The 142,870-nt window shown below is 47.5% G+C and overlaps 1 protein-coding gene across 1 annotated transcript; it reads left to right on the top strand.

Moving 5' to 3' along the window:
• Window positions 1-32,282: 32,282 nt before the first annotated feature.
• Window positions 32,283-90,757, top strand: WNT9A (Wnt family member 9A). The gene is made up of 4 exons (XM_038128753.1): window positions 32,283-32,444; window positions 71,788-72,047; window positions 77,170-77,432; window positions 87,398-90,757. The coding sequence occupies exons 1-4, from the start codon at window positions 32,350-32,352 to the stop codon at window positions 87,869-87,871; spliced, it is 1,092 nt and encodes a 363-aa protein (XP_037984681.1). The 5' UTR covers window positions 32,283-32,349; the 3' UTR covers window positions 87,872-90,757.
• Window positions 90,758-142,870: the final 52,113 nt, after the last annotated feature.

The raw sequence follows: 142,870 nt of genomic DNA, 5'->3' as shown, positions 1-142,870 counted from the left end.
CTCCTCTCCGTCCCTCAGGATGCTTCAGCCACCCCAGTGGACAACATCCTCTCTGCTCCCCTGGGATTTCCACTGGAGATCCCAGAGAAATTCCACTTGTAGAGGTGGTGTTGGAGCTCAGGACATCTCTCTAACCTTCTAGAATGATCCAAGTCTCAGCCAGGAGGTTTTAAAGCCCTGGCAGGGCGGGTGGATGACCCTAGCATACTTCGTATAAAAAATTAAAAGTCACAAAAATTTAGATAACATAATAGTAATAATTACAGAGTAAAAAGAGAAACTTTAAAATTTTAACATAAGAATTTAAAATTCCAAAATAGAAAAATTAAAGCGTGCCCTATCCTTCTTTCTTCTTCCTACCGTCCATTTTCTAAACAATATTAACATTCTTAAATTAAAGTAAAAAATCGCTTTCTAAGATAAATAACAAATATTAAAACATAACTATAAATATCTAATACTTAATTTACAATATAAAAAACAACACCAACCCCATAAAAAACAATGTGCCTTTAGCTAACCTGCCAAACAAATCACAACAAACCAAAAAACAAATACAAAAAATAAAAACTAATAAACAACCTTAAAAACTACAACAACAACAACAAAAAAACCTTCTAACTCCTTCAAAAACTAAGTTAAAAAACCAAAAAAAAACCCAACTTTTAACACATCTCGAAATCATCCTGACCAATAAAAACCTCAGCAAGGTGGGAGAATCAGTGCCAGGCGCTGAGGACTAATCCAGGAGAGGACCTGCCTGGGCTCCATCCATGCTGGGTGTCAATGTGCCTTCAGCACCTCAGAGCAGCTCTCCAAAGGTGTCCAGGTGTGGACATCTGGGAGTGACAGGTTCCTGCATGTCCTGAGGCCCAGATACCCACAGGTGCCTCTAGAAGTGTTCCACATTCTCACAGCTGTCCCTACAGGTGTCCCAGATTCTCACAGGTGTCTCTAGAGGTGTCCCAGATCCCCACAGGTGTCTCTACAGGTGTTCCAGATCCCCACAGGTGTCCCAGATTCTCACAGGTGTCCCTACAGGTGTTCCAGATCCCCCCAGGTGTCTCTACAGGTGTTCCAGATTCTCACAAGTGTCTTTAGAAGTGTCCCAGATTGCCACAGGTGTCCCAGAATCCCCACAGGTGTCCCTACAGGCATCCTAGATTCTCACAGGCGTCCCTACAGGTGTTCCAGATCCCCACAGGTGTCCCCACAGGTGTCCCAGATCCCGACAGGTGTCCCTACAGGCATCCCAGATCCTGACAGGTGTCCCCACAGGTGTCCCAGATCCCCACAGGTGTCTCTACACATGTTCCAGATTCTCACAAGTGTCTTTAGAGGTGTCCCAGATTACCACAGGTGTCCCAGCTCCCCACAGGTGTTCCAGATCCCCACAGGCATCCCAGATCCCCACAGGTGTCCCTACAGGCATCCCAGATTCTCACAAGTGTCTTTAGAGGTGTCCCAGATCCCCACAGGTGTCCCCACAGGTGTTCCAGATTCTCACAAGTGTCTTTAGAGGTGTTCCAGATCCCCACAGGTGTCCCAGATCCCCACAGGTGTCCCCACAGGTGTCCCCGATCCCCACAGGTGTCCCCACAGCACCTGAGGCTTTTCTCCCTCAGGAGATCAATACACCTGGTGAGAGTGCAAACATTGGGTCAACCATAATTGGCTGGAGTAGCTGATGGCTTCCCTTAATTGCTGTCACAAATTAAGCCCAATTAAGGCTTCTCCTTGGGAATGAGCTCATGGGGAGCCACTCACACTCAGCAGCAGTGGGTGCCTTTCTGTCCTGGAATGAGAATTTTTCTCACCTTGTCACAATGTTAATTTTTTATCTTGCTGGTTGTCGTCATCACAGAATCCCAGAGTGGCTCGGGTTGGAATGGGTTGGGTTGGAATGGGTTGGGTTGGAATGGGTTGGGTTGGAATGGGTTGACCCTAAAAGATCATCCTGCTCCACCCCTGCCATGGCAGGGACACCTTCCCCTGTCCCAGGCTGCTCCAGCCCCAGTGTCCAGCCTAGCCTTGGGCACTGCCAGGCATCCAGGGGCAGCCACGGCTCCTCTGGGAATTCCAGCCCCTCACCACCCTCAGAGGGAAGAATTCCTTCCCAATATCCCACCCAAACCTCCACTCCTTCAGCTCAAAGCCATTCCCCTTGTCCCACCGCTGCATTATCTCTCCTCTGCTTTCGCCAGGAGGATAAATGCGTAAATCGGTTTATTTATTGAAATAAATTACTGGCTGGGGTTTTTTCCCCTCTTGCAGCAGTGAGTTCCCCCGATGAACAATGTGTGGAGCACTGAAGTGTGGGAACATCTCGCGTGTAGGGTCGGGGACAGCACTGGAACCTTTTGGTGGTTCCCAAATTGCCAGCCACAAACCCGTCCTGCTCACCTGGGCTGCTCCTCACCTGCCAAGGGCCGCCAAATGTGAACAGCCGCTGCCATCTAGTGACCATGGAACAGCTCCCGGATCCCGAAAATTCCTTCTCTGCCTTCCTCAGGGGAATCCTGAGGGACGGGAGAAAGGAGATTGCTGGAATCCGAAACGCTGGGAGCTCTCAGAACTTTGGGCCTGGAAGCCAAAGCTTAGAATTAAACCCAGGATTTGATCTGAGACCTTGGAGAAAAACTTCCAAACCTAGAAGTGAAAACGTGGATAAATAGTTTAAAGCAGAGACATGTTAAGTAGAAGAAAGTTTAGAGTTTAAAATATAGAAAAAATTAAAGTGGTTACAGAGGTAAACAAGGAGTTTAGAATGCAGCACTGTGGGTTTGTGTGTTATAACATGAGGGGCTAAGAAAGCTCACAATGTAGCATGGGTCCATAAGACAAAATATTTAAGGATTGAGTCAAAAATATAAATATAAATACAAATACAAATATAAATATAAATATCCTTGTCAGCAGTGTTTTCTTGGTCAATAAATCCTTTAAAGGTCTCTAACTGAGGGTCTTGCAACCTTCTGAGCCACGCAGTGAAGATGCAAGCCAAGCTCACCCTTCCTGCCTATGTAGAAAACAGGAAAATAAACCCCATCATCTAAAAACTCAGAGGTCCCGTCTCTAACTCCTTCCTTCAAAATTCCTTCCAAAATCCCCGTAAGAGATGAGCACCTGGCCCCAGGTGAAGAACTTCAGATTATATGGAGTCATTTCATTGTCCTTTGGCTTGACATTTCTTGAGCAGGTAGGAAGGGAACATGAACTTCACCGAAGAGTTCCATGAATTTTTAGGGTTGGAGAAGCTTTCTAAGATCATTGTCTTAGTTTTGTGTGGGAGGTATTTACAGAAGTAACGTAAAGCTTCTGACTATTAGAAAGTTGCATATACTTTTGTGAAAAACACATGTTAAAGATGAAAGAAACTTGGAAATTTCGTATTTTTTTCTGGTCTGCAAGTAGGTCACAAGGCTGGCCCAGCCTCTGTTTTGGCCAGGCCCCGTCCACGAGCCCATTCGAGTAAATACACTAGCAACTGACCAACACGAAACCCACCACACTCGTTAACACATTAACCTAAAAATCCCAAACGAACAAACCGACACCGCGACAATCATGGAATCCAGGCAGTGACCCAGCACCACTGTGCTCACCACCAACCCATATCCCCACGTGGCTTTTAACAATTCCAGGGATGGTGGCTCCACCACTGCCCTGGGCAGCCCCTTCCAATGCCTGACCACTCTTTCCGGGAAAAATTTCCCTTGATATCAAATCTAAACACCCTCAGGCACAACTTGAGGCCGTTCCTCTCCTCCTGTCCCTGTTCCCTGGGAGCAGAGCCCGACCCCCCTGGCTGTCCCCTCCTGTCAGGAGCTGTGCAGAGCCACAAGGTCCCCCTGAGCCTCCTTTTCTCCAGGCTGAGCCCCTTCCCAGCTCCCTCAGGAGTTCTCCAGCCCCTTCCCAGCTCTGTTCCCTTCCCTGGACATGCTCCAGACTCTCAATGTCCTTCTGATCATGACGGGCCCAAACTGACTCTGGGATTTGAGGTGGGGCCACACCAGGGCTGAGAACAGGGGGAAAATAAGAGCTGAATAGCTCCTGACTCTGGTTCTCCAACAACCTGCCCATATTCCCAGGAAAAGCTGTCCTGTCCATGGAAAAGGTGATCTGGGGGATGGGATTTATCCATCTCTATCTGTTTCAGCTGCTCTGGTCCTTCCTGTGGCTCCAGCGAGCGCTGAACCACCCAGCTGCAACAGTTTCAATTATCAGAGCATTAATTAATTGATTAAATTGATTAAATTAAGTGGTTAGAGTGATTAAATTAAAGATTGCCATCTGGGAGGATCCCACAGCTCAAAGGAGGGTAATTCAGGGCTCTGCTTGCCAGTTATTCCTCCTCATCTTCCCATGAGCTGAGTTACTTCAGGATGGCCCCAAGCCAGGTCTCAGATCCCAGATTTTAGCCTCGGTCTCAGTGGATTAGGAAAATGGGACTGGAATTAGAATTGGGATTGAAATTAGAATTAATGTTGGAGCTCTGTCTGCTGGGAATTTCAGACTGTCTGTGCTGCCAGGCACTGACCCCCAGGAGAACACTGCATTGACCTGAGGCCGTGGAGAAGCTTCCAAAATGGAATGACAGAACTGGGATTGTGGGGGTGGAGTTTGGATAGAAGTGTGTGACATCACAGGGTGGGAAATTCAGAGTTTAAGGGTTTAGAATACAGTAATAGAGATAAAGTAAGATGGAGGTTTTGGGGTGGAGGCTGCTCCTTCTCCTTCTTCTTCTCCATGGGTTTGGGTGGTGCCATTCATGGTGGGGGTTGAAATGAGAAAATGTCTCTGAGCTCCAGCTCCCTCTGAGAAGCCCAAACTGAGCTGCCAGAACGTTTTACAATCACCCCAATCCTGCATGAACATGGGGAAGAGGTGGATTTCCAGCTCTCCCAGGGACAATATTTTATCCTCCACCTGCACGCAGCTTAGACAAACACATCGCAGGGCTGAGTGTGAGGCAGCACAATTTCAGGGCGTCATCTGGAGATCTCCCTGCCCAAAAAGACCCTAAAACCTGCAGCTGTGCCGGGACAGGTCTCGTTTGCCAGAAGATGGCACTGGTTCTCCATGGAACCGTCTGTGGAGCAGGTGCATCCCAACCCACCGCAGCTGCTTCTGCTCCTCTGCTCGCCTTAAAGCCCTCCCCAGCGATCCCGCAGATTTGGGGTTTCTCAGGAGCACCTGGGCAGCTTTGTCTGCACCCGGAATATCCTGGAATTCACAGCTCTTCCTGCACAACGAGTGCAGACCAGGCAGAGTGGATTCCTCACTTGTAAATGTACAGAAAATCCATTTTTTTTGTTTGTTTGGTTGGGTTTTTTGTTGTTGTTGTTGTTGTTTCCTGCAGCATTTCACTCACTCGACTCAAAGCCTTATTTGCCAAGGAGAAAAAGCACCTGAAATTAATGTCTTCTGCTTGGCAAGGATTATTTAATTAAATTGCAGTTTATCTCTACACTGGAGATGCTCGTCTGCCCATTCCAGCTCTCGGAAGCCCAGGGAAATCAGGGGACAAGTGGGGAACGGAGGGTTTTCATTCTGACAGGGAGGAATAATTGTGATTTTAAGGGTGATTTGGAGCTCCCAGTGCTCCTGGCCAACAGATGGGGCCATTTCCAAACCCTCCACCTGCAGATCCCTCAGAGCAGCTTCTCTCAGTGCCCACAGCAAGGTGGCTCCGGAGTCCCCGGGATGAAGCTTCCATGGGGTGTGCTGAGGAAAAGCTTTCAGGTCAGTGGAAAAGGTCTTGGAAAAGCCCAGCAGGCAGGCAGGAGCAAGTCTCCAACAAATCCCGTTCCTCTACTTTTTTCCCGTGATAAAACCTGCCAGTTCTGCCAATAAAACCTGGAAAAACTCCCTGAGGGCAGCGGTGGTTCCTCAGAGGAGCAGCAGGGTTTTGCCAGCACAGATTTTCCCAACCTTTTCCACAGCCACCAGGAGCATCATCTCTGTTCCTGAGCTTTCCGCTTGTAGGGATGCAGGATTTCCCTCCGCCTTGGGAAAATGCAGTTATTCATCATTTAGTGAGCCATGGCACTTTGAGGGGGTCAGATACACACCAGGGAATCACAGGATTCCCAGGCTGGGGATCAGGGACCAGCAAAGAATCCAGCAAAAAGGCAGGAAAAAACCTTTTTTTTCCCACCCCAGATCTGGAAAAGCAGAGAAACACTTGCTGCAGAAGCAAATAAGAGCCCTTTTATTCCATTTTCAACACTTTTAATCCCTTGTGTGTTAAGACCTCAATCTGTAAAAAGCAAAATAAAGGCATTCAACCTTTTATAGCAGGAGGAATCTTCCTGCTGATTAATAATATAAATAATATTAAATATAAATAAATAGTAAAATGCAAATAATAAATAATAAAAATGATGATAAACTTATAATAAAATATAATTAATAATAAATATTATTCGGTTGCCAAATGGAAGAGAGCAGTGCTGGGACTTGCTTTGGCCTTCCAGGTTCCATCCTGTGTGTGGGTTTAACTGCCTGAACCACTGGGTTCTTACTCAGGACCTGTGGGAAGGAAAGAAAGCCCCCCAAACCAAAGAGAAAAACCCCAAACATCAAAGGACAGCCCAGCAAGGTGCAGCTTTAGCCCAGGACAAGGCTGAGTCACCCAGGCATTATCCAGCAGCACAGGTAAGTGCTAGCCCTGGGGTTTTACAAGGCTCGTGCCAATCACACTTGGATTCATGGAATATCCTGAGCCAGGAGGGATCCACGAGGATCAACGGGTCCAAATCCTGGCCCTGCCCAGGACAACCCCAAAAATCACACTGTGTATTTTTAATAAGGGACCACAAGGGAGAAAATGCAAACCCCAACTCTGCACCTGAGGGAAGGCTGTGTTAGCCCAGTCCCCATGTCCTCCACCTCCTCCCAAGGCCAACTGGTTCACCCAAAACCCTCTTCCCAAATTTTAGGCTCCTCCTATTGCTTCAGGCCAAGACTAGAAGCACTGACTTCCAGTAGCAAGGCCACCTTCAGCTCCTAAACCTTCCCTCACCATAAAAGCTGCTGCTGGAGATTTATCCCAGGCTTTTCCAGCTTGGCCTGCCAGTCCCAGGCTTTGCTGCAACTTGCAGGAGCCCTTAAACCTTCAGTGTGGCTTTGCTTCAAGACAGGACCTGAAGGAAGGATGGACGAGGTCCAGCCTGTGCCGAAAGTGCCAACAAGCCTTGGCTGCCTCACGCATGCTTTGGAGGATTTAAAGTCAGTGGTTAAATGGGATGGGAATTGCTTTTATCTGCCCAGCAGCCCAGGCCAGCAGGAACACGCTCTTGGAAGCTGCACACCTTTCTTTTTGTGTTCAAAAGCCTTTTTGGCTTTTGAAGGTGCCCCAGTGGAGGAGCCCAGGGCACAGGGGATCCTCCCTGCAGCAAACACAGAGTGCTGCAGCCTCTCCTCCACGTGGGGACACCCGGGCAGCCCCTCCTGCCACCCCCGTGGTGCTTGGAGCCCCTGCCTAGCCCTGGGCTAACTAGGACGGGCCGGGGCTGAAATCAGTGTTAATTAATTCCATAATCATGGAATATCCTGAGTGGGAAGGGACACGCAGGGATCACTGATTCAGCTCCTGCACAACAATCCTACCCTGGGCATCCCTGGGAGCGTTGTACAAACTCTCCTGCAGCTCTGGCAGCCCCAAGGCTGTGCCCATTCCCTGGGGAGCTTGGGTGTGGCATTCACATTCTCTGAAAAATCCCTTCGCCCAGGATTGTTCTCCTGGGAGGTTGAGAAGCCTCAGAGAAAAGGAAAACAATTCTCATCTCATTTGCTTCTCCTGTGTTGTGCTCACATGTGGAATGTGTTTGGAGATTGTTTATCCACAAGTGATTGTTTCATTGGATTCTGCTGTGAGTTGTATGGCCAATCAGTGCCAAGCTGTGTTGGGACTCTGGAAAGAGTCAGGAGTTTTCATTTTTATCTTTTTAGCATTCTGTAAGTATCCTCTCTGTGTTCTTTAGTATAGTTTAGTATTCTTTAATATAATATAGTATCATAAAATAAATTAGCCTTCTGAGAATGTGGAGTCAGATGCATCATTCCTGCCTTCATCAAATACAATACCTGGGCAGTGCCCAGCAGCCTCTGGGGAAGAACCTCTTCCCCGATTTCCACCCTAAAGCTCCCCTGGCACAGCTCCAGCCCTTCCCTGGGTCCTGCCACAGTCACAGGGAGAAGAGATCCACACCTGCTCTCCCCTTCCCCTCAGGGGGAAGCTGAAGCTGAACGGTTCAGGTCCATGGGGATCTCAGGAGGGGTCTGGTTTTGGGAGGGGGAGGTGAGACACTCGTTTGGCCTGGAGGGGGGATGCAGAAAGGGAATGGGGGAATGGGGGGAAAAAAAAGACCTGGGCTGATAAGAAGGTTAAGAAGGGGATTAAGAGCTGCAAGGTGATTGTGGTGATTTCTGTGTTTTCCACCCTCACTGCTTTTGCCTGGCTCAGGCTCACACCAACAAGCGACACTGTGCTGAAGAAGCACAAAATCTCTCAGCAGATCACCCAAAGAAGACCTCAGCACATGCTCTGGCTATCCTGTGCCTTGGCCGTGCTTCACCCACACCAATCACGGGATTGAGAGGTGGTCCTGCAGCAGCTGAGTGGTCCAGGGGCCTCTCTGCAGGAGATTTGTGTCCTTTCCATCATTCCTTTCCTGCTGAACGCAGCACTTCCCATGTGTGAGGCAGCTCAGTGCAGCAAAGCTGCACCTCCTGCACCCACAGAACCCCCTAAAGACGTCCTGAGCTCCCCAGAGCCTGGGACCCCACTGCACTTGGGTGAGGAACCATCTCAGGAGGGCTGGGAGTGCTCGTAAATCAGGCCGTGGTGGCAGGGGATGCTTCAGTGCTCAGCCCCTGACCTGTGGCCTGCTGTGTGTGAGTGCTGACAATGATTTACAGGCCAGGAGAGCTCTGCGTGCCCACACACACTCCCAGGGGCCAGAATGCCCTTGCAAATTGCAGCTACAGCCTGCACTCCATCCCCTGGGAATAGGGCAGGGGATGGATTCTGCTTCTCAACCCGGTGCCAGCAGGTGAGAGGAGAGCAGATTGCTTCTCTTGTGCTCCTCAATGAAGTTTAGAAATGACAAAAACAAGAGAGAGGAGGGAAGGGTGATGCCTCAGGTTTCAGCTCTTATATTTTCAGGTTCTGTGCTGCTTTAGTGGGTGGGGCTGGGTTCACATCAGGGGATGCTGAGCTCTCTGCACAGAGCAGGGAGACAAAACAATTCCTGCTCCAGCTGGGCACCAAGGACAAATGATCCAAAGCTCAGCCCAGGAGCACAAACAGCGTGGGCTGCAGAGAGAAAAACAAGCAGGGTGGGAGTGCCTGGGCTAAAGCTGGAACGGGACAATGAACTGCAAGGTGCAAATGGAGCAGAGCTGAGCCAAGGGAGAGACCCCGGGAGCGCTCGTGCATTTTGGGACCATTTGGGTTCCTCTTGGGTGCAGCCCTGGCTGGGCTCTTGTGCTGCCCAAGGTGCAGCCATGGAGGCCTTTGAATAAATCCCTGCTTTATTCTTTAGCTCTGTCCAGCCTCTGTTCCAGGCCAGCCTCACAAGGCACCAAGGGCAGGTGGGTGATGGGGACTTGGCTGCAGGAGGAACCTGGAGTGAACCCTGTCCATCAAACCTGCATCAATTTGAGATTATCTCACTGCATTCGGAGCTCAGGTGTGCCAGGCTGGTCACAACACTGCCTGTGCTTGCCCAAAAACCCAAGGCGTGACCCAGGATCCTGTGGCACTAAATAAACCAAGCTGGAGCATGGGCAAAGCCCATCCAGGCCCCTCTGTGGTGTCCCCACTCCAAACAGAGTGGCTGCCCCAAACTGGCTCCCGGGAAATTGCATTTTACCTAAAAATACTCTGGAAAATAAGAGATCCCATCCAAAAAAAAGAGATGTGTTGATACACATCTACATACAAACATACTCTATCCCTTGCTCTGGGTGTCCACAAGGCTCAGGCAACCATAAAAAGCTTGGAAAAATATTCCCAAGCTAACCACCTGACCTGGGACTCCTGCCCATGGCCCAGTGATGTGATGTGACTGTTTTGGAGGGACATAAAGAAACCTGAGTGCCCAGCAGCTCCAATGCACACAGCAGAACCTTTTCCTGCTCTCGGCCTCAGAAAATGACTCAAAAAAGCCAGAAGATGAAGGACAGTAAAAGTAACATGGAGATAAAGTGGAAATTAGTGATCAGGTGTCTCCTAAACCTCCCTAGCCGCTGGGGAAGGGAAGATACAAACACAGAACCACACTTGGTCTGGTTCGTGGCTCCTTCCAAGGTCAAATTCTCATTCCATGTCCAAGCTGAGGGCATCAGGCAAAGATGTGCAAGTTATCCAGCCACTTGTGGGCCTCTGGGAGCCAGAAACCTCCCAGAACAAGGCTTTGCTGAATCCAGCAAATCCAGGGGAGTTTTCCTTACATTTGAGTCATTCCATGTGGCTCGAGAAGGCCCAGAGAGGAGTAGGAGAAAATCAGTCAGGGATCATTGCAGGGATTGCCATCATTTGGTGATGGGATCAGATCCCCACATGTCATAAAGAAACCTCAGATTCCCTCTCACATGGAGCCCCCAAATCTCAAATCAGACACCTCAATATCATTGTATTTGCAGAGTGCCCCATGGAGGAATGATGAATCTGACTCCGTGTTCTCAGAAGGCTAATTTATTATTTTATGATACTATATTATATTAAAGAATATTAAACCATACTATACTAAAGAATACAGAAAGGATACTCACAGAATGCTGAAAAGATAATAATGAAAACTCGTGACTCTCTCCAGAGTCCCAGAGCTTGGCCCTGATTGGCCAAAGAGTGAAAACAACTCACCCCAGAATCCAATGGAACAATCACCTGTGGGTAAACAATCTCCAAACACATTCCATAGCAGCAAAACACAGGAGAAGCAAATGAGATAAGAATTGTTTTCCTTTTCTCTGAGGCTTCTCAGCTTCCCAGGAGAGAAATCCTGGGCAAAGGGATTTTTCAGAGAATGCGACTGTGACGCAATGTAGGTATTTAATGTTGTCTGAGACACTGTGGGGCATCTAGGACACCCACCTGCAGGGCATCAAACTTTTTGGATGTCTGCAGGTGGGGCAGCCCACAGGTGATTTTAGATGGCGGCAAGTCCCTGTGGTCAGACCCCATCGAGGTGCAGACACGAGATTTAGCTGTTTCAATGTGCATCCAAATCCCACTTCTTCAAGGTCTGGAGGTTAATCCAAAGGCTTGCTGTGGCCAGCAGAGCTTTAAGGGCAGTGGGGAAGGAGAAAAAAGCAGCCAAACTGGTGAATTTCTGGTCACTGGGACCTGGGGGTGCTTTTCCACCCTCTGCATCCTTTCCTTGGGCATGAACTCTGGCACCAAGAGTCTCTTAAATAGTCACGAGTTGCCCTGGGCTGCTGCCAGATTTTCCTTTGGCCATGGACCTGAGAGCCCCAGAGCTCAGGTTTTATTGGGAAGTGATAAAATAAAACCATTTGCTGCAGGAACATTCAGGAGGGGAATCCCCAAGGATCAATGTCAAGAGTTTTACCCAAGCTGTTTTTGCAGGGATCACGTGGCCAAGAGCAATGGCTGCATAAAGGACTGGAAATTTAAATCCTGGAGTTTTTATTTAGCTGAAAATTAGCGTGGCAAACAATTTAGACATGCTGGAGAGAGAAACCTGGCTGGGGACAGAGCTTCTGGTTGTTTTTATTGGTTTGCAATGATCTGTGTTGGGCATTTTTTGGGGGATCATCAGCCTCTCTCTTCCCTGGCACAGCCAGAAATTTCAGTTTACTTTTTAGGACAGTGCAAAAGGAGGAAAAAAAAAAAAAAAAGCTTTAAAAGAGTGAGTGGGGAAACTGGAGACTGGCTACAGGAAGCAGCAGAGTGATCTGCAGGGAGGAATGATATAGAAATGACTGATGGATGGCTGAAACACTGATTTTCTGTAGCTCGTAGCTGCCATCTGCAGAAAATGAGTTGAGATCTGAATTGAAACTGAATTTCATGGGCCCTTAGGAAAGGGAAGTGGCCTCCAAAAGATGTAGCTGGTCAGCCTGGAGAAAGTTCCTGTGATTTTCATCTGCTGCCCCATCCCTGGAAGTGTCCAAGGCCAGGCTGGAGGAACCTGGGATAGTGGAAGGTGTCCCTGCCCATGGCAGGGAGTTGGGACTGGATGATCTACAAGACTTCTTCCAACCCAGACCATCCTGGGATTCTGTACCAGGCATGAAAGTCCATTTAAGCTCCTCCTCAGACAAGTTTTTCCTTGATTCCCAGTAAAAAAACCATCAGCCTGGTAGCAAGGGCTTGAAATCAAAGCCGTCACAGCACAGCTGTCTTCCAGAGGGATGAGATCCCAGAGGCTGGAGGGTTTGTTGGAATTGGCTGGAGAGGAGCTGGGCTAAAACAGAGGGGACAAACAGGCAGGGGTGAACTGTGTTTGTTTTAAATAGGTTCATTTTTTGTAGGGGAGGTTTTTCTGTGTGATACTTTGCATTTCTGCCTTGAGGAAGAGGAGATATTTTCTCTTTGCTCCTTTGAGTAAAATACTCTTTGTTATTCTACCATTTGCCTTGGTGAATTTCAGCTGAGTGAATTTTCTGGGTGTCCTGAGGTTCCTGGATTTGGAAGCCAAGCTGGTGATTTTTGAGTGACCCCTCCACCCCCAAGCCCTGTCCCTGCTGCTGCCAGCCAGGCCTGCAGACAGGTCACACTAATGTTTAACTGCAGCCTGTGTCACTGCATTCAGAGCCTGTTTTCCCTCCCCTCTGGACAAGTTTATTCCCAGTGGATGCAGTGACCCCCTCACTTCTCAGTGTCCCCTACACCAAACAAGGCTGGCTGTCCCTGCGCTGCCCTTCACAGGGCATCTTCTGAGAGCTCTTTTCATCTCAGCTCTTCTCTTCAGCTCTGACCCTCTCCAGGGGGCCACATCCTTCCCTGGAGCAGCAGAAAGGATTTTTGTCTGGAAGAACAGGTGGATTCCTGTGCTGGGAGGAGGATGGGGTCCTGAGACAGGTCAGATTCAGGGTAGGAGGGCTCTGACTTTTTGTCCCTGAGCAGAAGAAAAGCCATCTCTGGTATCCTTTGATGTTGGATTTGCTTCCTTATCTTTCACTTCAAGGCTGGATATACCGTCAGGGCAGTGAGGTTATGATATGATGACTATGATGATGATTTTATGTTTTATTATTATCTATAGCTGTAGTTATTAGGATGACTATTATGGTTATGGTTTTATTATATATTTATTGTATTGGCCAGGTCCCCTGACGAAGGGAGGAATGATGAATCTGACTCCATGTTCTCAGAAGGTAATTTATTATTTTATGATACTATATTATATTAAAGAATACTGAACTAAATTATACTAAAGAATACAGAAAGGATACTTACAGAATGCTAAAAAGATAATAATGAAAACTCGTGACTCTCTCCAGAGTCCTGACACAGCTTGGCCCTGACTGGACAAAGAGTGAAAACAACTCCCAGCAGAATCCAATGAAACAATCACCTGTGGGTAAACAATCTCCAAACACATTCCACATGAGCACAACACAGGAGAAGCAAATGAGATAAGAATTGTTTTCATTTTTCTGTGAGGCTTCTCAGCTTCCCAGGAGAAAAATCCTTGGCAAAGGGATTTCTCAGAGAATGTGAATGCCACATCTATTGTTCTCATTATTGGTGTGATTATGATTGATGATTACAAATGATGATGATGATTATTGATGATGATGATACCAGATTGTCATCACCATCTGCAGTACCTGTGCTGTGGGCATAAGCTCCTCCAGGAATGCAGATACCTCTGGCACAAGGGCACATGGACGAGTTCCTGTCTGGACCCAGCCAAAAAGATCCCTGCCAGCTCAGCCTGGCTGTGTTTACCTCCCTCTGAATTTCCTCGAGGAGCAGCCTGTCCCATTCCCCCTGATTTTAGAACCCTCAGCACATTTTCCCCCTGGAGACAGGGACTAATTCCTACTGCTGATCCTCTTCTCCAGCCTGGAGGCCACGACCTCTCCCCCATCATCCTGGGTGACATCACTGCTTAACAACAACACAATCAGCCTCATGACAGAAGAATCCAGCCAGGCCCTGGGGCTGCTGGAGCCTCTCCAGGTGGGAAGGGAACCTGCACTTCAAAGTTACTCATCCCTGCCCTTGAAGGCTGCAAGTACTTCCCAAGTCTCAAGTGTCCTCCGGGGAGGAACAAACACTCCAAGTGTTTGCAGACCATTCTCCTCTTGCTTCTTTCCTCCTGGGATGATGACAAAAAGTCAACGCTGCTGTTCCTGGAGTGGACTTGAAGTGTGTTGACCTTGCCGAGTCACACGGGTCCCAAGGCTGCTGAGGGTAGTCCTGTGTCTGGTCTGTCAGCCCTGAGTGCCTCTGATGTCTCTCTTTTCCCCTCCTGGGTGTTGTTTCCTGGGGTTGGGGGGGCCAGGCTGTGTGTTTTAGGAGATAGGGAAATGGTTATATCCTGCTCAGGGTGATGGGAATGGGTCAAGGGAGTTATTAAGTGTTGGAACGCTGGCTGCTGAGAATTTCAGACTGTCTGTGCTGCCAGGCACTGACCCCCAGGAGAACACTGCATTGACCTGAGGCCCTGGAGAAGCTTCCAAAATGGAATGACAGAACTGGGATTGTGGGGGTGGAGTTTGGATAGAAGTGTGTGACATCACAGGGTGGGAAACTCAGAGTTTAAGGTTTTAGAATACAGTAAGAGATATAAAGCAAGATAAAGGTTTTAGAGTGGTAAATAGTCCTTCTTCTTCACCTTCGTCTTCAAGGGTTTCAGTAGAATTATGTAATTAGACAAAAAAATCCACATTACGAGACATGAGTGATTAGTTATTAAGTTAAAAATTAAAAGGACATAAATAATAAATAAATAAATAAATAAAGGACATGTTCCCAGGGTATTGGGGGTGGTGTTTCCTCCTATCAATTCCCCGTGGGAAGGGACAGATGCTCTGGAAGTGACCAGCTCAAGGCAGTGGAGTTAGATGCTTGATTTTGATTATGTGTGGAATCAAACTCCAGTCAAATCAAGGTGAATCACAGATAATGTGAATATCCTGAGCAGGAAGAGATCCACAAGGATCATCCAGTCCCACTCCTGACCCTGCACAGACACCCCAACAATCCCTCCCTGGGCACCCCTGGGAGCAGTGTCCAAACCCTCCTGGAGCTCTGGCAGCCTCGGGGCTGTGCCCATTCCCTGGGGAGCCTGGGCAGTGCCCAGCACCCTCTGGAGGAAGCACCTTTCCCTGCTCTCCAGCCTGGCACCACTTCATGCCATTCCCTGGCTCCTGTCACTGTCACAGAGAGAAAAACCCAGCGTCTTCCCCTCCACTTGGGGTGAAAATGGACATTTGGCACTGTCACACAGAGATGTTTAGGTCAGGATGCAAGAATGAAGTTTGATATTTGCTGAACACACTAAGGGAGAAAATTTGACCCAGAGGCTCCTTCCTTGACACTGAAAAACTCTGATTTCTCACATGGATGAGTACAGATGATCAGGTAGATATCCCTAGGTTCACAGCAGATGTGGTGCTTGGGGACATGGTTCAGGGGGATTTGGCAGTGCTGGATGAATGGATGGACTTGATTCCCAGAATTCCCAGAATGACCAGGCTGGAATAGACCTTCAAGGTCATCAACCCAGGCCCAACAGCTCAACTCAACCCTGGCACCCAGTGCCACATCCAGGCTGTGTTAAACACACCCAGGGATGGGGACTCCACCACCTCCCCAGGCAGCCATTCCAGAACTTTATCACTCTTCCTGGGAAAAGCTTTTCCCTGCTCTCCAGCCTGTATTTGCCTTGGTGCAGCTCGAGGCTGTGTGCTCTGGTTGTGTCAGCGCTGCCTGGAGAAAGAGCCCAGCCCCAGCTGAGCACAGGCCCCTTTCAGGAGCTGCAGAGAGTGATGAGGGCAGCCCTGAGTCTCCTTTTCTCCAGGCTGATGATGATGATGATCTTGTCTTTCCAGCCTCAATGATTCCAAGGTCCCCCAGGAACTGAAATATTGGTGTGAGACATGTCCAAACAAGAGACACCCCCAAAATGATAGCAGAGAGTAGAACTGAGCCCCCTGACTCCTCCACAACATCTCTGATGGATCTGTTCAGACAGCAAAGGGTGCAGGGTGGGATGTGCGAGCTCAGGGCTTGCAATCAGAGTAAGAGGAGATACTCCTGAGACCATGAAACCCTGAATGGGGATGGCTTTCAGTCTGACTTGCTGCCAAAAGAATGTGGAGTGAGTTTTGCCTGTGAGCTCACAACCATTTGTGTGAAATTCCACCTGCTCTCGGGGAAGGTGCCCTGCCCATGGACAGATGATTTGTAGGGTCCCAAACCATTCTCTGATTCTGTGATATCTGATCATCAGCTCATTTACCGGTTGGGAAATCATCTGGGGTGGAAATAATGATTTAATGACCAGACAGGAACTCCTCCATGTGCCCTTGTGCCAGAGGTATCTGCATTTCTGGAGGAGCTTATGGGACAGTGCCCACAGCACAGGTACTGCAGATGGTGATGGTAATCTGGTATCATAATGATAATCATCATCAATAATAATAATAATAATAATAATAATAACAATCATCATCATCATCATCATCATCATCACCTGTAATCATCAATCATAATCACACCAATAATGAGAATAATATGTAATGAAATACCTAACCATAATAGTCATACTAATAACTACAACCACAGATAATAATAAAACATAAAATCGTCATCATCATAGTCATAATAGTCGTAACCATCAATCATCAAGGCAATCTCACTGCCCTGACCAAATATCCAACCTTGCAAGTGAAAGGCAGAAATAATAATTTCATCATTTCACAATAAAAAGTTAATAATTTCATAATAATGATTTCATCATTTCATTTCGTTGATCTGTGTGTGTTTCTGCTCTGCACACATTTTCGCTTGTGCACACCATGTGTGTATCCACAGCCACATATGGATTTACGTGTGTTTTTGCTCATTTTGTAACCACCAGATCCCCCCCAGCCTGGCATTTCCCCTCTCCCTCCTTGTCCCAGTGTGAAATCCTTTCCCTGCTGCCTGGGCAGTCAGCCTGTCACATGAACAGCAGGCCAGGGGCATTATCTGCCTGCCTTTCCTCGCTCAACAATGTAAGTAGATGATTAACCATTAAAGCAACACACTTTGCTGAGCCATTAACCAGAGAGGAAGGCCTGTGCCGGGCTGAACAATGGGTTCCATACAGAAACCAGCCCAGCCTGTCCATCCTGGAAGTGCCTTTCCGACAGAGCCGGGTGGATTTTGCCTTGGAATGGTTCAGTTTGGGCTCTCACACAGCCAGCCCCGTGCTCCCCACCTTTGCATCTGCTCTGTGCTGACCTTGGAAGCTGATCTTGCCCAAATCCAGGCTTTGGATCAAACTATGGGAGGTTTAGGAGCTGCCACTCATTTTCCAGGCTCCCTTTTGCACTCTGCAGGAATGCTGCGTGGGAATTGAGGAGCTCCTACTGATGCCTTGGGAGGCTGAGCTGGAACAGAGGCTGGACAGAGCCAAAGAATAAAGCAGGGATTTATTCAAATCCTCCATGGATGCACCTTGGGCAGCACAAGAGCCCAGCCAGGGCTGCACCCAAGATGAACCCAAATGGTCCCAAAATGCACGAGCGCTCCCGGGGTCTCTCCCTTGGCTCAGTTCTGCTCCATTTGCACCTTGCAGTTCATTGTCCCGTTCCAGCTTTAGCCCAGGCACTCCCACCCTGCTTGTTTTCCTCTCTGCAGCCCACGCTGTTTGTGCTCCTGGGCTGAGCTTTGGATCATGTGTCCTTGGTGCCCAGCTGGAGCAGGAATTGTTTTGTCTCCCTGCTCTGTGCAGAGAGCTCAGCATCCCCTGATGTGAACCCAGCCCCACACACTAAAGCAGCACAGAACCTGAAAATATAAAAGCTAAAACCTGAGGCATCACTAAGTCAGCCAGATTTACTCATCTGGAGGCATTGGCCGAACACATGAGACAAAATTAATAATTTCTCTCTAGCTAATAATGACTAAATAAATCTTTTTTGGAAATTATGGTGCTCCATCCTATTCTGGCTGTGTCTGCCAGATTCATCCTCAATCAAACCATCCCAGAATCACTGAAGGGCTTGGGTTGGAAGGGACCTTAAACACCACCCGGTTCCATCACTCCTGTGTTTTAAAATCCACCCTGTTCCATCTGGATGTGTGTTTCAGAGTCCCTCTTTTTGTCTTTTAAAGACGTCTAATGTGTTTTAAAGACCATCTAATTCCATCATTCCTGTGTTTTAAAGACCATCCAGTTATTTTGGTCTGTTCCTGCTCAGCTATCCCATATTTACCCCCTGACATTCTCCTTGGTGGGTGCCACTGGAAAACCGGGGAAAAGAATTTCCCAACCCTCTGATTTCAAAAGAGAAGGAAAACTGGTGACGTGATACAACAAAGGAGGGAACTCTTCTATCTGGATGTCATCAAAATCAGGATTTGACACAGAAACTGGATACTGTGATGGGAAGATTCCCACTTTTTTTGCCCTTCCTGAGGTTAGTACACGGATACAGACTGGGGGGATGTTCTGCAATGTGTACTTTTGGTACATGGAATATTCCTAGTGCACCTCAGGCTTCCCAGGAATACTGAAACAGGCAATCCCCCAAAGGCAGAGATCCTTAGAGTTGCATTTGACTCGGATTTCCAGGGTTCTTTGGTATGAATATGAATATGAAAATGAAAATGAAAACAGAACACAAAAGGTTTATTTTGGGGCTGGGAAGAAGAATGAATAACAGGTGAAAATCCTGCTTTTGTGGCACTTGGAGATCCAGTTTTGGGGTGATTATCTTGGTGTTAGGTTCATGGTTAGAGTGGATGATCCTGAAGGTCTCTTCCAGCCTTGACGACTCTGTGCTTTCCCAAATTGAAACTTTGAAAAAAACCCCATTTATTTGAAACAAATAAGGATGAACTTTCCTACGTATTGAGCTTCATCTCTGCTTCCCCCTACAAATTCCTTGAAAAGTTCCTTGTCAGATGTACCAAATATATGATAGAAATCAGATTTTGGGCCAGATCTGGAGTGAGCCAGTACCTTTAGGATGAGTGTCCTGCCCTGGAGTCTGCACATCCATCCCAGTGGAATTTCCACCGGGAATGGCCCTGCTCCCCATTGCTCTGCTTTCCAAGTATCCACACCCCTCACATGGTGATGTCACACCCCAAATGCCCACCAGACAGCACAGCCTTGGACTCTGAGCTCACCCAGCCCCGTGGGCACAGAAATTGGGATGCTCCAAGATTCCAGGGCTTCTGGTTGTCTCCCAAACTGGGTTCGGCCAAAGATTTGGACAGAAGAAAACGGATGACAGCAAAAGCAGAAGGCCCCAGTGATATTCGGATTTTCCCCAGCTGGGAGTTACCTGTTGGGAGCTGGAATTTTTGCTTTGCTGCTTAGCTGGAAACAATCCTGGGAAAGGATTTCAGGGATACAGCAGGCTGGGATGAGGCTTTCAAGAACTTCAGCAGCAACTGGAGCTTGTAAAATGATGATTTCTGTATTTTGGCTGTGCAGGGAGGCAAAAACAGTGGCAGCAGACAGGTAGAGCAGGAAGAAAAATACTCTGTGCTCAGCAACTCCAGGATTACAGAACAGTTTGGGTTGGATGGGATCTCAAAGATCATCCAGTTCTACACCTTCCACTATCCCAGGGTGCTCCAAGCCCATCCAGCCTGGCCTTGGACACTTCCAGGGATCCAGGGGCAGCCACAGCTGCTCTGGGAACCTGAGCCAGGGAGGAATTCCTTCCCAGTATCCCATCTAAACCTTCTCTCTGTCAGTTTGGACCCGTTCCCCCTTGTCTTGTCGCTCCAGGCCCTTGTTAAAAGGACTTTTGGACTGGAGTTTTTCTTTCAAAAGGCTCATTTTGCTCACAGGAGCAGGGATCACTCACAGGAACCTTCTTCCGACTTGGCCAAAACCTGGCAGTGCTCACAAACCAAGCCAGGTGACAACACCCAGCTCCCAGCCACGCTGGCTGGGGACCAGACCGGTGACAACCTTCGAGACAATGACATTTCAGTTCCAGCAGGAAATCATAAACCCAGTTTCAAAGAAAGCAAAACACTGTGAAATAAAACACTTTTATTAGCACAAAATGTCCAAAAAAAAGGTGAAACAACACCACTGGAATCACCCGTCCTCCAGAAATAAAAGCAAAGAGAGGGAATTTTCAGCAGGGCTGGAAAATCCCTGACACACTTTCAATGGGTGGGCTTGATGCTTTGGCTACAAAAATATTTCTGCTCAGTTTGTTTCTGGCTGTTCTGCAGCTGAAGGGCTGCCAGGTCTCTTGGCTGGATGTCGCCACATTTCTCTTCAGAGAGACAAGCAAAGGCACAATCCTTCCCAAAAGTATTTCTGGGTTTCACGTTCTCTGAAGCTCGGAGAAAGGAAAAACAATTCCTACCTCATCTGCTGCATCCGTGTTTGTTCACAAGTGAAATGTTCACAAGTAGAATATTGTTTACCTTCAAAAAAAAATAGGAATTAAATTCTAGTGTGTTTTAATTCACTAACCAATTAAATCCAAGTGTGTGTGTATCAAGACTGTCAGCTGACAGCCACAAGATGCTGTACAGCAAAGTACAATTAAGTGCTTAGCAAATCCAATTTAAATGTAATAAATGTTAATATAATATAGTAGAAATAATATAATATAATATAATATAACATAATACAATACAATATAATATAACAAAATATAATATAATATAGTATAAATAATACAATACAATATAACAAAATATAATATAATATAATATAATATAATATAATATAATATAATATAACATATTATAATATAATATAATATAATATAATATAATATAATATAATATAATATAACATAATATAACGTAATATAATATATCATAATATAATATAATATAATATAATATAATATAACATAATAAAACATATTATAATATAATATAACATAATATAACATACCATAACATAATATAACAGAATATAATATAGTATAAATAATATAATATAATATGATATAGCATAATATTATATAATATAGCATAATATAACATAACATAATATAATAAAATATATTATAATATAATACAATATATTACAATATAATACAATATAATACAATATAATACAACACAATATAATATAATAATTAATTAACCTTCTAATAAAATGAAGTCCTCCTCATCATCCCTCTCCTTCGTCAAAAGCAAAAAATACCCACTATAGCTGCATCCCTTTTCCTCCAGCATTCCATAAGATGGGATGGCTCATCCCAAAAAGGCTTGGAGGGACAGTGGACTCGGGGAATAACTCCCCTGGTAAATGCCCTAGAAATATCCCAGCGTTCCGAGCCACAGCAACTGTGAGCAAATTCAGATAAATTCCTCAAAAAAAAAAACAACCCAGAAATGTAATTTTTCTCCAGAATTTCAGGCTGGGAATAGCAGGACTGAGGAGCAGCAGTTTTCCCATTTTTGTTGAATAAGTGTGGCTGCTCACAGGAGGACACGTCCCTGGGGACACTGCTGCCACCCGAGAGCTGCTGGGGAGTGGCTTTGGACAAGGTGGGTCTCCCAGAACCCAAAACCAGCCTGGGCTCAGGAGGAAGTTCAGGCAGTTTGGAAACACCAAAGGAGTTTGGTCTTTTTCTTTTATTTTCCCAAGTCTTTCCAGCAAAAAATGAAAGCAGAGAACAGCAAATGTCCTTTAGCTCAGCCCAGGACATCCCTGGAGATCAGTTCCGTTCCCTTCTGAGGGCATTTCACTCCTCCTTTTCCAGCCTTTCCTTTGCACATTGGCAGTTTTTTAAAGCCACTGTATAATTTGCAGGCCAAAAGGTCATATTTTGAAATATCCAAGGAAATCTGCTGATGTTTTGGACCTGCCTTGGGAATGCTTTCATTTTTTCCCCATAGAAATTTTCTCCCACCTTTTGTGCCGCCCACATAGTTTCAACGTGGATTTTTTGGATATCTTCTCTTCCCTGCCAATCTCCATTCCCAGAAAATTCACTATTAAAACACAAAACAAAAACAAAAATCCAACAAGCAAACCAACCAAACCAAACCTAACCAACCAAAAAAATAAAAAAGAAAAAAAAAGAGAAAGCACTGCCCAGACCTACTCCTCATCCTCTATTTTTATGATTTTTTTCTTCTTTGCTGTGCTAAAAACTGATCAAACATCCCATGTCCCTTCCCAGTGAATCCAATGGAGAGAGGATTTTTAAACAGGAATTATTTTATCAGAGCAGTAATCAATTAGAGGAATTAAAAAAAAAAACAAAAACAAAAACAAAACCCCACGGTAGAATGCATCACCCACAGACACTGGAGATGGTTGGAAACTGTTACAAAATTTCAAGCAGAAATGAATTTGTAGAGATTTAAAGAGGTTTCTGTTGCCTCTCTCCAAGGTGACAGCAGTGACCACAGCCAGGGACAGCTGAACTCCAGAAAAACAATGTCTACTCCCCACTTTCTACTCTTTTTTCCATTTTTTCTTTTTATTCCTTTATTTCTCCTTTTTTCCCCTTTTTTCCATTTTTTTCCTTTTTTTATCCTCTTTCCCTCCTCTTTTTTCACTTTTTTCTCCCTTTTTTCTCCTCTTTTTTTTCCAGTTTTTTCTCCCTTTTTTCCTCTTTTCCCCCTTTTTTCCCCTTTTCCCTTTTTTCTCCTTTTTTCTCTTTTCCCTTTCCCCCCTTTTTTCTCCCTTTTTTACCTCTTTTATCCCTTTTTTCTCTTTTTTCCCCCTTTTTCCCATTTTTCTCTTTTTTCCCTTTTTTCTCCCCTTTCCCCTTTTTTCCATTTTTCCCTTTTTCCCCCCTTTTTCCCCTCCCCTTTTTCCTCTTTTCCCCCTTTTTTCCTCTTTTTTGCCTTTTTCCCCTTTTTTCTCCCTTTTTCCTCCCCCTTTCCCCCTTTTTCCCTTTTTCCCCTTTTTTTGCCCTTTTTCCCCTTTTTCCCTTTTTCCCCTTTTTTGCCCTTTCCCCCCTCTTTTATCCCTTTTTTCTCCCTTTTTTCCTTTTCCTTTTTTTCTCTTTTTTCCCTTTTTTTCCCTTTTTCTCCCTTTTTTCCTCCCTTTTCCACCCTTTTTCCCCTTTTTCCCCCTTCCCCCCCTTTTCTCCCTTTTTTCTCCTCTTTTTTCCCTTTTTCCCCCTTTTTTCTCCCCTTTCCCCCCTTTTTTTCCTTTTTCTCCTCTTTTTTCCCTTTTTTCCCCTTTCCGCCCTCTTTTTTTCCCTTTTTTCCTCCTTTCCCCCCTCTTTTTTCCCCTTTTTTCCCTTTTCCCCCTTATTTTTCCCCCTTTTCCCCTCTTTTTCCCCTTTTTCTCCTGTCCCTTCTCCCCGCGCTATCTCATCCCTCCTCTCCCCTCCCGGGCACCGCGCATCCAGCGGTTTAAAGTACGAAGAGCCTCGCCTGGGGCATCCCGCTGGCCGCTGCCATCCGCCCCTGAGGGACAGAGGTGGGTGACCTCACGGACAGGGGCACAGCTCGCCAGGGCGCCTGTCACCCTCAGCGTGAGGTAAACAAGAGGTCCGGGAGGAGCAGAGCTGACCAGGTGTCCTAGTTTAGGGCAAATTTGGGAGAAAATCTGCAAAAGGAGGCCCCTCCAGAAAGCAAACCCACACAGCCCCTCCCTCCAACCGGTTCGGGAAGGATTCCTCGGAGAGAAGTGGAAAGAACCTGTTTATTTAACAGGCACAGCACCCCCCAGCACACAGAATGAACAATACCAGATGATAACACTCCTTCACCACTCTGAAAAGGATGACAAATTCAGAAAGTCTCTCTTGGGGGGTGGTTGCTCTGTTGTCAGTCCCTCGGGCGCTGGGGATGGCTGCTACAAGCCACGAGGTGCAAGCTCTCGGTGTTTCCAGGTCCCAGTCCAGAGCAGGTTCGAGTAGTTCCAAAAAAGGGAGGAAAAAAAAAAGGGAAAAAGGAAAAAAAAAAGGAAAAAGGAAAAAAACAGTCCAGGGGAAAAAAAAATTGGACCGCTTAGCTAAACTAGCTAATGAGCAGAAGCAAAAGCAAAAGCAAGAGCGAAGCAGGAGCAAGCAGAGGCCAGAGCAAGAGCAAAGCAAAAAGCCCAGCAAAAAGCAAAAGCCGCACTATGTACTCCCTGTCTCTGTGTCCCGCCAGCTGTGGGGGAGCGGGCTGATAACAAAACCCAAAACAAAACATTCGCTCTTCAGAGCCAGTCTTGAAGGCACAGAACATAATATCCAGCATAAACAGAACACACAGATGGGGATACAAGCATCATAGCGTCACCCTAGGACACCAGGTCCCCTGCAGATCTGCGCTGGGATATCTACCCTCCCTGTCACCCTTGATTCTCCCTCTTCTCCCCCAGTTCCTGCCCCCACAACCTCAATTTCTTCATTTCCCCCTTCCAGTCGCTCTCCCAATTAATGATCAACATTAATTCTGGTCCGGAATTGAATTAACCAGCTCAGAGGAGGTGCTGAGCTCACACAGGGGTTTCTCCCCCGCTGTGCACAAATCCAGGTCTGTTTTTTACACCTGATTTTCATGAGGAAATGTCAATTATTCCAACTGTTCTCGCAGTCCCTCAGATAAAGGCTGATAACGCGGGTGCTTCACAGCACAGGCTGACGGTGGGAAGAGTCCCTGTGCCCTCGGCACTGCTCCTTCAGAGCCCAGCAATCCCTCCTGCAGCTCTGCCTCACTAAATTCCTTCATTCCTGACGTGTCCATGAAGACAAAACGGACCTGGATTTGCACTGGGATTAATTGTACTAATTAGAGTACATAATATAATATATAGATAAAATATATATATAATATTTTATATATATATAATATTATGTATTATATAATATTATATATAAAACATTGTATATAAACATATGTATAATATATATATAATATAATATATAATATATAATATATAATATATAATATATAATATATAATATATAATATATAATATATTATATATTATATATTATATATTATATATTATATAATATGTATATAATATATATAACATACATAATATACATAATACATATTATATACATAATATATAATATGTATATAATATATATAACATATATAATATACATAATATATAAAATATAAAATATATAATATATAATATATAATTTGTATATTTTATATATATAAAATATATTATATATAGACTCTATATTATATATAATTTTATTTTTATATATATATATTTATATTTATATATTTATATATAAAATAAAAAGCATTCTGGTCCAGACTATGAAGTCCATCATTCTCCATGAAATGACCAGCAAAAAGGTGATTTCCATGTGAGGAATTCCTGCCTGGGTTTGCTCAGAGTTTTGATGGTGTGGATGTAATGAGAAAAAAGCTTTGCAGGAGCAGAGCACAGCCCAGGAAGGATGTGCATGGAAGCAGGAGGCAAAAAAAATAAAAATAAATCCCTTTTTAGGTACTTTAAAAAATAATTTGCCAGCTTTTGGAAACATCGGCGAGAAGGAAATGTGTTTTGTTGCCAGAACAAAAGGATTGGATCTTAACAGAAGCAAGGAGAGAGAAAAAGAGGGATATGAGAGGCTGGAGCCCCCCGGCTCTGGAACTGGGAGAGCTGGGAATGTTCACCTGGAGAGGAGAAGCTCCAGGGAGAGCTCAGAGCCCCTGCCAGGGCCTGAAGGGGCTCCAGGAGAGCTGGAGAGGGACTGGGGACAAGGCCTGCAGGGACAGGACACAGGGAATGGCTTTAAAGTGAAAGAGAAATGGGATATTGGGAAGGAGATCCTGGCTGGGAGGGTGGGGAGGGGCTGGGATGGAATTCCCAGAGCAGCTGTGGCTGCCCCTGGATCCCTGGCAGTGCCCAAGGCCAGGCTGGACACTTGGAGCAGCCTGGGACAGTGGGGGGTGTCCCTGCCCATCCAGGGGTGGGGCTGGATGAGCTTTAAGGTCTCTTCCAAACTTTTTACACTTCCACGATTCTCTGAAGGTCGGTGCAGGCACCTCAAGGTCACTTCATGCAAAAAGGTGAAGAATTGGTGCTTCCTTCCATTTAACTAGGAAGCAACAGCTTCCTAAATTAGAGGATAACAAGAGGGAATATTGCCGTGGGTCTTCAGGGCAGTTAGGACTTGGTGAAAGGAAGGAGAAATCTTGACTCCATTTTAGAAGGCTGGTTTATTATATTATGATATATATTACATTAAAAAAAACCTACACTATAACTATACTACAAAGAACAGAGAGAAAGATTCATCAGAAGGCAAGACAAAAATAGAAAGAAATGAATAATAAAATTCTGTGACTCCCAGAGAGTCTGAGAGCTTCTGCCTCCTTGATTGGCCACCAAGCAGAAACATCCCACACTGACCAATGGAGGAAGCACCTGCTGCATCCCACAGCAGCAGAGAACAAATTGTTCACACTTGAAGATGAGGCCCTTCAGCTTCTCAAGAGAAGAAAATCCTAGCAAAGGGATTTTCATAAAATATCTTACTTACAATGGAAAATTAGAGGGAAAGGGGGGAAAAAATCCTAAAAATCACCCCTTCCTCTTCTTGCATCGGATACTTTCAAGGTGTTTTATTGTGTGTCCTGTAATCAGTTGAGGGAGGGGATCTCTGAGGGGAGGGAGGTTTGGGGAAAGCTCCACTTTGTTGAGATTTGAGGGGCTCTGCTCCACTTTCAACACCTGGGTGCCCTGGCTGAATCTTTTCCCAGGTGATTGCCCTGTTTGGGGTGGATTTACAGAGGGAGAATTGAACATTTGCAGCCCAATAAGCACAGCTTTGAGTCCATGGATCCCAAATGGATCTCAGAGGGCAAAGCTGGTGGCTCCACACCTTCTGCAGCAGGGACACACTCAGCCTTACAATACCCCCATGTCCCTCCATCCAGCTCTGCTCTGCGTGGAAAGAGTGGGAAAACCGCTGTAATTTGCTTTTTGTTTTCCATAACACTGCAACTGCCCATGGCCTTTTCTTCACTCACAAAAGTGGGAAGGGGCTGGAGTGGGGACCAGGGCCCTGCTACTCCTTATTCCAGTGATTTACATGATCCAAAGCCCTGGGGGAGCAGCGATGGTCTCAGCATTCCAGCTGAAAGGATCAGCCGTGTTTTGATCACATTTTTACCCCTCAGAGTTATTGACACTGATGCTTTGAGAAGGCTGCCCTAGAGCAGAGGCTGGACAGAGCTAAAGAATAAAGCAGGGATTTATTCCAAGGCCTCCATGGATGCACCTTGGGCAGCACAAGAGCCCAGCCAGGGCTGCACCCAAGATGAACCCAAATGGTCCCAAAATGCACGAGCGCTCCCGGGGTCTCTGCCTTGGCTCAGCTCTGCTCCATTTGCACCTTGCAGTTCATTGTCCCGTTCCAGCTTTAGCCCAGGCACTCCCACCCTGCTTGTTTTCCTCTCTGCAGCCCACGCTGTTTGTGCTCCTGGGCTGAGCTTTGGATCATTTGTCCTTGGTGCCCAGCTGGAGCAGGAATTGTTTTGTCTCCCTGCTCTGTGCAGAGAGCTCAGCATCCCCTGATGTGAACCCAGCCCCACACACTAAAGCAGCACAGAACCTGAAAATATAAAAGCTAAACCTGAGGCATCACTCCAAAGAAGGGATGGACATAACAGCACCAGTGGCTGGAGCTCGGAGCTGTCCCCAGGGTGACTCCTGATGGAAAAGAAGCAGGAATGTGGCCTCCAGTGTGGGCACTTGCAGGGAGGAAACACCCTGGAAGTCCACATGATGGTGAAAAAAGAGTGACTGGAAACACAGGAGTGTTGGATTGAGCCCTTTTCTGACCCAGAGATGGGCAACTGAGAGGTGTTTTAAAAACTTTTATTCCATTTTCAGTCTCATGAGAAGGGTGAAATAATACAGATGTTGTAATTCACACCATCACAATCAGAAGCCAATTATTTCCTATTTCCAATACACTATAAAGTGTTTCTTGGCCTCTCAGCTTTAGCCACACCATGCTGAAAACGCCTCAAAGCCAATCATCTAAAATTACCCCTCGTGGGTCTCACTACAATGCCCCTTTCCCAGTTCTGTTTCTCCAAAGTATCCAGTCCTATTTGCAAGGCCACCCTTTGGAACTTGTTCCTGGTTCCATTTCTCTCTCAGCAATGTCTGTCCTATTCCAGGGCATTTCTAAGTCAGCATTTCTCATCTCCAGGTTTGCACAGATGCACACGCTGTGGGACCCTTCTGCCAGGCTTGGAGAGTTCCCTACAAATCCATTTCCCCCTCTCTCTTGAGTGGGGAAAAACTTCTTTGATGGCTTTGTTCATTGCTTGTTGTGTACGGTGGGGTACACAAGGTGCTGTCACTGACCTTGTCACTACAATAATTAATGTATATCAATTAAAGGAGGTGGTGCACGGCATGATCCCAGTGGAACAAACACCTGACCTGTGGGCAGGCAGCATTCCTGGTTGTATTTGTGGGGTGGCCCGAAGAAGGAAGGAATGATGAATCTGACTCCATGTTCTCAGAAGGCTAATTTATTATTTTATGATATTATATTATATTATATTAAAGAAGCTATACTATACTAAAGAACACAGAAAGGATACAGACAGAATGCTAAAAAGATAAAAATGAAAACTCCTGACTCTTTCCAGAGCCTGACACAGCTTGGCCCCAATTGGCCATTGAGTGAAAACAACTCACACCAGAATCCAATGGAACAATCACCTGTGGGTGAACAATCTCCAAACACATTCCAAAGCAGCACAACACAGGAGAAGCAAATGAGATGAGAATTGTTTTCCTTTTCTCTGAGGCTTCTCAGCTTCCCAGGAGAGAATTCCTGGGCGAAGGGATTCTCCAGAGCATGTGAATGCCACATTCCTGGCTCTTGTCTGTTATTTCAGCCTCCCTCCAGAGGGCACAGAAATGCCAGGCCCGCTTCTAATTCAGGGAACTGAGGAAGGGAAATGTGAGTGGCTCCTCTGGGAGGTGATCTGCCGGGAGGAAACGCCACCAGAGGCTTCTCAGCTATCCCAGGAATGGCCTCGGCCACCCTGCCCTGCCCCAGCCCGGTGAGGTCCCCGCCTCTCCTGCCGTGCTTGGGTTACCCCAACCTGGGAGTGGCTGCCAAATATCTGGTGGGGAATCCATGCAGGACTGGCAGTGAGGGATGAGAGAGATGAGCTCGCGGGTATTTTCTTTGCCTCTCACCCTCCTGTGAGTCAGTCGCCCCGCTGAGCTGGAGCGGCTGCCCTGGAGAGGTTGGGTTCCTGCAGAGAGAGCTCCAAGGGCAAAATCCCCAGCTCTCCAAAGGAAGAGAGCTTTGCATGGTGTTGTGGAGCCTGCTGTTGCGCTGCAGAGAAAAACACCTGGAGCAAAGCTTTAGGCCGGGAAGGGAAGCCCTGGAGAAATGATGAGCTGGGATTCCTGCAAAAAACACATGGATGGGAGCGAGGGCTCCTCTGGGATGGGGAAGCCTCAGGCAGGCTCTGCTCCAGGGCTGAGTCATGGAGCAGGAAAACTTGAAGTCACCCTTCAGATCCCTCTGGGAAGAGCCTGGGGTGGACACAGCAGTGCTGGCTGAGATCCTGGCATCTGAGCTGCCATGGGACGGTGTCACCCACGGGACAGGGACACAGGGAATGGGATATTGGAACCTTTTGCAGGATGCCACACTTGGATCCTTGCAGGTCACTCCCACAACTGCTTTGCCTGCAGGAGCACATTCCAGAAGCACAACGAAGGGGTCGTGGTAGTTTTAAAAATTCTCACAAATCCATTTCCCACAGGGTCGGGGTCAGGGTGAGGACACAGGGTTTGTGCTGCAGCCACACCTGAGGTGACAACAACTCTGGGGCTCTTTGTCCAGCATTATCCTTGCACCTGGCATCTTTTGTTCCCAAAAAAACCCCCAATTTTGACCCTTTGGAACTGCCACTTACACCACCAAACTCCTTGGGTGCTTGGCTGCTTCCCCCTGGCTCTGCTGCGTCCCTTCCATCCCGGAGAGAAACATTCCCACTTGCAGAGCCGTGGCACTGCGCCTGTGTGGCACTGCCCTCTGCTGTCGGTGGCTGCGGGGACAGCGCCCGAGGCCACTGCTCTGAGCAGAAACACCGAGATTTGCGTCACCTGAAGGAGCTGGAAGCCACGAAGCTGTCCCAGGAAGATGCTGCATGCATGGTCGCCAGGCATGACAAGCAGCAAAGCCCTGGAGGAGCCACTGCCTGCTTGGGCTTCCCTTTTTCCCTGGCTGGAAGCAGAAGTGGGGGCTATTTTTGGTGCTGCCTGGCTTTGGAAAGAGTCACACACTCCCAGGGCACCACCCTGGCTCTGGCACCTTGCTGTGGGCAGAGAAAATGAGTAACAGCAAGGGTCTCACCGCCTTTCCATGACCCACAGCTCAGCCAGGGGCTGCCTGGAGGAACTGGAGTTTCCTTCCACGTGCTGGGATCACCAGCTTCTTGGGGATGTGCGTGGAAAATGACTCTTAAACTGCTTTTTCCACCAGAGAAACGCTCAGGAAAAGCCTCCCAGTGATAACATTGCTTGTCCTGGCCTCCACCTACAACCCTGCATTGCCTTTTCCCAAGCTGGAAGAGCTCGGGTGGCAGGATAAGGACACTCAGCATGACCCTGGCACTGGTCCTATCTCCCAAATTCTCCTCCAGGAAAGGCCTCTAGATGGGGCTTTAATGAAATATTGCTCTGGCCTCTGCCAGGCTGCGGTGGCCCATGGGGCTTCTGACCCCCAGCACCCACAGGGGGTTGACTCGGTGCCACTCCACTGCGAGAAGGAAGCTGAGATATTTCCAGGTAACGGGGAATCACATGGATTTGAGGAAGCTGGAGTGGATATGACACCCACCCAAGCGAGTTTCAGCCCCCAGCCCAAGGGGTGCTGGTACAGAGCCGCAGTGGGAGCCCCACATCCCATGCAGGGGTGGATGTGGGAAGCTGTGAATGATGCTTTTCCACAGGGCTGCCTTTGTTTTGGCAAAGATGTGGTCAGGAACTGGGCTGAGATGTTTTAAACATTAAAAAATAAAATGTTATTTGTAGATATCTCCTTCTCACCCCAAAAATGAGCAGAATCCACACAGTTTGCACAACGCTGGGAAGACTGGAAATGCTCAAGGGTACAGTCAGAGGTGAGAATAAATTCACTGAGCTCCCAGTGTCACTGCAGGAGCTATTCCAGGACAAAAGGTTCATCCTCACGAGCTGTCCCCCTGTGTGGCTCCTGAACAGGTCTGTCCACAGATTCTGGGGGTCAGAAACACACCGATGACCCCATTCTGAGCACCCGAGGCTCTTGCTGCTCATCGTGCACCAAAAGTCACCTGCTGGGCACAGCTCTGCGGGGCTGAGCTTAAACCCGCAGGGACAGTGGCTTTTGAGACGAGAGCCCAGTGCCGAGCGTCCTCCTGCCTCTGTCCCCACGGGGACACGGGCCGGCTCAGCAGTGTGACACACACATGCTCAGGAGGGGAACCTTCCTGTTCTCGGGTGTTGGAATTACCTCCGGGATGACGATGACAGTGACATCGACAGACCTGGAAAAACGCTGCCGGCCAAAAGGGTGACATTTAGGGCATTAACTGCTTCCCCCCCGGGCTGCTCGGTGTCCCTGCATTGCTCACGGCGCTCTGGGCGTGCACACGAGCGTGCAGCGCCTGTGCCTTGCCACATCCAACCTCTGCACGGCTGCCCGGGTGTGCCAAACCTCCCCCTAGCCCAGCTGCCCAGCCCTGGCACATCCAGCCCTTTCAGGACTGCTCGGTTCTTGCACAGCTGCCCAGATGTGCCACACCTCCCCCTTGCCCAGCTGCCCTGATCCTTGCACGACCACCCAGCCCTGGCACCTGCAACACCCACACCTTGCGCACCTGGCAGTGCTGCCCACGCCTTGCCCAGACGCCAATCCCTTGCACACCCACCCCTGGCACGCTCATCCCTCTCCCGCCTGCCCATCTCACTCACCCCCTGCCCTCTCACCCCTTCCCCACCGCGTCCCGGCACCCCGCGATCCCCTCTCCCCGCTCCGCTCCCGCTCTCCCCGCCCCGCCGCTCCGTCCCTCCTCCCGGGGCGTGTCCCCATGTCCCCCCCCGCCTCTCCTCCGTGTCCCTCCCCCCCGGCGGCCCCTCCCCGGCCCGCCCCGCCGCCGCTCGGGCTCTCTCCGCCGGCCGCGCTATAAGAAGCGGGGCGGGCGGCGGGGCCGCAGCGGGCGCGGCGGGGGAACGAGATGAGCAGCGCCGGCGCCGCTGCAAGATGCTGGATGGACACGTCCTGCTGGGATGGCTCTCCTCCTGCGCGCTCCTAGGGCTGCTCGCCTGCGCCCCGCGGCCCTCCGCCGCCTACTTCGGGTAGGTGCCCCCCGCTCCTGCGCTTTAACTTTTTTTTTGCCCGAGTTTGTTTTTTGACGCTGGAGGGGTTTTGCGCGTCCCGCCCGAGGTGGGGATGCTGCCGTGCGCCTGCGGGCGCTCTCCGTGCCTCGGGGGGTGCGGGCATCCCCTCCCGCGGGCGCTGACAGCCGGCCCGGGACAGGGACTGGGACAGCGACAGCGCCGTGCCCGCGGCTGTCCCGCGTCCCAGCGCTCGGAGCCGGGCACGGAATCCCCTTGGATTTGCCACTCGGGAGCCGTGGGTCGGACCTCCCGGGCGCTGCCGGGCTGTGTGCCCCCAGGAGCTGCGGAGGGCGAGCGAGCGCTCCGTTTCCCCCGTTCCCCGCGGGGGCTCCCCGCACGGAGCGGACCTGCAGCGCTCCCGCCGCGGGCCGTAACCCCCCCCCCCCAGCGCGGAGAAAACTCCTTTCCCCCCGCAATTCAAGCGCGGGTTTCCACCCCAGGTGCCGGCAGGGGGGTGCTGCCGGTTGTTTTTTGGGGGGGATCCGCGGCTGCGGGCGCCGCATCCCCGGCGCTCACCTGTGCGCGGGGCGGGGCGCGGCCGGCAGGGGGCGCTCCCGGCCCGGCGCGCGCCGCGCAGGTGGATCCCGCTCCCTTCCCGACCCCCTTATCCCGGGGATTTGTCCCCCCTTATGCCGGGGTTTTATCCCGCTTATCCCGAGGATTTATCCCCCTATTGTTATCCCCCCCTTATCCCGCTGTCCCGGCTCTGTGCGTTGAGCTGGACCAGCCACTTCAAGCCGCTCCCCCGATCCTGTCCAACGCCCCCCGCAGCCGCGTTGCGGAGCCTCAGCTCCGTGCGGGGTTTTCCCTCTGTGCTTTTTGGGGTGTTGCTGCCTCCTGTCCTTAATTTTAAACCCTTCGTCCCAAAATGTTGTCGGTTTGAGAGAGGAGTCTGACGCGAGCACCTGTGTAAGAGGTTTTTGTGTAAGTTTGCACAACAGTGGGGATTCTTGCTTCTTTTTATTTTCCCCCTTTTTTTTGGGATGTTGTGTTGTGACCACTGGTAGGAGCCACTGGACCAGCCCTGGAGAATGTTTTAGCAGACTTGAGGTTTTCCCCCCTTCTTTCCAGTAAAACAAATCCTGGTGTTGAGGCTTGTCCATTGCTTGTGGTCTGGCAAAGTTTTCCAAACAGTGCTACTTACATCTTCTGTTTCCAACTCCAGAACCGTTTCACTTCCTGCTGCTGGGGCTGGTTTTCTAAGGAAACAGCCCGTCCTGTGTGTGCAGGTTTTTAGGAAAAGCCCTTTTCTCCCTCGGCAGTGTGCAGAGGGCTGTTCCCAGCCCGTTGGCTCGTGTGTCTGCCGAGGACCACCGGCACTGTGCTGCTGAATTGTGCCTTGGGGACTGACAGGCTTTGGAAGGAGCTTGGCTGTAGCTCTCCTATTAATCCCTGCTGTGCTGGTATCTGCTCTAGAGCAGCAGGTAACTCATTCTGGGATTTCTCTCTTGGCTTGGAGAGGTTTTAACTTTGGAAGGGCCATTCTGAGCCAAGGGCAGTGTCTGCTGTCTGTTCCGACCGCTTTGGGTTTTTCTGTGTCTTGGTACAGCTGCTGTTTCTGGTTTGAGACTCCTTCCCTGGCAGTGAGGAGGGGAGAGGAGATGCTGCCAGATGTGCACCCAGCCAGATGTGCGCTCCAGGCTGCTGTGGTGTGCAGCGGAGTTTGCTTATGCAAAGCCTCCTTGTCTCTGGTTAAAGCCCCAGCGAAGGAGCAGCTGATCCCCTCTTTGCTCTTCCAAGAGCAGAGGCTGCACTTGCAGAGCTGCTGGGGACACTGGGAATAGTGAGTGCTGAGATCCCAGCTCCTGATAATCCACAGTGAGATCTGACAAGTGTGTGTGCAAGAGCTGAGCCCTCCTCACTGTGGGCTTCTGTCTGTTGGTAAGGAAAGAAATCCCACCTGGCAAATGCTGGGTGTTCCTGCAGAACCTCCCAGTTCTCTCTGCAAGTGCCCTGGGAAGGCTGGCAATGATCTTTTTTTCTTCTGCCACGTGTATGAAGGAGCTGCTCCAGGTGAGGCAGCACATCTGTTCATTCTGATAGATCTTTGCTAAAAACTTGGCTGAATGACCTGAGCTAAAACACCCCCTCCAGGCAGGGAAAGGGATGCTTCTTTTGAGTCCCAAAGCCACCTTTTGGTGGCCTGCTGGCTGCTCTGGGTGCTGGCATCCCTGTGGAGGAGGCGGTGGGGCGCAGAGTGAGGCAGCATTAAGCAGATGTCACACTGTGGCTGCAGCTTGGCTGCTCCCTTCCTCAGTCTGGAGGGGGATAGAGACAGCTGTGGATGATCCCTCCCCCCCCCTAGCCCCAATGTCTTATTTCAGGGAAAGAATTCCATGTCTCCAAATGTGTGGCCTGGTGGGGAATTAGTGCCCAGGGACAGAAATGGGGCATGGTTACAGGATAACGAGATTGTGTCAGCATGGAGTTATGTCCGTGCCTGCCCTGGGGGGCAGCAGGAAGGGAAGGGATGCTGGGCTGGGGACACCACGGCTGGAGGCTGCTGCTGCTTCCCTGGCAGGCTGGCTCTGGTGTTCTTGGAGGGATGCACAAGTGGCTGAGTAGGATGAACACCCTCTGGAAGCAGAGTTTGGAGTGTGTGTGGGAGTTCAAGCTGCGGCGCAGGTGGGGCTCTTGCTGCTGTTTTGCTCCATCCCCAGGCTGCCTGGCTGGGAGATGTGCTGAAGGTGATGCTCTGTGGAGGGAGGGACAGCTTTTCCCTTTTACTGAAGGGAATTCTGGCAGCCTGGGTGTTGCTGCCCTGCTCCCTGGAGCAGGTGCCAGTAAGGCCCAGGGGTACTGCCCAGGAGCAGCGCCTGTGGTGATGCTGAGCAGAGCTGAGAGCCTGCAGCACCTGCTCAGGAGGGGTTTTGAGGGGTTTGGCTCAGCCCTAACTCCTGGGAAGCAGCCGGAGTAGCCTGGCTGCAGGGATCAGGGACGTGGTGATGCTACAGCTCCTAAACTTTGGCTGATAAGAAACTTCTTGACTGAGAGAGAAAAAAGCACGCCTGCAAAACTGACCACAGCCCTGCTGGCTTTTTATGCATTTAGAGCTGCCCTTCAGGATGATGATGATGGTGATGGTGGTGGCTGAATTCTGTGGGAGAGGCTGAGCCTGCCCAGAGGGGGAGGCATTGCCTGGGGCTGGGTGTCAGCCTGCTGGGATGCACTGGCTGCCCCAGCAGTGAGGCTGCTTTTATGTCCAGCCACGGCCTCTGCAGCTGGGCTGTCTGAGCGCTAATTTGCACCATATTCCAGCAGGCTGCTGGGGGGAGTTTGGAGCAGCCCCAGGCTGCTGGGATCCCTGAGAAAGCATTGCATTTCAGTTTTCCTCCCTGCTCTGCTTTCCCGGTGCCTGACACGCTCTGGGCGTGGGTACCTCCCCTCCCTCCGTCCCTTTCCTCTCTCCAATGTGGCTGGGGGTGGTGGAAATGCCAGAGCAGCATCTGGGAATTGTGTTGGGACTTGCACTTCTGGGCTTTGGAAGTGGCAGGTGACAAGTTTAGCCATGCTGGGGTGACAGGGTGGCTGAGGAACTTCAATCCTGCTGTGCCCTGTGCTGGTGGGAAGGGAAACCAGCTTGTAGGAGCTTCTGCTTTCCTGAGCTGCCTGATCTGTGGGTCTGAAGTGAAATAATCAACCCTCCTCTATTTCTGCAGGTTCTGATTTAGTCTGATTCAGTTTTGATGTACGTATTTTTTTTTTTAATATTTATTTTTAAATTCTTGCTGGAAAGGAGTATTTTTCCTGCCAGTTGGGATTTGCTCTGCTTTCCCTCTGGGAGCAGAAGGATCCCAGCAGCTCTGCCCCCTCTGCAAACACTTGTCAAGACAGTAGTAATGTTACAAGTGGCTCATGCTTACATAGTGTTTATATTGACAGATTGCAATGTTCTGCATAAATGTAACTGATCTGTCCCCTGCACGCAGGCAACAGGAACCCTCAAATGCTCACGGGGGGAGAGGGAGGGAGGGAGGGGAAGCATAGCTTGCCCTAATTTACCAACACACCACCGCGGGCTTTGCCGTGTGGGAAGCGCCGTGTATTTTTATTCCCTTTGGCAGGTGCAGGATAGGTGCCCTGCTCTGCCGCGGGATAGAAACCTCGTCCTTCAGGGTGCGTTTTTGTTAGGAGAGACTCAGAAAGCAGCGGGATGTTGCACTTGGAAGGGGCTGTTCAGGCGCTCTGGGGTGGGTTCCTGAGCGGGGTGCGAAGTCACCGCGAGTTCCAGCGTCAGCTGGAATGCCACCTCCAGGAGAGGCAATCCCACAGGGGCTCTGCTCATGTTTTTCCAGCCCGTGGGCCACGCTGGGCGACGGCAGAGCCCGTGTGTGTGTGGCTGTCACTGGAGGGTGGTGTGGGGCCATGTGCAGGCCGCGCCGTGGCCAGGCCGCGGTGGCTTCGCGGGCGCGCCCGCCGGGCTCTGGCTGTGTGTGAGATGGAGCAGCTGCTTCCCAGCACGACCCAAAAAAACAAAACCTGGCCTCGGCTGGCGAGGCAGGAATGCAGCACGCAGGCAAACACAGCTGGAGTGCCCGGAAAGGACGGCTTGGCCATCCCGCCCTGAGCCGCGCGCTCTGCCGCTCCCACACGGCTCTGCGGGGTTTCAGCTGCTGGATTTGGGGTTTTCCTTGGAAAAATGGAAGGGTTTGCCTGGTTTGGGTGGGTGGGTTTTTTTGTTTTCCCCTCTCCCTTGCTTTTTTGGAGCTGGGTGAGCTGTCACTGCTGTGAGTCCTGCCTGGCTTGGCTCCCAAAGTTGGCCTCTCTGGGTCAACTCAAAGCAGTGTTTAACCTCCATTCCTCTGGAAAGGGAACCCCGTGCCCAGGAGCAGCATTTGCTTTGGAGGTGCCAGGAAGTGGCACTGGATTTGATGAGGTGCCACGAGCATGGTGACGAAGCCAGGAATATTTGGAAAAATAACCGTGCCAGACCTGCATCTTCATCCCTAGGGGAGCAGGATTTGCCCCAGATCAGGCTGGGAAGTGCCTGGAAGCTGCTCCTGCCTGCAGAGGATGGAGCAGGATTAACTTGGACAAGAATTAGTACTTTTTTGGCTTAAGTAGGGGATTGATCCCATTGCTTGACATTTTGGAACCACTGCCTTGTGCCTCAGTTTCCCTCACCTGGGGCTGTTCCTCTCTGAACTCAGGTTAATGATGAGCACTGCTGCAGCCTCCAAGTCCAAAATTATTGCATTTTTCTTTCTCCCAGTGCTGTAAATGGCACCTTGGAGGGGGGAGATGGGTTGTTAGGAGAATATTGAGTGGGTACCTGGCAAAGCAGGAGGCTGGTGACTTCCTTTAGCCTGACTGGTGATGCAGAACCAGAGACCAGGAATCCACAGGACTCTGGTCTCCTGCTGAAAGGCCTGGTCAATGATTAACTTGATTTCTGGAAGCTGCTGACAACAATAAAAGGGAGTCCAGCCCCACAACCCCAACACAAAGAGCCCCAGAGTGTTTAATAATTAAAGGCCTTGTGCTTTATCGGGGTAATGAGAATGGCCTTAAGGCTTATTTGGTGGCAGGTAATTGAATTAGGCTGTGGGATTGGGAAGGGGGAGCAGGTTAAGTAGAAAGTCTGGAAGACTGCATGGAGAAGCCTCTGTGATGCAGCTTAGTCTGAACCTTTCTGACCAGAGCAAGTTTTGTCAGTTTTTGCAGCTATCTTCATTTTTCTGTTGGGTTAATTCACTGTGCTGGCAGACTTGGTGTAGTTGCCTCTTGGAGAATCATGGAATGATTTGGGTTAGAAAAGATTTTCTAGCTCTACTTCCTGCCATGGGCAGGGACACCTTCCACTATCCCAGGGTGCTCCAAGCCCTGTCCAGCCTGGCCTTGGACACTTCCAGGGATGCAGGGGTAGCCACAGCTTCTCTGGGCACCCTGTGGCAGGGCCTGCCCACCCTTGCAAGGAAGGATTTCCTCCTAATCCCTCACCTAAGCCTGGTTTCTTTCACTTTAAAACATTCCCACTCCTCCTGTCACTATCTACTTGTGTAAAAGCTCTCCCCAGCTCTCTTGTGGGTATTCCTGGCCCAGGGATGCTCCATTCCATTATCTTAATTTGAGGACATGCTGACAGTGTTATTATTTCTAACAAATGTTGATATTTAAACAGTTTAAGTTTTTTTTAGTGGAAAATCTGAGTCAGAAGAAACTGTGGAGGTTAAGCTTTTGTGGGGGTGCCTGGGCAGCCAGAGGAGGTGCTGGACCAGTGAGCATCACTGGTGTTCCCACAGTAAGAGGCATTCGTGGTCCAGAGCTGCCCAGGGGTGGTGGGACATGGAAATCTTGGCTCAGGAGAGCTCAAGACTGGATTTGCCTTCCCTGTCTCCTGTTTCATCCCTGTGCCTTGATGCCTTCTAAGGAGGAGTTAGGTTGGAAGGGGATTTTGAAGAGGTTAAATCAGAATATTCTCCCCGGGGGACCACCAGAGGTGGGAGGATTTCTGATTCCAGAAGCTCCGTGTAGATCCTCTATGCTCCAGTTCCATGGAATAATAGAATAATGTGGCCCCTTCAGTGCTTGCATTCTGTGGCCACCTGAGTTCTGTAGAAGAGAAAGGGGTAAAGTCTTAGCCTGATGATTGAAGAGAAGACTTTATGCATTCAAAGTGTCTTTATCTGCTGCCCCTCAATTTCTGACCCTGCGGTTCCAGCTGAGTTCACGCTGAAACCTTCTGTTAGACACAAACTTCCCGAGTTCCCAACTCCCAGGGCTGTGTTGGAGCAATCCAAGAACTCTCCTGGACCTGCTTTTCCAGCCTGAAACCTTCTGAGCCTCTGGCTTCCCTCCACACTGGAGCAGCCCCTTCCCTCTGCAGCCAGAGCAGCTCTCTGGTGGCTTGTGGTGTGTTCATACAATTGGTTCCTTGACCTGAGGAGCCCTCGAGCACAGGACTTGGTGTTTGCACTCTTAAATGGTCTTGGGGGGCCGCTGCTCCTCCTGCAGAACGTGGCTGCAGGTTCTGGACCAGCATGAGCCAGGTAGGATTTGCTTTCCTGACTTTTGCCAGAGCTCAGGTCAAGCTGAGAGGGCCCAGAAATTGTTAGGATTTTTATTATGGAAAGGGTTAACCCTTTAGAAGCTTTTTTTTTTTTTTTTTTTTTTTTTGCGTCAAGATGCAAATTTTTTTCTTCTTCTCCTGTTTGTAACTGTGCTTTTTAAGATTCCTTCAGATGGTGGCTGTAAGTGCTAATGAGCCTTATCTCTCCAGATACTGTCATAAAACAAACTTATGAAGTTTATCAGCTCAGCAAGCTTTACATTTTATTGTAATGTGTGTTTGCACTTCCCCAAGTGGAACAGGGAGTATTTTGATTCTGTGGATAAACACAGCAGTTACAGGATTTGCTGGAGCTGATAGAAAAATCTATCCTGATTTTTTTTTTTTTCTTTTTTAATTCCCTCAGCTCTTACCAGGAACTCTTGTTCCAAATGAATCAAGCAGTTCCTGATTGTGCTCTGTAGCATTCCGGTCTGTTATTATAAACCATTCTCTAAGGTGTGGGGAGCATTTTGTTAATTCAGTTGCAGAAGGATTTTGGGGGAAGGGAAAATGACAGGTTAAAAAAACTACACTCTTTTTTTGGGGGAAGAACACAGAGGAAAACCTCTTTTCTCTCCATCCACCGCAGAAAATGAAAACTCAACAGTGTCTGACAGGAATGCTGAGTCTGGGATACAGCATGGAATACCCAATTCCTCTTGATTCCCAACAGGCTGGATGGCAGTTGGCAGGAACCTCATGAGCAGATCCATTTGGCCTAGCTGATTAAAACAGCATTAATTGGCCATGGAGTTTGGGGCAAACTTGCTCAGATTTCTGCATTTCCCAATTGGAGCAAAACTTCTTGGGGTCTTCCAGAGAGTGGAGCAGCAAAATTGGCCATGGAGCAGAGCAGGGATGGCTTTTGTGGTGTGAAACAACAGATGATCTCCCCTAGACGTGAGTGAAGCACTGAAAGAGGCCACAGGGACATCTGAGCCCAGCTGAAAACCCTCCCTGCTTATTGTATTTGCTGGGACCCCTGTGGCAGGGAGGAATGATGAATCTGACTCCATGTTCTCAGAAGGCTAATTTATTATTTTATGATACTATATTATATTCTATTTAAGAATATTAAACTAAACTATACTAAAGAATACATAAATGATGCAGACAGAATGCTAAAAGATAATAATGAAAACTCGTGATTCTTTCCAGAGCCTGACACAGCTTGGCCCTGATTGGCCAAAGAGTGAAAACAACTCACAGCAGAATCCAATGAAACAATCACCTGTGGGTGAACAATCTCCAAACATATTCCACGTGTGAGCACAACACAGGAGAAGCAAATGAGATAAGACATGTTTTCCTTTTCTCTGAGGCTTCTCAGCTTCCCAGGAGAGAAATCCTGGGTGAAAGGGATTTTTCCAGAAAATGTGAATGCCACACCTGCTGGCTGGCTGAGGCAGTCTTGGAAGGCATGGCAGAAGTTTCACCAGAACCTCGGTGTGCTGTTGAAAGGGAGGAATGGGCAGAAGTTTCACCAGAAGCTCGGTGTGCTGTTGAAATCTCTGAATTTCTCTGGAGCAGCCTCCCAGCACAAAGAGGGTGAAGCCGCTGCTCTTTTCAAGGCCAATTCCTTTTGAGAGAGGTCAGTTGGTGAGCAAAAGAAAGAATATCAAAAATTAACAGCTTATTTTGAAGTAGCCAGGGAGGTGTGTTGAGTGTGACCCCTGGGAGGGGATGCACATGGCAAAGATGAATTGTTCTGACTCAGAGCCCACAGCTCAGCACTGGGATTTCGCTTCTGGGTCTTCAGCACCTCATAACTCTGGCCTTGGAGAGACCTCAGAGCCCCTTCCGGGGCCTAAAGGGGCTCCAGGAGAGCTGGAGAGGGACTTTGACAAGGCGTGGAGGGACAGGACAAGGGGAAATGGCTTCCCACTGCCAGAGAACAGGAAAAAATGGGATTTTTGGGAAGGAATTCCTCCCTGGGAGGGTGGGGAGGCCCTGGCAAAGGTGCCCAGAGAAGCTGTGGCTGCCCCTGCATCCCTTGTGTCCAAGGCCAGGCTGGATAGGGTTAGAGCAACCTGGGACTGTGGAAGGTGTCCCATGGCAGGTTCTTCTCATGACTTGCTGGGATTTTTGTAGCTTTCCCTCACTTGATCCTAAAAGGAACAGCACAGAGGGATTGCTGTGCCCTGCTCCTTATGGCTTTCCTACAGCTAATTCCCAGTGTGGACCTCAGTTGGAGCCCCTGATGTCTACCCGTGCTGAGCTGGAGGCATTGTTTCTTCACTATTTTGCTAAAAATATTAATATAATAGAATTATAATTCATAATTATTATAAATATTAATATAACTAAATAATTAAATATAATCAATATAACTAGAATAATATAAATATAATACATATGAAAAATATATTATATAATAATAATAATAAATATAATTACTATAATTGAATTATTTTAATTTCTCATGATCATCTCTTCAGATTAATGATTTTCTTTTTTTAATGACTTGTGACCTGATGTTTGGTATTGCAACAAAACAAAGCCAGGCAGCCCTGGTGGCGTAACTGTACTTTTTTTTAGAGATGGCAGCTGAAGATTTTAGGTGAAGATGGTTCTCACCTAAAAACCCCTGTGGGGTTTTCCAGCTCTGTTTTAGGATCACTGTCAGCAAACACCTCTCTCTCCAAGGTGTGAAGTTGAATTTTCTGGATGTTGGCTGATTCTCCTTGCCTGTGGCTGGAGCACTGGGGTGGCTTCAATTTGCCCTGGTGACCTTGTGGCACCACTCTTGGGACCCGTGGGAGATCCCTGGCGGCTGGCTGCTCTTGGGGTGAGGTTTTTTGGCTGGGTTTACCCTGCTGAGCCCCTCACTGCCTGCAGGAAGGGTCTGTCTTGTTTGCAGGAGCTCTGCCAGATTCCTGCACGGGGAAACAATTTTGCTTCCCCCCAAATTTTGCTTTGGGCTCAGAGTCTGCTGATTTCTCTGCAAAAGCAGTCTGTTGTTCCTCCTGTGGTGCAGAGGAGCACCCGAAAGGATTTGGCCTTCAAAACAGCAGTGGCTTCACCCTCTTTGTGCTGGGAGGCTGCTCCAGAGAAATTCAGAGATTTCAACAGCACACCGAGGTTCTGGTGAAACTTCTGCCCGTTCCTCCCTTTCAACAGCACACCGAGGTTCTGGTTGATCTTCTGCCCGTTGCTGCCAGGACTGCCTCAGCCAGCAGCAGGGAGGGTTTTCAGCTGGGCTCAGATGTCCCTGTGGCCTCTTTCAGTGCTTCACTCACGTCTGGGGAGATCATCTGTTGCTCCACACCACAAAAGCCATCCCTGCTCTGCTCCATGGCCAATTTTGCTGCTCCACTCTCTGGAAGACCCCAAGAAGTTTGTCCAAGAAAGGAAAGTTTTGCTCCAATTGGGAAATGCAGAAATCTGAGCAAGTTTGCCCCAAACTCCATGGCCAATTAATGCTGTTTTAATCAGGTAGGCCAAATGGATCTGCTCATACAGTTCCTGCCAACTTCTATCCAGCCTGTTGGGAATCAAGAGGAATTGGGTATTCCATGCTGTATCCCAGACCCAGCATTCCTGTCAGCCTCTCCTGAGGCACTGGGGAATGGTGGGTGAGGGCTCATCAGACAAGGCTTTGCAAATTACCAAGATAATCAAAGAAAATGTGTTTTCACTTGAGTTGATCATGGAAAGGCTGCTGGATTTTGGTGTTTCTCAGCTTTTTTACATCCTGGAGTGGGAAGCTGGGAGCCAGCTCAGTGGTTGTGCTTGGGATGAGTGTCCACCTTGGACTGGATCCAATGGTGTTGGCTGCAGAGCCTCTCCCAGGGCAATCCCTGACTTCAGGGGACCTTTCCCAGCTCAGGAACATGGAGTTCAGCTGCTCTCCAGTGCTGCCCATCTCCTCTGACAAGAAACCCAATCCTGCAGCCCAAACCCCTCCGGGTACAGCTCACCAGAACTGATACTTGATTTAAAAGAACTGACTTGTTTGGCTTAATCTTGACAAAATTCTTTTCTAGCCCTAATCCTCTACCAGTGTAAGGTGAGATCTTGAAATACCTGGCAAACCTCGAGCTCAGCTCTCTCCCTGCATCTCTGGGCCTCTCTGCAATCAAAGGTGAGGGGGGTAGGGGTGTTTCCAGCCCCTGCCAAAGATCAGTCTCCTGCTGGGAGCAAGCAGGGAGCTCTTTCCCAGTCTGTGGTTAACAAGTTGATCTGACAGGCCAGAGGTGAAGCAGCCACTTGAGCTGAATTACAGGGTCTGACCAAAGATCCAGCACTTCCTCTGGCTCGTTAGCACAGCTGTGTTGCATCCCTGGGGACTGTTTCTATCTTCTGGCTTGTCCCATGTTGACTCTGGAAATCCAGAGGCTTAGCGTGAGTTTGGAGAGAGGACTGGAGCTGAAGAGCTGCCCTTGGGAGGGTGTGAGCTGGGCTGAGGAAGGCTTTGAGCAGTCCCTGTGGTCAGTGTTACGAGCTGTAATGTCCAGACTGGTTTGTGGAGCTGAGGAAAATGTGTTTTCAGGCAGATTTGCCTCCCTGCAAAGTGCAGGACGAGCACTGGGCTAAAGGGATGGTGCTTGCAGGGCAGTGGGACCAGGCATAATCCTGCACTTGCTGGATCAGCTGAGCTTGCAGAGGGATCCCCAACCAGGAAGAAACAAATCTGATGTTGTGGAGATGCCTTAGGGGTAGAAAATCCCCAGTGCCTGTGGGATTTTGTGTTCCCAGAGCCCAGACTGGGTTCGGCAGGGCTGTCCCAGTCACAGCAGGGTGGGAGGCACCAGGGGAGGAGAAGGGCATCCTCCCTCAGCCCTGCATCCCTGGGGCTGCTCCAGGCTCATGGAAAATCTGAGAGCTGCTGCTGGGAGGGGGCAGCTGAGCTGACAGCCTGGCCTGGGCTGACTCACAGCCACAAAAACACCTCAGTTTGGGGCTGACCCCGTTACACCATGGCTCTGGGGGTGTTTCTGCCAGCGGCTGGATGTGCCCCCTCACAGGCTCGTGGTGAGGAGTGGGGGGTGACTCCTCTGCTCCCGGAGCCTGCAGAGAGCCAGGACTGAGCTGAGCTGCTGCCAGGGATGCTCTGCTGCTGCTGCCACATCAGGGACAGGTCAGTGGCCTTGTCCAAACAGCTGCTCCTCCCTGCCTGTGTGGGGCTGTTTACTCTGCTCCCAGGGCTCTCTGGAGGCTTCTTTCAAGTGCTTGGGATTGTAAGTGGCTCTGGAGCTCGTGTCTGACCCGTCTGGATGTTCAGTTTTACCCTGTTGTGGGTGAAGGGAGCAGAGATGGCTCAGGGTCTGCATGGCTTTGGGTGCTTCAGTGTCACATTCACATTCTCTGGAAAATCCTTTCACCCAGGATTGTTCTCCTGGGAAGCTGAGGAGCCTCAGAGAAAAGGAAAGCAATTCTTATCTCATTTGCTTCTCCTGTGTTGTGCTCATGTGGAATGTGTTTGGGGATTGTTTATCCACAGGTGATTGTTCCATTGGATTCTGCTGTGAGTTGTTTTCACTCTTTGGCCAGTCAGGGCCAAGCTGTGTCAGGTTCTGGAAAGAGTCACGAGTTTTCATTATTATCTTTTTACCATTCTGTCTGTATCCTCTCTGTGTTCTTTAGTATAGTTTAGTGTAGTATTATTTAATATAATATAGTATCATAAAATAATAAATTAGCCTTCAGAGGACATGGAGCCAGATTCATCATCCCTCCCTGCCACGGGGGTCCAGCAAATCCAATAGCTTCAGCTGTGGCACAGGACTGTTCTCACAGGGAGCAGCTCTGAGCTCAGTCAGGGATTTGGTGCACATCCTTCAAAGCCCCAAAAGGCTGTTGGGCTATGGATTGTAGTTGAAAATGCCCTCAGTATGTCTGACAAAGCAGAACCTGCTGGGTTGGAGTTTCTCCTCCTGTTGCAGCAATAGAGGGGATCCAAAGACAGATTTTTAGGGGATCAAAAGACAAATTTATAGGAATCTTCCTGCTGAATTGGTGAGGTCTGAAGTGTTTAAAGGCAGGAAATGCCAAGCTTCAGCCCACGAGGTCTGCCTGCAAAACAAGATGAGTGGTGCAGGCTTCATTTTGGGGGTGCAGTGTTGCACCTGCTCTCCCTTCCAAGAGCCTGGCTGCGAGATGCGTGGCTGGATTTCCAGGGCAGCTGCTGCCCTTGCTTCAAGCAGCAGCCACACGTTGCTCTTGCTCCTGTCAGCTGCCCGAGCTCCTCTGTTTGTGTGTCTAAAACTTGAAGGCTGGGAGAAGGAGGAAACCTGACCAGTGCAATGGAAACCTTCAATTCCCCGCGGTCCCAGGAGGAGCAGAGCAGCTCCAGGCTGGAGCTAGCAATGAACTCCGTTTGTACACTGCCTCGCCTCTCCAGGAGGAGCAGCAGCCAGGAAAAATATCAACAGTTCCATTAAAAAGTCTGCTGGTTTGCTCAAGTAGTGGAATAAACATACCTGTAGGTAAAGCAGCCCGAACCGCACAGGAAACATTAACGGGAGCGAACACACGCAGCCTCGCTGCCTCTCCCTGAGGATGTCCCCGGGAAAAAACACTGCATCCATGGCGATGGGGACATCAAACAGCAGCTGGGGGGATTATTCTTAGCTGGGGAAGAAGTGGCTTGCGTGAAACAGGGGCTCTGTGGTTTCCTAGAAAGGCAAAACCTGGGCTGAGCCTGCCCTGTGCTGCTGGCGGGTCTGGGGAGGGGGGACCTGGAGTAAAAATCGAGGCAGGATGTGGTTTGGGGTGGCTGGTAGCCCTTTGTTTGGTTTTATTGCCCTTCTTAGCTTTCTGATCGGTGTTTCTGTGGGAATTGTGTGGGGCTGACCTGCAGTGGAAAAGCTGGGATGAAAAGCAGTGGGAGGTGGCAAACCCCTGGGAGCTTGCAGGAGAGCAGGGTGGGTGTGCTGGCACTAAATGGGGGGATCCAATCACCCCCAGCCATCAATGCAGGCTGGAGTTGGCTCCTTCCCACCTTTCACAGACCCCAAACCCATCCTCTGACCCCTTTGGGACAGGGGCAATGAAGGGAGAGCTGTATTTGATATTTCAGCGAGGGGACGTGAGGCTCGAGCATGGCTCGAGTGGGAGATGCTGCCAGCACTTCTTGGACCAGGGAGCTGCCCATAAAACCCAACTTCCCCTTGGCCATGCCCAGCAAATATGGTCTGCCCAGAAAATCCACGTGGAAAATGCCTTTGGTTGCAACCAGGTGGCACCTGTCAGGCACAAGGAGACATTTCTATTAGTGCTCTTATTGGAGTGGTTTGGATCCCTCCCAGGCCTGAGCTGTCCTCCCTGGGGCAGATTGATGGGATTATTGCATGCTAGAGACAGTCCCTGTGCTCCCAGGCCTCATCTGCACAGCCACTTAGCACAACTAATCTGAAGTGACTTTTAAAGTGGATTAGTTCAATTACTCTTAACTAGCCCTGGTGGAAACACTCTCCTTGGGGATTAAAGGTCCTTAATTCACTTTAACAGACTTGATTTCAATGCAAAGCAGGCTAAACTGAATTAAGGGCGCTTTAGAGCCTTGTTTGGAGGAGGCACTCCAAAAGTGATGTGGTTTAACCACCCCACTTTGCATTCCTGGGCTCCATTTGTTCCAGTTGAGCACTGCTGGAGTGTCCCCTTACGGGTGACTAATGCAGGCAGCCTCTCACACAGAGAGCTGCAAACTTCACCTCAGCTCACGTGTGAACCTGCTTCTCTGAGCACCTCCTGCATCTGCTGAGCCACTGCTTAAAATTGGTGTTTTAGAGGTGTTTACTCTCCTTATTTTTTTTAGCTTTTGTTTTCTTTTCCAAATCTTGCTTTTTAATTTTTTTTTCCCCTTTAACTCTTCAACCCAAGCTCTTTGCTTTTTCACTTAAAAATGCAGGGCAGTGAGTCACACATCAGCTTTTCCCTGCTGTCCTGAAGCCTCTGGGTGACCTGGGAATACTTGACCAGCAGCATACTCCTTTAGCTGGGGAGTTTCTCTCCAGTTGAGGGTGAGCTGTGGTTGTGAAAGACTTTTTGGCCTAATTTTTCCTGAAGTTGTTGTGAAAAACAGTCATTCCATGTGGTGCCCTGGATAATTCTTGCTTTGGAGGGAGCTGGGTGGGACAGGGCTTTTCCTCTGCATTTGAAGTGTTGGCTGATGTGGGTGTGGAGGAGAAGAGGGGAATCCTGCCAGTGCCAGGGAAAGATCCCTGAGGGGAAAAATATCATGACTTTTTATTTCCTTCATGCTGATCCTGATTTTGACTCTGAAGGGAAGAAGATGTAGCACTGACCCTTGTGCAGGTGGGGCTCTCCCCTCCTTGTCCTCATCCCTACACCCCATTCTCTGACCTAAAACCATCCTGACCCCTTTGCCCTTCCTGTGAGATCCAAATTTAATCCCTGAGGAGCAACTTCCAGCAGATTGTGGAGGGAATGGCTGCCTGGCACAGCTTGGCCACCTTTTCTTTCCAAGGAAAGGAAGGGTTAAACCCGGTGACTGAAATGAGTGCCAGCATTGCTCTGGGTAAGGCTTCTCCAGCGTGCCAGAGCAAGGTTTATTTTACTAATAGCCCTGTGTAACTTCACCCTCCCCTCCTGCTCAGGATATTTCAGCTCCTCTCCTCAGTTCAGCATCACTTCAGAACTGGGGGAGCAGTTTGGGTGGCCGCAGCAGCAGCTGGCAGCTGTGTAAGGATTTTTTTTTGGGGGGGGGGCAGGGGAGGTAGTGAACAAACCCTGAGTTTCTTTAGGTTGGGTTTTTCATGGCTCTCCTGAAGGGTCCCCGCAGGCTGTGGAGAAGGGAACAGACACTGCACACAGGCAGGACATGGATGCTGCTGCTGCCCTGATGTGCTGGGGCTGTGAGACCTCTCTGTGCTGCAGCTCAGAAATCCCTCAAAGGCCCCTCTGTGCTGCCCTGCAGAGGCTGTGTCTCGCTTACAGCTCTGCCTGAACCCTAAGCTGATTTAATCTCATTTTCTTGCCACCGAGGAGCTCCTCCTTCCCTCTCCACAGCAGCTGAAGCACCATCTCCAAGCTGCTCCTCAGGCCCTGGTGGCCTTCAGGCTTGGCTGGAGCTTGGCACAAGCAGTGACAATGTGGCTGCTGTGGTTCTGCCCCAAGTCTGGTGTCTCTGGTGAAGTTTTCTGGAGGGTGATGGAAATCAATGGCCAGAGTTGGGGAGGTTTTTCTTATTCTTGTCATGGAATGAGCTGGGTTGGCAGGAACCTTAATGATCATCTTGTTCCCCCCTCTGCTGTGGGCAGGGACTCTTTCCACTGTCCCAGGGTGCTCCAAGCCCTGTCCAAACTGGCCTTGGGCACTGCCAGGGATCCAGGTACAGCCACAGCTTTTCACAGGTTCACCCTCACAGGGAACAATTTCTTTCTAATATCTAATCTAAGTCTCTATTCTTGCTCAACGAGTACCCTCAAAAAGAAGTATATTTTTTAAAATACAAATTTTTAGTTATATGACATTGTTTTTAATTGCCTGGGCCAAGAGCTCTTTCTCCCTAGCTTTTGGTGGCAGTGCCTGGTGAGTTTAGCACCATGAGGTGCTGGTGTTTTCTTCTTTTAGACACAAAACCATTAACTTCATCTTTAGCATCTCTGAAGACTTTTGGAGACAGTTGCTCTGGGAAATACTGAAAGACTACTGAGAACACATCAATTTTGTGTAAGTGTCCAACTGAGAAACTCCTCAGAAGACACCAAGGTGTTGCTGAGAGCTCTTTCACCTCAGGACACATTTTTATTTGGGAATGATGCTGGTTTAAAACTTCAGGACCTAGAAAGAGGTGCATTAATACATCCTTCAAAACCTTTCTCCTCCCTTAGGGATACCTGGGGGTACCCCCATCCCTGGAAGTGTCCAAGGTTAGGCTGGACAGAGTCTGGAGCAACCTGGGATAGAGGGAGGTGTCCCTGCCCACAGGGGTGGAACTGGATGATCTTTAAGGTCTTTTCCAACCCAGTCCATTCCATGGTTCTCTCTCTGTTCTAGGGTAGCTTTTCGAAGGCCTCTTTGAGGTCAGGCTCATGAAGTTTGAGTTTGTGACCATCATCTAAAGAGGGAGTCCAACAAGCTGCCTTTGAGGTGGGAATTGCTCACATCCCCATCTCACATCAAGAGTAGCCCAGTGTAGTTTTCCATCCCTTGTGGGGGGATTGTAGAGCTCCAGAGCTGCTCTTGTAAGTAGTCAGGAGTGCTGGAAACCTAAATGCAAGACGTGGTTGGTGCTGGGAGCTGCATTTTAGACCCAAATTAAATTATTTCACTTGCGGCGCCATTTCTTCCATCGTGTGTTGCTGTGACCATTGGGTGGCAGGGGGTAAAGGATCTGCTGGAGTGGCCCTAAAAATGGGCTTTCAGAAGGTAGAAGATACCTGGCAACATCTAAACTGAATTTTTCCTCCTGTAAACTTTCAATCTGAGGGGTTTGACCTGTGGCATTCATGGGCTTGCTGAGGTTTTCTCTATTTTCTCTGTAAGTTGCCCCCTTCTTTCTACTCCTGCAGCTTTTCCAGAGGGATGGAAACTCTGTTTGAGGAGATCCTCAACTTCCATCTACAAAAATGAACTAATCAGCATCAGCATTGGGAGTAATGGATTGAGGGAGGTGTTGGTGTATGGATTTTATGGCTTTTTGTGGTTTCATGTTGGGAAGAGAAAACCTAGGAAGGTTTGAAGAGCCTAAGAACTTCATGAGTTCTTGCTGTGGTCAGGTGGTGGTTGGGTGGAGGAGCTGAGCAGATTTAAATCTGGAGTAGAATTACAGCCAAGTCCTGTCCCTTTGAGGATCCAAAGGGGAGATTTCTTTGCTGACCAAGCTCTTGTCCAGTTAGATGAGGCCAGCATCTTCCCCGGTAGTTCCAAAGAGAAAGGTGATGTTCTCAAAATCACTGAAAACTCTTAAAATCACTCAAAATCTCTGCTGTGGGATTTATATACATCCTGCTTAATGGGTTCACACTGGAACACTTCTTGATCTCTTGCTGCCCTGTTTTCAGCAGCCTCTGGACAACCTGAGGGCTGTTGCATTTAGGTGCCAGGATAATTTGGTAAGGATTTGTCCTTTTTAATGGTTTCTTTCCCACCTCACTCTTTAAAGCTGCTCTAATTCCATGTTGCCCTAATTGTGATATGCAAACTTTAAAAGGAAAATCGCAGCCAATGTATTTTAAGATCCTTTTGGGCAAGCAGCCCCCTACTTAACGTGATAAATTTGGACAGCTTTTCTCACTAAGGAAAATAAAAAGCTTTCCAAATCAAGAAAATTATGTAAGCAAATCCGATGAGTGTGCTCTAAAATTAAACCTGCCTCGCAAGCTTTGGGACCTTTAGTGTGGAACTAATGTTGAGGTTTTTTGGGGATTTTTTGGTTGGGTTTTTTTTTTTTTTTTTTTGGAAGCTCTAAAACCTTGCTGGGGAATGTCCAGTGGTTTCTCTCTGATCCACCCATCCACTTATTATGACCAAATGTGGAAGAACATAGAATTCTCAGGGACCATCCTTGCCCAGGGCCCACTTCCCATCATCCTAAATAAGCCACAGTAGTATTGGGCCAGAAATATTCTGGAAGCAGTGGTTGCCTTGTCCTGTTCCTTCATGGATCTCCTGCCATGCAGCATCCAAAGGCATGACTCTGTAGAATTCCAGAATGGTTTGGTTTGGAAGGGACCTCAAAGCCCTTCTCATTCCAGCTCCCTGCCATGGACAGGGAACCTTCCACTATCCCAGGTTGCTCCAAGCCCCATCCAACCTGGCCTTGGACACTTCCAGGAATGGGGAATACACAACCTCTCTTGGAACTGCAGTGCCGTTGTAGTTCAGTGTGGATTTTCTGTGCTGGAACCAAGTTGTGCTGTCTCCTCACCTGTGACCCAGATTGTCTTGTGTGAGGTTCTTCAATCTGTTGTTTGCAAACTGCTACGGACACTCTACAAATGATAATTATTCCAGGATGAAGGTGGGACAGAAAGGTTTTTACTGGTCACTTTTCCATAAATCCCTGTCTTCTCATTCCATGTGCAGTGGGAAAGTCTCTTTTCTTGCTGCTGTCTTCATTCTCTCTCGCACTGTATCACCTAAACTCTCCTCCACTTTGTCCAAGGTGTGTTTTTCTGTGGCACGTGGCACAAAGTGCCACAGAAAAACACTCCAGATGCTTTGGAGACCTTCATTCTCTTGTTGCAAACTCTGAAGAGCTCAGCATTATCCTCCAGGGATAGCAGTCAACAGCTTCCTCCTGAGGGAATTGGAGGTGCAGACACTGATCTCCTCTCTGTAGTTCATGCCTTGTGCAGGCTGACCTAGAGCAGAGACTGGGCAGAGCTAAAGAATAAAGCAGGGATTTATTCAAAGGCCTCCATGGCTGCACCTTGGGCAGCACAAGAGCCCAGCCAGGGCTGCAGCCAAGATGAACCCAAATGGTCCCAAAATGCACGAGCGCTCCCGGGGTCTCTGCCTTGACTCAGCTCTGCTCCATTTGCACCTTGCAGTTCATTGTCCCGTTCCAGCTTTAGCCCAGGCACTCCCACCCTGCTTGTTTTTCTCTCTCCAGCCCACGCTGTTTGTGCTCCTGGACTGAGCTTTGGATCATTTGTCCTTGGTGCCCAGCTGGAGCAGGAATTGTTTTGTCTCCCTGCTCTGTGCAGAGAGCTCAGCATCCCCTGATGTGAACCCAGCCCCACACACTAAAGCAGTACAGAACCTGAAAACAGAAAAGCTGAAACCTGAGGCATCATAGAGGATCCAGAAGAGCAGCAGGAAGCTGTTGAGGGTTCAGGTTGGATATCTTCTTCCCCCAGAGGGTGGTGGGGTATGGCCCTGAGCTGCAGAGCTCCAGGAGCATTTGGACAATGGTCTCAGAGACAGGCTGGGGTTGTTGGGGTATCTTTGCAGGGGTGGAGTTGGACTTGATGATCCCTGTGGGTGCCTTCCCTCTCAGGATATTCTGTGATTTGAGTGTCCATGAGGTTTCCCTGTTGAGACGCTGGTGCCAAATGCCCTTCCAGTTTGGAATGGGAGGGAGACCCTCAGCTCTGCATACAGGTGGTTTCTCCACCTAGAGCACGAGTTAATTGACCTTAACATTTGTTCTGAGTCCTCTTTGGGCTGTTGATAGCCTGGGGTGACCTTTATGGGTTCATGGCACCTTTCCTGGCCGAAGCCAGATATAAACATCTGTAAAACTGAAGCACCTCACCCTGCCGAGTCTCTCACTGTGCTCTTGACTTGTTGCCCCCAACAGCTGTGTCAGCTCAGCCTCCCAAGGTGTTTCCATGTGGGGAAAATCTCCCCTGATCCTGTTTTACTCCTTCATCTGCAGCCTGGGGACAGGTTTCCAGCAAACACTCGGAGCAGTTGTTAGCGTTGCTATCCTTCCCCTCTCTCATTCTTGGCCCTTGGTCCTCCCGAGCTCGTGCAGCCAGGAGACTCTGAAATCCCAACTGTGCAGGACACAGGATGGATAAACATCTTAATCTCACGGATCCTTCAATCTAAATGTTTTCTGGGGCCCTCCTTCAGGCAGGATTAGCCGGGAACGGCGTCCCAAAGGTCGTAGCCTTGCTCTGACTCACGCCGCTGCTCAGGATGCTGAACGTGTGTGAAAGCCTCAGCAAAAAGCCTGAGATGCCATCACTGTTCTCCGAGGCTCCGGGGAGCATCTGTGTGTCCTCTTGGGCTTTGGACTTAGGTCTTGGAGCTCTGCCTGCCCCTGTTAGCCATTGTGATAGCGTTGCCTGGAGCGCCCAAATGTGACATGTAGCAACTGGCATTTTGGCTACACTTAAGTGCAAGATTTTTCCAGTGTAGGTTTATATCTGGTTTGTTTTTTTTTCTTCCCCTCTTCTCTCAAGTGTGTGCATATTACTGTTATGATTTATTTTCAGGCTCTAACTTGGGTTTTATCACTTGAAATGCTTTGGAAACTTGGAGGGCTTTTTGTTAATTAGTGGCATGGCCCTCCTTGCCTTGGAGGAAAGTTCCAGGGGGAAGAATGCTTTTGATTCACAAAGAAATTATGTTAGAAAGGTTTTCCTCTTACCTTTGTGTTCCTTGGGCATTACTTTCCTCCTTGAAGCTGCCATTTACTTTGCTAAACTTCACTTTGCTTCTTGACAGCTCTAGAATGGATTGGGGTTTATTACTGGGATTTCAAAGCCCCTCAACGTGGATATTCTTCAGCAGAAAATTGGGTGAGAAGTCATGGTCCTGGGGAAATAGTCTTGAGTTCTTGCTTGGAGTGACACAGGGTGGAAGAAATGAATACAGAGAGTGTTTTGATGATTAATTGCAATATTTTTGTGCTAGGGTGGGTTATTCTTGCTCCCTTCATCCCGAGACCTGTACCAACGACGTGAACATCTCCCAGTCATTCCCTCTTTATATCTCCATGATTTTGATTTCATTTTTGGTTGCTCCAGCTGCTTGTGAGGAATACATTTTTGGGGCACTTTAACCACTGCTATTTTGGGGCTGGGCAGGGGTAAACTGGAGGGATTCCTTTCTCCAGCACCAGGAAAACAAATGGCACCCTGTGGAGCGCAAGGCTCCCGGTGCTGTCGTTCCCGCGGTTCAGGCCGCAGCATCGCTCGCGGGGTTTCACAGCCTCCAGCTGTGGGATACGCAGGTTGGTGTCCCTGGGGATGTGAGGGTCAGGGGATGGATGCTGAATACCTCCAGCCTCGGGGGAGGTTTGGCAGGAGGCTCTGGCAGCGGGGAGCCACCGGGGCTGGGAGTGGGACAGGGCTCTTGACACGGGGCCAGCGGGAAAGTCTCGGGCGCAGACGGAGAGAGGGGCTGGGGAATGTGATCCTGGCTCCCAGGGAAGGACGTGGCCAAGTTTTGTCACAGAGCTCTTGGGTTTCAGCTGCTGCTCCAGCAAACGTGGTTGTGTAGGATTTGCTGAAAGAGCGGGGAATTCTGGTTCGGTTTGTCCAAGAAACCAAAGGCAGATCTTACCCTGGAGTCTGTGTCTGCTTAAACTCCAAATTTCCTTGAATCTCCTGAATTTCCCTTCCATTTACATCCATACCCTTCCTTTTAAATATGTTTTGCCACAGGGTTCAGGGAAAAAATAATGACTCAGGCTAAATTGGAGTGCAAGCAGGGCTCAGACGGATTTTATCTTCTTTTGCCCTGAATTGTCTTCATGTATTGAGTGGGCAGCTCTGGTTCTGCTTATCCTCCCTGCTGAGGAGATTTATTCATAAGCAAGTTTTTATTTTAATTTTTAATAGGGAATATAAGTCTACTCTTTCTCCAGTATCATTATTAATATATTTTTTGAGATTTTACTCTATAGCTGATCACCTTTGTGACGCTTGGAAATTAATTGAGATCCTCCTGATTTTATTTTTTTAACATTTTTAGCTTGTTAACTCTAATTCTGATAGGCTCCATGTAGCTGTGCCCTGTGTCCTCCTGGGAATAATGACTCAGTCTCCAGATCTACAGAAGTAGGTGGGATGTGGGATTTGTACAGCTAAGCCCACGTGCATTTTGGAGACAGATGGAAACTCCATTTCAGGCTGGGGCTGCTCTGGTTGTGATTAGCTCTAATGAGCATCTGTTGATGGAGTAGTTCAAGAGGGGTTCTCAGTGTTCTTTATCCCTGCTCGTGTTGGAATATCAAGAGCTGAACTGAAAAAGAAGGTCCACGTTGTTTGTGAAGACTTCCAGCAAAGCTGTCTTGCTTATGGAATATACCAAATTTTAATATTTAATTTTTAATTTTTATTTCCCTTGTTGTTGTGCTTCCAGATTGGACAAATTCCACCTGTGTTGTCAAAAAATTCACTTTTTATTTACTCACACCCCACGATTTCCCCTGGTGTGTCTGTACCCTCAGGTACAGCCTGGTCTCCCTGGAATTTGCTTGTCCCTTGTAGTGCTGGACACAATTCCTGGCAAATCCATGAAAAACTGAGCATAACCACCAAGGTGCATCTGCAAGTGAATCCAGCTGTAATCTGTGATTCAATGCCAGCACCTCAGGTACCTGGAGACACCTTTAACTGCACAATTACTGCTAATTAAGAGCTCAGAGTTTAATTTGGGAAGCTCCAGAGGAGTTGTCTCGGTCATCCCCTCTGTGCCTGCACCCTGCCATGGAATTTTGTCCCGTGGTTCCATGCGAGGTTTGTTCTGCAATTCCTCCCCTCTTGCAGTGAATGGGCAATTACTGAATATTTCTTTTCTGTTCTCATTAACTGCCTGGCCCCAGGGCTGATTTAGAACACATTATCCATGTTCTCTATTCCATGGAAAACACATTTGGGTCCTCGTGGGTGTTTTTAAGGTGCTGAGACAGAGCTTAGAGAAAGCTGTCAGGAGTCCACTTACTCCAGCATTGCTCCTGATGCTGAAAATCAGATTTGTTTTCATTACTTTGGAGTACTTGGAATTATTATAGGTCATCCTATATTTGGTTGTCACACCAGGGAAACCTAAAGCCTGGAAAATGAGGAATACTGATGACTTGGGAACAACTGTGAATGTTCTTTCCCTGAATTTGCCTTTTCTTGTGACACTATGAGTATGAAGTTTAATTCTCAGAAATGAGTTTGCTCCTCCCATTACCTCCTTTCCCTTTAGTTGTCCTTTGGGATTTAAGACAAGATGGGAACATGGAAAAGAATTCTGCTGCCTTGCAGAGTATGGCCATTTTTCTATTATTTTTAGTAGAATTGATTTCCTACTGCATACACAGAATTATGCTGATGTTTCCTGGCCCTTGAGTGGCTCAAATTCAGGTAATTTGTCTGTAATGATTTTGTTCCTCTTGCTTCTTCCACTCCTAGTTCCCAAAGGAATTCACTAGGAATAATTTAGACCCCCAAACTTTCAAATCCCTTCATCTCTTTCACAGATGGGTTCTGTAGCATTCTGGGTGTTTCAGGGGAATTTGGGATGTAGATAATTATTTCAAATGAGATGTCAGCTCTGAATATTTAGAACACTGATTGTCCAGGCCTGGATTGGGAATGGATCCTGAGTTTTCAACACAAGCACTCCATGGTGTGAGGCAGAACATCCTCCTGGGTGAATGCTCTGTGCAGAGTGCAGAAATTGCACCAGTTGGCTCTTCCCAAATGTGTCAGTTATTGGGATCCATCTCAGCTGGGACTCCTGGCCTCACTGTAGCTTCTCACAGATGAAACCCAACGCCTTCCATGCAGCCGAAACTCAGAAATCTTTCCAAAGGAAAAGATTCAAACCCTGTGGTGGAGATTGGTTGGGGAATAGACGCCCCCAAATCCCCCATTTCTCAGGTCTAAAGAGTAAAACTGTTGCAACAAAGGGAAATCATAGAATCACTCAATGGTTTGGATTAGAGGGGTAAAGGATAAAGCATCTCATGCTGTTGGAACCCTGGTTACTGAGAATTTCAGACTTTCTGTGCTGACAGCACTGACCCCCAAGAGAACACTGCATTTGGCCTGAGGCTGTAGAGAAAGCTTCCAAAATTAAACGATAAAACTGAGACTATGAGTGTATAGTTTGAATTAAAGTGTATCATATCACAGAGTGGAAAGCTTAGAATTGAAAATTTTAGAATGTAGTAATACATATAAAACAAAATAGAAGTTTTAAAACAGAAACTAATCCTTCTTCTTCACTTTCTTCTTCATGAGTTTAAATAGTATTATATAATTAGATAAAAAGTCCACATTGTGAAACACGACTAGTTAGTTATTAAATTAAAAGTAAAAATAATTTAAGTAGCATTTCTTAATTAGACAATCTGTCCTTGAAAAGCCTTTTAGAGAAAAAAAATCCAGTTCCATTTTGTAGTTTGTTAGTACAGTACTGTACAACTCACAGTTTGTCAGACTGTAATATAAATAAAAACTAATGTAGTTATAATATTTTATGAAAATTCTTTCATCAAAATTTTCTTCTCCTGAGAAGCTAAAAAAGCCTCAAAAACAAATGTAAACACATTACTATCTGCTGCTGTGGAATGCAACAAGTGCTTTCTTGATTAGTCAATGCTAAATATTTCTACTTAATAGCCAATCAAAGAAGCAGCTAATTGAGACTCTGTAACAGTCACAAACCTTTGTTATTCATTCCTTTCTGTTCCTATTTCACCTTCTAATGCATCTTTCTATTCTTATAGTATAATTTTAGTATAATCTTTTTAATGTAATATATACCATAATATAATAAACCAACCTTCTAAAACATAAAATCAAAATTTCTCCTTCTCTTCACCCAAATCCTAGCTACCCTAAAAACCACAAACTAATAAACATCTGGAATAACATCTCACATTTTTAATCCCAACCCTAAGGAAAAAAAAGAAAGATAAAATCTCCACATCATGCCACTGTTCTGCTGTGGTGTAAGACCCAGTCTTACACAATGGCAGCTTTACTGATCTCAGTCCTGTTCAGCAGGTGAAGGTACAGCCTCATTTTTCTGGGTAACCCATGATTTGGGAGCTGCCTTTCTGCTCTGCTGCTTTTCGGAGCTTTTGACGGCTGTTTTAGGAAATGGGAACTCACACAGGTTGATTGAAGGTGTTCTGGATGATGTTTGCCTGCTGGGATAACTCTGAACCTCTGGACACTCTTCCCGTGAGGGTTTTTCCTCAAGATGCCTCCTCTCATGTTTTCTTGCACTTTTGAATTAGAATTGAAGATGTTTTTCCCTTTAACTGCAGACACCAGGAGTGCAGAGGAATAACGTTCTCTTGCACTTTTTAAACAGAATTTGAAATATTTTTCCCTTTAATGCAGGGATGCAGAGGATTGGCAGAAGAATAACATTTTCTTAAACTTTTTAATTAGAATTTGAAATGTTTTTCCCATTAATGCAGGGATGCAGAGGATTGGCAGAGGAATAACATTTTCTTGCTTTTTCTAATTAGAATTTGAAATATTTTTCCCTTTAATGTGGGGATGCAGAGGATTGGCAGAGGAATAACATTTTCTTGCACTTTTTAATTAGAATTTGAAATACTTTTCCCTTTAATGCAGAGATGCAGAGGATTGGCAGAGGAATAACACAGTGTAGCTCTGCTTTTGTTGGGACTTCCTTCTCAAGCACCCCCAGCTTGCAAATCAGATGGTTTCTTTACCTGCTCTGCTGCTCCTGAGGTCACCTTTTTTAGGCAGCGGTTGTAACTCGAGGCTTGCTCCGAGCTGCTTCTTGGAATTGGAGTGGAACAGCCCCAGTTTGATGAAGGATGAGCCTCACAGAGCTGGGCAGCAGCTCTCAGCCCCATGAATATGGATGCAGCTGTGGCATCCCACAACTTCACATCCAGCCCTAAAGCCAGGCTCTGTCCCCCCAAAAGTTGCCCGAAATCTCCCAAAAAACCGTGAGGAACAGCTGCCACATTCAGTGAGGATTGGGCTAGCGAGGCGCAGGGTGACATAATGTGTCTTTGCCCTCTGTAATCTTTTACCCCTTCCACCATCCAGGCACACAAGAGCCGATTCAATTCTTAATCTTGGTGTAACGAAACCACCTCGTGGTTTGTGTGTTCGAGTTGATCTAAATTGGGATGGCAGCAGCTCTTGAATCCGACAGCTTTAGGCTATTTTAGGTGGTGAAAATCTGCCATTGGCACTATGGGAGGCATTTATAAGTAACAAGCTAATTATGTAAAATGCACACTGTCCACTTGTTAAGATCTTCTTAAAGTTTCATAATCTAATCAGAATTTGCTATGTATAACACTTGGCTTGTTGTCCTCCCCCCTGCCTTTTTAATGCCGCTTTGTGGGGTGGGTGGGTGGGTGATCAATACAGGAAGGAAATGCTTTCCTTAATACTGGTTGGTGGAGTGTGCCCCACGTGCTGCTTTAATACACAAAGGATTTTCCTTTCAATTACTGAGCACAAATGCGTTGCTTTGAAGTGGATCAGAAAATCAGAGGTTGGGTTGGGTTGGAAGGGACTTTAAAATTCCACCATCTGCCATGGGCAGGGACACCTCTTGCTGCCCCAGGTTGCTGCAAGCCCAGTCCAACCTGGCCTTGGACACTTCCAGGAGTGTGGTGCCTTACAGGGAAGAATTTCTTCCTTATATCTAATCAAAGTATCTCCTCTTTTAGTTTGAAACTCTGCTTTTCCTATTGCTGTTTTAAAAAAATGGCTCTCTCTCTCTTTTCTCCATTTTTTATGGATGCTGTGCAGTCCACAGAATAAAACTGTGGCTTTCCCTGGCCTGGGGCATTTTGGTTAATGTGGCTATTTGTTCAGACAGACTTTTTGTAGTGTAAAAAAACCCAGGTATGTGCTGAACTCAGCAAGTATCCTGAGGGTGTTCACCTGAAGTGTTGGCCAGGGTAGGTCTGGCTGAGGTCCTTGCCAATGTTCTGTAGTCAAGTCACATTCAAAAGGTATCTGGGGTCTGTTAAAAACATCAATTTTGATCTGTTTGTCCCCTCTGATTAACCCCAGTCCCAGCATCTGCTTCCCTGCCACACAACTGGGCCTGGATGCAGCCCTTGGAGGAAGGTGCTGAAGGAACATCAGGAGGTTGAGGGCAGATGTTCACACTTTTCCTCTCTCTGGGACAGTTGAGGCGTGGAGGAGCAGGGCTTTGGGAGCCCCAGGGCTAGAGCAGTGCTCAGGGGGTGGTGGGGAAGGAAGCACCACACAGTGCCCCTGAGTCTGGAGCAGAACTTGGTTTGTGGTGTTGGTGACTTCCTGGGAAGCTCTTCCAGGATGGAGCAGCAAGAACAGATTCCCCTGCACTGGTGGCTCATCCTTACCTGAGTTTGCAACCTTGGCCAGGGCTGCTCTGTTTAGCTGGAGGTTTGACCATTACAGTCCCATTTGAGGCTGGTGAAGCCTCAGGACTGCAGGGCTCCTCCAGGAAGTCGTTCACAAGACACCTTTGGTCATGGGGTGAGTTTCCTGCAAGAGCCTTTGAGTGTCTTCCTGTTGAGTTGTGTAAGGAATCAGCCTCTGTGCTCAGAAGGGATTCCCACAACCTGTGTTGGGGCTCAGGATGAGGATAAACTTCCACCACCCCATCACCCCAGTGCCTGTGGTGCATCCTGCTCTGTGCAGTGCCCTGAATGTTTGTTTTTTCACCTGTTTAGTTTTGAAACCTGCCACGAGGATAATGTGACATTAGAGTGGAAAAGCTATCGGGGCTGTGCAGGGGAGGAATTGCAGACCCGTAAACTGCTCCCAAAATAGCTGAGATGATGTGTCAAACCGCCCAACCATCCCAATCCTCCATGAGCTGACCTCCCAGGGATATCTAATAGGGGACTGGTAACGTTGGGAGGGGAGGGGGAGCTGACACCCCTCCTCCCTGCATCCACATGCTTGTTTCTAGAAGTTGTCATTTATCCAGAAGTTGACCAAGAGCCAGTCTCTGCTTCCAGCTGGGACCTCCAGGTCCTGGATGTAAAGCTAGGGCTGGGGAAGGAGGAAGAAGCTCATTCTCCAGTTGTTTTTCTGTCCAAACGAACTCTATGAGCTCTTTCCACTCGCTGTGCTTCCCTCAAAGGATTAATTTCATTTGTGTTGTCTGGAGAGTAAACTTGATTTTCTCTTTAGCTGCTGTGCTGCTGGAGCATGTGTGTGTGCACAGGGATATCTCTAGGCAGCCAGGCAAGCTGCTGCCTTGGCTCCAAGGAGTTTCTTCCCTGGCTGCCAGGCTCTGTGGTCTGGGCAAGGGCAGCTCTGTGGCTGCAGCATCGGCCGGGAACAGACCGGGCAGTGTTTGGGATGGACAGCACAATTTATCCCACAGATGGGATAAGGCAGGGACAGGCCCAGCCAGATCCTGCTGCTGCAGAGCTGGGCAGCCTTCACCCCCCAAAGTGGACAAAAGGGCTGGCTGAGGTGTGAGGGAGACAAACAGGAATTCAGTGGGAAGTCAGATGCATTCCCTGGCAGGGGGAGACTGACACTGACACATGGCCACGGGAGCCGTGCGAGCCGTGCCCACAGCCCGGCGTGCCCGGGGCTGCCGTGGGTGGGAGCCCTGCTGGGGACCTGGGAGCCTTGTGCTGGGATTGCTCCCAGCCCCATCCAACCTGGCCTTGGACACTTCCAGGAATGGGGCAGCCACAGCTTCTCTGGAGCACCTGTTTTTCACCAGCCGAGAACTTTTCTGTAGCACCTCATCTAAATCTCTTTATTTAAAACCATTCCCCCTTTGTTCTAGTCCTGCTGGAACCCTGGCTGCTGGGAATTTCAGACTGTCTGTGCTGCCAGGCACTGACCCCCAGGAGAACACTGCATTGACCTGAGGCTGTGGAGAAGCTTCCAAAATGGAATGACAGAACTGGGATTGTGGGGGTGGAGTTTGGATAGAAGTGTGTGATATCACAGGGTGGGAAACTCAGAGTTTAAGGGTTTAGATTATAGTAATGAATATAACGCAAGATGGAGGTTTTGGGGTGGAGGCTGCTCCTTCTTCTTCTCCTTCTTCTTCCCCTTCTTCTCCATGGGTTTGGGTGGTTTTGTGTAATTGGATAAAAAAGTCCCCATTGCGGGCACGGGTGTTTGGTTTTTGGGTTAAAAGTGAAAATAATTTCAGTGTCATTTCTGAATTGGGCAGTTGATCCTTCAAAGGCCTTGCAGAGAGAGAGATGGGGCTCCATTTTGAGTTTGTCAGAGTGCAGTGCTGCAGGACTCAGGGTTTGTGAGAGTGTGACATGGATAAGAACTGATAAACATCTGAGTCCCAACAAGAAACACCATCTCGTGACTTAATCCCTACCCTGGCAAAAAGAAGATAAGATTTGACTTACTCCTTTCTTATTACCTGTAAAAAGTCTCTGTCTCTCTTTTATAAGACTCCTTTAAGCCCTGGAAGGCCCCAGGTGCACAAATATCAGTGTGCTGTGTGCTTGACACCTCTGGGGCCGTTCCTGCTGCCATCCGAAGGGTTCCAGAGTGCAGAGGAGTTCAGTGTTAAATGCCCAACTTTTAACATTGTGGAGTGGAGTAAGAAGCATCTTGCAGGTGGTTGGGAACACAACAGCTGCCATTTGGGGTCGAATCAAAGGTTTCTCCAGACAGTCATGGATCTCCGGGGGATGCAAGGAGAGCTGGGAGCAGTGATGTGCCTCCTGACGTGTCCTGCTGGCAGCCTGTGGTTTAAAGGCTTCCTGAGCCCTCGTGTTTCATCACCCAACTGGCTGAACCTCCCTTTCCTGAGTTTGTTTAATCCATTTTGGAGCCTGTTCATCATTCTGGGCTTCACAACATCCGGTGGCAGGGAGCCTTGACGTTTAATGATGTGCACTTTGGAAAAATGGCTCCCTTCTCAATGTCTGCTGTTTATTATTATTATTATTATTTTTTTTTTATTTTTTTTTTAAATGCTGTGCCTGGTCTGAGTCAAAAGGTCTGATCCCTGCACTGCCCTGAGCAGAGCTCTCCCTGTGGAGCTTCCAGCCCTGGCTGGATCTGCAGGGTTTGCTCAGGCCTTGTGTCAGGAGATTGAGCTGCAGAGAGCCAGAAGGATGGGCAGGCGGTTTTTTGGGAGCTGGAATTACCCTTTTGAAGGAATTTCCTTGCCCCCTGTGTGGTGCTTTCTGATTCCTTCTTGGTAAACCTGCTGGAATAAATAAAATGCAGCATCAGTGCAAGAAGCACAGGGCACAGACATTTGTGGGGCTTTTGGGTCTCTTTGTTTAGATTCCAAATGCCAAATATCGTTTATTCTGTGCAACTCTTCCCAGATAAGGGATGCTGGTGAGAAAGATCACGAACTTGGATCTTCTTTGCTTGGAACAGAAAATCAAAGCTATTTCTGCAGGTTTATAGATGACATTTTGGCTTCTAGGAATTTGTGATTTGTGGTGGGAGCAGATGGGTTTCCATGGGGCTCAAATCTGGCACGAGAAACTCAGATCACTGAGCCCCTGGGCCACTTCCTTTGGTCTCCTGTCTTTAAAATCTTGTATAAATTATTTCGCTGTGTTCTGTCATGTGATCCATGACATTTGTGGTCCTTTCCTGGTCCTGAATCCCACCAAAACCTGCTCCAAAGCAAGGCAGGGTGATGATGCATATTTTCTATAAGTGCCATCTAGAAATGTCCTTTGCCTTGTATGTAATTTTAGGCCAAATTTTAGCTTAAAAATCATGGAATATCTTGAGTTGGAAGGGAGCTGCAAGGATTGAGTCCAACTCCTGGCCCTGCACAGGACACCTCAACAATCTCACCCTGTGCCTGAGAGCATGTATTTCTCTAACTCTTTGTCAGGGATGGAGCTGAGATCCTGGGATGAAAGGATATTCAGTAGTGTAAAAAAAAAACCCAACAAAACACACAAACTATTCCCCCCCCAAAAAAAAACCCAAACAAAAGCCCCAATATTTTAAAAATCTGTAGCTTTTTGGGCTTTTGATTTTTTTTTTTCCTCCCCTCTAGACCACGTGGAGTTTATGGGTTAAAACAAACCTTCTGTTTTCTTCTCTGGGTTAATTCTTCGTCTTCCATCACACTTTTCCTGCTTCCTTGCTCCAAAACTCCCAACTGCTTATTGCCTATGCTGCAGCAGGCTCCAGGCCAAAAGAAATCATGTTAGGCTAAAAAATAAATTAAATAAAAATAAGCAGTGGCTGGACAAGGAGCAGGGGTTTGGACTGGGGGTCCAGGAGCTGTCCAGCCAAGGAGGGGATGGTGCGGGGGGATAATTCCTGGCACAGGCTGCCAGGGGCAGAGCTAATGCCTCTTAAATCGGCAGTGAAAGCCCCTGTTGCCGCCTGGCCCGTGCATTCCACTGGCACCGTTGGGTTGAAAATCCTTTGTAAATCTCCCTGATTGCTGTTTCATTCTTGAGAGGATGAAGGGGAGAGGAAACAACCTTTCCCTCCCCGCCCTCTTTCTCTGCTTCTGCTTGTTTGTGGACAGAGTGGGTCGTTCCAGGGAAATTAGGTCTTGGGGCTGAGATATCTACCTAAAATCAAAATGTCTTTTGCTCTGATGGGCTGGAAACTTCCTGAATAAGGTTTGGTGTAAGGAGAGGAGGGGGAAACAGGAGAAGTTCTTCAGCCTTGTGGTTCAGGTGCATCACCAAAGACCCAAAATTGATTCTTTCCTCTGCTGTGGGATCTCTCTGCGTTTGTTCCCCCTCACTGGGGAAGGGAAGGCAAATCCTTCCTTCAATGCGTTGTCATTCATAACTTGTGCAGGCCTCCTGCTTTGCAGGAGAGGGGAATGCTGCAGCAGCTTGGAGGAGTTCCTTGTGGTGCTCCTGATGGCCGCGGTGCCAGGAGAGCTGTTCCTCATGGCACCTCCACCCCATAAAGTCCTCTGCAGGAATGGGATCATCTCCAGCCCTCCACAGCTGAACTGAGTCACATCTTCCCTGCTCATCCACTGAGAGATTTTTTCCTTTATATGTCACATGCCAAACTTTTTGGTAGTTTGTTCAGGGGAAGGTGAGGGCCTGTTTTGGCAGGAAATCGGATGGAAGTTTATACATGCAGCAACCATCCTGTATCTGGGAGAAAACCATCCATGTTTTGTCCCATTCCCAGAGAAATCCCTTCTGAACTGATTGAAAAACCTGCTGGTGTCCAGTGTTCTCCGCAGTGCAGGCCTGGGGAAATCTCCCAGCTTCCATGTGAGCTTCATCGACAGCTAAAATGGGAAACGCTGTGTTAACATCCAAAAAGAACTTTGGGGTCAGAGTGATTGCTGAGTGCTGGAGGCCTTCAGAAAAGCTGTGTTGGAAAGGGGCAAGCTGGAGCTTTGCACCATTGCTTTGTTTTGTCCAGAAGCAGCCATTGTTTTCCCTTTCTGCTGGGTGCTGGAATAACGCTGGGTAGGACCCGAGGTTGTGGATCCTTCCATGGCCATGTGTCCATCCTAAGATGATCAGAGGAAGCCACTGTATGGATCTATCCTGGCATGGTCGAAGAGAGCTTGAATGATTGAAACCTACAAGAATCTGCACCTTATTTCCCTAAAAAAAAAAAACAAATCCAAAAATCTGTTTGGGCAGATTCCATAAGGAGACTGGTGCTTCCTTCCCTGGTAAGTGGGATCTGCTGAGTTGGAAGTTCCCCTGTGCTGTCACTTTTATCCTCTCTCCTCTTCCTTCCCATTGCTCAGAAGCTGATCCAAGGACCTGGAGGATTTCCCTCTATTCCAAAATCCCAGAATCTTCCACTAGAAAAACCCATCAAGCACATGCTCTCCTTTGGAGCAGGCACCTTGATGCTGTGAGCTTGGAAGGCCCTCTCACTACTACTTGGTGTTTTTGGGAGTGTGTAACGTTGTAGTAAGCCCTGAGAGCAACCCCTGAGGGAGCTGGGGGTGCTCAGCCTGGAGAAAAGGAGACTCAGGGCTGCCCTCATCGCTCTCTGCAGCTCCTGAAAGGTGCCTGTGCTCAGCTGGGGCTGGGCTCTTTCTCCAGGCAGCGCTGACACAACCAGAGCACACAGCCTCGAGCTGCACCAAGGCAAATACAGGCTGGAGAGCAGGAAAAAGCTTTTCCCAGGAAGAGTGATAAAGTTCTGGAATGGCTGCCCGGGGAGGTGGTGGAGTCCCCATCCCTGGGTGTGTTTAACACAGCCTGGATGTGGCACTGGGTGCCAGGGTTGATTTGAGGTGCTGGGGCTGGGTTGGACTCGATGATCTTGCAGGTCTCTTCCAACCTGGTCATTCTGGGAATTCTGTGTTTCTGGGAATTCTGTGAATTCTGTGTGTGTGTAGTAGCCTCTGTGTTGGGGGCTGTGACTCCAGTAGAAGCTGCAACTGAGATTTGGGCACTGCTGACTAAGGAGGAAGTGACATTTGAGAGGTTGTCACCTAAAGAAAGCTCTGGCCAGGCTATTGAGAGGAAGATAAGGATCAGAACAGCCATTGGGGTATAATTGTGATGGGAATTGCTGAGCTCTTTGCTGGAGTTTCCAGTTGCTTTGTTTCGTGGTCTCCCACAGCAAGGCCCCATTGTTTGGGGACAATGCCAGGGAGAGGTGAGCCCAGGGCAGAGCTGGTTGGGAATGGTCCTGAGGGAAGAGAACTGGCACGGCCATGAGGGACGGTGGAACTGGCAAAGCTGGGTTTGATTTCTAGCTGGGCTTCAGCTCTGTCTTGCAAAGGCCTGGGTGGTTTGGATTCCCTCAGGCTGGGAAAAACACTTTTCCTCCTGTCACCTTCCTTGACCCTCACAATGTCACAGCATCCTGTCAGGAGATCACTGGGAAAATTTCACCGGGGAGAGGTGAGGTAGAAGTGGAGAATTCTGACAGAACAAACTTTGTGAACACTTGCTGAGATTTCATTTTGGAAGCCTGAGATTTGGAGAATCCACAGCCTTATTTTTATGTAATCTAAGGAGATTTGGGGTATTTTAGAGTTCATGTAGGCACTTAAAACGGTAAACATTTAAAAACTCAAATAACACAGTGCAGAATGAGGTGGTTGAGCTTTCCATGTCCAGCTCTTCTTCCAAATACCAAATCTTCATCACTCACCCTGAAATTCAGATTTTTTTTTTTCTTGGGCTTTTGGGTTTTTATACTTCAAATATTCAATAGCCTTTGTGGGAGGAGGAGTGTGATAAATCAATTTAGGAAAGATTCACGGTGTGGGAATGTGATGATAGGAGAGAGAGAGAGCAACTGGAGGTTATTGGGTGCAAAATAAAAGAATATAGGCCTGGTATCCAGCATAACTCATATTCCTTGAGCTGTGCAGTCCTTGATTTAGGTGTTGTAGTGAAGACTCATGGTCAAGCTGTCAAGTTTCCAGAAGCTTTTTTAGTTATTAAAGGAAAAGTGATGAAAAGAGAAGAAAAAAGCGCTGAAAGTGTGGCAGTTCCACAGGAAAAAAATCACGTGGAAAGTGGAACTAGAATAAATCCAGTCATTGTGCAGATGGACCAAAGAGAAATTTCCTAATCCAGGAGGAAGTGGGATAGGAATGCAGTATTTCAGCAGTCCTGTCATTCCAGATGGGAGCAGCAGAGGAAACAGCTCACCTTGGATCCCAGCTCCAGTGGCACTTGCAAAGGAAACTCTGGAGCAGCTCAAAACTGAGAGCGCACTCACAGGTCTGGGTGCCTTAAATATCCTTCATCCTGCTCACATCCCCACCAGGAAAGTCCCCTCTTCAACAAGGGAAAATCCAGGGGCGCTGATGGAAGTGTGAGCTGATGAGGCCATAAAAACTCTTGACCCCTGAGATGAGTGGGAAGCAGGATCTGTCTTGGAATGCCTCTTGGAAGGGCAATAATTCCATGATGTCACAGATAAAACTTGGCCTGTGTAGTGGCCAGGGCTCTGCTTGGGATCCCTCCCAAATCCTTGGGTGATTGAACTCCAGGAAAAAAATGTAATCAGCAATGTTTGAGGTGAAGTTCACGACCAAGGAAGTGACACCAGTAGAGTGTGTGCAAACCAGATGGGTCGTGCTTTTTATATCAATTAATGATAAACCTTCTGATTTCCTGCCTTCCGGCTGGTGGAACTGGAATGGGAATAGCAGAAATGATGCTGCAAAGGTTCCTCTCAGCGTGGTGGGTGTGGCACAGGGCAGCCAGGTCCTTCCTGAGGTCTGGATGTTGCACTCGGAGCTGAAATTGGGCAAGATTAGGTCAAAACCCACAGAATGTCCTGAGTCGGAAGGGACCCACGAGGTGCAAAATTCTGAAGCAGAAATTAAAAATCCTGAGTTCTATGAAGAATCTCTTGACTCCGGAGGTTGAAATTGCTCTCAGAGTTAACTTCCAGAGAGGTAAAGCTTCCTGGGTTGTGTGCAATGAGCTGTTTGCTCTCTCTCCAGGTTCCTGGTGGACACACACACACAATCCTTTGGAATCTTGGAATCTATCTTAAAACAATTTGGCTTAGAAGGAACCTTAAAGATCATCCAGTTTCACCCTTTTTCCACTTAGAGGTGTCCGCTCCATCTCCCGCTCAGCCCCTTCTTGGAGCAAAACAACACAATCACAGGGTCCTGGCTGGCAGTTCAATCATAACAACCGTGGCTTGGGTGTGTAAAAAACAAAAACAAAAACACACACACACACATACACAGAGCCCCTGAAACATTTCCTTGGAAAGAACAGCTTGGCCTTTGTGAGGAGCTGAGAAAGCGTCCGACTGACACCGTTGCCTTACAGGACCTCACTCAGCCGAGGTTGCATAAAAGGGCTTTATGGGATTAGAAGGGTTCCATGCAGCAGCGTGTCAGGTGGGGCAGCTCTCCCTGGCTCTGCCTGCGCTTTGTTATTGATGCCACGCTCTGCAAAGTGCCACCTCACCCCTGTTCCCAGGGCCTCTGGAATGTGCGTGCGGAGCCGAGGGCCCCCGAAGGGAAAACGGGTGTGTGGGTCTGTGTGTGTGGCTTCTGCTCTTCACCTGGCAGAGCTTCTGCTTGCTGGTGAGGGAAAACCCCTTTTTCCCCTCAATTTACTCCTCGGCTTGTTCCAGGGATGCTTCTGAGCAGCAGTGCAGGCAGTGATGGGCGGATCTCTGTTCATCGTGGTGTTACACGGGTGGTTCTTCCACCAGCTGTGGGAGAGTTGTGGCGCTGTGAAGAACCATGAATCCCATTTCCTACCATCTGGATCTTTATTTTGTGTGTGTTTTGGTGACTTTTGTTGGAGATCCATGATTGCTGTCAGCCGGTTTTGGAAGGCTGATCTGTGGGAAAGTGTAATTTGAAGTATCCCAAAGCCAAGCACCTGAGGGGGGAAGGTGGGGACAGGGTGAAAATCACCAATTCCTCTGCACAAATCTTGGCTGTAGGATCAATTCCCATCTCCCTCCAAGAGCCATCTGCTACAGGATCCTTGGAGCTTTGTACCAAACCATTTAGGTGAACAATCCCTGCTCAGCTGGAAAGAAAAAAATGGGGAGAGGAAGCTTAGGAAATGCTTGGATGCCTCTCTCCCTCTCCTTTGCCAGATGAGGGGCTCTTGTGCCAGCCATGAAAGTTTGCAGGAATGAATCTTTAGCGTACCAGGAAAGCCAGGAATGAACGTCCTGGGGATTTTGTTACAGATCTTTGCTCCAGTGAAGCTCAGACTGAGGCACCTCTCTCCTGAATGAGCCTCCTGGGAGCTTTGGCTGAGTTTTGGGAGGCACCAGGGCTGGGTGATGTCCCCCTCTCCTTAAGGAGCAGCTGGGACAGGCCAGAAATGAAAGGGTTAAAATATGCTTCAAATAGACCTTGCTGTTTGGCCTTTCAGATTCTTTTATTATTATTATTATTATTTTGAGGGGAGCAAAACTTGAGGGAAGATATTTTTCCACGTTTCCCACAAATCCCTCTGTGCTTTTATCACCGCAGGGTTTTTCTGGAGATATCAATACCTTTGAATGTAACTGAAGGAGAACATTTGCCTGCCCATCTTTGTTCTAAAAATCCCACCTCAGCCATTTTTGCTCCCTCCCTGAGATATCTGATATTAAATCACCTCGTCAATGCCCCAGTCATGACTGGATCTGTACTGGATGTGCCTGGCTGGGACTCAGGTCAGGATTTTATGCCCATTGTGCACCAAGCTTTGGGAGTTAAAGCATTCTGAGTGCCTGTGCTGCTGGCAGGGTGCATCCCACTGATTAGAGAGAAATACTCATTAAAACCAGCAAATCACTGCTCCTGCAGGACGGGTGGGGCTTTCAAGGGTTTCCAGCATCTCAGCAAAGGGGGTGAGGGAGCTCCCTTCCCATTCCCATCACCCCGTTTTTCCCAGTTCTCCCACAGCACTGGAGATGTCCGAGCCCCCAGATTTTCCCAGCACAGGACTGCAACATTCCAGCGTGTTCCCAGCTCTGGGTTTCAGCCATTCTTCCTTTCTGGCTGGGGAATGTCTCCAGGTGCTGTGTGAGCCCGGGTAGCGATGCCCATTGAGTGTGGGGACTGGCACCTGGCCGGAGCAGGGCAGAGCCAGGACAGTGGGGCACAGCAGCCTGGCCAGCAAAGCTCTGCTGAGCCCAGCAGATGTTCCTGCAGCCTCTCTGCTCCTGGGGATGATGCCAGCCTGGTCCTTTTCCAGCAGCTGTCACTTGACACCGGGAACAGTCCTCTGGCATCTTTTGTTGCCCACTGTAGAGTCAAGGACCTTGTGCTGGGAGAAGGCAGGGGAGGGAGGGGACGAGGCAAAGGGACATGAATTTCTTTGGTTTTTTTTTTTTTTTTTAAGGTTTTGAGCTTGTTCTGTCTTGTAAAAGCTTTTGGCAGCATCTCCTGAAAGTGTATCCTGCTCTCCAGCCTTGGGCTGTGGCTCGCTGGGTTTTATGTCAGATCTCTTCGGCTGAGGGCAGGGTGGCTTTCTGTGCCTTCTCAGGGTGTCTCTTGGGCTTTGATGGGACAAATCATCCTCTGTCCCTTCCCCAGCTGGGTTCTGGCTCTGCTTGATGTGCTGAAATGGTTTTCTTGCTTATGCCCAGGACAGTGACAGTGGTGCTCGTGTATTTCTGCCAGCTCCCCAAGTTCATGCAGTGAGGCACCTGAAATGATTTCTTTCCACTTTCAGTTTTAACACAGTCCTATGGTGGAGGTGGCCAAGGGTTTATGTCCAGACAAACTCTGTGAGAGCTGGTAGGGAGCAAAAACCCAAATATTTCCTCTTACCTTTTTCCTGCTGCCACCTTGCAAACACGCCATGAGGAGCCTCACTGTAAAATCAAGTCCACAGGGATGCTCAGCCAGGAGATCCTGATCCCACCAGTGACCCCATTTCTATCACAGGCTGTATTTCTTAGAATCACAGAATGGTTTGGGTTGTAAGGACCTTAAAGACCATCCAGATCCAAGCCCCTGCCCTGGGTGGGGATGGCACTCACTAGATCAGTTTGCTCAGTGTCCAGCCTGGCCTTGGACACTTCCAGGGACGGTGCAACCACAGCCTCTCTAAGCAACCTGTGCCAAGGCCTCACCACCCTCACGGGGGAGAATTTCTGAGCTGGGGGATGCTCAGCCTGGAGAAAAGGAGACTCAGGGCTGCCCTCATCCCTCTCTGCAGCTCCTGAAAGGTGCCTGTGCTCAGCTGGGGCTGGGCTCTTTCTCCAGGCAGCGCTGACACAGCCAGAGCACACAGCCTCGAGCTGCACCAAGGCAAATACAGGCTGGATAGCAGGGAAAAGCTTTTCCCAGGAAGAGTGATAAAGTTCTGGAATGGCTGCCTGGGGAGGTGGTGGAGTCACCATCCCTGGGTGTGTTTAACAAAGCCTGGATGTGGCACTGGGTGCCAGGGTTGAGTTGAGGTGCTGGGGCTGGGTTGGACTCGATGATCTTGAAGGTCTCTTCCAAGCTGGTCATTCTGTGCATTCTTGCAGTTATTTTTTGTTTTCCCTGCCCTCACCGTGGTTCCCCTGTGTTTCTCGGCAGGCTGACGGGGAACGAACCCCTGACCATCCTCCCTCTGACCTCAGAAATGGAGGAGGCGGCCGTCAAGGCCCACTACAAGGTGTGTGACCGCCTGAAGCTGGAGAAGAAGCAGCGCCGCATGTGCCGGCGCGACCCCGGCGTGGCCGAGACCCTGATGGAGGCCATCAGCATGAGCGCCCTGGAGTGCCAGTACCAGTTCCGCTTCGAGCGCTGGAACTGCACCCTCGAGGGCCGCTACCGCGCCAGCCTCCTCAAGAGAGGTGAGTCTGGGGTCTGGGGGCTCCTCAAGAGAGGTGAGTCTGGGGTCTGGGGGCTCCTCAAGAGAGGAGAGTCTGGGGGATCTGGGGGTCTCCTCAAGAGAGGTGAGTCTGGGGGCTCCTCAGGGGGCTCCTCAAAGGAGGTGACCCTGGGGAATCTGGGGGCCTCGTAAAAGAGGTGAGTCTGGGGAGGGCTCCTCAAGTGAGGTGAGACTGGGGGGGTCTCAGGGGCCTCCTCAAGGGAGGTGAGTCTGGGGCTCTGGGGGCTTCTCAGGGGAGGTGAGTCTGGGGGATCTGGGGGTCTCCTCAAGGGAGGTGAGTCTGGGGGTCTGGGGGCTCCTCAGGGGAGGTGAGTCTGGGGGTCTGGGGGCTCCTCAGGGGAGGTGAGTCTGGGGGTCTGGGGAGTCTCCTCAAGAGAGGGGGGTCTGGGGGGTCTCCTCAAGGGAGGTGAGTCTGGGCATCTGGGGGGCTCCTCAAAGGAGGTGACCCTGGGGAATCTGGGGGCCTCGTAAGAGACGTGAGTCTGGGGAGGGCTCCTCAAGTGAGGTGAGACTGGGGGGGTCTCAGGGGCCTCCTCAAGAGAGGTGAGTCTGGGGGATCTGGGAAGGTGAGTGTGGGGGCACCTCAAGAGAGGTGAGTCTGGGGTCTGGGGGCTCCTCAGGGGAGGTGAGTCTGGAGGGTCTGGGGCCTCCTCAAGAGAGGGGGGTCTGGGGGGTCTCCTCAGGGGAGGTGAGTCTGGGGATCTGGGGGTCTCCTCAGGGGAGGTGAGTGTGGGGGCACCTCAAGAGAGGTGAGTCTGGGGGGATCTCAGGGGGCTTCTCAAGACAGATGAGTCTGGGGGGTTCTCCTCAAGACAGGTAAGTCTCGGGGGTCTCTGCACTCATCTCCTGCCCTAATGGCCAATCTGGGCGATCCTTTGCTGGTGGTACTTCCCCAAGGTCCCCCGAGGTCCCCCATGAGCTGCGTGCACGGTTGGAGCTCATCCCTGGAAGTGCAGGGCAGGCAAAGAATGTGCTAATGGGGGTAATTTATGGGCTTGCCCTGCCTGCTTCCCACTGCTGGCCCTGGCTGCTCTCCTTGGAGGCTGGAGGTGTTTGTGCAGGTCTCTGCAGCCAGCAGTTACATTTTCTGCCCATTTCTGCTGGAAATTGAGCTGCTGCTGGAGGAGAGGTTTGGGAAGCTCTCAAAGCTGTCCCCTCTTTCTTTATTATTTCTCCTGTTTATTTCTCCTGTTTATTATGCCAGTCTCTCAGGAAAGAAGTTGAGAAAATGCCTTTTTTAAGGAAATAAGGCAAACCAGACTGTTCTGTGCTGTCCTGTTAGAGGGGAAAAGGGGAACCCTGTCACAGTACAGAGCAAAACCTGCAAATGGCTGTGTGCTGTTACTGCCATGGGTGTGAGCAGTGGGTGATTCCCACACCTCTTCCCAGCAGCTCAGGTGGAGATGGCCAGAAGTTAGGAGTATTGGAGGAGAAGGTGATATTTTTAGTTATTTTCTTTGTACCACCACATGTAATCCAGTTTCTTCCACCCTCCCAGTAAAATCCAGTTCTTATTTCCTGGCTGCAGCGCCATTTTACAGACAGCGTTCGAGGGTCTCCAGGGCTTTAGCGACTTCCAGAAAACCCCACACCCAGCAATGGGCCTGGACCTGGAAGAGCCAGGGCGTGAAGTCTGTAAAGATAAGAGCAGAGGTTTGCAAGGCTAATTAGTGAGGAGGAGTAATTCAGAAGCACCAGGGCTTAACTAATGCACTGTCACTGACTGGTGGAAACAAGGAAAGTCCTTATGAAACCCAAGAGGTCCGGCCAGAGCTGCAAGACATTTAAAAATATCCCCGCATGCCAGAGGAGTCCCTGGATTAGTGGTGCCTTGGGGAAGCCAAGCACTTTCTCATGCTGACACCTGGAGGCCACAGCTCGTTCCTTCAGACCTGCCTGTCCACTGGGCAGCCCTGCCGAGGGGCACTGCGGGGCAGCCCGGAGTTAAAACCCCACAGAGACCCTCCCATCGCAGCCCTTGTCAGGGATCTGGGTGATGAATGAGAGCTCTGAGGGCCGCAGGGCTCTGCTGCTGTCTCATTCTGCCGTGGTTTATATCCCTGCAGCATCTCTGCCCTGCCCCAGTGCTGTAAATCCTTCAGGTGGTGTTCCTGAGCAGTAACACAGTGCTCCGTAAATCTTCCTCCTCCTCCAGGAGCTGCTGGTTCCTGGCTCAGCATTGCAGCAAGTGGTACCCCAGGGCAAAGGCTGGCATGCATCACCCACTAGGACACAGCTTTCCAAATCCATCGCTGAGGGCTTGCTTCTCCTCCTCCAGGACTTTGCAAGGAGAAAGGAGAAAGGGGAAAAAAACCCACTTTTTTCACTTAAAAGTTTTTCCCTCTGTGGGGAGAGAAACTTTTTTACACTTTGGTCACCAGACCAGCCCTGGCTGCTGGTTTGCAGCTTGGGCTGATGCAGCCCCGTTTCTTAAAATAACAGGGGATTGTTTAAGGGACTCGTTATCCTCTTTGGATACTCGTGCACAATTTTGGAAATGGCTGAAACTGGATAGCCAGGCCCGGCAGACTGTCAATGCACTGGGGCTTAGAATGCCTGCATTGATTTAAAGCTCATTATCTTGTTACAAAATATCTTGGTGCAATCAAATAGTGCGTGGTGGAGATGGCTTTAAAATCTGGCCAGAGCCAAATGTCACATGGAGCTCGTTGGGAGCTGTGAGATGATCCCCGTGCTGATGGGCGCAGGGAATTCGGGAAGCTCTCAGTGGTGGAGAACGGGAGGAGTCGGGACAAAGCTGGTGGAAAGGGAGAAGCTGGCAGATGAGCTGTTCCTCCTGGCTTTCTGTCAGGTCTGGAATGCCTTGTGGTCGCACGGCGCTGACTTTCTGCTGGGATTCCACGACCGCTCCGAATTCAGCGCGCTTCGAGCAGGGTGGAGAGCTGGGGCTGCCTAATTAATCAATTAAGGCTGATGGCTGGGAGCTAAGTGTGCAAGGCCAGCTTGGATGGGGTTTGGAGCGACCTGGCATAGTGGAAGGTGTCCCTGCCCAGGACAGGATGGATCTCAGGGTCCCTTCCAACCCAAACCACGCCGTGATTGCAGGCTCAGACCTCCAGGGCAGGGTTTGCGCTCCCCATCCCATTGAGGATTCTCTGTTTGACACTGGTGCCTCTTCATTCTGTGTAGCTGTGGCAAGAGTTCTGCAATCCAGGAGCACAGAGACCTGGGAACATCTGGTTTTGGTAGTGGTATCCCTCTGACAGGCATGTGGGCAGTCTGACCTGGGGTGTGACCTAGGAAAAACAAAGCATTTCAGTGAAAAAACGTGGTTTACAAAGGATGAGAGATGCTTGGCAATTTCTACCCAGAGGAGTCATCTGGGTACCCATGAGTTTTTGTCGTGTGAGTTAAGAATTCTCTCGCCACCTCCAGTGGAGTATTTGCAGTGCTGAAGGTGTTTTTGGGCTGTCAGAGGAGACGGTCTGACTTCAGGAAGAAAACAAAATTTGTTATTTTAACTCTCTCCACTCTTTGTGGTGTCCTTAGTGGGTGTAGAGTTGAACCTTTTTTATTTTAATATTGTTTCTAGTGAGGAAAAGGTTCCTGTTCTCCTTTTCCAGGTGAGCAGTAGAATGATTGGGTAATTCCTACCACAATCTGGGAGGAAGTAGAACCTCAGAACCCTTGAGAGGACCAAGGCTCAGTCTCCTGGGGTGGATTTTCATCAGTCTTCCTGCTCCTGGGAGTGTTTTGGGAAGGCAGACTCTGGGAATGGCCACATGAGTTTGCTTGGACTGTCATGAACCTCCCAAGGAACAGTTCCAAAAATGACCTGGCAGTGTCTCTGCATGTCCTTGGTTGACACACCAGCTCACAGATATATCCACTACTGTCACCATCCACTTGTGTTATTTTTGAGTGGGGGATTTCTTGAGCCCCATCCAAAGCTGTTCTGGAATTGCATCTCAAATATGCAGTCGTTTACAGCTTCCATAGCTGGAGAATGGGTGCTATAAATACTGCCATGTTTGCTTTTTATTTCTGGCTTTTATAATTTGGATTGAAACCCTGGGTCCCTCTGGGTGTCATTTGCCTGTTGGGGGTGTGGATGCTGTCACATCCCTGCAGGTGAGTGTGGGGGTGCAAAGGAAGGCTGTGCATGGGAGGTTTGAGGTGTAAACTGGTTTTTTTTTGAGTGAGGTGCTGTGTTGGGTGGCACATCTCCTGCTTCCCAGCCCTCAGGTGTCATCTGTCAACAATTCTGCCAGTCTGGAGTAGGACCCAGTGATTTGATTCAGGAGGAGAGGGAAGAGTGAGGAGGATTGGAAGTCTGTGCTGGGTTCCTGCAGTTTGGTGTCCCCTTGGTAGCAGCAGTGGTACCTCCATGTCCTGTCCAACTCTTCATGGAGTCAAAGCTTTGAGGGGACCTCAAAGCTCATCCAGTTCCACCCCCTGCCATGGGGAGGGACACATTCCAGTAGACCAAGCTGCTCCAAACCCTGTCCAGCCTGGTCTTGGACGCTTCCAGGGATGAGGCAACTCTTGCTCAACTCTTTCCATTTTCAGGCAGAGCCTGTGAGTGACACAGAGTGACAGCCACCGAGCTGGCCAGATTCCATCTGGATTCCTGAATCCTAGCTTGTGCCACCTCTGTCCATCATTCCTTGCCCTCCCCTGTGCCCTGTTCACCGTCAGTGATGCAAGTAGAGCTTGCCATGCTTTGAGGGTATCAAAGCTTTTGGCTTTTTGGCTTTAGGCTTTTCCCAGAGGTGCCCAGCAGTGCCCCAGGAGGAACGGGCAGGAACTGGTGCCCAGGAAATTCTACCCGAACTTGAGGAAGAACTTCTTTCCTGGGCAGTGACTGAGCACTGGTGTGATGTCTCCTTCCCTGGGGGTATTCCAGAGTGGTCTGGATGTAATCCTGAGCCCTCCTGTGGGATGGCCCTGCTGGAGCAGCGAGGTGCCACCAGATGCCCCAGCATGGTCCCTTCCAACCTTACCACTCTATTACTCGGTGACACAACTCACACTCTTCTCCCGATAGGTTTTACCTCCATTTCCTGTGTTTTTTTTTCCTTTCTTTAAGCTGCAGTTAGAGCCTCTCCCTCCTGTCCCTGCAGGTTTTAAGGAGACAGCCTTCCTGTACGCCATCTCCTCGGCGGGGCTGACCCACGCCATGGCCAAGGCGTGCAGCGCGGGGCGCATGGAGCGCTGCACCTGCGACGAGGCCCCCGACCTGGAGAACAGGGAGGCCTGGCAGTGGGGAGGCTGTGGGGACAACCTCAAGTACAGCAACAAGTTCGTCAAGGAGTTCCTGGGGAGGAAGCCCAACAAGGACCTGCGAGCCAGGGTGGACTTCCACAACAACCTGGTGGGCATGAAGGTGCGTTGAAGGCGCCGCGGGGTTTTGGGGGGGTCACGCTGCTGTGGGGTTTTGGGGGGAATAATGCTGCTCTTGGGTGTGGAATAGGAGTGTTGGATGTGAAATGGATGGAGTGGTGCTGCTCCTGGAGGGGAGAAGTGTGAGTTGTGGGATTATGCCCTGGTTTTTACTGTGCAAAACCATCGGAGAGGGACCAGAGGGAAAGAAATGGGACTGGCCAGGTTTAGGAAATATGAGGTGGAGACAAAGATTCTGGTTTCCCACATGGAGGAGAGTGTTTCACACCACAAAGGGATGGAAAGACAGGTTCCTCAGGCTTACGTGAGGTGGGGTTTTATGCTGCCACAACACATCCTTGAGGGACACTTCTCTTGCAGCAGTTCAGTAGAGCATGGACAGTGTAGCATCTGCTTGGCTTTAAAACTGGCTGGAGAGACAGCTGGCAGGGAACCAGGGTGGAGGGATTAATTTCTGGCTGACCTCAGACCCAATAGTCCCTTCAGTTTTGTCTTCTGGCAGAAACCTTCTGTGTCACCTAGAGCACAGAAACCTCCTGTGTCACCTGGAGCGGGAGACGGTGCTTGGTTTTAGAGCCCCTTTTTATACTTTTCCCATCTTTATCCTTTCTTCCTGCTCTTTACACCTCCTCTGAGGCTGCCTAGGGGCCTCCCTGCAGGACTGCCAGAGTTCAGGAAGCATTTGGATAATGCTCTGGGGCACATGGTGTGATTTCTGGGTTTGTCCCGTGCAGGGCCAGGATTTGGACTCGATGATCCCTGTGGGTCCCTTCCAGCTCAGCATTTTCCGTGACAGATGTAAAGGACAAAGTGTCTCTGAGTGCTGGGTCATCCCAGCAAGGGGAAAAGGAAGAGGCTTTCCACCTTCTCCCATAATATGCTTGGCTGTACCTAGCCTAGAGTTGCTCCAACACGAAAATCCCTCAGATTGGCCAGCACAGGTGCTTAGGATCAGTGTTTCATTGCACCAACCTCCAAGGGGGACATACTGCAAGGCCAGAAATAGCCCTCGAGCCTTGTTATTGTCTGTGTGATTGGATGCGGGCTTGGGGCTGGGATGGGGGACCTGGGTCTCCAGTTTCCCAGGCAAATGCAGCCCAGCCAGTTGTGCATTCTAGGAATGGCCACCCCAGCTCAGTTGTTGCTGTGTCTATGTATAAAATGTCATTCCTCGCGACGGAATTGGGGCATCGGGGAATGCCACCAGCCAGGGCTGGCCAGCAGAGTGTCTCCCCCTCTCCCCACTACCAGATGCTCCTAGACAGCGCTGAGATCAGGATTAGAAATATCCTGGATTTAGCTGGTGTCTGGTTTTGGCTGACAGCTTTCCTGCTCTGGATTAAAGGGCTCAGTGTCTCTGAACTCCTGTGGCAGCTCTTTGACGTGTGAAACAGCCTTTGCAGGATGACAGAACTTGTCTCAATCCTTGTGTTGGTTGCTCTGTCCCATCTTTTGGAGTTGAGTGTGTAGCAGATGGGATGGCAGTGGAGAAGGTGGCCCATGGAGGCTGTGATTCCATGCTGGATGTTTCTGTGAGATGTCCTGGCTCTCCTCTCATTCCAGAGTCACACAATACATTCTCATCAAAACCTCCAAGGATGTGACTTTAGCTGCCACTGGCAAGTCCTTGTAGCTCCAGGAATATCCACCAACAGTGGCAGGGCTAAAAACCTCCCAGATGGGTTTGGCCCATCTCCCAGTGTTCCCAATCCCAGGAGCTGCAGTCAGGATGTCCGTATGGCTGAGGCCACTCTTGGATTTAGGATTTGTGTCCTTAATTATCATCTGTGCTCTACACTGCATGACTCTGAGCTAAACGAACTCCAAGGATGAGCGGGAGAGGTTGAACCTTCCCTTCTGTGTCCTGATCCTTGTGAGTTAGCTCCCAGGGGAAGATGCAGGACTCTCCAGCATCCTCTGCCTCCACTTCCCTTGGCACAGTGGGACTCTGGCCACTGGCAGTGGTTTCACAGTGTGATATCTGCAGCTAAACAGCTGAGTAACAGTTGTGACGGTTGTCCCGACACCGAGAGCCCTCCTGGCAATCCAAGTCACAGACCTTTGCTGCAGGTCAGTGATCCAGTGTTCCTATTTTCGTCCACCCACAACGTGTCTGTCGAGTTGGGATTGCTGTGTGACAGCTTTCCTTTGCCTGTTTGCGGCAGCAGTTGAAATGATTCCTCTGTTTGTGCTGCTGGATATAATAATGCATTGTGCCATGGCGTGGTTGAAAGCCAAGCCAAGCAGCCCACCAGGCTCACAGCACCACCATGGAGCCAGGCAGAGAAGGAGGGAATGTTGAGGAGGAAGCTTTCAGGAGGGTGGTGGTAGAAGATCCGGAGAACACACATCTGTATGGGCAGGATATATGACCCTAAACCCCTGGCACAACTCAGTGTCACTAAGATGCTGATCAGAGATGAGGACCCAGGCTGGCTTTGTGACAACAAAGTCAAAACTTGCAGTGCTTGCTTCAGATTCCAGAATATTGGAACCAGTCTGACCCTCTTGATGGGGTGGATGGGTTGTCTTTGGCACTGCTTGCTTTCAGGTGTGGATTAATATCAGGTTTGATCTCTGTTCTTCCTCCTGTTCCCACTGCAAGTGCAGGGATGAGAGGATGGAGGCTGAGAGCACTACTGCATTCCTTGCTGAGTTTGTGGATATTTTCCTTGAGGAAGATAGTGAGTTAAAGATGATTCTCAGCATGTTTTCTGTGTCTTCAAAGAAGCTGCTCACCAACCAACTCCTGCCATAAAGACTGCCACTGTCAAGTAGGGTTTGCTCACCCAGTGACTGCAGCAGTCTGAAACCACTTTGGACTAACCTAGCATGGTTATTGGAACAATAACTCATCTGGATTCGATTTGGGGTGGATCAAAGGCAGTATAGGGGTGCAGACAGCCTTGATTTGTGCCATTTTGGAGCTGAGCAGTTCAGAGCTGGAGTTCTTGCAGTGTGTGGATGTGTGTGTTCGCTGAGGGAGTGGAGAAGCCTCTACGAATGATACAGCACAAGGTTGGTGGTCTCTCACTGATTCTTTACGTGTCATTTTCCCCATCTAATTACTCCCAACCATGGCAAAACATACAAATAGTCCCTTGAGACCCGGCAAAAAAAAAGGACCTGTGCTGGACTGACTAATTTGGCAAGCAACCCTCTCCCCTCCTGGTCACCACACCAGTTTCTCCATGGTGTCACACCAGCAAACAATCCCTGTATTTCTGCGAGGGTGACATGATCCTATCCCGCCTAGTTTTAGTGTCTCTTGGTAGACGTTCTCATTTAATTATGATTTTACTTCTGCTTTTTACAACCTTGATGGGCTGCCTGTAATTCTGCTGCCACCAGTGAAATAATCACTGAACATGTTGTGCCCGTGGTGGCTCACCAAGTTATATGATATGACCTCAGTGGTTAATGAAAGGGTGAGCTTGTCTAGTGTGAGGATGAGGTAATTAGACCAGGACTTCTCCAGCCTTCTCTTTATTGAAAAGCAGGAGCTCTGAATAGACCACTTATTAAAAAAGCAATTTCCCTTCCTTTGCCAGATCTACTCTCCCTCATTCAGCCATTCTTTTCGAGGGGTCTTGGGTGGAGAGGGTGTTTTGGGGGGAGATGTGTGCGTGGAGGGGATGGGGGAGAAGTCAACTGTATTAAAGCTCCATTGCCAGCAATGAAGTTTCTGAGTTATATTAAATGAAGCCCAGGCAGCCTTGCTAAAGCTCTCATCTTCTCTCTATCCTCCCCCCTTTTCCCCCTTGTACACACAAGTGCAGCCCTCTTTTGTAACCCATTAATGAAAAGGCGGAATATTAGAGCACTCAATTAGTTCCACTGGGCTTGAGTAAGTGATGTTTTAATTAAATTTGCCCAGTTTCTCAGCCAAGTATCATTAAACATGACTTTCCAACTCCCTCTCTGGAGCGTTGCTAAGTTTCTTAATCCCAGGAGTGCTGACCTCTTCCAGAGGTATGTCTGGTCAAGCATGTCTTACAGATCCAAGGGGCACAATTAAAAGGGGCTGCTGTTACCCTAGCAAAAAAAAAAAAAAAAATTATCATGTTCACACTGCCTTTTTCCTTCATCCTTCCAGAAGGAGGGACACAAACCTTTGCCTGAAGTCCTTGTATAACCACAGTTGTCTTGAGAGCTGAGAGCGTTTAATACAAAATTAAGGGGAGGTAGAGATGGAGCGGAAGAAAAGATCTCTCTTCGAGCAGTTTCCTGCTTTGAAACTGGTTCCTTTCATGAGGCTTCACTGATTTTTGCACAAGATGCTTTGGTCTGTGCAGAGCAAGTGTTTCTGAAGGATCACGGAATCCTGGAGTGGCTTGGGTTGGAAGGGACCTTAAAGGTCGCCTTGTCCCAACCCCCTGCCATGGTCCTTGTCACCCTTGTAGGCTTCAAGTCCAGACCCATCCTGGGACAGCTACACCTGAAACCATCTGGGATGCTCTGGAGAGGTGCCTGCACTTTCCCTTGCTGTTGACTTGCTTATTTTGGAATTCCATCTGAGGAATGGCTTTTCCCCCCAGGCAGTGCTGGCAGGGATCTCTCTGGAGGGCTGGAGATGCACTCTCCATATCAGGGAGATGTTTGCCCAGCTATCATCTGTCTGAGGAACTTCATGAGCTATCACATAACACGTTATCAGAGCATGCCACCCTCTTCATTTCTGGAGCTCCGTTGGGCAGAGGGGGGAAATTGAGACCCAGAAAGATTAAGTGACTCACTAAAGGTCACACACAGGCGGAGGGAGGCACAACTCTCCTGTTGCAGAGACAGTGTTTACAAGCACTGACCATCCAGTCTCACACAGTTCCTGCTCATTAACACAGTTCCAGTCCAACTCCAGCTTTTGCTGCACCCTCATGATGTGTAATAATTGCTATTTTGGAGCTTAATCCGCTTGGTGCGTGCAAAAAACCCAAAAGACAAAAAGTATCCTTCTTGGCAGTTTTTTAGGGATGTGTTTGCAGTGAGAAATGGGGCATCACATGTTTACCAAGGTACAAATCAAACCCAGCAAATAACAGCCTGAGAAGAGCTCTTAATGTACAGATCAGTTTTCAGGGCCACCACTGGTATTAATTGCTGCAGGTTATGACAGGTAGGAATGCCCAGGCGTGCTCTCTGGATTTTCCTCTCCTTTCAGGCTGAGAATGGCTCAGCCAAAGCCTTTCTTAGGCCTGGAAATCAATACTGTGGAAAAAAAATTGCTTGCTGTGTCCCATAAGTGATTGCAGTTGGTTGTTTATGTGGAGCTTTTTTAGCATGGGAAGCATGCTAGGAATACTGAGCATGGGGAAAATACTTCTGAAGTTCTCAGTTTTTAAGTAGGGTTATGTTGTTCTATGCTTAAATGTTTGTGTTTTAATACCTATGTCACTAAAATATGAGTGTTCCTATTTTTTAAAGAAGGAAGGGTGGTGGGAGGGGAAAACTGTTCCGAAAAAGCAGGTTGAGAACAGGCTGAAAAAAGGTGGTTTGTTTTTTTTTTTTAACAAGGTAGAAAAAAACAGAAAGGACAACTTCTAACAATCTGTGAAACTTTTATAGTTCAGCCAGTGGCATTGGCCAGTGTGAAGGGACAAGTCCGGTCCACTGGTTGTGTGTGGGGACCGTGGCTGCTGTCCAAACAAACATTAATACTTGAGCTGAGAGAATGACTAAGCCTATTTAAATTGAAGAGGGCTCCGTGTCCGGGGGATGGAGGGGATTGGATTTGTGGGGAAGCATCCCAAAGCCCTTCCCCAAGCCGGGCAAGGCTTTTCCCTGGATGAGCTGCCTGCGGGGAGGGTTTGCTGCCTCCTCTCCCCCAAACCATAGCGAATGGTTTGAAGCCTTGGAGCCACAGCCCAGCCATGACGACAGCGGAGCAATAAGCGAGGAATTCCCACGGCCGGGTGTCCGCCCTGGGCTGCTGCTGCCCAGACAAGAGTTGTCTGAAAAAAAAAAAAAAAACCACTGCCAGAGCCCCGTGACCCAGCTGGGAATGAATGGGAATCCTGTCCTCGGCGTTTCAGCTAAAACACTGAGAAATTGTGTGTTGCAGCATGTCTGAGACTGATCATGACGGGGGCACTTAGTCTGAGCTTCGCGGCGCACCATTGTTGGGAGGAAGGATTACATGTTGCATAGCAATGCTCTGCTGTGATCCCTTTTCCCCATGTAAAGCCAGTTGGGAAGGCAGTCCAGCAGCGCTATCTGATTTCCTCCGAGCAGGAAAAACCCCAGGAAAAACGGTTCTGTCTTGCTTTGTGTTTTCCTCATTCTGCGTTTGTCGGTATTGGGTGTTCTCACGGCAAGGTCAGTGGGAATTTGTGTTCCTAAGTCAAGCTAAAAATCCTTATTTTCCTCTCAAACTGTTCTGTTTGATACTGCCAGACCAGTTGGTTGTTCAGAGGAGAGTGGGAGGACAGAATTCCCATGTGTGATGCTGTCCCTGACCCACCACTTGTCTTTGTCTGGCTTTGTTTTCATGGTTGGAGCTCTCTACAGCACACAGTACAATAAGGATGCTCCTTGTTGCTGCTGCTTCTGAGTTACTACAACCCTGCTGCTGTGTGGTATCTGTGGAGTTAGGGCCATGGGGAGGATGAAATATTTTGTGCCTTGGATGGAAGCTGAGCCGTTCTGCTTCACATCTGTGACAAAGGTGCAGGTGGCCACATCCTTGGTGTGGATGAAGTGATTATTCAGTGGTGAGTTCAGAACAGGTTCAGGTCTGTGTAGGATGGAGGCAAATCAGGCTCTGAACTGTGATGAGCCTTGAAAAGAAAGCAGGAGCTACCACAGCTCTTCAAATATGATTTTGTATGGTAAAACCTTACTCTTCCTCATCTAACCAAGAGTTTTTGGGAAAAAAAACGGTGTTTTTCTATCTTGGAAGAAGGATAGAAGACCTTCAGGTTTGAAAGCATGATCCAGACATTTGTCCCTGGATCCAGCCAGCAAAGCTTTCTCCAAGCAACCTGCTGACTTGGATCAGTCTTGCTCTGCTTCCTGAAGAAATGAGGTGGATTTAAGTGTCTCTGACAGGAGCTTGCAACAAGAGGAGGAAAGGTCGTTGTGGAAGCTGGGGAGCGGGATGGGAACCAGAAGGGCTTTGCCAAGATTCATTTTGGCTCGTGGGTGGCTGGGGCCCGGAGGCAGCAGTTCCCCATCACGCAGCGCCTCGAGGAGCTGCAGCGTGACTGACAGCAGCAGGGGAGGCTGCCTGGGCAGGGAATTTTTCTAGGATTTTCACTCTTGCTGCCTCGTAACATTCTTGAGCCCTTCCCGGTCCTTCCAGGAGAAGGTTTACGGGGCGGTTGGGATGCACCGCGCTCGCACGGCAGCCATAGGAAAATCCACACGCTGGATTTCATGAACTGGTGCATTCATGGGGATGGGGACAATGGAAACCTTTTATGCTTTGGTCCACCAGAGCTGTCCCAGCCACTGCTTAACAAGGAGCTAGAAGCAAGTCAGGAAAATCCAGACTGGGGTTCATGTGGAACTTTTTTGGGCCCAGATGAGGAAAATAGAATTAAATTACCTAAATACACTTATTAGTACCCTTTGAGAGACCTTTATGCTGCTGCAGGGACAGCTGGTGTGAGGAGAATGTTTTAAAGCACTTCAGTTAGTGCTAGGTGGAGATATTTAAACACCTGAGTTTGGCCCAGAGGGCGGGATTCTGCTCACAGAATCCCCTGAACTGAGGTGCCTCTGTGTGGGCTGGGTCCCCAGGCTCCTGCTGGTGATAGAGATGTGCTCAGCTGTCAGTGGGAGCCTGGAGAGCTGTTCAGTGGAGCAGGTGTTTGCCTCACTGCAGGCTCCTCCCCTGCTTTGGCTGCCCTGACTGCGATGAGAGTCCTGAGGTGTTCTCAAACTGAGGTGTTTAAACTCAAGCGTTTGCCTCGGTGAGGTCAACCCTGGCTGGCTGATGTGATTCAAGTGCCTAAACCTACATGCTTACACCTGACTGAAGGTCCTGTGCCATCAGCCAGCTGCCAATCCATCAGGATCAGGTTTTCCAACATGTGTTGGGCTGTATCCACCAGCCCCACGTGGTCGCCTTGGCTGTAGTGCTCCTGCAACGTCAGCACTCCCACAGAGCTCCAAAGAGGTGGCTCCTGACAAGAACAGCCCCCACTCCAGGTTCCCTTCCTGAGTTTCATGACCCTGTCTTGTTCAATCAGCTCCAAGCCCAGGAGCACGACTACAAGCCGAGCCAGTTCCTGTTGGTTTCTTGCTTTCCCAACTCCTGTGCAACGGGGGTTGTCTCCTTTTCCAGGTGGAGCAGATGCAAATGCGCTGGGGGAGGAGGAAAGGTTGAGGAAAGCCTGAACTGATGAATGACTGCAGTGTGCTGCCCTTTCCCAAGTATCCCAGCAATTTCTGCCTGGTTTGCTGATGGTGTGGGCGTGAAATCAGGTGGAGGAGCTTTGTTTCACACGAACTCAGCTCTCACTTCTGGACAAGCAGTGAAACGGGACTTTACACGAGGGAGGGGACGGGTGAGGGTTGGGGTTTTCCCCCCCGCCTCGGTGTTGAAATGTGTTCTGCACGCTCTTGTCTGACATTGTGGGATTTCTTGTGGACTTGGCGAGACACTTTGGCACACAAAGCGTGACAGCCCTTACCCAAGCCATCCCAGCTGAGCGCTATAACCAGCAACACATCTCCCCCTGTAACCCGTCACCGCTTTGAATGCTACTGTGTATTATTGGATTGCACTTGCAAAGGTCTTTGGCTGTCACAGGAATGAAGTGTGACCATTGGACAGGCTCTGCTGAAGGCTGCATTATGCATATTGTCTTTCTAAAAATGTTTCTGGAATATCACAATTGGGCCAGGCCCCAATTCCGAGTCCATGACCTATTGCACGGTTGCACATGGGGCTCAGCAGGATTTGTGCAGCCAAATAATTAAGAACCGGATGGTCGGGAAATGGACTGCAGCCAGTCCTCTGCTGTCAGGAGGCCACAGCATAGCCAGATGCCATCATGGGCACGGGGGGAGGTTGATTTCTTCTTGTTTAGGTACCGTAGATGCCCAAAGGAAGGGCACTTTCAACAGTACTTTGGTACCTTGTCAGGACCCAGCTCTGTCAAACCAACTCTGTTCTCACCTGCTGTTTTAAGGGCTGGCTGCACATTACCCATTTAAAGTCAACAGAACCTAATTTTGGGGAAGGGGCAGGGTGGGAGAATTAGAAATACAAATTTGAGTTTGTAATCTGTGGACAAAATGCGGGGTATCTGTGGCTGTCCAAATAACATCTCTGCTCTTGTGTTGCCCATGGGGGTACCCCAGGTGTAAATCTCTCTCTGGAGGGGGGGAGCTGGAACATTCCAATGCTGTTTCTAAGTAGATGGATGTGGCTTTGTGCCATGAAACTTCTTTATTGCGGTTGATTTGAAAAGGATGGGATCCTTTGTTTAGCATCAGTCCAGTTGATGGTGCTAAACTAAGATTGCTTCTTCTTGTACTTGGGTTTGGGGTCCTGTGGTATGGAGAAGATTCCTATTGTCCACACTTCTGTTCTGGAGCATGTGTCACCCCACCTCTTTCCATTTCCTTCCACTTTTATATCTTATCTACTTATTATTGACAAAGATAAATAGGTGTTATGTATTAATCTCTTAGTTGTATCACAGTTTCAGATCTCTGTCTACATGATGAGTGGCAGCACTGGACAATCTTTGTGCACCTTTCCAGTATCTTTAATTAGCCAATTAAGCAAAGTTTTTGCAGGTGGATGTCATACTCTGGGAACTGAGATACTTTAGAAGTATTTCCTGTGGGATGTTTTCTGTCTGCTTCCAACAGATATTTTTTGTATTGTCATCAACTTTGTGTCTCTGAAGCGTCTTCTAGAAAATATCATGTTTTACTTGATGCTTTGATTTCCTCCGCCATGACTGATTCTCTTTGGGGCCGTGTGTGTGTCTGCAGGTCATCAAAGCCGGCGTGGAGACCACCTGCAAATGCCACGGCGTGTCCGGATCCTGCACCGTCCGAACGTGCTGGAGGCAGCTCTCCCCCTTCCACGAGATCGGGAAGCAGCTGAAGCAGAAGTACGAGACCTCGCTCAAGGTGGGCAGCACCACCAACGAGGCCACGGGGGAAGGCGACATTTCCCCCCCTAAAAAATCCATCCCCGGCCACAGTGATCAAATCCCAAGGACTACGGATCTCGTCTACATTGACGACTCCCCGAGCTTCTGCCTGATGAGTCGGTATTCCCCAGGGACCTCGGGACGGAAGTGTTACAAGGACAAGAACTGCGACAGCATCTGCTGCGGCCGGGGCCACAACACGCAGAGCCGGGTGGTGACGCGCCCGTGCCAGTGCCAAGTGCGTTGGTGCTGCTACGTGGAGTGCAAGCAGTGCACCCAGAGAGAGGAGGTTTACACCTGCAAGGACTGACGCGACCTGCGGCTTCTGCTGCACGGCCACCCCCGGGGATGGGCCAGCTTGGAGAACTGCCTATGGAGACAAACAGGGTTTGATTGACCTTCTGGCATCTGGAAGCTATGTTGAGACATAAGCACTTTGTAGGGTACAGGTGACCCAGCTGTGTTGCTGTTTTGTTTTGGAGTTTTTTGTTTTGTTTTGTTTTGTTTATCCTGTAGACTGAATTTTCATGAGGTCCAACCATGTGGAAATAAGTGCCTGTCACACTGGGGTTAGACACCAGTTGACCTTCACCTTTGTCGTCTACGTAGTTTGACGGATCATTTCTCCTTGGAACGTTGTTTCAGCCATCCTCCATGAACTCCTGGGCTAAGAGATTCCCTTTGGCATGAACGTCCTGTACTTCTTAATTCCTGGAGCTCACCCAACTGCCTAGAGAGCTGAGCAGATACATAAGATCTTTCTGCTTGGAGTGTGGTGGTGCCAGAAGCGGACATTTATTTCTCCTAAAACTGGAGAGGGATTTGTAGGGAATGATGGGTTCTTCCAGTGGAGTTTCTGCACGTGGAGCAAACCAGGCTCTGACAGAGAGACTCACTGGGAGCATCAGCTCTTTAATGACAGCTCCGTATCCACGTGCATCGTCACCACGTACAGCTCGGAAACGTTGGGTCCACCACGCTGCAGACAGAAATAGATGCAAGGAAGAGGTTGGGAAGACAGCAGAACACCAGACGTGCCTGTCTCCTTCAGTCCAATGCTGTTCTTTATTTAAAACAATTCACCCAAATGCAGGCTCTTTAGCACTATCGCTGTCTTAAATTTAATTTTTTTTTTTTTTTAAACCACTAGATACTTTTGTTTCATTTTCACTTCGCGCATGATTTCTTTTTCTCTCCTCTTCCCGCCTCTTGCTGATGGAGGTCAACCTGTGGTAACTGCTTCAGAAATCCCAACTGGAACTCGTTGAGTCTTACGCCAGCTGAATTTGGACGTGTTTCTCTTGAGTAGGACAAGAGGAACCCGAGTGCCTCTTGGAACCCGGGGCTGTCTTGCCTTGTGGAGCAGCCGTTTTGGCCTGGATCAGACCTCTGGAGGAGTTGACTTTTCTTTCCTAGGTCATCATTCCATTTACTCTAAACCATGGCAGTGGTACATGACACAAGCTGTATGTAAACCCTATGACCTTAAGATGATTTTTTTTTTTTTTAACCACTAGATCGAGAACTGTACTTTAAAAACACACCTGCTAAATCCTAACAAACTCATGGATTTGGAATAACCAATCGGCACAGAGACAACAGACAGAAGCCAGAAATTTGACTGCAGGGGTTGATCGCTCCAACGCTGTGAAACACATGACAACCTCCAGCATTTCTTTTTCTCTTGGAAGAGGAGATTTACAATCCAGGACTTGGCGTGCCAATATTCTTCATGTAAAAGTGGATTGGAGGCTGCCAGCAAATTGCCTGAATGAAGCTTTCTAAGGAAAAAAATGGGGAGCAGAGGGTGTTTTGTTTGATTTTTGGTAGCAATTTTTGATTGTCCAGTAGTAGCAATTTCCACCGAGTTTCTATAAGCCATTGATCTGGTGTTCAAAAGAGGAGACTATCAAGCATTAGTAAAAATTAGTTAAAAAAAAAAAAAAAGAGAGCAATTTCCCCAGACAAACCTTTATTTTTCAAAGTCTTTTTTTCCTTATTTAATTTTTTACCCCCCCAATTGTAGCCACTAATATTTAAGCTGTTCATATGCATATACTGGGAAGAGAAAAGACAGATTTGGGGTTTTCCTAGTTACAAATGCCTGCAGTCCAGCCTGGCTCGTTGGCATCAAATCTTGAGGAGGGGGCAGGGGGATGGACAGGGTGTTACTGTTTAATAGCACCGTGGCTCTGCAGAGTGAAGCAAAATGTCTCTTTTTTGGTGTTTCCTTATTTGCTGTACAATTCTGGAGGTCAGGATAATGCTGGAGAAGTGAAGGTGGAATCCACAAGTAGAATTCCCGCCTTCCACCCACCAAAGCACCAGGAAGGTCTCACAGCTTTTGGGAAAGTCACCCCTGAGCAGTTTATCTAATGGTTTAAAAAAATAAATTGCCTAGAAACCTATTATTCAGTGTGCATATATAGATATATATGCACTCCTTGACACATAAATATATATATATATATAAATATTGAACATTTATTTATTGTAAAGCCCTTCAGAAGGACCTTCTTATGGTTTCAATGTGGTATTATGTTAAATTCTCTTTCTCCCTCTGTCTCTCTCTCTCACACATCTGTGCAAACTCACTGTTACATTTTTGTGTGTTCTAGAATAGCTCTTCCCCTTCAAAGTAAAGCCAGATCCAAACCTGCTCAAAACAGGAACTTTGGGGTCTGAATTACTATTTCTGGCTCCATTCTTTCTTTTTTTTTTTTTTCTTTAAATCTATTCTTAATTAAAGGATGGGCCGCAATTTACGTGCATTATTATTATTATTATTATTATTATTAATTATTATTATTATTGTTATATTTAAACCATGGGCCTCATTTTCCTCCTTTTCACTGGTGTCTCTGTCTCCGTTGACCTCGCTGGAGTAACTCCACATTGCACTGGTGTGAGAGGAGAATGAGTCCCTAGAAGCAGAAGAGAGGGGAGTGTTGGCATGGATATCCCGGCCAAAAAAATGCTGGGATGGGATGGGATGGGATGGGGTAGGGAAGCTTGGTGTGTTCAGCAGTGTGGGAGAGAGAGAGATGAGTGGGAAATAAGGCAGATTGTCCAAGCTTGTCTAGAAGAAAGCAGCAAAGAGTGAATGAACTACTGAGTGAAAGAGCTCTTCTGTGTATTATAACTCACGCACTGAAGCCTGGATGCTTTCTGTAAGTATTTAAAAAAAAAAAAAAAAGACAAAAAAGAAAAAAAAAGACGAAAAAAATTTACAAAAAAAAAAAAAAAAGAATAACAAGATAAAAACCACCACAAATTGTATTTATGTTCATGTGGATATAGTACTTGCCTGTTATATATTGTAAATAGCAAGGTTTATTCTCCTGTGGTTAAAAAAAAAATTATAAATAACGAAATAGTAGCGAGGCACATGTGTTAAATGTATAGGCAGTGTATAAAATATACTAACACTCTGAAATCAGGAGAACTTGTCTTCTTGGCCTTTTGACCTAGGGTGGTAAAACAAATGTGGGTTATTTTTCTTCTCCCCCCTGCACCACGCTGTGGGTGTGTTTTGGGTGGGGGGTCTTTAGTTCCAGCGTTTTCCAATGTTTGCCTTATCGTTGAAGAAGGAACGGGGGCAAAAAGCCTCCTTTTGGAAAAATCCAGTGGAGCTTAAGTAGGAGCTGGGAGAGAATCTGTCAAACCATCTCAAAACCCTTTGGAGTGCTAGGCCTGGGTTTTCTGATGGTGAGAGATGTGTTGGAGTTGAATTAACTCGTGGAGTACGAGTGCTACTCCATCCACAAGACTGGCAAACCCTAAATAAGAGACTGGGATCTCCTGTATAAAACACTGGGGAGTGTCCTGTACAACTTTTTTTTGTCCCAGCTGGATTAAACTGGATTTTTCCAGAGAGGCTGATTCTGCCACCACACCATTGGATCTCCAGTGCAATTCAGTGAAATTGCTCTGTTTTGTAAAACTACTTCAGCGGTGGATTTGGGTCCCTGAACTTTTTCATAGTGTCATTTTATATATATATATATATATATATATATATATATATTAAAAAAAAGTGCAAAGCAACTTTCCCCCTTTTTCTTATCCCCAGAGAAACTAGATTTTGCTCAGATGTAACTGGAGAAGGACAGATGGGTGGAGGGGAGATCTCTGGTTCCTGACCCCCTTTCACCCCCTGTCCCCCCAAAAGTGTCAAAGTGTTGGTTCTCCTAAGCTGATCCAGCCAGATCAGTTTTGGGGTGGGGGGGTGCAACCATTATTTATATAACTTTTTTATTAATTTTTTTAAAAAAGAGAAGTTAGCTGATGGAAGAATATTTTTATTGAATAGTGCATTTTAGTTATGTCAGAAATATAAAAAAAAATATATAATATTTTTGTAAACAAGGCAAACTGAAAACGTTTGCTGTTTTATATTAGAATTTTCTATTAAAAGAAATAAAAACCCACAGAAATAATTGTTGCACCCGTCATCTGTTTTTTAACAAGCTTCTATTCTGTGTGACTGACTCATTTATGCCGGATGTGGAGAAATGCAAAACAAGTCCTAAACATTATGTTCCCCTTATCTTCCAGTTATCAAAAACTCCAGTTGGTGAAACAAGCAGTGTTTCATCAAAGGGGATTTTTAATAATTATCATTATTCATGCTAAAATGAGTTATGAAAAATGAGTAGCTTGTAATGGAAAGATAAAAAAAAAATCTACCCTAAAACTTCAAGTTTACCCTTTTTTAGCTGAACATCCTGGTTTTGAGATGGGTCTGGATGGAGGAAATCCCAAATCTATTTGCAATTATGGGGGATTTGCCGTTGAGCTCAGTTGGCTTGGGAAGAACAGCTCTTAAAAACGTGGTTGGGGAAAATAAAATCATAATCTGAGTACATTGGAAGGTTAAATGAAGAGGACCAAATTCCAGGCTTTATCCAACACAAGCAATTTTTACCTATTTGAATGAGGCAGTATAAAACTGGGGAGCTGGGGATTTGCTCTGCTGTGATTCAGGAAGTTTGTCCATCACCTTGGGGAAGCAGGGAATGATTTATGGACCCCCTGATTTCTAAAGAACTTCGGGGATTGCTGGTTTGGAGACCTGAGCAGGGGCTAAAATAATTTCTGAGGAGATTTTGTTGTCAAGCAGTTCGTTGACATCTGCCTTCCTTCAGGCCAGGTCTGGAATTCCTTTGTCCATCGTTTTTCAGCTGCCCTGCTTTAGGGAACATACAGTCGGGTGTTTTGGCTGGGGTAGGGTTGGATGAGACCCCAGATGAAGGGACAGATTTCTCAAGGGTACTTTCATGGAGTAGATGCTGCTTAAGGTGATTTTCTGGTGGATTATGGTGCCTGTGAAAAATTCCTCAGTTGATGCTGCAGTAAAATCCAGTCTGTTCTGTACCCTGTGGAACAGGTGCAGTAAAGCTGCTCATTCCCAGTTTATCCAGCTCTGCAGACACATCTGTTGGGTTGAGTCTGGCTTCCGTGGCCAGCTCATCCTGGATTTCAGTTTTTTAGGGTGCTAATTAGGTGATGACTTTTAGAAAGTGACGTTTTCCCACAAGAAATACAAGATGTGGCCTTTCTGGACCGCCACCGCTCAGTATGGCACAGGATCAGGTCCAGAGGAATCATAGGAATCATGGAATGTTTGGGGTTTGAAGGGGTTTTTAAGATCCATCTCATTCCAACCTCCTGGTTGAATCCTTTCAACCCCCTGAAGCCTGGTCATGGGTATTGCCACTGAATAGCTTTTGGATCTATTTTTCACCAGCTAACATTGGACTTGACCAAATTATTCACAAACAGAATATTTCAGAATAGAGCAAATAAAAGGAAAAAAAAGGGAATCTTGAGGCTTTGTGGTTGGGGAGGAAAAGAAGATGGATTTGGCAGCACAGTTTTACTTTGGCTTCCTGTAACTACAATTCCTCAGGTGCAGGGAGGGAGTGGGGAGTGAGGCCAGAAATTATGCAGACACATCGAATTCACCTGTCAGGGGAAACATCGGAATTTTGCCTTTCTCTCAGTTGTTACTGAGTGTTTTCAGAAACGCGATAAAACCCTTCTTAGCACTGGGCAAGATGACCCAAGAGGCTGGGAGATGCCTTCCCTCAGGAGTGCTGGGAGAGGTGTTGGCACTGATGCGCAGTGGGTCTGGAATCAAACCCCTTAGGAAAGGAGCCCCTGGTCTGCAGGCAGCAGGGAAGGTGTTTGTCCCATGTGGCGGTGCCGCTTTTCCCTGCGTACAGCAGAAGGGGATAAAGACATCCAGGTTAGTAGAGGTGAGACTGAATGCAGGAAAATCAGGAGATGTGTGGATAATCCTTCCAGCTCCCCTTGAGCATGGATCCATCTGAAACACCAATCACCAAACCAGCCCAGGAATTTCCCTTGGACCACCCCACCTTTAATAATTTGAAGCAGGAATGTAAAGTCTAGGATTTGTTTTGCACACCTGGGATGGCATTTCCTTTTAAAGGGAGGTGGGAATACTAACATGAAGGATTAGTATTTTTCTTGTTTTTCTTTTTGTTTTGTTTTGTTTATTTTCCAATGTCTTATGGGAGCCTAAGTTATTTTTCTCTACCTCATATGTACAGCTTGTAGGTATAAATCTGATTCTGAGTGACTGTTGAGAATGTATTTAAGTTATTTAACATCTTTGTATAACAAAAAAAAAAAAAGAAAAAAGCAAGAACAAATGAAACAATAAATGTATTTTAAATTATACTTGAAGTGTGCTCCTCTTTCTTCACATCTTTTGGAAAATCTTTGTACAGTGGTTGAGGGAGATCCTTCATTCAGCCTTATTCCTGAACATAAGCCTGGCCTTGGGGCTAATTTAAGCCCCCAAAGTGGTACCCTGAACTGGAGAAATGCCTCTCCATCCATTGCAAATGACATCATTAAACAAGCTCAGGAGGCTGAGGGACTCCATCGGCTTCCCATGGGATTCCATGGTCATCATACTTTGCTGGAGAAGTCAGGATACCTTGGCAGAGTGTCACTGTCAGGATGTGATTCCAAAATAACTGGCTGGAGCTCAGAATAGGTTGGATGTGGCCAAACTTAGTCTGGGGGAATGACAGCAATTAAAAAACCCTGTTGTTATCCCAGGCTTTGACTTGCCTGACCTGTTGATGTCAATGTGTCCTTGCCTGGCACATTGTCTTGCTTGATCAAATGTCCTTTTCTTCACAATGGACCTCTGGAGCTGTTCAGTTCCTCACTGCAGCTGAGCTTTAAATAACCAGAGTTGGGAGGGACCCGCCAGGATCATCCAGCCCAACAATCCCACCCTGGGCATCCCTGAGAGCATTGTCCAAACCCTCCAGGAGCTCTGGCAACCTTGGGAATGTGACCATTCCCTGGGAGCCTGGGCAGTGCTCAGCACCCTCTGGGAGAAGAACCTTCCCTGATAGCCAACCTAAATCTTGGAACAAGACCATCTTTAAGGTCCCCTCCAACCCAGACCGTTGTATGATTCTGTTACTTTGAAAACTCTTGCTTGTGTCTCCAAAGGCTTTCCAAACTCCCTTTGGCTTTCCAATTCTCTCCTTCCCATGAGCACAAAATTCTTGCAGTTATTCGTTTATTTTACCTTCCAGTCCCATTTCCTGCTGTGGGAAAAGCACCCAGGCTTTCAATCCACCCCTTCAGAGCTGGTTCTTTACAGGATCAGCACTGCCATCCTCGGACAGAAATGCCAGAGCTTTACCCAGGATTGTGTTGGGGTTGGGATGCTATCCCACTGCTGTTCTCCTCACAGATTGTTACTCACCCAAAGAATTGCTTGCTAAATCAGTGAAAACTCTGCTCAACCAATGCTCCTCCTGCTTTTGCTTTGTTTTGTCCGTTCTTGTGGTGAATGAAACATCAGCTCGAAGCTCTGAGGAACCAGGCAAACACTTTGACCCAGGTGTTTTTCATACAATCATGGAATGGGTTGGGTTGGAAGGGAGCTCAAGGATTACCTGATTCCCATCCCCCTGCCACGGGCACCTTCCACTAAACCAGGCTGCTCAGCTTTTAAGCCAGAAGAGCGGAAAATTGGAGATTATGGGATGGGAGATGGATCTACCTCGGCTTTGCTTCCCACCAAACCCTGCCGGGTAACCCCCTGCCTTCTTCAGCTTCCCAAGCGACCTCCCATTCACACTTCCTGGCAGTTGGGTAATGGGAACTGGCAGGCTTGGAACCTCACAGGCAGCCCCTTGAAGAGCTGCTAATGGGAGTCGTAAAGCCGCAGGGGCCGAGGATGTGGCAGCGTTTGGACAGCTGTTCCCGCAGAGGAAGTGGGTGATGCGAGAATGCATTGTAAGAATCTGGGATTGAAACAAGGATCAGATGAGAGATTTCACCTCCAGAAAAACAAAATAGGTTTCTTTCCCCCCCTTCTCTCCCGTTGTTTCCCTCAGCATCACTGAGATGTCTTGGAGGTGGTTTCAGCCTGCAGCTGTGGGTGTGCTGAGCAGAAGGGGAGCATGAGAAGTAAAGTCCAGTAAATACGGAGTTGCCTTTAGCTGAGGAAGAAATGACTTGCCTGAATCTCTTACAAGCTTGCAGGTACACTGAGGGATGAGTTTTGTGTGGAACTGTGTGTAACCCAGCTGGGGAACCAGTGATGGAGCATGGATGAGTGGGGAAGAGCGTGTGAGTAAAAACACAGAATGAGGAGAAAGAGAGAGAAAAAACAATGAAGGCACAAATTTTATAGCGAGCTTCCTCTTAAATAGGCACGAAAGACTAAAATCTGGCTATTATTTGGACAAAAATAATCACCAAGAGATGAGATGAAAGAGTCAGGTCTCAAAATCACAGAATGGTTTGGGTTGGAAGAGACCTTAAAGTTCCTCTCATTCCACCCCACTGCCATGGGCATGGACACTTTCCACTAGACCAGGTTGCTCCAGCCTGGCCTTAAACACTTGATATTGATTCTTCATCATCATCATAATCATCATTAGCACAATTAACTTAGCTCAAGCTGTTGCAGTGGTTTTGAACCTCTCCTTTTAGAGGTTCTAATTGAGCTGCTCAAGGGACAGAAGTGATGCCTGAACTTTTTTTAGTCTAAACAGAATGACAAACACAGGCCAGAGAGGTGAAAGAGGGTCAGAAATGAGACACGACTTGGCCAAACTCATCCCTTACTCCCTCTGAGAGCTGAGGCCAGGTTGTGGGAAGTGCCCCCAAAGCTGTTTGAGATGTGGGGGCGCCACAGGCGAGCAGGGCAGAGCCCCAAGTCGTGCCACGTTTCAGAGTTCACATCTTGCTCTGTGCTGTGGGATGTGGGTGGGAGAGCAGCAGGATTTTCCTGCTTCCCAAGGGATTTGCTTCAAGCTGTCTCCTCCACTTCTGCCAGTGGCCAGTCCTGCAGTGGGAACCTGTCCCTATAGGACACGAAATGACGACACGCTCGCAGCTGCTCTCTAGGTGAAGAAAGAAAGGGAAGTTTATTTTTCTGACTCCAACATTTATAGTTTTCCAAAAGTGACAGTGGACTGATTGGAGGGTGACAGTGCCACCTCTCCAATGACACTAGACAAACCAACAGTCTATCAAATTTCTCCTCCTCCATAAAAAAACACAAAACAATTAATTATTTACTTAAAGTGGGTGAAAAAATTTGTTACAAAAATGTAAACATCAGAAGGCTCAGAAAACTCTTAAAAAATCAGGGCGAAACAGGAACCAAAGCTGGAGGTGATGGTGAAGGTGTGACTCCCTCGAGTGCTGGTGGCTCCAGGGTGTAACTGCTGCCAAATGCAAAGTGGGGAATTTCCCTCAGGTTCTGGGATATCCAGGTGGTGGGAAGCTGCTTGGAAAAGAGGAGGAGCCATCCAACCTTCCTCATCCTCTCCCAGGCCGCCTCTGCTCCTGCTTCCAGGAGTTAGTGTTGCTACAGGGAGTGGATTGGACTTTCTGGCTACAGCTCCATGAATTAATTAAACACAGCTCTCCTGCTGATGCCACCTGGCCTAAACCAGCCCACATCCAACCTATGAAATGCCCTGGCCTTCCAGGACAAGGTGGCTCTATCCAAAATGTCTCCCGGGAATAGCCCTTGTCCCGTGCCAGCTCCTGAGCCATGCCAAGGAATTACTTGGGAGCATACTTTTACCTGAGCCAGAAGCACACCAGGGATTTTCTAACATTTTAACAATATATTTGAGTGAGTTCCACTGCCCAGGAGTGCTCCTTACCACTCTTTAAATGGGCTAAAATCAGTGCAGAAATTCAAGTGCTCCACAAATAACCCTCACAAGCCAAGCCTGAAGTGTTTTGGGGTGGTTCTTTGATTCTGCTGGCGGAGAAATCACATTTCTGGAAGGCTGGCCTTCCTGGTTGGACTTAGAGAATTAACTGAAGGAATTAAAGCGAGGAACAAGTCCATGGAGCTGCTCCAGCACACCAGCCTCTAGCTGCCCCTGAAGTAATGGTGAGTAGATATAATTGGAACTTAAAAAACTTATGATTTTTTGTACAAAATGTTGCCAGACCTTGAAAAAAGCCTCATATCAAATGACAAAGTGGGGGTGATCCATGTGGGGGCTTTTCAGTGTTTGTAGGCCCTTAAAACCCCTCCATGGCTTTATTCCACATTCTCAAGGACTGAACAACCACAGCTTCCCTTCATTATTTACATGAGGTCCTATCCAAGGAATGCAGGGGGTGCAACCTCCACCTGGGGTTAATGGGGAGAATCAGTGGGAATCACAGGGAAGTGGTGCCTTTCATCCTCCTCTTCCTCCACTCTTTGTGCATTGGGTGGTTGGTGTGTCTGGCCTCACACTCATTTGTTTCTTTTTTTGTTTGAATTCCCTGAAATTGGTCAAAAATGTGTGGCTGTGGCACTTGGGGTGTGGTTAAATGGTGAATATGGTGCTGCTGGGTTCAGTTGGACTTGGTGATCTTAAAGGTCTTTTCCAGCCTTAATGATTCCATGATTTACATTCCCATATCCTATAAAGGCTGGCAGCATTCCCCGCACAATTCCAAATCCAGAGATTGGTACAAACTCTTCTTGAGTCAACAGACAGACCCTGATGGCCCCTGACCAGACCAGAATCCCAGATCCACACAACTAATACCAGAATATCAATTATAAATATCAGAATATCAATTATAAATACCAGAATATAAATTATAAATACCAGAATATCAATTATAAATATTAGAATATAGATTATAAATATTAGAATTCAAGTCCAGTGCCTGCTTTTTAATCCATTTCCCACCTCTCCTTCGATGATGAACTCCCCAGAATGGCATTCCTGTCCTGGCTTCTCTTTCGTTCCTGGCCTTCTCAGCTTCCCAGGGCAGTGTTAATTTGCAAGGTGCTAATTACAAGGGCACTCGGCCTAAATTAACACTCATTTCTCCCTCTCACTTGCAGGGAAGAATCTCTCAAAGGATTAGGACAGGTTGGACGGGGCTTGGAGCAGCTTGGTCTGGTGGGAAGTGTCCCAGCCCCTGGGATAGGGGTGATCTTTAAGGTCCTTTCCAATCCAAACCCATCTGGCATTCTACTTTTTAAAAGTAAATTCTACTTTAAAGCTTTTCAGGCTCTCCCTGAGTGATGTCCCAGGAGAACTGGGCAGCCTTCTGGGAGAACTGAGGGAATAAAATGAAAATAAAGTGGTTGGGCACTGAGGTGTTGGCTAAAGGGATCTCTAGCCTAAATAAATCCCCCAAAACCTGCTGGGAAACTCTACCAGTCAACCCTGCTTGGCGAAGCCTCTGTGTATCTGAAATTTCACTTATTTTGGAAGAATTGAGGAGGAAAAAAATGGGGTTTGTTACTTCTAACAAGGTAGCACTAAAATTATCATGAACAGAGCTTAAAAAAAAGGAAAAAAAAACGCAAAAAGAAGACATTTCGGACACTTTGCCTGATTTGTTGTCTTGGTTATGAACGGCCTAATGTCCCAAACATCAAGGCTGGTGTGGAATCATGTTTTCCATGAGCCACCTCTCTCTTGTTCCTCTATTTGTTGTCTCCTGAGGCAAGGAAACTCCAATAAAACCTAAGTTTTCCCCTCCTCAGGTGGGAATGAGCTCACTTGTGCCTGTTTTCCTTTGTAAATCCTTGTGACAGTCACTGGGACATGAACCCAGCTCCAAAACTGCAAGGCCACAGTGAGGAGGGGGTTTGTTTGTAACTGAGTTTTATTTCTGGATTGCATTTGCCTTTAACTTTGAATTTTCCCTCTTAAATCCTATTTCTATCAGCTGCCATTTGGAAAAAAAAAAAAAAAACAAACACAAAGAAGCCATTCCTGTCTTTTTTTGGATGCTCTGGGTCGGTGGTGGCCTTGCCCAAACCATGTTTGGTTGAGTCTTCCTTGGTTCATTGTGGCAGTAAATTGGATTTTGAGTTGAAAGTGGGATCTGTAGTGGGAGGGCTGTGCTGGGGAGAAGCTGAGCTGAAGATTTCCACTTTCAGTCATGGTTTGAGGCTGCAAAGGTGGGAGAAGCAGGCACAGGTGAATTTTTCTGAAGCTTTGGCAAGGTTTGGTGACAGAAAATGATCTGGAACGGGTTATTTCAACAGCATAAACAGGACCCTGGTGAGACTGACTGCCATGGATTGGATAATGTTTTGGGTTGTTTCCTTTTTATCTGTGAAAAAGCAAATTTTTTTTTGTTGAAAAACTGAAAAAATAATTAGAAATTTCAGCTCTGATGCCTCGAAAATCAGAGTTCAATGATTTCCATTCCCACTTTCCCCAATGGGTTGGTCTCCTGGGCCCACCAGATTACCCTGATGCATGAAATGTCCCCTCCATGGGAAATTAATTGGAATTTGAGTTTTAATTCTCATTAAAAAAATTAAAATAATACTTTCAGTGCATGAAAGAACGAAGGAAAGGATAGCAGGGAGGAAATCTGATGAAAAAGCAATATTTTTCATGACAATCAGAATATATTTTATAAAAGAAAGATAGCTCCACTGCAAGAATTTATGGGAATTTTTAGGTTTTCTGCAGATAAGAGTATTCTCAGACATCATCAGGATGATCCTGAAGATTCCTGATCCAATTTCTTGGCTCCTGATGCCAAGATCATCCCAAGGCCAACCTCACCCAAACCACCTCAATTTCACCTCTCCCTCACCCAAAATCACATCTGAGATGTGCTGCAGCTCTGTCAGAGGGGGAAGGTTGTTTACGTAAATCCATGTTTCATCTTTATTTTTGGATTCTGTGTTGTGAATTTCTGAGAAATCCAGAGCCAGTTCCAGCAGGTTAAACACACTCAGGATGCAAAACAAGCAGCTGTGTGGGAGGCCTGATAATTTAAGTATTCAGGAGTTATAGAACTGAAAATATCGTTCATAATTTAATTATTATTCGTTTTAAATTAGTTATTTTTAAAATTCCTGTTATTTTCTGTACAAATGACCATTCTGGAATATTCTTGCTTCACACAGGGCTTTTAATTCCCTATTTAAAGTACCTGTGTGGAACATTTGCTGTAGGAATCACCAATGGAAGGAATGGGATGGAGATATTCCTGATTATTTTGAGGAAAGAAAAGCATAAAATGGGAGTGGTATCTAAATTATTTATTTATTTAAAACCTTTTTGCTGGATGCCCTCCCCAGTGCTCTGTCCAGCCTGGCTCCCATTGAGCACCCACCTCAACTGGAATGGGAGTTATTATTAACTGACAAATATCCTTGGGAATCCATCAGCAATTCCTGACTTCCCTGTGGTTATTCCCAAGCATTTTCTTTTATTCTGGAGCTGGGGGAGAAAGTGTGGCTCCAACACTTATTTTTTGCAGGCTGGGAATTCTCTCCATGCTCTTCCCTGCCCCAGGGCAGAGCAAACTGCACATTTGTCTTGGTTTGAAAAGTCAGGTGTCTGCTAAGGAAGGCAGGAGTCTTCCTTGAAATGGGAAATGTAAACCCCCTCCCTCTGAAATATTTTTTTTTTAAATTAAGGGGCTCTCAGGCAAAGAGATGGGAATAGGAATAACAGTTCTTTACTAGGAAAATTAAAAATGCGAATGTAATAGTAAAATAAAAAAAAAACCCAAAAAAACCCCAAAAACAACAAAACCACACAAAAACCCCCCCAAAACCCTAAAAACAACAACAGCAGCAAAAAAAAAAAAAAAAAAAAAAAAAAAAAAAAAAAACCTTAACAAAATTAGAACAGGCTCTGACCCCCTGTGGGTCAGGGTGGTGGCAGCAGGGCCATTCCATGGTGGCTCAGCCCTCCTGCAGTGCCAGCTGTGGCTCTGCTGGAGCAGGGATCCTGGACAAGGCTGGAGTTTTCCTCTGCAGCTCCAGGGCTGCTGGAGATGGGCCTGCTCTCCCTCTGGGAATGCAGGGGAGCAGAAAGCTGCTCCTCTGGGAATGCAGGGGGCAAAGGCTGCTGTGCTGCTGCCAGGCTCAGATTGGATCCAGGCAGGAATGCTTGGCTCCTGCCCTGGGCAGAGCATCTCCCCATGGGATGATGGAATTGGATCAGCCATGCAGGGACACTCAGTGGCCATGGACAGCAGAGATCTCCTGGAGGGAGGATTGGCTGTGGGAGGGATAAAGAAACCTGCCCCATGGACAGAGGATAACTGCCCCAGCTCTGACAGATGGCAATGGAATACACACACATCTTACAACCCAGGAAAATGTTCCATGGGCACCTCTCCCTTCCCACAGAGAGGGTGGAGGATGGGGAACAGCAGGAAACACCCCTGGAGATCCCGATGGGTGGGGATGGCACTGGGACATCTGCTCTGCTGACCTCCATGTGGCTTAGCTCACACTGGGGTGATTTACAGAATAAATGGGATTCTGTGGGATGCAGAGTTGTTGGAAGTGTTGCCACGGCTTTGCCTCCCTTCCCCACGCTTCCTGATTCCATATGGTCTCTCCACAGCTTCATCGGAGCTTCCAAACCTGGAATTAGCCCCTATAGCTCCCATAACTCCCTACAAAGGCTCCACTTCCCACACCCTGATGTTTTTCACACCAGTGACCTCAGCTCCTGGCATGTGGAAGCCAGGGGAAGATCCCAAATGGATGCATCCAGCATTCCCAAGCCATTTCCAGCAGCCATAAATAACAGTGTTTGGTATCAGCCTGATGATAGAAGTCAAAGCATTGCATGTTTGGGGCTGTGACATCTTAATTAGCTCTGAGCCAGGCCCAGGAATTTTTGCCAGCTCACGATTTTTGACTATTTACAATGTTTAGAAATTAGATATTTATATTTAAGAAGAAGTTGGGACTTTTTCATTATTCCTTTTTTTTCCCTCTTGTTATTTTCTCAGGAATATATTCTGTTATGCATTTTAAAATATCAAATTACTAGTATCCAAAAAAAAAGAGCCATTATTAATTCCTGCTTTTAGGGAATGTTTTGCATTTCTGCAGCTACCTGGATTTTCTTTGCAATCTCTTCCTCTCTTTCTGGTTTCCTTCTCTCCCTTTCTCTTTTCTTTCTCTCTTTCCTTTTTTCAGTTGGTAACAGCAAAACCCCGACAATGATGTTGCTGCTGCTGTTCTCATTGTGTCTGGAGAAATTTGTGTTAAGGCCTGGTCTGAGCTGTATTTTGGACCAGGAACTGACCTGATCCTTCAGATATTTTAATCAGGACTTATTTTTTTTAGTTATTCAAAGAGCTTTGAAGGGTCCTGCGCTGATCCAGTGTTATCTCATGGTGTCTATATCTGTATCTTATCTTTTTACAACCCCTTATCATTTCTGTCATGTGATAAAGGTGAAGTTATCTGCACCGGTGCGAGGCAGAGGTGCAACCTCCACTACCTTCATCTGGGAAGCAAAGCAGGACAGGTGAGACCCTTCAGGTTATCTCAGGGGACACAAGCTGCCCATTTCTGGGCCGCTGAGCTCAGTCTTGGACATCCCAAAGGCCAATCTGGGAGACTTCATTGCTCTGATCCCACTTGGAGAAGCCTTCACGGAACCACAGATGATCCCAAGTTGGAAGGGACCCACCAGAATCACCAAGTCCAGCTCCTGGCCCTGCACAGACCATCCCCAAGAGCCACACCCTGCGCCCAAGGGTGTTGTCCACACTCTTCTTGATGCTCTTTCAGGTCAAGAAAAATTCCTCCCCAGGGAAAATGCTGGGAATATCTGCCAGCCCCAGGCTCCCTCTGCTTTCTTCCCAAGTTCCTTCCTCCCAGCTGTGACTGCCTCATGGTGCTCACCACAGGCAGGGGACGGGGACTGAATTTGCTTTGCTGTGCAGTGAAGGGCTGTTCCCACCCCACAGGAGGAGTCACATCAGTGCCACCCAGAGCGAGGGACTCAGCAGAAGCAATCCCTGTCCCCTTGGAGCCCAACCTGATGACCACAGCAATGGCCCAAATGTCCTTCTTGCCACCAGGTGGAGCTGGGAGAGAATTCCTTGGATGGGGCCAGCTGTCAGCACCCCTGGATGAAGGCACAAACAAAAAGAGGAGTTTTTGTTTGCTCTTCTGGTTGCTTCCAGTGCTTCTCCCAGAAAATTCCTGTCTTTCTCACAGGGAAATTTCCTCATGAAAAGCAAAAGAGGGGAAATCACAGACTGTTTAACTTGCAATGAATAAACTGGCCCCTCAGTTTGGGAAGGACGTTGAGACACTCGAGCGCGGCTAGAGGAGGCAACGAGGCTGGAGAGGGGCTGGGAACACAAACCCTGAGAGCAACCACGGAGGGAGCTGGGGGTGCTCAGCCTGGAGAAAAGGAGACTCAGGGCTGCCCTCATCGCTCTCTGCAGCTCCTGAAAGGTGCCTGTGCTCAGCTGGGGCTGGGCTCTTTCTCCAGGCAGCGCTGACACAACCAGAGCACACAGCCTCGAGCTGCACCAAGGCAAATACAGGCTGGATAGCAGGAAAAAGCTTTTCCCAGAAAGAGTGATAAAGTTCTGGAATGGCTGCCCGGGGAGGTGGTGGAGTCCCCATCCCTGGGTGTGTTTAACAAAGCCTGGATGTAGCACTGGGTGCCAGGGTTGAGTTGAGGTGCTGGGGCTGGGTTGGACTCAATGGTCTTGAAGGTCTCTTCCAACCTGATCATTCTGGGAATTCTGTGAACTCCTGCATGGCTGATTGGAACTTGATGACATTTAGGATCTCTAAAGCCAAGCCTCTGTGGGATTCTGGGATTCTCTGGCTTCAGAGGAGCAGCGGGTACAGCGCTGTCATCGTTTACCTCATGTGTGACTGCTCAGTTGGTGTTCACTCCTGCCTGTGGTCACCTCACAGCTCGGGACTGTCCAGGCTGGCTGGGAACAAGGCTGGCTTCAAGCTATTCCCATGTAACTTCTGTGCCCACCCCTTGGTGACTGCTCAGGGAATGGCAGCAGCGTTCCCGAGCATCCTGTTGGCTCAGCTCTGGGCCAGTGGGTGTGGAAATGCTCTGCCCTTGCTCTTCTCCCTTTCATGAGAGGCTCTCAACCCCAGGAGACACTGAGACAGCTTCTCCCACCCAACAGCTCCTGGGAGCCCTTCTGTAGACAGGTGGGGTTGGTCTTTTCTCCCAGGCAACAAGGAGAAACCTCCCCACCATCAGCTAAACATCCCTCACTGGGCAGAGCAGAGCAATGTTTTCCCAGAGTGCTCACCAGGTCATAGAAACCCAGAATGGTTTGGGTTGAAGGGACCTTAAAACTCATCTCATTCCACCCCTGCAACCTTCCCTTGCTCCAAGCCCACCCAGCCTGGCCTTGATCACTTCCAGGGCCATACACAATTTCCCTGGGCAACCACCACCTTCACAGTAAAGGGTTTTTTCTCTCTCAATTTTACTTGCACCCAACCAGGGTGTTTCTAGCCTCTCTTTTTTTGTTTCCCCCAGCTGTGCCATTCCTTCTTCAAGCTGGTTTATGTCTTTTCCATACACTCGGCATCTTTCACAGGGCGGCTGGAAAGGCTTTGCAAGCTCCCATGGAGGTACCCTAGGTAATAAAATTCATGTTACTGAATGCTGTGCAAACAAGTGAGGTCACCCTGTTTAGTAAATCTGTTTTTCCCCCGACTGAGGATAAAACCTTGTTCTCTCAGAATGCTGGAAAGACTTAACACCTTCCTTTTTTCCCCTCTCTCTTTTTTTTTTTTTTTTTTCTTCTTTTGCTCATTTTCAATTCCCTCCATCGGTTCCCCTTGTGAGTATCCCACCTATTTATCCAGTGCTGTTATTGTTGTTGGATGACGGGAAAAGATCTGCCTTTGGTGAGCAGTCTCCCAGCCCACAATGCTGCCTTTCTCTCGGCAAAGACGCTGAGGATCACTAATACCAGCTTTATTTTCCTTGGCACTTCCCAGAGCTGGAGCCACCCAGCCTTTCCTTGCCGAGTGCTTCTTAATCAATATTAAAGGGCTGAGAGCGCAGGCAGCTTCCCTCTGCAAATAATTATTAATCAATGGTGTGGGGCTTTGGTGGGGAAGGGAGTTCAAGGAGCCTTCAGGATGGGAGAGTGCCTGAACTGGGTTTTGGCTGAGGGGATGGGTGTTTATGTCAGGTATTGCTGTTTAGATTAGATAGAAAAAAGGACTTTTTTTACAATGAGGGTGGTAAAATGCTGGCACGGAGAGGTGGTGGAAGCCCCATCCCTGGAAACATTTAAGGACAAGTTGAACAGAGCTCAATTTAGTTGAAGATGTCCCTGCTCATGTCAGGGAGGTTGGAGTAAATGACCTTTAAAGGTCCCTTCCAACCCAAACCGTTCTGTGATTCAAGAATCCACCTCAAGCCCAGAACTTAATTTGAAATTCTGGAGTAGCTCAAGTTGTATATTGACATTTCTTTAATTTAAGGAACATTTAGGTTCTTAATTGAATCAATATATTTTGAAAACCAAGGGTATAAGAATTTAAATTCTGAGAAAATAAAGAATTGGCTCAATGCAAACACTGTTTGAATTTAGTCATTGGTCCTGCACTCCTCCTGAATGCACTGATTAAAATATTTAAATTTTTTAAATTTAAAAGTATTAAATTCCAATATAATAATTTTCTGTGAAATGCATCTTCTGGGAAAGCAATAGTTGGGCAGTTGAAATTCTTGGAGAGCAGAAACAAAACTCATTTTTTGTGACCTTGATATTGCAAAGCCCTGCTCGTGAGCCAATGGGAAATTTTCTGCAGGAATGTTTTCCCGTTGGAAAAAGCCAATTTGATAAAACTGATATGCTTTGTAAACAGCAATTCTGACAAGCTTTCTCTAAAAAGAAAAGTTTTGGTTTTCCGCTTCAGGAAGTGTTTTTATTCCTATATTTTTTTTAGATGCTGCAACATGTTGTTTGTATAAAACCAATAACCCTCAACTCAGTCCCGAATTTTGTCTTTATTGACATTTATATCAACTGCAAGTGTGCTTTTCCCTCACAGCCCTGTTTAGTAGGAAATCTCGAAAATATTTTGCTTTCCCTTGCATCCAGACTGGAAAGATATTTGAAAGCATGGGATTTACCACAGAATGGAAAGTTGGGTTCCTCTCCAGCTCCGGCGCTCTCAGGTAACGGGCGCTTCGCGGTGCCTTTTGAAAAGCACACGGGACCAGATTGTGGAAAAGCCTTTCCAGGAACGTGGTAGAACCCCCTGTTGCTTGAGGAATGTTGAAGCTGATTTGACAAAGCCCTGGAGAATATGTTCTTGAGGGCAGTTTGGCATTGGCAGGCAAGTGGACGGGTTGCCTTGAGACATTCTTTACGCTTCCATGAAGGGAGGACAAAATGTTTATTTTGGTTTCAGGGTTTAATAGGTTTGGAGATATTTCAAGCTACTGGAGGCTTCAAAATTATTCAGCCCAGAGACTTCTCCTTCGTTTTCTAATTTTTTTTTTCTTTCAGTAAGTACTAAGAGCAATCTGGGCAGTAACAAAACTCCAGCTATTGACACAAAGCCTCTCTCATGTCACAGTTGGGGTCAAAAAGCACTTTTCCACCTGAAAAATGAGATTTTAGAGGGCAAAGTTTTCTCCCTCTGTCAATGCACTACTAAATTTCCTGGAACCTTCAGTCAAATGGACTTGGGAAAAGTTCAATCTGAGAAATAAAATCCCTGAAATGAATATTAATTCCTGAAATGAGCATTAGCAGTTGTTTTCTGTAGGAGGGTGAGTGTCTCATGGCCTCCTCGTCTCCGTTTCCGTTGGCTGTTGACGTTTCCGTGAGGCTTTGCGAGGAACCGTGTTTTCTCCAGAGCGTGGAGACTTTCCTGCCTTTCAGTTTTCCAACTGCACGTCAGGGAGCCAAAGCTCCCTTGGAAATGTCAACTCCAAGGGGAAACAGGTGATGTGAACTCGCCATGAGTAAGGCTGGAGGGTGGCTGCAGGAATATGACATTCCAAGAGTTTTACATAAATAAAAATGCCGATCTGCTGGAGCATGAAATGGCCCTGCTGGTCTTTCTTTTTTTTTTTTTTTTCCTTTTCCCTTCTTTTCCTGCCTCTTTTAATTGTGTGTGTCCTTTTCACTGCGCCGTGGGTTGTGTGTTTTGGATGAGGAGGAACCTCCTGCTCTCTCGTGTGACGGGATCCAAGGACGGGCCCACCAAGAGCAGATAAAACCTCGGGAAATCTCCGAATCCAAGTGTGAGTCACCAGAAGAGTTGATTTGAAAGGACAGCTGTACTAACATTGACTAAGATGCCTATTAAAAATATTGGCAGCCATGGAGGGATCACTCAGTATTTGATCATCCATTTTGGAAATTAGTAAAACAATCCACAGAGATTCTGAATAATATTTTCATGTCAAGATAAGAAGTTTTAATTTGTGGGCGTTTTTTAGCATTTTACGATTTCCTCCCAATTTTACTCAGGAAATCATAGAAACACAAAATACTCCTACTTTGGTGGAACTGATATTTGAAACAAAAACAGAAGCCTAGGCTACGTTTGGTGAACCTAATTATGATTTTCCCCCATGATCCATTATTCTCTTTATTAGCCTGTGACAAACTGCTTGAGGTTTCTGGGAAATGAGCAATTAATTCCATGTCCTCGGGGGCTCGGTTTGTGTGTGGTTTAATGCCCGGGTAATGCACAAGGTTTTGGGGGCACTTGGAGCCTTTCTGGGAAAATCCTCAGCGATGAGGATGCCTTTCCCATGGGACCAGATGGACATTGCAAGATCTGCTCCATCCCCCAAAGCCCCGTGTTCAGGTGTGGTTTTGGGACCACACCACAAGGTTTGTCCCTGTACCTGGCAGTCCCATCCCTCCATCAGGAGGGCTTTATCCATCAGGAATGGCTTGCTAAGCCCAGGAATATGTCCATTCATTCAGAGAACCTCTGCAGCCAAGGCTGATCCTCAAATCCTTGGGAATAAGAGCTGGTTGTGGTTCTGTGTGAATCCCATGGCAGGATAAACCTGGCTCCTCCCAAAGTCAGGTAGAAGCACAGGGAGAGGGTTAGGATGACTTTGGTGAGGAAGGACCCACATCCAGTTTCCTGGAATCCCCAGAAGGGATTTTCCTTGAGTTTCCTTCCAGGGAATCCCAACTTTCAACCTCGGTCTGTCAGTCCCTCCTGTTTTCCCCCTTGTCCCTTATCCCTTGCCAGAGTGGGGTGCAGCAGCGTAGGGGCTTTGCTGTTTGCTCTCCCCAGAGGTTGGGATAAATGGCAGCACTGGATTCAGTGTGGAAATCTCTTGGGAACTAGGGAATTGTGGAATATCCTGACTTGGAAGGGACCCACAAGGATAATCGGAGTCCAGCTCTGTAGATGGAGCATTTCTATTTTGGCTCACATTTCCTCAGCTCTCTGCTCTGTTGGGGGCTTGGGGGACATCAGGGCTGCTCCTTCTGCTTGTTGCAAGAGAAATTATCATTTTGATGAGTACAAAATTAATTTTTTATATTGAAATCTTCTTTAACTGAAGTTTTACCTGAAGCTTGTAATTCTTGGGGTTTTGTTTTCAGCTTTTTTGGTGCTTTCCTTTAGATTTGGTTTGGTTTTCGTATGTTTCCTTGAGGTTTTGTTTTGTTGGGTTTTTTTTTTCTCCTGAAAGAGAGAGAGTGGTAAAACCTCTTTGCTTTTGTCAAGGTTAATAGTTGGGATTTATCATCTCAAAGGCCTTTTCCAACCCAAATGATTCTGTGATCCTGTGATTCTACACTTGTGCGAGCCTGTGTGCAAATGAAAGCAGAAAGTATAAATAATATGAGTAGGAAAACACTTTTTTTTCCTTCTCTTTCTCCTTCTCCTTCTCCTTCTCCTTCTCCTTCTCCTTCTCCTTCTCCTTCTCCTTCTCCTTCTCCTTCTCCTTCTCCTTCTTCTCCTTCTCCTTCTCCTTCTCCTCCTCCTCCTCCTCTCCCTGTCTCAGGCCCTCAGTGTCTGTACATAAATTCTGCCATGCAGTGATCCTGGTGTTGTCCTCCCTATTCCAGATGAGAGGATCAAGGGACAGGAGAGACTTCCACCCATTCCTTGTCCTTGCCTGTGCTAACACTCAAGGAAAATCCCTCTTTCACCAGAGATGATTTGCACCGCTCTGACTCGAGCCAGGCTGTCAAAACCTCTCTCCATTAATCCATCTGCTGCAAAAAGTGGGGGATCTTCTGCCTTCCCAGCCTTTGAAGAAAATGGGAATGACTGGTGAAGGCAACCATTGAAAGAGAAGCAGAACTTCATCCCTCTCCCCAAAGTCATCCTCCCTCTTGCTGCCGTGGTGCCAGATAAAATTCGGATTTGTGCTATTCCCTGATGAAAATCCATTTGCCCCCGTGCTCCTGTTGACAACCTGCCAGGAGAGGTTATTGATACCATCCCTGAAGCCTGTGCACACTGACCTGTTCCGAGGGAATCAAATAAAAGCCTATTCCCACCCCAGCCTGGGCCCACCCAGGGAGAAGCAAGCTGGTGGCTTGACAAAACTCGGATTATTCTGTCCAGAAAGCTGCACTTTTAATGGATTAAACATCTCTGTCTTTTGTGGTTGCCTGCTTAAGAAAGAAAATCATTACAAGAAGAAAATGTTGAACTGCTGTATATTTTCATCTTTTGATTCAGAGTCATTTTTCTTTCCTCCCTGCCTTCCTCCTCTCCTGCTTTTCTCTGTACAGAGGAGTAAATTCTGCCTCCGTGATGTTTCTTTGGCTGAACATGATTCAGCACCGCTGGTGCTCTAAATCAAGGTAATCAAAATAATCCTGTTCTTTTAATCCAGCCACTGGACCCAACCCTGTGTACTACATATATATTTTCTTCTGAAGGTTTGGCTCTGACATCACTGAAATATTGCAGCAAAATATCAGGAATAAACCAGCATTGTTCGTTCCTGCTTTCATCCCCAGCCAAACACCCGCAGCTCTCCACAGGCCTCAAAGAAGACCTGGCTGCCTAGGAATGCCCAAACAGGATTCCTTCTCCAGTGCTCAGGAAGAGGATTCATTAAGGGGAAAAGCTGGAATTGAAGGTTCCAGGAGACTTGTTCTGTTTGAGGTTGGAAATGCAAGATGTGGCTGGGGGTGTGTGTGCTGTTGCCATCTGTCAGAGCTGGGGCAGTTATCCTCTGTCCATGGGGCAGTTTCTTTATCTCTCCCACAGCCAATCCTCCCTCCAGGAGATCTCTGCTGTCCATGGCCACTGAGTGTCCCTGCATGGCTGATCCAATTCCATCATCCCATGGGAGATGCTGCGCCCAGGGCAGGAGCCAAGCATTCCTACCTGGATCCAATCTGAGCCTGGCAGCAGCACAGCAGCCTTTGCCCCCTGCATTCCCAGAGGAGCAGCTTTCTCCTGCCCTGCATTCCCAGAGGGAGAGCAGGCCCATCTCCAGCAGCCCTGGAGCTGCAGAGGAAAACTCCAGCCTTGTGCAGGATCCCTGCTCCAGCAGAAGCACAGCTGGCACTGCAGGAGGGCTGAACCAGCATGGAATGGCCCTGCTGCCACCACCCTGACCCACAGGGGTCAGCTCCTCCTCTCACTCTGGCTGTAGTTTTGTATTACTGCATTAAAAAAAAAAATTATTTTTCCTAGTAAATAATTGTTATTCCTACTTCCATATCTTTGCTTGAGAGCCCCGTAATATCAAAATTATAATTAAAAATTAAATTATATTTATTTAATGAAGTATAAATAAGTTATAATAGTTTAATAAATAATAAAATTATTATCATATTTAATAACATTATAATTATAATAAATTAATGTCAAAATGATAATTTAGAGGGAAGGAGTTTGCATTTTCCATTTCAAAGGACGCTCCTGCCTTCCTTAGCAAGCAACTGTCTTTTAAAACCAAGAGGAAACAAACAGAGGAAAAAAAACCCCACAACAACAACACCACAAAAATCAAGAGGATCCTGGGCCAGCTCTGATGTCAACCTGCAAAGCTCTGACAATGTCCAAAGCTACCTCTGCTTAATCCAGATGGAGATTTCACCCAGGATATTCCATCTGAGGCTCCTGTTTGCCATGCAAGGATGTGGACACAGTGGTGTTTTTTCCTATGAAGCCCTAAAAACGAGCTCCTGGGTTCATTTCTCCACATCCACCGAGCTCTGCTGATCCATCCCAAGGTCTGCTGCGCTCTCTCTCCCCTCTCCAGCCCACCCAGGCTGCTGGAGGTCACTTCCACCAGTGGGAATGGTGCTGGTGGAATGGATTTGCCTCTTGAGGGACTGAGAGGCTGATAAAGAATTTGGGAACTCCACCAGCAAGGCGGGTAATATCCGATATCCCAGTTTTTGGTCTTTGCGTGTGCTCTAAATCTCTTCTTTGCTGCATGAGTGGCTTTCTCTTCTTGCGTCCACATCTAATCTTCCTGGAAAGCAGAAGTTTTCAGCTCAAATACAACATTTAATCCCGGCTATGTTGCTTAAAGGATCAAGCTAATATCTTATGTCATGCCAGAATGGATTATATAAAGAAATTGGACAAAACTAATTATCAGTGTAAGATTCCATTGCTCACTGGAGATGTTCCCAAGTTTTAGGAAAGGAAACACTTGCTGCCTTCCATGTGTCCACTACAGGTGATTACCACTGTTAAGAAATAGAAGTTTTGGTAGCTAAATCTTAAAATGCAGAAAATTGTAGATATAGATGTACCTAAATCCACAGTTTCTGAAAATTCTGTGTGTGTTCTTCCTGATTTTTTTTTTTTTTTTTAGAATATGAGGTCTGGAAATCAGCATGAACAGTTAAATTTTACACCCAGTCTCTCTCCACTGATATCAGGGAGTCTGCATCAATTCCTCATTTGAAACCTTGGCTCTGAGAAGTTGCTAAAAGTTCCTGGGAAGGAACCAGCTCAAAGTTTCAAGGAATCTCATTGAGAAGTTATGAGTAACAGGAAAAAAACCCAAAGGCCAAAGCTGGCTTTTCAGCTAACCATTTATTTTCCCAGAGAAGTCCCTTATTAATTTTTATGGTGCATAAATACCAGAAAACGAGACACCATTAATTAGTGACTGGTTTTGGTCTTTGTACTCAACTCGGTTCAATCCAAGCCAAACTGGGATTTTTTTTCCTTTAATTTTTTTAAGAGTAAAAGAAAAGTTCAGATGTGGATAGATAGATTTTGGTGTTTATTTGATTTTCTCAGCAAGTCTGATCCTAATTTAAATGAGTGCAGTTTTCTTTTTGTTCCAATCACTGTGATCCTCTCTCATAAAACATTTTTCTTCACTTCTACCCCAGGTATTCCAGGATGTGCATCATGGTGCTTTAGGGATGGATACAGCACCTGGAAAAGTGAATTCCATTTGGTTTAGATCTTGACCAAAAATCTATTGGCTCAACACAGATATCCATGGGCATGGTGAGAGACCCCTTTGGGAAGTGCTTTGCTGAGATGGATGAGTGTTGGATGGGCAGTCCCTCTCAGACAACATTCCCACCCCAAAAACAGGACAAAAAGGGCAGGAGAGGATCCCCAGCAGATCCCTGCACAGAGGGCTCCAGCCCAAGAAACATTTTGGCTGCCAGAGTGGCACCAACACCATCTTCCTCCTCTGAGAGAGGAATCCTTGGAGCTGACCTTCATCCCTCACCTCTCACCAGGGCTGTCACCCAGAGGATTGGGATGGGCCCCTCGTTGTAATCCAGAGAGATAAATATTCCCTTGACCCTGATTAGCTGGAGTTTGGAGAAAACATCCCTGACAGACCTGGCCAATCTGCAATTTCTCTTTGCTTTCAGTTGCTGGCTGGTGTTTTCCTCATGTGGAGTTTGTTTTTAGGCTTCTGTGAAAGACCCATCCTTCAAAAAACTGCAGATAATGACACCAAGAATCTGCTCTATGAAATTCCTGAGCCTGAGAGGATTTGATGATGCCTCAGGTTTCGGCTTTTATATTTTCAGGTTCTGTGCTGCTTTAGTGTGTGGGGCTGGGTTCACATCAGGGGATGCTGAGCTCTCTGCACAGAGCAGGGAGACAAAACAATTCCTGCTCCAGCTGGGCACCAAGGACAAATGATCCAAAGCTCAGCCCAGGAGCACAAACAGCGTGGGCTGGAGAGAGGAAAACAAGCAGGGTGGGAGTGCCTGGGCTAAAGCTGGAACGGGACAATGAACTGCAAGGTGCAAATGGAGCAGAACTGAGCCAAGGGAGAGACCCCGGGAGCGCTCGTGCATTTTGGGACCATTTGGGTTCCTCTTGGCTGCAGCCCTGGCTGGGCTCTTGTGCTGCCCAAGGTGCATCCATGGAGGTCTTTTATTAAATCTCTGCTTTATTCTTTAGCTCTGTCCAGCCTCTGTTCTAGATCAGCCTGCACAAGGCATCATTGAGTGCACTGAGCTATTGGCCACTGGCTCTGGTAAAGGATGATGCTCCTCTGAGCCTGCATCTGCCAGTAAATAGCACAGAAGTCTGACTTTTAATCTATTTGCATTTTGGAGACGTGCCTTAGGTGCTGTGTTAACCTTTCTCTTGCCAGGCTGTGTTTCAGGGCTGGCTGCAGAGCTGGCTCCAGCACAACTTCCAGAAGTCCACAAGAGGTTTAGAAAGAGCACTCACTGAGTCTTCAGCACCTCACTGAGATACCAAGGAAAAAAAAAAGTGAAATCTAAATATCTAAGCCCAGTTTGGTTTGAAAACCTTGGAGATTGGATTCACTGGCAAGATCGCACACTGCTATGTCTGAACAATACACCCTCAACCCAAAGCAATAATATCTTCCTGCAGAGACCAAACTTTGGCTTTTGTGTCAAGGTCTCATTGCACATCGAACACTTCTGCTCCAATTCCCACCAAGTCAGGAAAAGAAATCCACCTTACGAGGTGTTTTTCTGTATCCTCTGCTGTCCCACTGGATGAAAGATTAGATTGGTTACACCTCATGCTGGTTTGAGGTGTAAAATTCTTTGGAAATCTCTCCATCTGGAACAGATTTGCTTCATCTAGGGTGAGGGTATTGCTGGAATGTGACTGGGTCCAGCTGAGAGATGAGTTACATTGGTCACTGCACAGATGGTCCAATAGCCAAGCTACAAATTTACCTTCCAAATAAAGAATTCCTCTTTTTTTCCCCCCACTCTTTAAAATTTTGAATAAACAAATGACCTCCCTACCTCTATCAGCTGGAGGAGTGTGCATGTTTAGCTTGAAAAGATGGGTAAGGACTGAAAGTTTCAAAGATTTCTTCAACCCCCAAAAGGAGGAGGTGGAAAGGAGGTAGAACGGACTTTTCCTGCCTCACTCCGCTGTGGTTTCCTCTCCAGTTGTCAGTGTCCCACCTCCCTCACAGCTGTTGTGTGGTAAAACCATTATGGAACTTCCATCAACCCATCCATGCCATTGCCTGGGTATTTTTCACCCCTTTTTGCTTAATGAGATAATTATGAAACAGAAGAATTAATTCCAGAAGCCAATATAAATCAGAGCAAGAAGCACAGCGCACTGAAAGCATTTTGCCTCCAGGCTCTGCCAACCCTTCGGAATGAGAAGACAATGTAAAAATTGGAGATCTGGGTGTTCAGACCGCAGAGCTGGGAAAACGGAGTTGTCTGAATGTAGGGTGGTGAAAAATGGTGTGAAAATTACAGGTCTTAGGCTGGAGCACAGCTGTAGAGCACCCAGGGGTATGTGCTGCTCTGGCTTTCTGCTATTCTTGGCTCTCTCAGTCCCTCTGAAGTGGCAGATGACATCTTGAGAGTCTCCATGATCCGTGTGCGCTGGGAAAACTCCGTGCAGGATTTGCTGTTTGCTCGGGAGAAAACCTGGAGGTCCTGGGGAAGCCCAAACTCGGTGTCGTTCAGGGGAATTCATTCCCAGGAGCTGCCTGAGTGGAGCAGCATGGATTTGGGAGCCTTGGGAAAGGCTTGTGGGTGTTCAGAGGGGTAAATGTTCTCTCTGGGCTCTTCCTGCCTTCTCTGCTGTTCCACCCCAGGGCTGGGTAACGTGTGTGGGCAAGGAGAGCTCTTCCAGAGGCTGGTTTAGAGCCCGGCGCCTTTACCAGTAAAAATGGGCTCATTTTTCAATATTTTCCTGAAATCATTGTTGATGTTACAGTTTAACTGAAGACAGACTCACTTGTGGCTTAGGAAATGTAGGTGCAAGTCCCAAGTGGGATTCTGGACAAGCCACTTGAACCTCCCCCATGCCTTGGCTTTTTTTTTTTTTTTTTTTCCAAAGAAATGAAATGTTTTGGTTTTACACAAAGCTGTTTCCCCCTCTTTAAAATGTTTCTCCCTCCCATTTTTATATTTTAGATGGAAAATTTCTAAAAGTTGGGGTTTGTTTTGTTTTGTTTTCCCGGTTCCAGTTCCTGTTGGAGTACATTTTTTTGTGGAAAACACAACTTTTCCCATAAAGCGTTCTGAACTCTACCAGAGGAAAGCACAATATGAGTTCTATTATTCTTGTGGTGCAGCTGGGGTCAGGACACATTCACTGGTCACGTAGCCTTACCCAGTGTGCTCTCCTGGAATGGGAATGCTGATGGGAGAGGAGCCCTCAAGGACATGGTTTGGGGTTTTCTGGGTCTATTTGCTCTTTAAACATTTCTAACCTCTTCTTAAATGCAGCCTTCTGCTCCCTGTTTTCAACTCTTTCCAAAGGGAGGCATCCCAAATCCATTCCTCAGGAGCTTTTTTTTTTCTGTGTGGAAGTACCACACACAGCTCTTATTACCCTCCTTTGCCTCTCCCCATCCCCACTCCTCATCCTCTTCCCTCCCAAACACTTGGGCTTGGCTCGTTCCCGAAGCCAGCTTGGTTTTCCCTCAAGGAGCCTTTCCGCAGCTCCTGTTGCAAACCACACATTAGCAAAGCAACGAGCTCCTCCAAGCCTCTGTGCTGTTGTGAATCCAGGAAAAAAATAATAAAATTCCTCCAGAATAACAAACATCCCTCCCCCCTCTGCAGACCTGGTGGAAAACCAGGATGTTCCCATCCCGAAGCAGGAGTTCATGGGGTCGGCATCCCTGAAATCCACGGCGCGAGGGGGATTTTCAGGGAGCTGTGCCACGACACTGAACTCTTTCACCGACCCCTTGGTGGATTCACTGTCTGGTTTGGAGCAGAACCCACGACCTGGAAGGGAATGTTTAATTTAAAAGGGAACCTGGAGTTTAATTGTCCTTTGGTTTTGGCTGTGCTGCGAGCAAAGCCCTGGTGCGCGTCTTGCGGAAAGGGAGCAAACCCAAATCTAGTCAGGGCTGATTTGCTTCGGTTTATTTTGTTTAATTTGCATGAACGTAAACCAAAAATGGTTTAGAAGTGGGGTGTCTGAGCAGAGGAGACGGAATGTGATCAAGGAAAGGGACCAAGGGGTGATTTTCCAGCAGCATGTTCATCCCCAGCTCTCAGATCTCCAGCCACAACCTCTGGTTCCTCACTTGCCCCCAGACAAGACGGGGAGTCAGGGCTCTAAGAAAGACACCAGGAGCCTTCCTGAGGCTGCAATAATGAACTCTAATTATTAGTTGGATGTCTGGGTTTCTACGTGGGGATGTATCAGTGCAGTCATCTGCGGGAAGGCAGACTGGAAGGCACACAAAATGTGTGGGATCTGCCCCTGGCTTTGAAGAGAATTCTGTAACTTAAAAAACACTGTAAACTTTCCCAAGAAGTTAATGCCCTTCCTTACCCTCTCTCTCCCCCAGATTGCTCGAATAACATGAATCATTCCACCCTGCACGTGGCAGACGAGGAAATTTTATTCTTAAAGCATCAATTTTCTATTGTTTTTTTTTTTCCCCTAGAATAAAGTGTTATCAAAATCAATTTGTTTTCACATGATATTGCCATCTTTTTACATGAAAAACAAACTTCCAGATTGAAACCTCTCAGGAGCTCGACAGCCACCAAGATTCTAACAAATTGTGTCACTGTTCCTTGCCTTGTCACTGTTCCTTGCTCTGTCACTGCTGCTGGTAAAAAAGCACTGTAAGAAATAACCAACCCGAGGTCAGCCAGTGTTGTAATGTCCCAGTCAGCACCAGTGGGACAGGCTGTGCTGGAAACATCACTGGCTCTTTTTTGGATACAAACCAAATTTTGAGATGTTCTTAAGGTCGCAAGTATTAGCGTTGACTTTCAAATGTTATAAATTCCTCCCTTTCTTTTTTTTCCCTCTCTTCTTCTTTGACTGATGTATTGGTTATTTTAGGGTTGCTCTGCCCAAATCCCTCTTTTCCCCACATCCTTGTTTATGTGTCTAACAGTGCCTTGAAGCAAGACTTTCAGTGATGTTTTGCTCAGACATGCATGGACTGACAATCAGAACTTAACATCCAAACAATGTACAAGGAGGGAAATATTTTGGGGAGATAATGAGGACAGAGCTGGCTTGTCCTGGTCACTGTCACCCTTTGGGATGGATTGTGGGGTGAGCCTGTTTACTCCCTGGACACACGGAGAGGGTTTTGTCTTTCAGCATTACTGGTTTTCCCACAGGGAAAAACAAATGGGGTTTGTTCCCACTCTTCATCCAGAGGGAAGGGCTGTTCACACAATGTTAGAATGGTTTGGGTTGGAAGGGACCTTAAAGATCATCCAGTTCCACCCTCTGCCATGGCAGGGACACCTTCCACTACCCCAGGGTGATCCAAGCCCTGTCCAACCCGGCCTTGAACAATTCCAGGGATCCAGGGGCAGCCACAGCTTCTCTGTGCCAGGTTTCTTCCCCTTTATAGTGAAGAACTCCTTAATATTTAATCTAAACCTACCCACCTCCAGCTTAAAATCATTCTCCCTTTCCCTGCCCTTGTCCAAAGTCCCTCTCCAGCTCTCTTGGAAGCTCCCTTTAGGCTGGAAGGGGCTCCAAGGTCTCCTGGGAGCTTTCCCTTCTCCAGGATGAGCAGCTCCAGCTTTCCCAGCCTGTATTTATCATTGCCCACCTCCTGTCCAGCTCCTCCCTGACTCTGGTTGTGGCAGCCTTTGCCCTGCCCTCGCCTCCTGGGTGATAAATGCTTGATAAGAGTCATAAGCAGATTAATTTTGGGAGGGTGTGGGGAGTGATGTGAAGTCAAGGAGAGAAAATTAAATTCTCATTATGGTAAATTGCTCCAGAGCTCCTCTGTTTGTTGGAAATTTCTGTACATCCCCATAAAAAATCCACCCAAATCTAATTTTGCTCCATTTTTTTTTTTTTGCCACGTCTCTGCCCCTCCCCTGCAATGACCTCTGTTTCCTTCAGAGCGTTTTGCACAATGAGTGGCATTTTCTCTTCTGCCCATCCTTTCCCCGTTTTCCAGCCTGGAATGTGGGATTAGATGTTGTAATGTGGCATTAGGAGCCATAAAGGTCAATATCCTGCCTTCCAAAGTCACTCTTGGGCTCACAAGGCTTTGTTGATGAAAACCCTCCCCTGCTTCCCTCTCCCTCCCGAGAAAAAGGATTTAGGAAACAGCTCAGGGTGAGAAAGGGGGAGGAAAATAATAATGACCAATAAATTAAATAAAGACCAAGCCTTGTCCTGCCGTGCACAGGAGTCAGGAGCCCTTTTGCATTCGAGACACCCAGCAATTACCAACTAATCCATTGGGCAAATGCAAGATGGTGCCTCCAGCCATTCTTCCCAGCCCAGCTGTGTTGTTGGGGAATGTTTGCTGACAGAATTAAGGGACAAGCAGAGAAAATACCTTTCTTGTTCTCCTCAGGGCAGCAGAGTGGCTGCACAAAGCCTCGGGCTCTTTGGGCTGCAGCTTTGGGAGGTGGAGGCTGTGGAGATGTCTGGGAAGGCTGGAGGAGTCCTGGAGCTTTTGGGGGAAATTCCTGGGTGCACCTTGGCCCCCTCCCTGCTGGGGGAATTCATCCTCTGCAATTCCATCTGCCACTGGCCACGGTGCAAGGCAGGCTTGGGCACAAGCTGTGGTGGGAAAGAGAAGAGTGGGAAAGCCCGAGGTGCCACAGTCAAGGAAGAACTTTGCTCCATAACTCAGGGATTTGGCTCTGGAAGCTCTGGCAGGGACAGGTGCTGGCATGGGGAGGGGACTCCATCGTGAGCTTCATTTACCTCCCTGTCTTGGTTTGAAAAGTCAGGTGTCTGCTAAGGAAGGCAGGAGCCTCCCCTGGAATGGAAAATGCAAACCCCCTCCTTCTGAATTACTACAATTTTGAAATTAAGGGGCTCTCAGGCAAAGATATGGGAGCAGGAATAACAGTTCTTTAACAGGAAAAATAAAAACATGAAAGCAATAGTAGAAAAAAAACCCAAAACCCAAAAAACCACTGCCAGAGTCAGGAGAGGAGCTGACCCCTGTGGGTCAGGGTGGTGGCAGCAGTGCCATTCCATGGTGGCTCAGCCCTCCTGCAGTGCCAGCTGTGGTTCTGCTGGAGCAGGGATCCTGCACAAGGCTGGAGTTTTCCTCTGCAGCTCCAGGGCTGCTGGAGATGGGCCTGCTCTCCCTCTGGGAATGCAGGGCAGGAGAAAGCTGCTCCTCTGGGAATGCAGGGGGCAAAGGCTGCTGTGCTGTTGCCAGGCTCAGATTGGATCCAGGTAGGAATGCTTGGCTCCTGCCCTGGGCGCAGCATCTCCCCATGGGATGATGGAATTGGATCAGCCATGCAGGGACACTCAGTGGCCATGGACAGCAGAGATCTCCTGGAGGGAGGATTGGCTGTGGGAGAGATAAAGAAACCTGCCCCATGAACAGAGGATAACTGCCCCAGCTCTGACAGATGGCAATGGAATACACACACATCTTACAACCCAGGACAATGCCCCCTGGGGATTTTGGGAAGAATGAGGCTCCTGAGCACCCAGGAAGGGTGTGTGGTCTCATCCTGATTGCATCCAAGGTTGGAAGGGCTCCTTAGCCTTCCTCTGCTTGTTCCTCCTCACTCTGCCACTGGAGCCCTCTCCTAGGAGTGAGGACTTCCTCTGGCATTTGGAAAAGTGTCCTTCACACCTGTGTCTAAAAATTAAACAGGCTGAATTTGGAATTACCACGAGGGTCTGAACTGTAGGAAATGGAACACAGGGCCAACATCAGCTTTTCTCTTAGCAGTCAGGAAGATGCTGCCAGTATTTTTTGTTTCCTATCTGGATAACGGAGAAATTTGATATTTCTTTGTCTGAAGTCAGCAGAACTTTTCAGGAAACCAAGGAGTTCCAAAGGCAAAGAGATAGGAAGGAAGGGTGCCTACAGAATAAAATTCCTGCATCATCATAAATCCCAGAAACTGGTCCCTGACTCTGGCTTGCTCATCCAGTCTGTTTTCCCAAGCTTGGGAATATTTTTCAGGCTCTGATGGGAAATTTTACCCTGAACCTGACAGGGTCTAAGGTAGTGTCTTCTTGAAAAACCAAGTTTTTCCGTGATTAAATGACATTTTTCCATTAGAAAATTTTCCATCACAAGCAATAGTCCGGGAGCCTTTTGGAACCAAGCAAATTTCCAAGCAATCTTATCTGAGGGACACTTACAGGTTAATTGAGTAGGATTGTCATGCTCTAAATAAAAAGTTATATTTTTGCTAGGTCAGAAATATTTTGAAGGGAAAATCCCAAATATGATAATATCTCCAAAGCATTAAGAGATAATAACCACATCTGTTCTGGTTATTTCTTGAGTAATTCCATAAAATAAGAGCAGGCTTCACTCCTGCTCTGGACTAGTTAGCTTTGTGCCCGTTGTTATTTGAATTCCTATGAAATTCTAATTTCTAATATCCAGAGATGTCCAGAGAAGTGTAAGGATGAGCAATTCCAGGGAATTTAACTGGTGTTTCAGGCTTTTTACTTGTTTCTATTCTTGGTTTTGGTATTTTGAAATGGAGAATATCCCCATTTATTATTATTATTATTATTATTATTATTATTATTATTATTATTATTATTATTATTATAAACTAATAATCTCGGCATTGATGTATAGAGCTGTTCAGGTGATAGCTAAAGCAGTAGATAAATAAATCAATGTATTGATTCATATTGAATAAATCAGCAAACTAGAATAATTAAATTAGAAATAAATAATTAGAAATAAATTATAATAAATAAACAAACAAGAAATAAATTAGAAATACCTCGGATATTAGAACCATGTCCCACAGACTCCCATCTATTACTGCCCTGGATTTTTTTTTTGGGAATATCTGCACAACTTTATCCATGAGAAACCCTGCACCCTAACACTAAGTTACACAAATCTTGTTTTACACTAGGTTTGGGTTGAGCTGGAATATTTGAGAGGTCTTTATTCATGCTCAGATTTCCAAAATCCTCATCAGGAATCTGCTGGAGGCTCCACTCCAAGCATTAAAAATAAGTTTAGCACCCAGCCCAGCAACTCCAGTAACCTTCAGGGATCTGCTGGGAGTGACAGCATTTCTCCTGCCCAGCCATGGGAAGTGCCATAAAAAGCAGGGAGGGTTAGAAATTAAAATCTCTGATTGATTGTTGTGTTTTCTGGGTTCCCCAGACAAAGGGAGGAATGATGAATCTGACTCCATGTTCTTAGAAGTCTAATTTATTATTTTATGATATGATATTATATTAAAGAATGCTACACTAAACTATACTAAAGAATACAGAAAGGATGCAGACATAAGGCTAAAAAGATAATAATGAAAACTCGTGACTCTTTCCAGAGCCTTGACACAGCTTGGGTCATTAAGTAAAAACCATTCACAGCAGAAACCAGTAAAACAATCACCTGTGGGTAAACAATCCCCAAACACATTCCAAAGCAGCAAAACACAGGAGAAGCAAACGAGATAATTACTGTTTTCATTTTTCTCTGAGGCTTCTCAGCTTCCCAGGAGCAAAATCCTGGGCAAAGGGACTTTTCCAGAAAACGTGACGGTGACAATTGATGGTGCTCACGAGGGCCGTAGCCCCAGCGTTGCTCCAGTGCTCATAAACCAAGGGCATTCCACTCAGCAGCTCCCAGGGAAGGTGTCCCTTTGACACCTTGGCTGCCCTCCAGCTTCAGCTCCAGCAGGACCTCACATGGGGCCGTGGAGAAGGGGAAGGAACATGGAATAGCCTGAGGCCATGGCATGGCAGCACCCAGAGGAATGAGGAATGGGGATTATTCTTGTTTTGTGAGCTGGATGCTGCTGGGAATGTGAGATTAAAGGCTCTGGTGAAGCCCAGCACTAACAGACCACAGCAACAGTGAAGGAATCTCCTCCAGCCTCCCCCACTGGGCTTGGTTCGGTGCTGAACTGAAGGAAACGAACCCCAAACATTGTTTTTGTTAATTTATTCTGCTGTTGCCTGTCTTGGATCCACTGGCAAGGAGAGAAGTCAAATCTTTTCAGGGGTACTAATTGGGATAATAATAATGAAAAAATTCCTGCTGATCAGAGAGCAGGACTTGTCCCCACATCTTTAACCTATTCCAAATCCTGGATTTTACATAAGACCTGATGTGGGCTATTGGCTGTTTTTCTCCTTGGGAATTTCCTAGGGACAACTGAAGATACACAAATAATTCCAGCTGTGATGGGCCTGGGTGAGTGATAAAAAGAAGGAAACAGAATACACCATATTTGGTCTTTGCAGAAGATTTTGCAGTGGGACTTCTTTTCCCTTTTTTATTATTTCCTTTTTTTTTTTTTTTCCCCTAAACATGGCTTGTGTTTAAGGACACATTTGTGAATCTGGACTTGATCCTCCTAAAGCTGCAGGATATAGGAATTGTATCAGAGTGTAAAGGAGATCAGAGGGTACAGTGAGTGTGTCATGGTCTCACCAGCCCCAGGAGATCTCAGGAAAAGGTGATTTTTTTTGTGGCCCATCCATCCTGGTGATGGTGGGTGCACTTTGCCTGGGATGATTTTAGGAATGGAATCGCTGAACAGTTTGAGTTGGAAGGGATCTTAAAAATCATCCAGTGTTGTATTTGTTCTTTTGAATGTTTGTGTTTGAAGGGGAAGGGTGTGGAAAGATCCTGAAAGAAGTCCAAGAATCTGAGCAGGAATGGCTCATGAGGCACAGCTGCCATCAAGGGCCTCTTCTGCTTCTCCGTTGTCCAGGCTGGCTCCAAACATCTCCTGCCTTTGATCCCACTGCAATTCCCAGGTACATCCTCACCCAGAGAGAGCACAAAGCCCTTTAATGAAGTAATTAACATCCTTTTCTGATCACTTTACATGCAGCTCGGCAGTGTTACTGTGGATGATGGGAAGAGTGAGGTGTAACCTTTGCTTTAATCCCAATTGATCCCACACTTCCCAAAAAACGTGGAATCTAAGAAATTACTCTCAAGAACCAGCTCTAAGCCTAGCCTTAGCCTTTCTTTCAGATTTCTTGCTTTGCTGCTTTGTGATATTTGTGCTGCTGATCATACTCAGTGTCACTGAGCTGGGATCCAGCTGGGAATTCCGGGTTGGATCTGGCCCTTAAGAGAATTCCCTCTAACTTGCATTTGCCTTGGAAAGATGGCTGTGAAAGCAATTCATGAAGTCCACCAGAGAAACACATTCTGTTATTTGTCTGGATTACACCTGGCCAGAAAAGAAACGTTGGTTTTTGTTTTTGTTCCATCTGTGGAGATTCTGAGAAAGGGTTCCAGTATTGACAACCAAGCAGTGCCACCAAAGAAGCTGGATCCACTTTTATTGTGAAAAATAGAAAATATCCCTCTCCTGTTTTTCTTCTAGTTTGGAGCAGCCTGTTTTGGTAGCAGTGGCCAAAGGCTCTGGAGTGTTGGTGGTGAGTGACGTGAAACAAATTTGTGGTCTCAGCCCGTTTCCCAGTACACTCAGGGGCTGTGTCATCCTTAACATCTTTAATTGTCCAGGGATTCAGCAGAGAAGCCAAACCCTGCTCTGGTGCAGGGGTTAATGAATGGTGTTCTGCAGAGCAGACGCAGTGGTTGGGAAGTGGGAAGAGGCACGGTGCTCTGACCCTGATTAAGTGTGGATTTGTGGAGAAAGCCATCCCCATTTCTGAACCTCGAGGAAAACCAAAGCAAACCAAATAAAGGAAAGCAAAGAGAATCACAGAATCATTCTCAGCTGGAAAAGAGCGCCAAGATCATTGAGTCCAACCATTCCCCCAGCCCTGCCAAGGCCGTGACTAAACCCTGTCCCCAAGTGCCGAATCCACACATATTTTAAATACCTCCAGGAATGGCTGCTCAACCACTTCCCTGGGCAGCCTGTTCCAGTGCCTGACAACCCCTTCAGGGAAAACATTTTCCCTAATATCCGACCTAAACCTGCCCTGGCCCAGCCTGAGGCCGTTCCCTGTGCTCCTGTCCCTGTTCCCTGGGAGCAGAGCCCAACCCCCCGGCTGTCCCCTCCTGTCAGGAGCTGTGCAGAGCCACAAGGTCCCCCCTGAGCCTCCTTTTCTCCAGGCTGAGCCCCTTTCCCAGCTCCCTCAGCTGCTCCTGGGGCTCCAGCCCCTTCCCAGCTCTGTTCCCTTCCCTGGACATGCTCCAGCCCCTCAATGTCCTAAATCACTTCCTTTTCCCCTTCTCCCATCCCAAGGCTGGGAAAAGGTGGAATGTAGCTGTTCAAGCCTGATTTTGGTCCTCACCCCAGACTGGGGTCTTTTATCCTCATCCAGATTTGCCCTAGATTTGCCTCCCAGGACAGCTGAGGTTGGATTTTATCCCCTGGTTCTTTGGGTGGGTGGGGTAGTTAATGGCTTATGTCCTCAGGCCACTCATGGATTGTTGTTGGGTTTTAGGGAAACCATAGTTTTGGGCTTCTTTTTTCTACCTCAGTCAAGGTAGGGATTGAAGCCCTCAAGACAGGATTTCACATTCAGGTTTAGATGTTTATTTTTTCTTATCTATGTTACAGTCTCACAACAGTGAGTTCTGCAGTATTTCACTAACAAGGCAAAAAAATGGCCAACTAGCTCTTGTTACAAGGTCTTTTAGGGTTAAACTATCCAATTAAGAAATGACTCCTAAATTATTTTCACTTTTAACCCAATAATCAACCACTCGTGCCCCGCAATGGGGACTTTTTTATCCAATTACACAAAACCACCCAAACCCATGGAGGAGAAGCAGAACAAGAAGAAGAAGAAGAAGAAGGAGCAGCCTCCACCCCAAAACCTCCATCTTGCTTTATATCTATTACTGTATTCTAAACCCTTAAGCTCTGAATTTCCCACCCTGTGATGTCACACACTTCTATCCAAACTCCACCCCCACAATCCCAGTTCTGTCATTCCATTTTGGAAGCTTCTCCACGGCCTCAGGTCAATGCAGTGTTCTCTTGGGGGTCAGTGCCTGGCAGCACAGACAGTCTGAAATTCCCAGCAGCCAGAACTCCAACAGCACAGGATTTGGATGATAGAATCAATGGTTTGGGTTGGGAAGAACTTTAGAGGTCATCTTGTTCCACCCCCTGCCATGGGCAGGGACACCTCCCACTATCCCAGGCTGCTCCTAGCCCTGTCCAACCTTGGACACTTCCAGGGATGGGCAGACACAACCTCCGTTCCAGGTGCAGATGATGTTTGCATTGCTTTCATCTTGGAAGGCTTTGCACCCCTCAGCCTGCAGCCTGGTGAAAACAGAGGTTGGGAACACCTTTCTTTTGGCCCAGGCTTTCCTAGAAGCTTTTCCAAATAATTAAATTAGAAGTCAATGTTAGTAATATTCCTGCTCACCCATTTATCATTTGATTCATAACAGAGATACAGGATTTAGTGCATTGAAGAGACTTTAAGCCTCCTTCTGACAAGTCATTTGTCTTGCCTCAGTTTCCCCAATGTGAATAAAGAGTCTGTCATTCCTGGTTTTCTAAAATCCATGATTTTATGGGCCTTTGCTTTATTGTCCTTCGCAGCTTGCCTGCTGTGCCAGAAGTGTTTCAGGCCCTCAGCACGGCACTCTTTGTGGTGACAAATACATCGTGGGCAAGAGCACTAAAATTCCAGCAGTTATGCTGACTCCTGTGTCCTGTCCCATTATTTCAGGAATTATTTCTCTGCTCTTTAGCACTTTTATAAGTTGATTCCACACAGGGGGGGGCAAAGGCTCCCAGCCAGTGGAAGAGAAGGAGACAGTTTGACCAGGACACAATCAAACCCAGGACTCGGCCCAAAATAGAGCCGCGTATCTATTTTGAGAATTTGATTCCTAGTTTTAATTAAGGAAACCTCGAGATGGTCAAAGAGCCCTGTGGCTTTGCAGCAAGTACAGGAGGTTCTTGCTTCAGGGCTTGGCGAGCTGACCCCTCCTCTGTGGCACAGTGGCGGCACGGGGATGCTTGCAGGGAGAGGTCATCCACGCATCCCGAGGGTTTGTGGGCTGGCCGGGAGGGGGAGGAGGGTTTCTGGGATGGTGTCATGAAGGAGGTGGGACAGTGTCACCGAGGGAGGGTGACAAGCCCTTTGTGACACGCAGAGGAGGGCCGAGTGATTTGTCAGAGCTTTGGGACGAGGGGGAGTAGAGGGATCCTTTCTGTGGTTGAACACAAAGTTTATTCCAGCCGGGAGGGGATTCCACTCGGGAGGGAGCCCAGCGGCTTTAGGAACGTCCTGTGGCAGAGCCCTCGTGTCATCTGCTGCTCCTGGAGTGGCCCTGGCACCCCTGGCTGCAGCTGGCTGCTGGGCTTGGAACCGCTGGAGGTCATTCCCAAGGGATGGATGGGACACAATCCCTGCTTCTGGTCATTCCCAAGGGATGGACGGGACACAATCCCTGCTCCTGGTCATTCCCAAGGGATGGACGGGACACAATCCCTGCTCCTGGTCATTCCCATGGGATGGATGGGACACAATCCCTGCTCCTGGTCATTCCCATGGGATGGACACAATCCCTGGCTCCTGGTCATTCCCAAGGGATGGACACAATCCCTGCTCCTGGTCATTCCCATGGGATGGATGGGACACAATCCCTGGCTTCTGGTCATTCCCACAGGATGGACAGGACACAATCCCTGGCTCCTGGTCATTCCCAAGGGATGGACACAATCCCTGGCTCCTGGTCACCCTTCCAGAGACCAGGGCTGTGCTGTGCCAGTGCCTGTGGGGACAGTCAGGGCGACAAACAGCCAAAGGCTGAGGATTTTTTGGGAGGGAAAAAGCCCCTGGAAGAAGTGGTGGAAATGAGAGCCTGAGGTTTTTCTGGGAGGGAAATAACCCATGGAAGCAGTACTGGAAAAGGGGAGCCTGAAGATTTTTTTGGGAAATAACGCATGGAAGCAGCACTGGAAAGGGGAGGCTGAGGATTTTTTGGGAGGGAAAGAGCCCATGCAAGCAGCATTGGAGAGCCTGAGGATTTTTTGGGAGGGAAAGAGCCCATGGAAGCAGTGCTGGAAAGGGGAACCTGAGGATTTTTTGGGAAATAACCCATGGAAGCAGCACTGGAAAAGGGAGCCTGAGGATTTGATGGGAGGGAAATAACCTTGGAAAGGAGAGCCTGAGGTTTTTCTGGGAGGGAAATAACTCATGGAAGGAGTACTGGAATGGGGAGCCCAAAGATTTGATGGGAGGGAAATAACTTGTGGAAGCAGCACTGGAAAATGGGAGCCTGAGGATTTTTTGGGAGGGAAATAACCCATGGAAGCAGCGCTGGAAAGGAGAGCCTGAGGATTTTTTGAGAGGGAAAGAGCCCATAGAATGGGGAGCCTGAGGAGCTGTGGCAGCGCTGCCGTGCTTCTGCCAGATGTGGCTGGGATGGATGCAGGGGCATCCAGCTGTTGCTCTGCTCAGGAATGCTGCCTCCAGCTGTTCCTCCTCACCAGCACGGACAAACCCAGCCCTCACCCTCCAAATGGATCAATAATCCCAGCCTCCAACTCCCATTCCTCAGGGCCCCTTGACCAAGGTGGCAGTGGGGAAATTAGCTGGGTGGACGTTTTGTTTCATGGCGAGGATATATTTGTGTAATGACACGTTCAGGTCTCAAATAATGAGCTCAGATTTTTTCTCCCCCCTCCCCCTCCCCGTCCTCCTTGCTTTCCAGGGAATGCTGGCAGGTTTGGCTCTGTGCATCATACCACAAAAATCTCACTCCTCCAGAAGAAGGCTAATACACCAAGGAGCTTTCTACCAGGCTGATGTATCCCACATGCTTTCTATCTCAGCTTGGATTTCTTCAGGCCAGACAAAAGGATCAAAGGCAGGGAGGGGCAGGGCTGGGGGGAGCTTTAATCCTTGCAGACGTGGAGAGCAGGGCAGCAGAGCAGGGCTAGAAAGGCTCAGACGTAGCCAAATTTAAGAGCTGGTATTTATGAGCTGTGCCTAGAAATTGCCTCTGAGGATTGCAGAGCAGCTGGTGTCCCTTTCAGCTGACATTTGCATGGCTGGAGCACAGCACGGGCACGAGCAGGAAAGACAAATCATGGGTGGAATCGGTGGATGCAGGAGCAGGAAATCAGTGCTGTGTGGTCCAGGTTGCTTTTTTATGGGTTTATGTCACGTTATCTGCACGGAGCTGCGGCAGGGATTAATCCCCAGGCTGAAATGCTGCTGGGATGGGAGGAAATTTCAATGTCTTCAGCTAAATCAGTCTTCAAGGGACACCAGAGAGGGCCTGCTAAGGGTGTTCACCATTCAGCAGGTGAATATCTGAGATCCTGCCATTCTTCTCCAGCTCTCAGGGTGTCCTGCAGTCAACTATCCATTTGGATGAGTTACCTGGGAAGGAACATGAGTGGAATTCCAGCAATAGAAAGAAGAAGGATGTCTGCAGGAGGAGCTACCCAAGAGTAGTAATTTAAAATGTATTCCAGCTCACAAATATTTGAAGGATTTTTCCAAACAACTCACAAGGGCTGCTGTGCTTATTAAATGCTTGTTAAGAAGCTGCACAGTGTTTCTTACACAGAGTCTCTGAGTTTTGACTGGGAATCATTAACACCCACTCACTAACATTTCGCATTCCAGGCTCTGGATTTTAAGGCAGTTTAATGTATTCAGGAGACTCCAGGAAAGAAGAGGAGCCGGTGACAAATGAACATCTTCCTGGTGACACGCATGCCCATCTCCCATAACTGTCCCCCAGTGAAGAAATTCTTTTTCCTGGCCTCTCAGAAAACCAAAAAAACCCAGTTTTTATTCTGAGGTACCTTGTGAGGGTGAAGGATTCAGCAAGGCACTGTTGTCCCCAGGAGAGCAGTGAGGTGACTTTGCCAACAGGGGTTGGGAAAAGACATTATTTCCTTTCAGTGTGGTGGATCAGGAGTGTCACTGCCCACAAATGCCCAGTAGCTCTGAGACTGGAGTCTGTGGCTTTGAATATTTTTGTGTGACAAAGGGTTGTACCCCATGGATGCCCTGGATCATCTCCATGTTAGGATATTATTCCTGAGTCAATAAAGGCATTCCCGTCTCCAAAACGGCCACCAAACATCAAAATGCATGTCCCAGAGGTGGGAAACCTGGGTCACGTCATGGCCAGACTTTGGTGGGGTTTTGTCCTGCCTGGACAGCTCTGGAGGACACTCAGCAGATCCATGGGGGTTGTGGCTTTTGGGATCAGGATCTCCTCATTCCCTGGCCCTGAGAGTGATGATCCCATTCCATTCCCAGTGGCCACATTCCCCTTTGCTGGGACACCCTGGATCCAGACAGGATAAGGAATGACAGCACACGTGTGGAAAAGTCCTGCAGAACTCCTGAGCTCTGGGCTGCCTCCTCCTTCCCCATCCCCACACACAGCAGGCATCCCTCCACCCCTACTTATATTTATATTTATATTTATATTTATATTTATATTTATATTTATATTTATATTTATATTTATATTTATATTTATATTTATATTTATATTTATATTTATATTTATATTTATATTTATATTTATATATATATTTATATTTATATTTATTTATAGTTATAGTTATAGTTATAGTTATAGTTATAGTATTTATACATAGTATTTATATTTATATTTATAGTATTTATGTTTATATTTATATTTATTGTAGTTATAGTTATAATTATAATTATAGTTACAGTTATTTATATTTACATTTACTTTTATAAGTTTTTATAGTTGCATTTGAATTTATATTCTAATTTTAATTTTAATTTTAATTTTAATTTTAATTTTAATTTTAATTTCAATTTTTATTTATAGTATTTATATTTATAGTATTTATATTTATGTTTATAGTATTTAAATTTATATTTATATTTATTATAGTTATAGTTATACTTATAATTATAGTTACAGATATTTATATTTACATTTACTTTTATAAGTTTTTATAGTTACATTTAAATTTATATTTTAATCTTAATTTTTATTTTTATTTCCATTTATTTATACTTCATTTGTGCCACTTTTACTGAGGACAGAGGTTCTCTGGACCCCAAATCAGACTTGCCAAGCCCAAGAAGACAAAGCCAGGCTTATGTTGACAGCATGGAAAGAGGGAGAGAGGGAGAGAGGGAGAGAGGGAGAGAGGGAAAGATGGAAAGAGGGAGAGAGGGAGAGAGGGAAAGATGGAGAGAGGGAGAGAGGGAGAGAGGGAAAGAGGGAGAGAGGGAGTGAGGTCCTGCTCCGCCTCCTCTCCTCAGCCCAGCCCAGGTTTTCCCGTCCCTTGCTGCTCTATTTTCCTTGCAGGAAGAGCTGGAGAGCTCCCCACACATTTTTGTTGCCTCTGCCCCTGCCTGGGTTGGCAGGAGGGGTTGCTAAGCACTCATTGTGAGTGTTTGTACACACTCGCACCAGGTTACCGCGAAAATTTGGGAAAGACTCACCCTGAAGGTGGCGTTTTCATGGATACAAGGTGACTCCCTGAGCAGTTTTCCAGGGCTGCAGGGAAATTCTCACTCCTAGCAAACATCAATAGGGTTTTTTTTCCCAGACAATGCCAGTATTTTTTGTTGCTCTTATAGCCTGCCCTATGACAAGACATCAGCAGGGATAGGGAAAAATCCTGCTTGGAGTAAAAGTGGGAAGAAGCTGTGCTTTCAAGGGCTGCACATCATTAAATAAATTCATTTGCATCACCCAGGGACAGGGAGGGGGCATGGAGTAAGTTTATCCCTGCCATTTGTTTGGAAATTGGGAGCTGATGCAAACCAAGCCCCTCTCTGGGGTGCTCTCAGCCTGGAAGAAACCAAAACCCCCACCCACCCAAACCTGACTCCAGTGCTGCTTTCCAGGGGTGTCTCACCAGGTCTGGAAAATCCTAATTCCAGTGTCTTTAAGGGCTGGACTGGGAGATGGGAAGGGATTCTCAAAACACAGGCTCCTGGAGCCGCGACAGGACTGAGTGTGAGAGAGGTTCAGGGGAAGTCTTAAGCAGCAGGAGGGCAGAACAACAGCCCTGGTGCTGTATCCCGATCTTGCTCCAGTGGATTTACAGCTGGTTCCTTTCCTGGAATGAAAAGATTAGGATCGCTGGAGCTGCGTGTGCGTCTTCCAGCGAGGAGAAGTAGGTATGCAGCAGCTGTGAAAATAAAGAGCCCTCTCAGGCTGTCGTAGTAAAAAGGTTTGGAAGCTGTTGAAAGTGGGGTGGGGTGGGAAAATCCTCAAATTTCCTACCTTTTCTTTCTTTTTTTCCTTTTTTTTTTTGGTTATTGTGAATTTCAGCCTGTGAGTTTTGAAATTGGTTTGAAAGAACAGAAAGAGATTTGCATGAAATTGTGGGGGAAAGGCTTAAAATTACAAATAAAAAAGCTTCCAGACTTCCTTGAGCACTCACAAAAATCAGGGGTTTTTTTTTGTCTTTTTTGTCTCATTTTGCTGCCTTTCCCAAGAGCCCTGCTGGTGTTGGAGGGCCTGGCTGCAAGGAATCAAGGCCACAAAACCTGATGAGAGGAATTCCAGAGCAACTTCACAGGGCTGGGCTGTGTGCTTGGTTCAGCTCATATCCATGACTTGGGAGCTGAAAACCCACGGGAATCATGGAGGGACAATGCAGGGGAGCAGGGATTATCCACCTGTGACTGAACTTGTGGCTTACTCTGAAGGAAGCAGAGTGGAATCATTAAGGTTGGCAGAACCCTCCAAGATCATCACCCAGCAGTGCCAAGCCCACCAATAATCCATGTCCCCCAAGTGCCACATCCACAGACCTTTTGGACCCTTCCAGGGTTGGATTTTATCATCCAACAGGAAGAGATGACACTGGGATAAATCAGACCCCCTTTTTTTTTTCTTTCTGGATCTGGATGACTGGCGCCACCACAAACATTCCTCCTAGTCCAGATCCAGAATCAGAGGATTTCTCCTACCTGGGGAGGTCCCCAGCCCACGAGCTCCAGGGAATGGGATGTGCCTCTAAAGCTGCCAGGCAATGCAGGTTTTCCTGGGATAACCAACCAGGATGGTGTCCATCATTAATTTGGTGATTTTTCTGGTGGAATTAGGCTTTTCTGGAAGTGAAAACCCCCCCACCTCAATGCAAATCCTTAATTCCAAACCCCTGAATTTCCTCATTTGATACCAAAACCAGGGAGGAGCTACAGGGAAAACAGAGTGGACTGAAATGGTTGCTTCTCAGAGAAGAAAAATTTCATAAATATTTTAAGAAATATTTTTCATTAAAAATTTTCATAAAATTTTCATTTCATGAAAAAAACCCTCTTGCCAACCAGTAAGTGAAATCTGTCAATGTCTTTACACACGGAGGTGAAATTATTAATTGTGAACTTGCTGTCTTGCTTATTCTGACTAATTTTGAGTCTCCTGGGCCTCTTCTGCCTCTTTGTTTACCTCTGGATGTGCTCCCTTGCTCAGGTGGATGTGGTAATTCCTTCCAGGAAGGTGCTCCTCAGTTCTGAGCTCCATGAGGCTCCACACAGGCAGGAGGACACCACAGCATGTTGTTTTCTTCCTCTCATCTTGGTTCCATTTATTTCCTGGGAATGGAGGCTGATATCCTGGCTCAAATACACATCCAGAACCTGTCCTGACTCCCAAAGTGCCATCTACTACAGGAAAAACGTTCATAATAACACTTAGGGAAAGCTGCCCTTGCAAAGTTTCCTCCTGACTTGTGTCAGCAAGAAATCAGTTTATTTTGGGAATTTCCATGCTGTCCCAGAAGTCCATGTTAAAATTCCTTATTAATCTCCTTACAATGTAATTAATCAACGTTTCTTTTAAATACACAAGGACAATACTGGAGTTTGCAGAATTATTTGTTGTGCAAAGGCTTTTTTTCCCCCCCTGCTCTATAACTTTTCAAAGCCCCTCACAGAATTTGTTGAGCAACCCCTGAGATTCGAGGCTGGTTTGGACTCAGTCCTAGAAAACAAGCCAAGTAGGATAAATAAAATAAAACATCTGGAAGTCTAGCCATCAGAATATCATCAGATATCCTCTGATTCCGAGGGTATCTTGTGTATGGAAGGTAATAATCTGAAGCATTGGGCTGTTCATAACACATAACTCTCCGAAAGAATGTGGAATGAGACACGAAATAATGTTGATCTGTGTTGATTGTCTCGAAAATTTACTGTGGAAAATCACGAGGTCTGTAATGAATAGTTGGACCGCTCAAACAAATGTCTGTGCCAATAAAACCTAAACATATATTTAAAAAACAAAGATAACAGAAGTCAGTCTCGCTGAGCAGAGATGGAGGGAACAATGTGAAGTATAAACACTGTTGAAAGGGGGGGAAAGGCAAATAAGGTTCTAATTAGGGGGAGGGCCTGAATAGATTACACAGAAAAAGATAAAAGCAAGGAAACCTAATTGGAAACACAGCAGTGTGGTATCAAACCATCCAAAATATGTTATCTGGGACAAATGGGGGTTTGGATCTTTCCACAGCGAGGAAAAAGGTTGATGCTCTGGAGTTTAGGAGACAGGAAGCGGAGAGAAGAAAAAATATTAGTCAGGACTAAAATCCCATTTCCGAAATTGAGAAAGGCCATGCATCCCTTCCTCCACGTGGAAAACTGCAATTTCTTCCTCAGTCCTCATGGAAATACAAGAGCATGAAGTGATGCTCAATGTCCAAGGTGTTCATCAAGGACCTGCTGTTTCTTCAGGTCTTTCAGTGCCGGTGGAAGCAGAACCCAAAATTCAGCCTGGCCACTGCTCCCACACCATCTCTCCATGGTGGCCCAGGAAAAAAGAGTATTTCCCTGAATTTATTAACTATGATATTAACTATGGACTTCATGGTGTGGCAGCAGGAAAGATCAGCGTGGTGTTGGCTGGAGGTGGTGAAGGAGATGGAGAAAGGATGAGGGAAAGATGGCGAAAGGATGGAGAAAGACTTCCTGTTCAGTTTGGGATGGTGCCTGAACAGACACCTTATCAAGGGCTTTGAGGCTCCTTTTGGGACCCAACCCTAAACCCAGATTCTGAGGAAGGACGGACAACTGCAGGAGCAGGAGACAGCTCTCCTGAGATTTTGGCACCCATCTTGGTCTTGTGTGCTGCACCTGGAGGCTGGAATATGTTCTCTGGAGTATGTTGTTTGTTCTCTGGAATATGTTTGCTTTCTGGAATATGTTTGTTCTCTGGAATATATTTTCTTTCTGGAATATGTTTGCTTTCTGGAATATATTTGTTCTCTGGAATATATTTTCTTTCTGGAATATGTTTTCTTTCTGGAATATGTTTTCTTTCTAGAATATGTTTGTTCTCTGGAATATGTTTTCTTTCTGGAATATGTTTGTTCTCTGGAATATATTTTTTTTTCTGGAATATGTTTGCTTTCTGGAATATGTTTGTTCAACCCCCAGCACTCTGTGGAGTTTTCTTCCATGGTGTCCTCGGTGCCAGATTCAGAATATGAAAAAAATACACAAAAAAAGGGGGGGTCCATTTTCCCCAAGATTCTTTATATTTAAAGAGAAGGGAAGATACCAGATCTTGGAAAACTCTCTGGTTAATATTGACTGCCTTTCCTCACTTTCTGTCTCCTGGGTTGTGATTTCCTTGAATTAAGGCTCCACCTTGGGGTTTTAATCCACTGAGAATGAGCAGAGGTTCATGAGACCCTGCAGGTGCCCACAGCAGTGGGTTCTTCCTTCGGAGGGACGTGCACAGATTGGGAAGTTGCTTTGCAAAAAAAAAAAGAAAATCCCTTTTCCAAACGGCTCCGGGCAGGATTGGTTTGGATGCGCGGCGGCGCTCGGCAAATTCCCCCCTTGCCGAGGATGCTCCTCATGGATTTGGCTGCTCCCTTTCCAACCAGCACTGCCAGCAGTGCCAGCTCCTCAGGAGTTTCCAACACAGGCATATTTGTGGTCGTTTCTCCTCGTTTCACAGGGCCTTGCTCAGCAGTACTTGGAACACGTTGGCCTCGCGGATTTCTGGCAGGAGGCTGGAGAGCTGTGATCCCTCTAGGAACAGTCTGTCTGTCTGTCTGTCAGTTCTCTCTGTATTTTGAGCAAGATCAGCTGTGCCTGGGGTGGGAAATCTGCCTTTCCTTCTCCGGGATACCCATCCAAAGGCCCATCCCCTCTCTGAGAAGCAGCTGCCCTATTTTTCCTGATTTGATTTTATTTTAGCAAACAGGATCATGGGGATCATCCTTGCCATGAGTCCCCTTCAGCCTGCTCCATAGGTAACTTAGCTTGCTCCTGGAGAGAAGTTGAATTTTTTAATCTTTTATTCAAAATTTTGAATGTGGCCTTCTCTGCTCTGCTATTCACAGCAGAGGTGTCACAGATGCTTTTCACTCCTTCCCCCCTCTTCCTTTTTCCCCCTAAATCTTGATGAATAAACAAGAAACATGAAAAAGAGGACAATTTTAGCCTTCCCTACTGCCTTTGAGGGTCAGTGAATAATTAAAACTCCCCAGCGCAGTTCACAGCACCTTTGGGGTTGTAAAAAGATCTGTTTAGTAATGTGGAAATAAAAGTTCACTGTTCTGTTCACCCCACGATGGCACCGAGTGACCCAACCACCCCAGAAGTGACCAAAAAACCCCAGCGAGCCAATGGCGCAACATCTCTAAATAAGGAGAGAAAAGACGGATTCTAAAAATGAACGATGCCTCATCTCAGCATGTGGGAAAATTCTGAGGTTATTGCTGGGGGCCAAATATAAAAAGCAGCTCTTCATATGTTCCCTTGATGGATTTGAAGCAGGGGACCGCGCTGTGGTTGAGGTTTGCAGCTCAGATACGGAGTGATACAGTCACAGAAAAATTTGGCACGGCAGCCGAAGGTCGGGAGCGGCGGCGCAGACACAAATGGAAAGCTGGGAGGCAGGACAAAGGTTGGGAAGTAGCAAAAGGGATCAAACAGCCTCAGGAGCAAGACCCGAATGCAGCCTCTGGAGTGACTCATCCGTGCACTGTTCCCGGCAGGATATGGGATGGAGTTTGTTTTTTAGATTGGATATTTGGAAAAATTTGTCTGTGGATCAAGCATTGGATCAGGCTGCCCAGGGAAGTGGTGGAATCGCTGTCCTTGGAAGTGTTAAAAGATTTCTGGGCAAGAAATGATTTATTGGTGGGCGTGGTTGGGCCGGATGATCTGAGTGATCCTGTCCAACCTTCCTGATTCCATGCTTGTCCCCTCGTGGTTCAGCCCCTCCAAGCTGAGTTTTCCTGGATTCCTGGTGGGAGCCTGGATTCCTGGTGGGAATCCGTCTTTTCTCTCCTTATTTTGGTTTGCTGGGCTCCCTCCAAGTCCCTGCACGTGGGAACCTCAACCACCTGCACTGATTGTCTCCCTTCCAAGACAATTTTCCCTGGAAGCCAGGCCATAAGATGGGGAAATTCAGGTCAGGGGAGGCTTCAGCTCACCTTGTCCAGCCCCGTGCCCAAAGCAGGGTCAGAGATGAGGAGAACGCACGGCTGGGTGGATGAGCCCTCAAAAGGACACAGGGAAAGATTTCTCATCTGACATTGAGAGATGGCCTTTCATGAGCCACGCAGGGTGGCATGCCACTGGTCACCCCCAGCGCTGGGACAAGCAAGTGATGTCAGGCTGGCAGAATTCCTTTGAGCCTCTGGAAAAGCCACTCGTTTCAAAACGACCCAAAGCTGTGAAGAGGGGCCCTTGTTTCTCTTGCTCCAGGGATTCTGAATTCAGCATTGCTAATCATTTACAGGGAATGGGATCAAAAAATGGAATTCTGGGAACAGAGTGACTGATCCAGAGCTAAATTAGAGTTAAAAGAACAGAGCTGGTGCTGAAGACAACACTGGGTGAGTCTGGCTGCTCTAGGAACTGTCTTCAAGGTCTCCACTGCTGCAAAATGACTTTTTTTGGTGGCTTATTGCACCATCTGAAGTGTGCAAATGGCACCATCCTCATTCTGCGGGTGAAAACTGGGGTTGGTGTAAAGGAAAAAGGAGGGGTGATGTTCATTTCAGTCAATATTACCCATCTAAAATTAGATATCTTATATATAATATTAATTTTTTAAAATGTTTTCCTTTAGAGGGAAAATGATCTGATTCCACAGGATCCTCTCATAAATGAATCCATGTCAGAGGATCATTCTGAGGATTAGGAATGGAAGAGGAGTGAATCAAAGTGAGCTAAATATTTAATTTCAGAATATTACCTCCGATTTGCAAATCTGTTCTGCTGAGAATTCTTTTTCCAACATAAAAGCAGTAATTTACTCAGCAGTAACAATGACAGAAACCTCCAAATTAGTTAATTATTAGGCCTTGAACGCTCCAGGTTCTGATATAAACTAATTTTCCCCTTTGAAGCCTGTAATTTTTATTCTCTGCTCTTGATCACAGGTTTCTCACTGGGAGCAGATGAGGCTTCAGGATTAGTTAGCAGGCTTAGTGTGATGGGTGCCCTTAATGACTCCTGCTCAGTGATTTTTCCAACTTTGTTAACTCCCCTTGACGTCCTGACCTGCTTCTCCCAGATCCACGAAGCTGCCACGTCTCCTTGGATGTCTGTCTTTGCAGAGAGCCCAAAGAATTCCCTGAGGCTGAGTTATCAGCTGGTTTTCATCTCATTTCGATGTTTTTTAATATTAATTTTTTTTTTTGTTTTCCTGCTGCCCTGCTTTCCTGGGCTTTTGTTTAGATCCAGAAAAATCAATAAATATCCCAGCAAAAGGCATTCCTGGAAGGTTGGGGGGCATGGAGCCACACGAGCCATTAAAAGTGTCTGCAGGGCACAGTTCCCAGGCCGTGCATGTGGGGGTGGGACTTCTCTCATTTTAATATCAGATGTCTGCAAATTATTGAAGTCTGTGCAAGTCACTCAATTCTGCATTTACAGCCTCCAGACACCCCTTCCCTCCCTGGCCTCCAGGTTCAATTTCATTCAAGGCCTCTAGAAACCTGTTTGAAAGAAAAATAAAAGCAAAGCCAACCAACCAAAACACCCCAAATGGGTTTTCCTTCTCAGCAGGTAGAATTTGAAGGCTGTCAGACAGGGCTGTCTCTGAGCATCTCAGGGATTTTTAAAATCTATTTTACTTCCAGCTGCTCTCTCCTCTCCAAATTTTCCTCACCAGAGACTCTCTTAACCCCAGCCCATTACAGCTGACTTAAAGCCCTGCAAGTCAAATAAAGAGCAGCCACATTTTCAGCAGAGTAGGGTCAGTTCTGGTTTAATTCAGAATGGAAAGCCAGGTGCTTTAAGTGCACTTTGCAAGAGGGGGTTAAGTTACAAAAATAAACTTCCTCGCACTGGCACAAGCTCGTGGAGAAGGAGCAAAAGAAAAATTATGCTCATCCAATTCTATACCGCTTGGCAGGAGATGGGAAAAGCAGAGCAGGGTTTCTAGGAAAGCTCAGGGAAAGTCACTGCTTAGAAAGCTGATCTGGTGAATTTTGCTTTTTACCTGTTTTTTTTTTTTTCCTGGATTCTCACAAAACCTCACAGGCCAGGAGGGATTGACTTCAGTGTCTGCCACAGTGCACTGGTCCAGAAAGAAGCTTTGTGCAGATGATTCTGTGGCTCTGTTTGAAGAGATAAAAAGGAAGCCCCAAAAGTGCAAAGAGCACCAAAATCCTCTTAGAAGTTCCAGCCATGTGGAAAGCCAGACACAGCTGATGTCTTTATCTATATTTGATTTAAAAATAATTTAAGTTATGACCTTAAAAGGAGAGTCAGGTCTCTCCAGATCCCTTGGAAAGACAAGGATTGGATTTGGAGGCGTGAAATGCATCCCATTCCACTTTTCTCTCAACCTCTTCTCGTCCTGCAAAGCATCTGGACCTTCTCCAGGTGTCCATGGTCCTGGTTATCCAGGAGCACTCATCCAGGTCTCTGTTCCTGCTTTTCCAAGGGATTTGGTGCACACTGATAAAAAGGGTTGGGATCCTTGTGGGGTTTTGCTTCGCATCCTTGAGCTCTGGATGATGGGACTCGGATTTTCCTCTGGTACAGACATTAACTGTGATCCTCTGGAATGAGTGAAATTAAGGGAAACAAGGATTCCTTGAGCATTTCTTCCTTCGTGACCCCATCAGCAAAATGGAAACTCCCAAAGAATTAATTTCTGGATAATAAAAATTCAGGAAAAAAGTACGGCGGGAATAAATCAGTAAATTCTGATGTTTAAAGACAGATCTGCACAAAAACAAAACTGTTGGTGTTTTGGTTTTCAGGAGCATCTCAGAGGATGTTGGACATGGTGTTGGTGTTTGGGAAAAGGAATAAAGGCCTTCAATCATCCATGACCAGCTTGGAGAAAAGGAAAATGACTCCGCCTTTAAAAAAGCTGGGAGTTAAAGTTTAAAATTGTTCCAACATTTTGAAGGTCTGACCACGCCCTCAATGCCACTGGGAAGATGGAGCAGTAATCACATGATTTTTTTCACTGGCAAATTTCACATAATGAAGGAAAAACAAGGTAAGAGCCCATGGATACAACCAAAATGGGAAATGCAAGGATTGCAAGAGTTGTTGTCCCAGTCTACCTGGAGGGATTTTTAGGCATCCCTCACTCTGGAAGACAAGTAAATAGAAGGAAACATCAGGCTTCTTTCAAAAAGAAAATAAATTCCTAATCCTCAGAGGTGCAGAAGAAACCTTAAAGAGGCAAAATGGAAAAATTTCCAGTACGAGAAGACAAATAAAGAGCCTACATTTATTTTTGCAGAAGTCTGATGAAGTTTAAGTCCATAATAAGCCCAGGGTGGGAGGGGGGAAGGCAGTGAGAGGGGCTGACTCATGTTTTTTGAATGTTTGGGGTTAGCACCAGTGTGTTTGGCGAATTCTTCTGTGTACTTAATACGTGTGAAGGAAATTATAATTGGTCCATAGATGATTTGTTAACTAAAAATAGGGGCTAAAGCTGTAAAAATATTTGTAACATAAAATTTCAGCAGCTCTTCATCATTCTTTAGTGCTGCTCCCCAAGCGCGTTGCGAGCTATGGGGTCTCTAGACACCTCTCCAGGGTAATTTATTGGAGAGCTGATGGCAAAGCTGAAGATGAATTTCAGCACTTGGGGTGAGATCTGCAAAGGCAGCTGAACCAGACGAGGACCTACCAAGGAAATGGAGCAACTGCTTCTCCATCACAACATGGAATTCCCTCGCTGACCTCGCTGTTGTCACCCTGCCAGCACCTTTTGGGCAGTTAGGGATTTGTATTTCTGAGTGAGGGTGCAGCAGTTGAGGTTTGGCTGTCTGAACAACCTCCCCTCAGTGGTTGAAAACGTCCCCAAAGCCATAAACTCATCCCAGGATTTGCCCATCATTTGCTGTCATCTTTCCAGTCCTAATTTTTCATGTTCTTTCTATATTCTGAACAACTTTCTGCCTGTGTTCGGCCACTTCTTCCTTTGAAAAAATAGCAAAACACCTTTTTGGACACCCCTTTTTCATGCAGCTCAAACAGAATGTTCCCAGATGTCCTCAGCAAACTTTGCATGAGAGAGGAGCCCTGAGTGAGTCAGCCCTGTGTGGTCTCACTCGTTACGTGGCACGTCACCTCATTTTTTTGGGTACACGTAGGGAAAAGTCACAGGGCGAAGCTGGAATTGATTGAAAGTCCAGTTGAACTTGGTGGAAAAATTCCTCTCTTGACCTTCCCGAGCTCTGGCTGCTTTCCAGGCTCATGATGTTCACACCTCCTTAATGCAACCCCCGGCACTTGAGTCACATCAAGCTGGGGCGGGGGAAATGTCAGGTAATGTGGCCTCAGCAGCCACCCTGGAGAGGACTCAGCCTTTCCCAGCTCTGCCCCACTCCAGCCTGGAGTTTATGACGTGCTCCTTGTCCCAGTGCATCCCAACCCAGCAGCAGATTTGGTCGCCATGCCACGGGAGCTGCCCCCAACACCTCGGCCTTGACCTCAGCCTTGCTCCCGCTCCTCTCCATGAGCTCTGCCCCCTCCCCAGCCATCCCCCTCCTCCTCTTCCTCTCCCCAGTCCCATGACAGCGCCGTGGCAGGCTCCAAAAATCTGTCAGCTGGAGTTCCTGCTCCCTGAAATTATGGGGGATGTTTTGTGGGATGGCCGAGGCCTGCTCAGTGTTACCTCCCTGTCACTTCTGGTTTGCCCTTTATAAATAAGCGGATGAACTTGAGCAAATCCCACAAATTCCTCTGCTTTCCTCTTTTTGCCTTCCCATCTCATCTCTCTTTTGCTGCTCAGCAACTCTCAACCAACCCCTTCTCTGTGGCATTCACATTCTCTGAAAAATCCCTTCGCCCAGGATTTTTCTCCTGGGAGGCTGAGAAGCCTCAGGGAAATAGGAAAACAATTCTTGTCTCATTTGCTTCTCCTGTGACAGGACTCTGGAAAGAGTCACGAGTTTTGATTATTACCTTTTTAACATTGTGTAAGTATCCTTTCTGTCTTCTTCAGTATAGTTTAGTACAGTTTAGTATAGTATTCTTTAATACAATGTAGTATCATAAAATAATAAATTAACCTTCTGAGAACATGGAGTCAGATTCATCATTCCTTCCTTTGTTGGGGCTCCCTGTAGATAGAATACTTCTCTCCCATCAAACCCAAGTCAAAAATCAAGAATAAAACCACTGTCCCTTAAGCAGCTTTCCCGTGTGTGAAAACAACATAAACCTCAAGGTTATTCCTTGTTGCAGAAGGAGTGGAGGCCTTGAGAGGGAATTTATCTGGCAGTGGGAGCACCCTGCTAACAGTCAGGTAATTTAATTTTTAATTTCAGTCTGCACAATGGGGTCATGAAGGCAAAAACAAGAAATCCTTGTCCCCCTTGCTGTCACCTATCCCAT

This window comes from Motacilla alba, chromosome 2 (assembly GCF_015832195.1).
Source record: "Motacilla alba alba isolate MOTALB_02 chromosome 2, Motacilla_alba_V1.0_pri, whole genome shotgun sequence".
Classification (NCBI taxonomy): Eukaryota; Metazoa; Chordata; class Aves; order Passeriformes; family Motacillidae; genus Motacilla; species Motacilla alba.
This window is presented reverse-complemented; position numbering and strand designations above follow the sequence as displayed.

Coding starts and splice junctions, on each gene's coding strand:
- WNT9A (XM_038128753.1), top strand. CDS start 32,350: ATGCTGGATGGACACGTCCTGCTGGGATGGCTCTCCTCCTGCGCGCTC. Junction 32,445..71,787: donor CCCTCCGCCGCCTACTTCGG/GTAGGTGCCCCC, acceptor GTTTCTCGGCAG/GCTGACGGGGAACGAACCCC. Junction 72,048..77,169: donor CGCCAGCCTCCTCAAGAGAG/GTGAGTCTGGGG, acceptor CTGTCCCTGCAG/GTTTTAAGGAGACAGCCTTC.